We start from the raw sequence: 141,127 nt of genomic DNA, 5'->3' as shown, positions 1-141,127 counted from the left end.
GATGTACACTACGATGTGCTCAGAGATAACGTTTTTGTATTTTTTTGTAGACCACAATGGTCGCTGACTAAGATTATTGTATGTGAATATTAATGCTCTCTCAACAGCCAGGTGTCATCCACCAGCAACAGGGTCATAACTGATCGTAGCTGGTGTGTATTGAAGGCTACTATCAGTTTTGACCCTAATGACTGGGGGAAAAAAGAGCACCAGCTAAAACCTTTGTGTCACTCTAGACTAGCATCTGCTAATGCATAAACGTAATGTAAATGTGTGTCTCACCCTCTCTTCCTATCTGTCTGTCTGTCTGTCTCTCTCTCGCTCTCTTTCTCTCTCTCTGTCCTAGCCTCCAGCACTGTCTGCTAAGTCCCCCCTGAAGAGCCCAGTGAAGCGAAGATCAGGACTCTTTCCTCGACTGCACTCAAGCACAGACAGCCAGACAGACAGACATTCACGCAGGTCTGATTACACGCGTACACACACACGCACACACACACACACACACACACGCTCACACACACATTTCTGTAACTTCTACATGAAAATTTAACGATCTTACTTCTATTTCTGTAGCGAGCAAAGAACCTCAGACAGCACTCATCTGTCACAGGAAGTGAGGTCAGAGCCCTCTTCAAACCCTAGCTCCCCAGAGATCTGCCCAAATAAGGAAAGGTGAGATGGTGTCTCAGCTGGCCAAAGTAACTTTCTTTTTAGTTTGTGGAAAGTTGGGAACACACAGTGTTCTTGTGGTTTTGTCAACTTGATTTTCTTGATGGAAAATATATGTATGTGTGACTCAAATTGATGTACAAAATAGCTATAAGATAGAGAGAGTGTGTTTGTGTCTGGGGGGGGGGGGGGGGTGGACAAATGCTGAGAAAAATGCACGCATGCTATATACAACAACCTTTCCTCAACCTTAGTACTTCTGTTTTATATATATATATCTATCTATATATATATATATATATATATATATCCTTTATTTAACCAGGTAAAACTCTCATTGAGATTAAAATCTCTTTTTTAAGAGTGACCTGGCCAAGAAAGCAGCATAAACATTGTTACAACAATAACACAAGAATACAAACAGACAAATACAACTGTCATACAATACAAATAAGTGAACACAATATCCAGTTAAAATGCAATACAAGGTCAAGGACATAAACAGGTACAATTTTCTAAAAACTATATCAGTTAAAATTTAGGAGCAATCACAATGACCAAGAGTACTATTTTCACGATCCTTTAAAATTGACTTAAATTTCCCCATACTAACTAGTTCTGACAATTTCAGGTCCTTCTGTACCTTATTCCAGGAAAAGGGGGCAGCGTATTTAAAAGCTGTTTTGCCCAATTCTGTTCTAACTCTGGGAACCAACATCTGCAGGATATCGTGAGAACGCAGGCCATATTGATTTTGGTTTTTACACATGTAAGTACACAGATAAGAAGGAACCAGCCCAAGGAGAGATTTATATATAAAAACCAACCAATGTGAAAGTCTGCGTACATACAGAGATGGCCACTTAGCAGCAGCATACAGAGTACAGTGGTGTACAAGATTGCCACAGCCAGTAATAAAACATAAAGCAGTGGTATACAGTATCCAACTTCTTTAGGCACTGGCAGGTGCATTCATAAAGAGCAGATCGTCGTAGTCCAATAAAGGTAAAAAAATTGCCGAAATCAAGTGTTTCCTTGCCTGGAGGGAGAAACAGGATTTATCCTAAAGAAGAAACTTAATTTAAGTTTCAGCTTGGAAACAAGGTTTTCAATGTGTGTCTTGAATGACAAGCTCTGATCAATAATAATACCTAAGTGCTTATATGTTGTGACCATTTCAATGTTTTGTGGTGTTTGTGTGTGTGTGTGTGCGTGTGTTTCAGTGATGAGTACTGGATTTGAAAGATCTAAATTATCATTTAATTTTATTTTGCTTTGTTTGATTAACAGTTGTTTTGAATACTTTATGGAATGACCACTCTGAGTGAGCAGTTGCTCTTGATTGTATCCTAAGCTACTGGTACTCTCAATTGGCTGTTGGTTGAAAGGAAGCAATAAAAACCTACAGACACTCCAGGAATTCAATGTGGGATCCCTGATCTATGGTAATACTTTAGGGTAAAGCATGTTCAACCACATGGCATGTTCATATTGAAAGAAAATTTGACAGAAACCTGTTAGCCAAGCAAGCACCTGTCAGACACTTGATATTGATGTTGTTCATATGCGCTGTCAAAGACTGTCTTCAGAATATACCACAAAAGCCACAAAAAGTTTTCAGGAGTTGTGCTTGTGGTTCCGCCCACCTACTGAAAATACCCTGGAGGAGATTGACGCGTCTTTTTTCACTCTACCTCCGTCTGTCTAAGGCCGTTCATCAAGCTGAAAGACTGCAGCAGCCGAGCCAACATCTCCCGCTCCTCCTCCAGCACCAGCAGCTTTAGCAGTGCCACCGGCGAAACGGAGGCCCTGGAGGAGCTGGACCCTATGAGCACCACGGTGGGTCACTGTGAGCCAAGGATAATAAAACAGGGATGAGACATTCCTGGTATTACAACAGAGATGAGATCGACCATGTAAAGGTGCCTTCACAGCTAGTACTATAACTAAACGATAACTATAAGGATAAAACATTCACACTAACGATATTGTTCCACAATGTTCCACCGTATCGCTCACTTTCCAAAATAAACAAAAGGCACAGTCTGTGAATTTGTGTACATAAAAAAGTACCTTATACCCAGTTATCTCCCAATGCATGCCCAGATGTCAGCTTTATTTTTCTGGTGATTTTATAATCCAGATCACCCTTGTTAACCTGGCAACGTACAAACTCTCATTCAAACTAGTCTCCACAATGTAGTTGAGCAATGTATGCAGGATGGCGGGATGTCTGTCATGAAAAGATACTGTCAGTGAAAGATGTGGCACAAGGATTCTTTGCTTTAGAATGACCTATGATTGGCTGAAGATACTTTATCTTTGTGCCTGCATGAAAAAAAATCGCTCTGGGAGTGATTCTAATTTATGGCCATAGTTATTGTTTGTGCTGCATTTATAGTTATCGTTGCAGTGTGAACACGCGTTCTTTTTGCTGGAGACAAATTTATTGCCTTTATCATTATAGTTATCATTCTTGGTGTGAAGGTATCTTTAGTTGGTTACGGGCCAACAGTGACTGTGACTGGTGGATACTATGAACATCCAAGGGGAGCCCAGAGGAATAGCCAGAAAGTATCCAATATAATAATAATCCCTGTTGGCATTTCTTTTATTGATTGTTACCAACATAGGCTGAGATTGGTGGAAGTCTTCTCTGTTCTACACCTAAGGTGACATCACAACCACCTTATCCTTATTTTATTATTCCTGGGATGTGGCCAGGGACCCAGGCATAGAGGATTTGGTGGAGTAGGGACCGCAATGCAGCCTGCGAAGGGGTGAAGCAAAATAACATTAAATCATAATCACAATATTATTAGTCTCTTTATGTATATCTTTAACGTAACCGAAACAAAGTGGTAGTAGGTCATTATAGAAAGTAAACCTGACAATGTAGAGGTGAGAAATCTCTCAGTTCCATCATAGCTGTTAAATTCCATTATCGGATTCCTGAAAATTGTGAAAACGTGGTACAAGCTTGGAAACTGGCTAGGGAAAGCCACCGCAACAAACAGCAAAGGCTCCTAAAATAGCATAACACATCTTCACTAACCTTCACTTCTGTAACATTATTTATCTCTTGAAACGTTCATGGTGTCGGACATTTATTGATGCGGTTTATGTTGTGACCAGACGACTAACAACGGTCACGTGCTGAATAACAGTGATCCTCTTTTCGACCCCTCAACACACACACCTCCAGAGCAGCCAACCCTCCGTGGCCTACCCCCCTGTGTACAGCCCCTCCCTCAGTGTGGAGAGCCAAGGTTCCGGAACCCCTGTAATCATGTGCCGCAGTCCCACAGGTAACCCTGTCAGCCAGGCCTGACACTGTTGCTCATATTACTCAGGTGGATGCACTTGTGTTCTCTCACATTGTAAGTCGCTCTGGACATGAGTGTCTGCTTAATGACTGTAATGTAACGCTCTGCTGATTACAGCACTGTGCCCTGCCTTACACCAGCACAGAAACATATTGGCTTTGCTGCCCCCTAGCTTACGTTTATCATATTGCTTGAACAAAAAAAAAAGAAACATTTTTCTTTCTTTCACCCTCCCCTCCCCAAAAAAAGACTTGAAGAGCAAAACATCTCCAAGATCCAACTTGAAGTTTCGCTTTGACAAGCTGAGCCACTCTACTGCAGTAAGTACTTGTGTGGCGCCAGTATCTCCAGATTTGTGTTCTGTGCTCAGACATATGTACATTCAGCAAGATTGTTCATGGTTTTCCCTTGATAAAAAACTGTTACTGCTGAACAGTTTCAGTATACCTGTTCTCTTCTCCTTTGGCAGGAATTCATATTCAGTGTCCACTACCTTATCAGGCTGTTAGCTAACATTGGTGCACCTTTGTGGCAAAGTGAGAAAAACCCTCTGTTTCAACTGAACTGAATTTAAAAGTCACAGAGTACAACACAGAGTGGTTCTTGTGATACTGTTATTTTTAAAATGATTAAAAGTTGTGAAAGAGGGACAGGAAGAAGAGATAGATATGAAAAACATATAAAAACAGAAATTCAAACTAAACCATAGTCATATAAAAACATTATTGGTCATATGTAAATCCTTATTGGGATAATGCTGCACAGGTAAGTTAGTCTGTATAGGGTTGCACTCCTGGACAAGTGAAGAAATCTCCAATATCTTCAATGAGCAAGCCAGATGTGTGTGTGTGTATTATGTGTGAGAGAGAGACAGAGAGATGGAGAGAGAGAGCTCATGCAAACATGTATGAGTGTGTGATGACATGCAGACATACATGTAAGCATGCATGCATGCTTGTGTAACTGAGTTCCTGTTCCTCTACAAGGACAATAGTAATAACAGAGAGGGGAGAGTTGGGGAATTGTGGTTGAAACAGCTTATGTATTCTGCCTCTCGTTTCTCCTCAAATTAAACTTCAGTACTGTACTACTACTAATACAGGTATTTCATTATTTACACTCCCCCACTCCTTGGGCTGTTTCTCGCTTTTTTCATGTACCTTTTCTGTATTGAATTGTACTGAAATTCAAGGTGCTTCTTCTTGATCTTGTTTTTGTCCCAGCAGTAGCAGCTGTCTGAAGGCCAGGTGAAGATCTTCTGAGAGGTGGCAATGGAGAGAGGGGAAAAGACCTTGTGCTGAAGTGGGGGACACCTTACATTAACATCATCATCATCAAATGAACTGAATCTTTCCAGGTTTCAAAGGAAGGGACATGAAAAGACCCAGAGAAGACAACTTTACAGAGAGGTAGTGAGTGACTAAGGAATTCTTAAATCTAAAGGAATTCTAAAGAAGGATAGGGACAGAGCTCAGATGACAGAAGATTATCTTTAATTGTCTCACTCCCTATCTTTCCCAAGCATTTTGGACATTTCAAGAGAACAACCCCTTGCCTATCCAATGCACAAGAACACATACAAGTAAATGTATTTGCATGCATGTACCCACGTACATGCACACGCACAAACACATGCACACACAAACAGAAAAACACATACAGCTACAAAAAATAAATTTCTATTTATTGGACATGCTTATCAGTCAGTTTTACCCCCACACCCCTCCATTGACAACCAGCACAATACTCATCACCAGGGGTGAATAAAGTAAGGATAGGACAGTCAGGATACATATATATGAAAAAGTAATGATAAATAGCACAGAGGAGCTCCACCAACCATGTAAAACCAGTGAAACAATGGCAAGAATTATTGGTAGATATGCCACAGATATTACTATAGATAAACCAGAAATATTTGACTCTTGTTTCTTTTGTGTTCAGTTTTTCTTGATGAGAGAAAGGCTTGGTTAGTAACAGGAGTTTCTGGTGCTGCATTACCTTTTGACAAAGCACAGAATGTTGGATGTTTTGGCTACTTCCAATGTTAAGAATAAGGAGTCAACCATCTTGTAGTAATACCTGTGGATAAAATTCTGGGAACCCTGTGGATATCCAGGAAGTAGTATGCGCCAGTCACCATCAGCGTTGTTTTATTTGTTGCGACCAACATACTCCATGATTGATGGTGCTCCATTCTGGTTTTTAACAAGTAAATTGACATCATGTCTGTCTTACCCATATTTTATTATCCAGGCAGTATGGGGTCTTTAAACATTGATCCTGTATCTGTGCTTGAGGAAGCTTTCCGCCTGTATTGCTCCACCTGCACTGTGTTTGAAGGCATTGACTGTCATACTCTCACTCACTGCCCAAAGCACATTAATGGGAAGGGATTTTCCATTCAGGAAGTTTGCACACTCCCCCACTGCCAGTGGTACTCTGCTGCGTTCATAATGTGCTTTCACCAAGTGGAAATGCACTATATTTGCAGTATATTGAATTAGTTAAAGAGAATGAACGTTCTGGAAAAACATACCTTAGAATGACAATGACTGGAACTTTGTCCCTTTCTTTCATTTCTTTACTGATCCCTAGCTTCTCCTAAAATGTACTAACGGAGGTAATCCCCCTGCCTCACCCATGGTATGATCCTACCATATAAGCTCTTATAACTTTCGGTATACTGTAATACAGATGCATCTCAGTAAACATTTGACATATTGGGCAACAGGTAACAACTAATAGGATCAAGCAAACAGCAGAGTACAATTTTGTACTAAAAGGAATAAAATGCTGAACTTAAGTATCTTAAATCTACTTTTTTTGTGAAATGTAGGCAATGCACTGGTCACATATTTCATGGAGTCCTGTTGAAAAAGGATATGTGAGCATGTTAAGTCTTAAGTACAGCAGAAATAGCTTTGGGCTTTAGAAAATCACCAATTTAAATGTACTCGTCACAAATCCTGAAACTACAATGGTTTTTAGCAAATGTCAAAATGCTGTTACTGTAACAGGAATAAATCCATGGTTTTTTAAGAGTCCTTTCTGGAAACTAAAATATGTCCCTTCAGAAATTATGATTTGAGGCGACCTTGAAAAGTGAAAATGGTCCTCACTTGTAAGTTATTCCTCAAAGGGATAATGTCCATAAATCCGCGATGTTCATCCTTGTTGCTGGTACTCAACCAATTGTCTCTCGACTCTCGATGATGTACAGAGTCCAGGTTCTACAGTCAAAAATGTTTAAAGAAAATAAAACAAGACATGTTGCTGTTATAGTTTTGTTTATCTTATAGTTTGAAGCTTGTCAGTGCCCCTCAGTCTACATTCTGTTGTGAAAGAGATAATTTATTGCTATTTTAGCAAATAGCCTTTTATGTTGTTGTAATGTATAAATTAACTAATAAAGTACATATATGAATTAAAATAATAAGAATTATAAGGTTAATTATTTAAAGAGAATAAATCTTGTATATGTATATTTGGTTAAGTTATGTGTCATGCAGATTTGCTAAATAAAATGTTGTATTTTGTGTCAAAGCTGAGTGATTCCTTCTCAAATGCACTCTGATTAATTACTAAGGTTCTGTACAGTCACCTATAAAGGCAGCTTTCAGTATACTGCTTGCAAACAATGTGCCACAATCAGGGCATGAGATTGAAAAAGTTAGCTTTTATCAACATTTTATCACATTTTATCAGCCACATCACCTTTTACAATATAACAACCTGGTTGGTTACCTGCCAGAGTGGCTGCTAGAGTAGAAAAGTTTACCAGCCACAATCAAAATTTTATCAGCATTTGCCTGGTGGCTGGTGTTAATTTCGCACTCTGGCTACAATGCCACCATATCTAGACATCATAGCAAGGTATATGATTTAGGCCAAACCTTAGAACTTATTACGACTGTACTGCATCGCAGTCAAGGGTATGAAATCGGCCAGTATAAACATCCTACTTTCACACAATGGATAAAGAAGACGATGGACCATATGTAACCAATGCGATATGGTAGCTACAGGTATAATGTAATGTAACGAACAATCATAGAGATAAACTGTCTCTGGCAGCTACCTGGCTTGCCAGCTAAATAGACAACTCGAATATGATTCATTGCGAAGTATGCGCTCTTTACAACACTTGGCCAGTGTTCGGCACTGTTGCTTGTAAAGCGGACATCCTGTCCATAGACTGATCCTGTCAGTCGCGTCTTCAGTGTGCTTTTGTGGGCTGTAGCTTCCTAGCCTGGACGAACTGCGAGTGAGTGAGAGAAGCTGCTATGGCGGCAGTACGCAACCTCCGCGTGTCTGTGAAACCAGAGAGCGGGTCAGATCGCTCAGAATCGGATTCTGACTCAGATTCTGACAGGGATCTCCGCGAACCAGAACCTATGGAGGTGGAAGAGGGGGAACTCGGCTTGGAGGCCATTCCGATCCGCCGGTCTCTCAAAGAACTGTTACCGGTAAGCCAACTAGGCCTCACAGACCACGGACTCTAGTGCATATTGAACACTGAGAAGAAAAATGACTCAACAGGGTCGAAAGGAAGTGATGGTACCGGTCACAGGACGATATGTACTTCATTGTTATTGCTGTTACGCTACAATGAATGTCCTAAATCTCAAGGTTGGCAGGCTAAAGACATATTTGCCATAATCCTACACAGTTATCTTAGATAGATAACGTTGTTTCGTAATTCTGAGATCTGGTTAGCCTGCTAGCTAGCCAGCCAAACTTAGCTACTATGAATGGCTAAGTTAACTCAATGCCCCTTGAACAAATGTCACAAATGCTGTCATTTGTGCAGTTAACAAAATCTCCGAAATTAGCTAGACCTTAATAAGTAACGGGGATGACATTGTCTGGATTGATTTTCTTTGCTTTTTGTTACATTAATTTTAAGTAATCGAAAGGCGCGGTTTTAAGACAGATCGCTTATTTGGCCAGGATCACCAATTAAACAGGCAAGCTAGATGGTCGTTTAGTGCACAATTATCCAACTGTTGGAGATCGCGTGCTTTGTCAACGAAACAATGTATTCAATCTTTCGATAGGATACCAGCCGGCGGTATGAAAACAAAGCCGGGACATTCATTACAGGAATCGACGTGACTTCTAAGGTAACGTTACTTCATTTGCTTTTATTATCATCCTTTCCATAGATTTCGTGTTCAGAAATGTATTTGTCTCAGGCAGATGCTCTAAAGTTTTTTGTTTCAGCAGAATTCGGTCTTGTCAGAGCACTCTTGTTAACCAGTTTACTTTAGTTTCTTCAGTTCTGTGAGTGGCTGACTGAAATAACACTGGCATAAACTGATATAAATGTGAAATTAACATAAAATATGATGTCTATGGCTACAGGAGGCTGTGGAGAAGAAGGAGAAGAGAGCCAGGCGGTTCCATTTTCGCGCCGAGGGAAACCTGGCTCAGAGGAACGTGGTGCTAGACAGAGAGACGATGAGGAAAGGTGAACACAAAGATATCACTGCTGTTAACACTGCATCTTCACTGAACTAACATTGACCTCTCAGCATTTATTTTTTAAAGTTTCACATCCTCACTCTCTTTCTTGCACCTACTGTGCCACATTATGTTGTAGGTTTATGTCCCGACTACTGATATCAGCTACAGGTACAATGATGACTTGGCACCATCTCTGTTCATTACCTAAACTTTCATGCATGAGCTTTTGTAAGTGACTTTGGACAGGAGCATCTGCTAAAAACCTGAACATGATATGCTGACCTGAGTGCTGTCAAGGGAGGGCTTTTAAAGGTTGTTTCTGACCAAGGAAAAACCATGCATAAAACCATTGCCTGATGCATTGATGGGGATACTGTGCAGGATATACCTTCCTTTGGTTTTAACCAAAATTCCCAAGTCATTGCAGTCATTTACGATCCGTTGACACTTACTGAAATAACTGAAAGGGAACACACTCACTATATGATCCAACAGACTAAGGCCATTCATGTATCACATGTTAAACGATGCAAGCAGCTTCTTGTCTGAATTGGCGTGATGAAGCCCTGCAGTTGGACTGTTCCTGAACAAGCTATTTTTGTGGTTGAAACTCAAGCAGGGTTGAAACTGAGAGGAATTGGTGTTCATTTGGCAAAGTAAAATATAATGTCAAGTTCTTTTAATGACATCACAGGCATTAATACCTGTAGTTAAATTGTTTTTGGTGCAGTCTTGAATTTTCATTGTGTCGGCTCTGTATAGCCCTGCGCAGTGTTTTGTGATCATCATTGTTCTGGTTGTTCCCGGTCTCCCGTAGCGATCCCAAAGATACGTCTGGAGGCCCTGTACCTTTGTGGGGTGGATGACATGAGCACGCAGGATATTTTCGGGTTTTTCAAGGAGTACCCCCCAGCTCATATCGAATGGATCGATGACACTTCTTGTGAGTCTCTTTGCACTTCAGCCTTCAGAGTTTCCAACTCATTGGTGTTATAATTGTTTTGCTATTGAAAAATATATTTTTGAAAACTCATTCAGGAACAAATATCTTTGCTTATTTACACATTTACAGAAAGTAGTGCAAAGACCTTTGCATACTGTATCCATTATTAGTTTATTCCAAAATCAGAACATTACAGTAAATAAAACCATTGTCTTTTTTTATTACACATAGGCTACATTTTTAAATTAGACCTATATTTTTATTTGACAGAACTGGATTGGCTATTACAGAGTTTGTACAAGACCCTGGTGCCAATTTTATTTGAACCATAACGGTTCTCAATCTACTAGACTTGGATTAAATTGTTGATTAGTTTTTATTAGATGGTTTTTATGTTGCTTCTCTGTCTCCTGAGTGGAATGTTCCAGACTAGTAATTTAGAGAATTGTGGTATTTTGTTTCCTGTATTTCCTACTTTAGTTATACCAGATGTTTGTATGTGTGTTTTATGTATGAGTTAGATGGCACTATATTTGTGTAATGGGGATAGGTACTACATGCTGTGTGTCATGTGTTCCCCAGCCATGGTACTTGCCTTTTGTGAAAAACAGTGAGGGATACAATTAGAATGATGTACAATTCAATAAAGGCCACGGTCCTCAGCTAATAGAGCAAATAGGACTGTAGAGCAGTCCCTGTGGGGCTGAAGCTACCCTCTTTAGCTGAAGCTTACACACTCATTGCTGAAGAACCAGGAAAGCAGCCATTAAAGGACTTAAAGCAAATATTTTTTTCTTTAGTTTTTTTTTGTTGTTGTTGCATCTATTGCATCTTTCATGGCAAGTAATTAATGACTGCAATCCAGTCGATAGCATTTTTATGTTGCATAGCCGCTTCTGTATTCAGCATGCTAACACCGCCGGTGTTTAATCTTATCTGTGCTGCATCTCCCAGGCAACGTGGTGTGGCTTGATGATGTCACTTCCACCCGAGCTCTCATCAACGTCGGCTGTATGCCCGACCCATCAGTCACCACCTCGGGGACAGACGGTGCCAAAGAGACCGATCCACCTGCTCCGCAGCGCACAGGTTTGTGTTTGTGGGGCACTAGCACTGCTACAGGCTATGGCACTTCTCATAATGGCGGACTGACTAGAATCGGGACCGATCCAATCAGTTTCCAGCCTATCGGGTTTTTCATGAAACCTTGAAGAAGCTTTCATTATGAACTGGAAAAGCTGCTTCTGTGTCCTCTTGTACCCGTATACAAACACAGTTTTATAGAATAGCTTTTAGCTGCATTAGGATTTCAATTTAAAGTCATTTTCCTTTTATAATTACTGCAGAAATGACCAAGAACTGGTTTTATTTGTATTGTTTTATATGCTCTGTCCATTTGGTCATCTCTTGTCTCTCTTAAATCTGTCTGCTACTGTTTTTATTTTTTGAAGCGCTTTGTGCTGTATCGCACTAAAGGTGATATATAGAAGCTTTTAATAATTTTTAATCAGTTTTAGTAAAATTGAATCTCCGATAGTGTTGACCTGATGCTTCGTTGGTGTCCTTAGCTCCTTATTTTCGAATTCTGATGCAATGATTTGTAAATAGTTGAGCAAAGTGCAAGTTAAAACAAAATCATTACTCTTTGTAGCTACTATGACTCGCATCTTACTTTGTGCACCTTGCATTGTGCTACCTTAGTTAAAATGTACAGAGTATGATATTCTTTCCATTCACATTGGAATTGTTATCTAAAAGTAAGGTAAAATTAATTTAAGGAGCTTTGAAAGCAAAATTCTATGTATGTATAACCATAGACAGCAGTATGTTGGAAATATGTTTCACATGAAGCTCAGCTATTCTTTATGTCCAGTTTGATTTTGATTATCAGGGCTACTGACAAGTAACAGAGCCCTGCCAGTAATTAATGGTAAAATGGTTGCCCAGTTAGCGCAGCCGATATTCTGTTTTATTATGGTGAGGTAGCGCAGAATTATGGGATGGAGTAACCTTACGTGATGCCACAGTGGGAAAATCTCAGTGCACATACGCGGTTTGAGTAGGTTGTTCATTCTAAAGGGTAGGGCAGGTAGTCAGCGCACTGGCATTTTCACTTTTTTATTTACTTTTTTTGCTGGCAGTGTAAAGAGTTTTTGAATAATTGATTTGTATACATTAGATGAGCCCTGGCCGCTGGCAGATGGGGGCCAGCAGGGGGATATGGAAATGCAGCATTTAGCAAAACTGCATATTTCTCCTTTTAAAAGGAGGATCAGCGTTGTGACTGTATCAGCCAGTTCGTTTATACAGTATGGCCCAGGAATAATGGTATCGGTGCATGTGTAATTTCCAAGGCACAGAGACATATGTTTTCATGTGCAATTAATGTTCCCCTGCGGTGAATTGCAGACTAAGAGATTTGGCTGTTTGATTTTTTTAAATTCCCCAGCCAGGAGGGATCGTGGCTCAGAGGATGAGGAAGATGAAGAGGAGGACGGGGAGGTGGTCGACAATGAAGAAGGCACGAAGGCAGAGAAGAGTAGCGAAGAGAGTGAAGGAAAGGCCAGCGAGAGCGAAGACGAGGGAGAGAAGAAGACGGCCTCAGAGAACTCCGAGGTACGGTATCGCGGAAATGCGGCGTACGCATGAGGGGGGGGGGGGAACGGGGGAGGGTGGCGTCTGTGCGGCCGTGTCACTTATGCCCGCGGTCATGGTGTCTTCCAGCCGCACTCGTTGTCCGTGGCAGAGAGAGAGTCTATCTTGCGCAACGACCTTCGAACTACGATCAAGGAGTTCAAGGGAAGGAACCTCTTCCTCAGGTTTGCTACTCAGGGTGAGTGACCCTTGACCTTTAGTTTACGCATTGGCAAGTAAACGGGAAGATGGGTGGTAATTTTTTGTTATCATTCGGTGAATGTGTGAACCGCATTTTAGTGATGAGTGCACTCTGATATTTTCACACTCAGATGATAAGAAGGAGCTGGGAGCAGCCAGGCGGAGTCGGTACTACATGAAGTACGGCAACCCCAACTACGGTGGGATGAAAGGCATACTGAGCAACTCCTGGTGAGGGCACAAACGCATCTGTTATCACAAAGATTCAACTCGTTTGTGCACGACTGAGTGATTCTTCTAGTAAAGGACAGCTCACCAAGAGTCCCTGGTTTGGATCTGTGGTTTGGATCTGTGCTGTGCCATTAGCCGTTTTATGGTTTCCATGGTCCTCGCTTGCTTGAAAATACTTTTAAAATTTTTACATCCTGGGCCTAAAACGCACCCTTTTAAATCACAGCAGAGAGATTCTACTGAGCTTGTGTTTAACAGTCTGTGATCACGGCCTCAGGCGGCAGCCATCGTCTTCTGTAATTTAACTCAAACCATCTCTGTTTTCTGAACGTGTAACATTGAGAATTTTTTCTGTTGCAGTAAACTAAGAATACTGATCTACTGTACTCAGAATGTCACAATGGGTTATACTCCCAGTTCATGGAAAATGACGTTTGAAGATAAGGAGAAAATTCCAGTTCCGAGGTGCTTTGCGGTGAGGTGCGGAGAGCTTTATTTATGACCTTGAGCCCTCATTCTCCTCATTGTAGGAAACGCCGATATCATACACGGAGGATCCAACGGGACGTCCTGAAGACCAAGAAGCCCCTGATCGGGGACAGCATGGGCCACACACCGCCATACAAACACAGGCACTCTGGTGAGTGGGTTACAAACTAGCTTGTACATTCTTCAAGAAGTGCCTCTTGCGGCTGAACGCATTGCTAATCAAACCATATATTTATTATTCTAATGGTTTGTTCATTCAACTATCATTCCACCTTACAGTGATGTCATTTCCACACATCGTGCCACCGTCCAATGATGTCACTTCACACTTCATGCTGCCTTCCATTGCTGCAACTTTTCAGTGATTTCACTTTACCTGTCTTGCCCATTAGATGTTATAGACTTTTCTGTGATGAAGGGGAAACTAGGAGCTTGAGACATTAATACAGTTGGGATAGACATTTCTGTAAGCTGGCTGGTAAAAGAGGACAAAATAGGTGCTTCTCAGCCAGGACAGTCCAAGATGCACATAGAATGATCCTTACCCTGATTACCTCACAGGGCCTAACCCAGAATAATAAGGAGAACTACAGCGTTTCAAGCTCAGAAACACAACGCCTTTAATGGAACGGTGACTGGCGTTTCGGTCGGCTTGGCCGTCAAAGTCAGTGGTTTTAGTAAGTTTTGCAGCAAGGAACTGGGAAAATGAAGATGAGACGCATGAAAATTAGGCCCTTCTCATAAAATGTGTGTATGGGTGGTGACCTAGTTTTGACACTTATCCACCCAGATGCCATTTTACTCATTACTGAATGTAGGGTTGATTTGATTTGTATGCCAGCTGAAAGCTTTGTGTAGACTGCATTTCCTCATCTCACCTGCCCTTACTAACAGACCTGGTGAACCTACCTGAAGAGCCGATAGAGGAAGAGGAGGAGGAGGAGGAGGAGGAGGGAGAAGACATGGATTCGGAAGACAGGGTGGTGGAATACCGGGAGGAGCGAGAGAAGGGGGACAGAGACCGGGAGCGAGACCGGGAGCGGGAGCGGGACCGGGACCGGGAGCGGTACAAGGAGCGAGACGGAGGTCTGCGCAGCAGTGCGGGTAGTCTGCGCAGGCGCGGGTCCACGTCCGCCTCCTCGGACTCTGACGAAATGGACTACGACCTGGAGCTGAAGATGATCTCCACGCCCTCGCCCAAGAAGAGCATGAAGATGACCATGTACGCCGACGAGGTGGAGTCCAACCTCAAGACCTTACGGTGAGGCCTCGCGGTCGCCCTGACGACCCGCCCCTGCTCAGTGATTTTTATTTTTGCAAGTAGTTTTATATGTATGTCCAAGTTTCACAGTTTGTTTACTACCACATTTGAAGTGAAACTGGCAAGACAAGAAACGCAATGTGTGGGAGTTACTTTTATTCATATTTAGAAAATTAAAATTCCGTAACCTGTTGTCAGAATGCTGATGCTAAGCAGGACTGGGGTTGGTTAGGACTCTTCCATTTGAACCAAATAGAAAAATCCAGAGCTCCATGACAGTGATCAGGGTACTGTTCTTTAGAAGGTAGAATTCCCAAAAAACTGAGTGCATGTCTGGCCACTTAAATCAGCCCTACATCATTTGCTTCACTTTCCCTTGCATTCCTTCCTACTCGTTCATTACTGAAAAAGGAAATGGAGGTCTCAGATGACCTGCTTGGTTATATAAAGGCTAAATAAATAAAAAACGAAAGAAAATAAATGGAGTATTCTCCCCAAGCACCTGTGGGTGAATTAGCCAGCTGTGCAAATATCCTCACCCTAGCATTAGCATTTCTTACATTTTCAGGGTATGTTAACAGGGAAACGGGCCAAACAAATCGAGCCTACGAGCTTCTCTCTCGCTGTACAGGAACTCAGTCCGTGGGGAGGGCGGGTCCAGCAGCGGCGTAAGGAACCGGATTGGGAGCGGAGGCGGAGGCGGAGGCGGGACCAAGACGGCGGCAGTGGAGAAGGTAACGGACGTGAGGCAACTGCTGGAGGAGAAGCGGCAGGGCCTGGCGCAGCAGCAGCGAAGCCCGCAGCCCTACATGAACGCCACGGCGAGGACAGGTCAGTGCGTGCGGGACCCGCCTGGCCCCGCCCCTTCTGTCAGCAGGGAGTCGCCAGCTGTTTAAATGGCGGTGATGTCACTGCACTTTTCTGCATGCTTTATACAGGGGTCTGCGCTGACATTTTTCAGAAGGAATGCAAGTGGGCCGAAGTTGAAACATTTTGTAGTGCACAAATGTGTCCTAATTAGACGTGCTCCTAACTTTTTTTTCAAGTTAGCGCACATCAGATTTCAGGAGCAAATGCTCCTAAAATGGGTGCACTCACTTTAGGGCACAGTTTGTGTGTTCATGCAGTCATGTTTTTCTTATTACGTGTATAAGCTTATGTTGTGCTTGACACCTCTGCCTTAAAATGTAAGTCCTGGAAGGTTTACAGTTGCCATTTTTTGGCCATTTTTAGCCCTTTGGTGACTTAAATTGCTTAAGTGCTGAAACACACTGAGAACCATCAGACACTGCAGCCTTCCTTAGGTTCTCCTGCTCTGAGGAGAGTGTAGACTTTGTCTCAGTACGTCCCCTTCTCTCTTGCTGTTGGATGTGTGAAGATGTTCGGAAGAGACTGGGAAAGAGGCCCCACTCCCCCGAAGGTCGGCGTTCCACCTCGCCGGTGGCCCCCCGGGCTCCCCCCCCTCGCCGCGAGCCCCTGACGGACGTACACAGCCGACTGGGGGTCCCCAAGCATGACGCCCGCGCCCTCCCCTCCCAGGCTCCCAAAGAAAAGAAGACAGGTGGGAAGAGACGTGCTCTGCCATACCCGTCCTTCTGCTCTTTACCCATGCATTGTTTTTGTTTTTGGAGAGTTTTGTACCTTTTTCTAATTGAGTGTGCAGTAAATATAAACAAAATAAAACATATAGATACAGCCGTAGGCCAAAACAGGGAAAAAAATTATTTGGTGCAAAAATACATACAAATGTACGGACACTGCACATATTTCATGCATACAGAACTGTAAAATACAATATGCCACCGTAGTGTGATAATATTTCAGTTAGAAGAAATGTACTGCAACCAAGGGTTCCAAGTTTTATGTAAGACAAATGTTTTTTTTTCAAGGGGCAGGCACTGAGACAGTGGGAGAATCTTTATGGTTCCACTTTTGGATCAATCATCTTTTAGCAACTGTGCTTTACAAATGCATGACATTTTTAGTTCTCTGAGACATGGGATGAAACCTGGTTGTGTCACTTTGGATAGCAATCTCTATCCAGCTGTCCTCTACTGCATCATTTTTTAATAGTCCTTTTTATGTTGCAGTCCTTCCATTTTGAATGCTTATATTTCATTTTCAGGATTCAGTGGAAGCAGCCATTTGGTGCTCTTAAAATTTGTGCATGTGATATAATAGGATGCTGTCCTAGATGCTTAAATGTAATGTGTAGTGATGTGTAAGTATGTTAAATGCTAGTTGTTGACGTTGCTGATGCCAGCCTTGCTACAGGTGTGTCACAGGACACAACACTGTCCACTGATCGCTTGCTCCTCCCTTCTCTTCCGGTAGGCGGGCTGTGGAGCAGGCTTGGCTCCTCCCAGATGGATAAAGTCCCTGAGAAGAAGGCTGACAGCAAGGATGTGGGCGGGGCCAAAGGCTCAAAGGCGGGGCCTGAGGAGGACGACTCTGAGCTGCAGAAGGTGTGGGGTGCCATGATCAAGGAGAAGGAGCAGCAGTCGCACAAGATGAAGAAGAGCCGCCTGGACAACCTGCCCTCCCTGCAGATCGAAATCAGCCGGGACAGCAGCAACGGCTCGGACAGCGACTCCTAAGATGGAGGCCGAGGTGGGCGGGGGATCAGGCGGGGTGGAGGACGGGGAGTCAGGTGGGGTTGTAGATGAGACAGGACTGAGGAATAGGGTTCGGGAGAGAGGGACAGTGCTGAGTAGAGACCCTCTGGGAAGAAGAGAGCAAAAGATGGACAGACAGATGGAAGAAGGCAGCACAGGGAGGAAGAGTGCTGGCTTCACAGTCATCTATAGCAGAATGGGAGGCCTTCCCTGCCATCTCACTGCTCCTCTTTTCCCCCCTCTCTTTTCCTGCACTCGTTCTCACATTCGTTTCTACTGATGTTGCACTCCCTTCCTGTCCTTGCGCACAGGAGGGACTGTTAAGTGACATTGCTCGCTCTTCAAAATGAGAACCAAGAAAGACTCAGCCATTCAAATTATTGTGTGTGACCAGAATGAAATTAACTCATTCTTTTCCACCCATGATGAAAGAAAAACACTTGTCACCACTTTTCTTTAGGCAGTTTTATCACAGGCTGGAGCCAGAGGGGAGAAACACTTCCAGGGTAGACGCAATTCCTACAGCCCACCACGTCCAGGAAACTGCATTTCCCATAAAACACTGTGCCCATGGAATTGAGTAGAATTTCAGGAAGAAGAACAGCTAGCTGTTCTGCCGGCCTGTGTTTGGGGACAGGGGTCGTCAGCCGCTAATGTTAGAATTCTCTTGCGCCACACACTTTGGGGAACGTGCTGAAATCAGACTTCCTTCTTTGGGACAGGAGTCCGTTCAGTCATTTGGATGATGAGACTGGTGTCATCCGAAAGCCCTTTCCCACCCCAGCCTTGATAATGCCGTGTTCCAATGAGTGGCTGTGATCGCAGTCACCAAATGACTTGTGAGCAAGGGTGTTGTCACGTGCGGGGGGGAAACACATTCCACTTCTCCTGAACCAAAGGATGTGTGCTTTTACTACTTGCTCATTTTTTATTTGTCCTTTGTGTAATCGGGTGCTTCTGTTAAGATTAAAAACATATTTTTCAGGAGACAAATGGCCTTTTCCAAGAGAAGAATTGTCTCCATACTGGAGTACGAGGTGCAGTGTGGGAGTATGAATGATTCAGGACAATGATTTTGTGAGAGATTCATCAATGTGCAGTCAAAACATTTCCCCCCACAGTTTGTAGATTAAGATATACCAATGAGAATGCCGCCGTGTAAATACAGTCAACCTTTTTACGGTTTGGCCACAGGTGGAAACGAGGTGGTTTTAATCCTTTATGTCAAATATTGAGCAAAGAAAATGAATGAAATGTATCAGGTTTTGAAAGCAGAGAAATGTGATACTGGCTTTGTTCCCACTTGCCTTTTTACACAATATATCCAACTTCTCAACAAATCTGATTGTCGCAATTGATTATTGTACTCTGAACACAAAAAAACTGTTGTGGTTCGAATTTGTCCAAATTCAGTTTCAATTGTATTGTGGGGGGTAGTCTGGATCGAATTCTGCAAATATCGGACTTGAATGTAAAAGGTCCAGCACGTCACCAACATTCTACTGACAAATAACATCCTGTAATAAGCTTATGGGAGTCGCAAGATGCCCTGTTGTGCTGCTGGTCATTGGGTACAACAGGGATGCAACACTGAGTGAACTGCTGGGAGAAATGCAAAGTCCAAATGGTAGGAATTGTATGAACAATATTAAAATTCAATTGTAAGCACAACTACGAATGCCAGATATACTTGATATTTGATTTGTCAGCTAATACGAGTGTAAATTGGTCCATACAGTCCCTGTCATCACTGTAGCGTATATTCATAATTTTGCCAAGAATTATGTTTGTATCACATTTTATTTTTCAAGTGCTTTTCATTACACCTTAGCTACTGATTTTCCTTAACTAAACATGCTTCAATCCAGATGGGAATGGCAAACAACTAAAGGTAATTCAGTTAATTATTATTTGAGACCAAGGTCAACTATACTTTCCATAATGGCTATGAACATCTGTTCACTGATTCAACATGGAGCTTAAAAAGTTTGCCTTATTAACATTGTTGTATGGGCTTACTCAACTCTCCGGTATTGTATTATATGTAACGGGTTGGTGTAAATTCTATTTAGTTTGGGAACTGAATTAAAATTCAGCCCATTCATTTGATAAATCCCGTTGGAAGACTGTGGGGATTTTTTAAATTTGTGCATTGTGTTTCCATGTATTATTTCTTGAATTTAAATGGAGTTGACTTCAAACCCTGATATAATCCTCACGTTTCTGGCTGGTATTAATCACATTTTTTGTTGATTTAATTGATATGTTCACAATTTGAAAATCTGTTGACAAATGTAAAAGATGCTCCCAAAGACTGATATTATCATTTTTATGCGTTATATATTGTAAGATACTTGCATGAAAATTGATTGAATCACCTGCTGATTTCAGATTGGAGTGCAAGCACAAGTGTGTGTATGCAATCACGTTCAAAATGATTGGCACCCTTGGTAAAGATGAGCCCAAAATACTATAAAATGAACAACACAGATAATGAGCTTTATTTTGTGCTAAAAAGCTAGGATAACTGTATTCTTTCATTCTAATATTTTTAACAAATAATTGTAATTCTCTCAAAGATAGATGTTACATTTATTGCCACCCCTAAAGATTCTTACTAAATCAAACAAAATTAACATCAAGCATTAACATTCTACATTAAGTTCATCTCAGTCCTAAGGAACTGTATCACAGCCTTGCATGGGCTTAACTAGGGTATAAAAATGAGGTAACACAAGCGAAATTCATTTGCAATTCATAACCATGTGGAAAGGCATCAAATTCAAATGAAAACGGATAAATGATTGTCGACTTACATATATCAGTCAAAGGGTACCAAAAAATATTAACTACCATTCAGTACTTTTGGGGAAATAGTAAAATCTGTTTGCCTGACTTTCTGTCAGAATGTTACAACAGGAAAATTGGTAAACTACCCTGGTAGAGGATACTAGTGTACCTTGCACCCACAGCCAGTAAGTAAGATGACTCAGGAGACAGAAGAATCCAAGGCCCACTGCTGGAAGTAAAGAACTTGGTTGTTTCTTGGGGGTCACCTGGTTTCCACGTCTACAATCAGACGCCACATCCAAGCCAATAGGCTATTTGGAAGGGTAGTCAGAAAAAACTCTGCTGAGAGTGATCAACAAATATAATCACCTGGAGTTCACTGAATGGCATTGGCATTTGGATTGGAACTGGATGCTATATTGTCGGAGGAGACAAAAATAGAGCTATTTGGACCTTCACATCAGCAAGGGTTGGAAGTGTATGCAGAGAAGAACCTTGTAACTTCCATAACATCTGGCTGTGAATCTTGGATGCTATGGGGCTGTTTTCATTGCACTGGTCCTGGGGACTCTTGTGAAGGTTTATGGAACCAGGAACATAAAGACATGGTTAATTGACCACAATATCAACCTCTTGCAGTGGCCATCTCTGTTTCTGGATTTGAATCCAGTTAGAAATCTGTGGTTTCAACTGAAGAGGATATTGCACAAGTGCAGTCCAAAGGATATCAAGAATGTGTAAAATCTGTGCGAAGGAATACTTGAATGTATCCAAGCGATGTAAGATTTGAAACAACATTCAATCTCTAATATTCAGTCCCATATTAGGACAATAATATATGAAATATTAGGATTATTTCATGCCATTCCATAATCATTCTTAATGTTGCACAATTAGAGGTAGATATTAAAGAAAGAAAAGATTGCAAATGGTTCTGCCTCGATTAATAAAAAGCAGGGTTTTCACTAATACAGATTGTGTGCCACCTGTAGTTAAATCACCTCAATTTGTTGATGACGTACACTCCAGCGACAGAAATTGTGAACTACGTCATTCATTGAGGCATATAAATATGCTCGCTGCGCACAAGGGGTTCTCTTTCCCGGTCAGTAAGCCGTAGTGTTAGGGGACAAGTAAAGCGAAGTGCAGGGGTAAACGCGAACATGATTGCGGAGGGCGAAATAGTCAGTGCATTTGCAATATATACACTATATAGTGCGAGTGAGAAGCCATATAGCTAGCTAATTATTTTGGAAACTGCTATGAATTGTTCAGCTACATAGCTGATTTTCTTCATACCGGCAGCGCGATGAGCCAACGTGGCTGTGTTTTCTGCAACTTTTCATTCTTGGGTACGTAGTAAAATTAGATTGTTTTAGAATCCATATTTCTGGATGTGTAGCTCGTAGAGTAATGCAACCGAATATGGCTTGGTGTGTACCTCTGGTTTACACCAAGCCGTAACTTGTTCCGGTGAAATGGGTGATACGAATGTGGCTAATTACACGTACATAAACGGTTGGATAATTATCGTAAAACTGAATTTCTACCTAGATCCATTGGATGTTCTATCGCGGTGGACCGTGTGCGCGCTTGTATGATTCGAAATGTTCTGATATTGAGTGATAGGCCCGAGGTCCTTTAATGCCGATCCCGTTGGTATTACACTACTGTAATGTCGCTGTGATGAAAACCTTGAATAGGAAGTGCCGTCCGATACGATAACTGACGATTTCATTCAGTTTTTCTGAGCGACAATTTAGTCGATGGCCATTATGTAGCTAATAAACGTTGCATAGCGTGACTAAATTGCTTCTGAATTTCTTTCAGGTCTTAACTGATGTAGACATGTCTGACGTCTCCGAACCAAGAGGTCGCAGTCACGGCCTGTAAGTTTTCGATGTCTTGTGTCGTCTAAGTACGTAAAATACCTCAGATTCCCTTGGATTCCACTCTAAAGATCGTGTGTAAAATGATGAAACCAAACTGAAAATAGCTGGAATTACCGGCAGATTGCTCAGTGGTGATATTCGGTTTACTGAACACATGTACCCGTATTAATCTATTTAGGTATCCATGCGGTTTGAAAGTTCTAACGACACTTTCTCATTTCAGAGGCCACGCGGATGTCCGTAGTTCAAGGTATGTTCGATATTAAAAATTTTAAAGCGTAGTCTTGCATTCGTAGGATTTCCATAGAATATTGGTTTAATGATGAACACTAAACTGAAAATAGCTGGAATTACCGGCAGATTGCTCAGTGGTGATATTCGGTTTACTGAACACATGTACCCGTATTAATCTATTTAGGTATCCATGCGGTTTGAAAGTTCTAACGACACTTTCTCATTTCAGAGGCCACGCGGATGTCCGTAGTTCAAGGTATGTTCGATATTAAAAATTTTAAAGCGTAGTCTTGCATTCGTAGGATTTCCATAGAATATTGGTTTAATGATGAACACTAAACTGAAAATAGCTGGAATTACCGGCAGATTTTTCAGTGGTGACTTTCGGTTTTCTGAAAACATGTACCCGTATTAATCTATTTAGGTATCCATGCGGTTTGAAAGTTCTAACGACACTTTCTCATTTCAGAGGCCACGCGGATGTCCGTAGTTCAAGGTATGTTCGATATTAAAAATTTTAAAGCGTAGTCTTGCATTCGTAGGATTTCCATAGAATATTGGTTTAATGATGAACACTAAACTGAAAATAGCTGGAATTACCGGCAGATTTTTCAGTGGTGACTTTCGGTTTTCTGAAAACATTGGAGGTCCGTTTGTTTACTGGTAACCTATGTTAACCTATTTTATTTATATTAAAGAACGCATTAAATTGCATGGGTCCTCTGGCGCAAACTAGGTATTGCAGTTGCCAAGTTTACCAGCGTGCATATTTGACTTGTGTTCTCTACTCTTTCAGGAAATGTCCTTCCTCAGATGGAATTTTCTGCAGCTGAACAGCCTTTGCATGCATTTCCATTGTGAGAGACTGTAAATTGATTGTATGCAAATTGTCATTAAAGATTTTATTACATTCTGTCAACCAATTCAGTGATCAAGTTTGGTTAATCTCAAATGTTTGAGTGACGGCTTGGATTGACCCCTGAAGGTCTGTCCAGATTCACTTATGCAGTATCAGGAGTCTAGTTTATTTGGACTTTGTGGCAAGCAAACGATAAGCCTTTTGCACATGAGACCAGCCTCCATGTTTTTCTTGAAATGGAGTTGACCTCAAACCCTGATTTAATCCTCACTTTTCTGGCTGGTATCACACTTTGAAAGAATAGTTGCATACATTCTAATTTTTAAATGATTGCTTGGGTATGTTGTGCATGCTTATTGCACTAAATTGAACACTACTCTCGTGGAACAGTGACATGTTTCAAGTTTGAGGTTTCTTGCCAAACTCCTGGGAACAGTCACTAAATGTGCCTTGAAGCAGATTGTGTAATTGGGTAAAATTGTATGCAATTGAGAAACAATATTTAAAATGGACTTGGTTACTGCAGTCTCACAGCAAATGGACTAGGCTCGTTTTGTGTAAATTCTGGCAACATGCCTTTGCCATCCCAGTTCATCAAAGCAAATTTTGTATGAAAAGGTAACGGTACAATAAATGAGTGAACTTCAATCTAGGATTTAAATGCCGTGTGCTGACTAGCCAATCTGACAACTCAAGAATTTGCATCAAAAACCAGCAGATGGTTGCTCTCCATGATTTGAGTTTGAAGCAAGTGCAGCAGGGGGCGGTAATGCACCATAATTTGGTAACGACAAACTCATTGCAAAGCGGATGCAGTATACGTATTGCAGTTGAACAAAATTCAGTTGCATTAAATTGTTCCTCAGTCTTGTCAGTAATAACATTTGGACAATTATGCAAACGAATATGTAACGAGAAACTATACATATGGGACAAATACTTTACAATTAAACTGACATTTTCATACTTATTTTTGGTCATGTTTACATTTTAACCTCCTTGTGTGCCCAGACGTGTATTTTACGAAGCGGAAGCAGTATTAATACATTCGATAACTGCGCTGCGGAATACCCGGAACAGCTGGTTTTTCAACTCTAATGTTCCAGATTTGTGAGGTTTCCGACTTGTACTCTTGTTATCTAGCTAGCTCAGTAATCCTGCTTTATGAAACAAGTCCCAGGTTAGAGGAATGGTAATGGTTTCATTTTACAAAGGGTAAATGCATAACGTTTCAATCAGAGTTAGAGGGGAAGGCCACACGACTTAATTGGCAAGTAAGACCAGCTGAGCACACGTTTAAAATTTAAATGTGCACTTTTCTATTTAGAAACTGGAATAAATTTGAATTATGGCATAAAACTTGAAAAGCGATGTTTTTATTAAAATTCATATAATTAAGATTCTCACATAAGCTTCTGTTGTCGGGTTGCCTAGTCAACATCTTCAATAGTTTAATGTTTTCGTTTGTTCTGTTGATGAAGAAACAAACATGACAGCATGACCAGGGCTGGATATTCAAAGGAAACAAAGACACATTTGATTGGAAATTCCGAACGCCGTAGACCTCATTGTGAACGATAGCGAACTTTATAACACACTGAACATGATTAACACCTTATTGTCTGTAAAACCCTCAGCATTCAAATCTCCCGCCGTCACCGCAGTCAACACTTTTAATACACAATTTAAATGACTACCTGTTTTCTATTACACGTTTATGTAGTGCTTGGTGTCTGCTATTAAGTTCGCTAAATTTATGTTTAAAAGACAATTTCATTTATAATAAAGAAAAGAAAATAAATCAATAGGAATCCAAATTGGTGAAGCATTGGCCGAACTCGTGTAACACTAACAATATGCATTTCAATCCATTTCCTGTTTCCGGGACTAGGATCAGACCGATTGACTGAGCCGGTTACTAAGATATAAACATAAAATACGGACGCTATCTTTGTTCACACCAGGTGATTTATCAGTTAAACCAGACTAATCCTCCACGGAACAATGGACACAGGTATTAATTATTTACTCGTATCATTCTGCTCACATTTCACTCGCTAGGTAACTTCAGACTGCCGTATTTTGATGCTCGGTTAAATTTCTCGCAGTTACTCACCGTTAATTGTATTGGAACTTTCACCAGAACAACGTCAGTTCCTAACGTTTGTGGGTTGTGTAGCTATACAACATTTCAACCTTGCTAAATGATGGTTTCCACGTTAGCGACGTACTGTTTGAGTTCGCTGTCTAGCTAACTAACGGTAGCTACATGGCTAACTAGCTTGCTAGGTAGCTAGCTAGATAGTGAGTCATGGCTCTAGTGGAACGACTAGATTGACAATTGAACGCTTCGATGGGTAACGTTCGGTAGCTAGTAATGTAATCTACTTCAGGTCATTGTAAGTCATATAACTTCAGATTGTGAGCCCATCTGAACTACATTAGCAATGAAGACAAATGGAGATTGGCGGTAGATTTTGTACTCAATTGGTCGAAGCTACAGACTTGAAACAATGCATGTCCTTTGTATGATTTGAAACTTTGATCTCAGTTCATGCCTTCTGACAGAGTAATGAAAGTCTTTATGTACACTGGTTCCTGGCTCCGTGTAAAGTTGCAAGTCACTCTCACAACACGCATCTGATTCATTCCGTTATGTAGCAATGTATACCGCGGTATAGTGGGCCACCGTTTCACAATATTGAGGCAAGCAAGCCCGCTGCCGCGTGATTTCAACATAAGTGTATACCTCAGGCATTACGGTAATACATTTTCTGCGCGTGACAGATGTGTACTTTCAGAATAAAAGTGCCCCATCCCATACGATCAGTTTGAAAGTAACATCATGATGTGATGAATATTAAAATAAAAACGCTTCAAAAATCACGTAGCCTACAGTTAATATATACCACATTAAGATTGGAAATAAAAATAAACCGTTTCCACAGCAAAATTACACCTCAGAGATAGGTCTTACACCATCTCATAGTTTGACTTAGAGAGCAACATGATTATCTGATGTGGAATTTCAAAATAAAAGCTCTAAATCATTTAAAATCATTTGGAGTTAATGTGTGACCACAGTAAGATTAGTATAATAAGGAAACTGTTTCCACAGGCAAATTGCACTTTAGATAGATAGCACCATATTTAATTGGATCTCTTACAAAGTATCAAGATGATATGATGTGAACTTTCTAAATAAAAGCTCTTCAGAAATCATATAGAGTTAATATATGTCCGCATTCAGACAGGAAATTAAATTAAATTACACTTCAGATAGATATTATGTCATCTTATAGTATCACTTGTAAAGTATATTTTTTAATTCCACATCAGATCATCATTTATAAGTGATACTGTGAGAGTGTACTTTTAAATTTGACGTGATTTGTGGAAATCTGAATTTGGTCATATGTTGATTTGATGCTTTTATTTTGAAATTATACATCTGTTACGTGTAGAAAACATATTACTGTCATGCCTGAGGTATACACATGTGGAAAACACATTGCGACAGGCTTGCCTCTATTTTTTGGCACAGCAGCCCACTTTACCGTGGTCAGTTTTTACAGTAGTCTGGTTCTGTTTTTCATGTTCACCATTTGGCCTGTATCACTGTGATGGAACCTGGTTCCCAAGCATAAACGCACAAGTTGTCGCACATTCCTCCCATCTCCCCACAGCACCGTTTACAGCCTGAGTAGGGAAAAAGGGTCAAAGTGCATGCATGACTAAGCAATATTGCATTGAATGTTTAGAATAGCACAGAGCTATTTTATGGAATAACTTATCTTAATGCCTACTGATTTCGATGTATTATTTATTCCCGGAACTGTTCTCTCACCACGTTCACTGTATACATCTTTCAGCTTTATCTGGAATGGTCTGCCCATTTTTTCTCTGGCTTTCTCATCTACCAAATGTAATTCTGTTTGTTGTATTTCTCGCTCCCATTCCTGCTCTCTTACCCCCCTTCTACCCCTCTCTCTTCCTCTCTGTCTGCCTGCCCCTGAGCCCTCATTTTCCCTCTCATCCTCACCCACTATGCTCCCACCTGTTATTTGGAAAGTACTCACTTTGACGTGCAAACTCCTGTCCCTGTGTTCCCTCCGCTTCAGGCCTGAGTCAGGAGAAGATCTCCTCCTTCGCGAAGCGTTTCCGGGCAGAGCCGCGCTACCTGCTGGCCCAGAATGTCTCCACCTGCATCGACCCGCTGGAGGTCTGCCTGCACAGGCAGACGGTACAAGACACAGTGCACATCTTCCAGCACTCCATCCCAACGGAGGGAAAGCCCGTCACCAACCAGAAGAACTCTGGTACAGAAGCAGAGCTTATGGACCATACAGTCACAATAGATGTACATACACAGAGCCACACACACAGTGTTTGCATGTCTCTGGATCACACACACACACACACACACACACATGCACAATTGTCACACAGCTATGGATGGTGCATGCTCTTGTCTTACTAAAGTGCACATAAATGTACAATTTATCTGCCTTAAGGTGCAGATATTGTGATGTGTTCATGCAGGTATGTAGCTGTGTATTTGCGACACCCATATGTGCTCTTATATACATTGTTCAGTTGGAGTGCTTTACATGTTTCAGAACATCAGAATGCATAATGAGGAGAGGAGGCAATGAAGCCTATCTAGGCTTGCAGTTTACTTACAGACTTGGGCTTGGAGTTGGACAACTTTAGAGTTGAGGGTCTCTTCTGCCTCTACTACATGACCTGGAAAGCTATTTCATGCACTGACACCTCTGACAAAACATACTTTCACTGTTTGTAATGCACCTGTGGTGAATAAATGAACAAGTTTTCTTACTGTAGTCAGAGATGTTTCCCCCATGCTCATTCACTTACTCTCACTAATACTAATATTTAATGTAATATTCCTTTTTATTTTTTTCCCAATTGTAGGAAGATGTTGGATCTTCTCCTGTCTCAATGTGATGCGTCTTCCCTTTATGAAAAAGTTTAACATCGAAGAGTTTGAGTTCAGCCAGTCCTACCTCTTTTTCTGGGACAAGGTAAGACTGCACTTGCTTACTTTTTATTATTATAGATAAAGATAAAATAAGAGATACTTTTGTTGAACCCCATAGGGTAATTTGCCATCTGCATTTAACCCATCCTAGTTACTTAGGAGCAGTGGGCAGTGGCACTGTGAGGGGACCTGTGCCTTCTGAGCTCTCTTTTTGCATTGTGCATAGCAGTGGTCTTACAGCCTCTCTCTCTCTTTTAAATCTCCTGTTTCTCTCCCGTGTTCTCCTGTCTTTCTCTGTCGTCTTTGTTTTGGTCTGCTCATTCTCTAACCTGACTTACCTGCCCTCCATTTTTAAAAATATATTTATTTATTTTGTTTACTGTTTCCGCCAGGTGGAAAGGTGCTACTACTTCTTGCAAGCGTGTGTTGAGACAGCTCTGCGGAACGAGGCTGTGGACGGGCGGCTGGTCCAGTTCCTGCTGTCCAACCCCACGAACGACGGGGGCCAGTGGGACATGCTGGTCAACCTCATCGGTGAGCATCCGTGCGGCCGGCCAGACATCAAGAAGTGTTTCTTCACACAGTAGTTGCTGTATGGAATAGCCTGCCAGGTCATATAGCAGAGGCAGAAACTCTGGGGGCTTTCAAGACTAGGCTTGATATGGTACTGGACACCATCTAGTTTGTAGGTTAAACGGTGAGCACTAGATAGCCTTTAGCTGATTGGCCTGTTCTTGTCATTATGTTATGTTATCTTATGTTATTCATCAGGAACTCATAGTGACTCAGAGCAACGTATAATGCAGGGGGTACATGAGTGCTTACATATGATTTATATGAGTACTAGGGCAACACCTGGCTGACTACATGCCCAGACTGGCTGTTACCAATTTAATGATTCTGCTGTACGGAAGACTGGGGGGCAGTTTGTTCCACCGCTGGGGGGCCAGTACAGACAGGCATTGTGACTTGCAGTTGTGACTACAGAGGCAGGGGAGAGATGAGAACTGAATTAGACCCAGGTTGTCATTAGTGTGTGTCATGTCCACCAAATGATTTTAATGAGAATGAGTCAGTTGTGTCACTTCATTGTGTGAATGCAGAAGTCATTGTTAACGCGTGTTTTTCTTCTCTTTGTTTTTTTGTTTGTTTTTTAAACGTTTGGCAGAGAAATATGGAGTCATCCCAAAGAAGTGCTTCCCTGAGTCGCACAGTTCTGAGGCCTCCAGGAGAATGAATGACATACTCAATCACAAGGTGGGTTGGACGGCTGACATCACACAGCAGTCAGGTGAATGAGAACTTTATACAAATTATCTTAAATGATTTCTGCATATTCACACTATACAGGGAAGTGCGAGTTCTGGGGATTTTCGCATTTTCAGAGCTTGTGGGTACAATAGAGCAAAAAGCTTTTTGTGCAGTTGACGGGCTGCCAAGAAAATAAGAGTAATTTGATAAATGCTTACCCTCTGTGTACTGTGAAATTTTGAGTTCACAAAAAAGTACAGATGCACCAACACCAATTTTTCTGGATCAATTCGGTACTGACTTGTACTGGAAAGAAATGTCTAATAGCAGGTGTGAAAGTGATGCTTTTTAAAACAAAAAAACAAAAAAAAACAAAACATTTTTTTAAAGGAGAAATATGCAGTGTATTGCTTAACTTTTGCACAAATGCACTGTCAGGATATCATGTTACGCTGCCCACATCGTACTGCCATCCTCGCCTACTGCCAAAAATTCCTCATGCATAGATGTCTTCCCATAGGAAGCCATTGTATTTCTGCCCTGATATTTCTGTATCGCCCCCCACTGCCCACCAGCCACCAGCCCTCCGAACGGATCAAATGTGTACAATTGGATAAATAATATAAAACCTCTTTACCACTGGAGAGAAATGCATAATAAGGGAAAATCGCAATGTTGGCAGAAAATGAGTAAATATGCATTGTTACTTATAGCAGCAACACAACTTGTGAACAGTAGCATGTATGTGTAGATGAGTGGCTTAACTTTAGTGGACCTGCTCAAAAGAAGCTGAATTTTTCAAAGCATGCTGGGGAAGCCTGGGTTATGAGACTTGCCACTTTTCGACAAATCCGAAAAGTGGCAAGTCCGGTTACCTGCAAAACTTCAAAAGAAAAGAATTGTAAATTTGGCATTTGCATCATCAATTGGTGATGAGTGCTTTTGTATTCTGTTCAGTCTGCTGGCAAAACCCTTATAGGCACATTTGCTGGCACATTCGTTTGTTTATAGTTTTATTGGTGTTTCCATGAACTAATATTTTTCTTTGTGCTCCATCGTTATTTGTGCAATTATTTCTCACTATCACTTCATTGCCACCCGTGCTTATCACTAACCTTTGTCCTTGTTTTTAACTCATGGCTTACAGTACCTGGGGTTATATGTCCTGTTCTAGCATAATGGCCTGTGGGCCACCCTATGCATAATCTCCACTTCCCTGTGTCATATGTGACCTTCTGCAGCCGTAACTGCATTCCAGCTAAGTAACTTCACAGGAAATTCCTATAACCTGTGCATAAACCAAAAAAAAACCCTAATCTAGTCCTCAACACATCCCTACAGTACATACATCTGTGACTCGTGACACAAATTTTACTTGTCATTATTTATTAAGCTGACATACGGAAGCCTGTGTGGAAAAAGTACACCAGTGCTGCTTCTACGTCCGTTAAGGTAATTGGAGCAGGTGCTGCTAATCAAGAGCACAGAATTCGTTGATCATCAGGAATTGCTACCACCTGTATATAAAAGTAGAAACTTTTACAGTTTGGTCCAGAGCATTCAGGATTGTGTTAACACAGCATACCAACGACAAAAGCAAATTCACCCCCTGATCAGACTATATTTTGCTCCAAGAAATTGCAAAGAACCCTTAAACTACATCCAGGGATTTACAGGCCTCTGTCAACATCGAAATGTTGGAGCTCATGCCTGCACCATTAGGACAAGTCTGAACAAGTATGCCTTTCACGGAAGGTTAGCCAGGAGAAATCCTCTTTTTTCCAAGAAGGCAAATGCAAAATTGCACCTGAATGAATCGCAAGACTTCCGGAACACTATCCTTTGGGCAGACAAGACCAATGTGGAGTTGACTGGCGCCATGTGCACAAGATAAATGTAAAAACGACAACAAAAGCTTATCAAAAGAGCCTCACGCCAAACAGGCATGGTGTTGGAGGGCTGAAGATTTTGGGTTTTCCAGTCGCAGGACCTGGATGGCTGTCAGTCATTGGGTCCACCATTAATTCCTCTCTAGTAGAATATTCTCAATTTCTCACGGAAGATGTGAGCCCTTCTGTCCCACAGCTGAACTTTGGCTGAAAGCGTATCATGCAATGGGGAAATGATTAATCCAGTCAGTAAATCTATGACTGAATGGCTGAAAAAGAAGAGAATCAGGTTATTTAATGGCCAGGTTAAAATCCAGACCTCGGTCCCAGGCTTTCTGAGGACTAGGTGAGGGTTAGTTATGTCATAATATGTAAAACCATACAATTGAAAAAGGGTGTACTTCCTTTTTCACATTACTGTATATATGTATTAGTATTCATTTTGATAACCCAAAATACATCTCGTGTGCCCTTACAAAAACAATAGGCGAACATTGAGAAATTAACCTGGAAGTAAAAAAAAGAAAAAATGACCTGATAAGTCAATATGGGCGAAATAAAAGGTAAACATAAAAATGGAACAATGATTAAAATACAGTGAGAAACCATGAAATCCATGATAAATATACTAATTAAAAAGCATCCTAAACATACATTACATTTTTGGTTTTTAACCCCTTAGCGCACATGCCAAATCTTGCCAATCCTTGCCCATTTAGGGGGTACCCTATTTAAAGCCTTATAACTCCAGATGTGAACACCACAGAGACTTGAAAAATGGCTTAAATGAAGCAGGACATTTGTACAATTTACAATACTAACGCAGATTAATTTATATTCATAATTTTGGAAGAAATAAAGTGCCACATATGCAGTTGTCTAGACAAAAAATCAAAAATGAATTTGCACTTTTTTAGTTTGCAATGAAATACTGAGAGATTGCATATATACAGCAGGTTAAACTATACATGCTGGATCAAAAACTTCTTGACCACAAGTTCATTAAATCTAAGGGTGGATATGTGGAACTACTATAGATTTATGAAGCAAAAACTAAGCAGTGTACCCAGCATCTCCAAATCTATCCAAAATGTCTAAATTATGTATTGCTGTAAATCACAACATATTCACGTATTTCACTGCAAATCAACTGTTTTGTCTCAAGAAACTCACTGTTGCATCATTTTCAAGTGGGAATTACAAGCTTTCCATCAGTACAGTGGTTTAAAATATCTAGGTGTCCAGAAACATATCCAAAACCTCTCCAAAAATGAATAAAATGCTTTTTGTCCATTATAAAGCACATAAATGAGCCCCTTATGACGTTTTAAGATGGAACATTGCTATCAGGTTAAAAAATAATGCTGAAATATTGTCACACAATGCGGTACAGTACCTAAATTTACACATTTAACTCTTGTATGTATTTCTATACTCTGTACTCTCGTATGTTTTCTTGTATGGGGATGGGACGACATGAAAACAATTTTCAACTGTCCACCACGTTTTGGCAATGCTCCAACTCTCACGTCATCACTGTTGCATGCTTCACAAAAACTATTACATTACTAACTAACGCTTACATTACAGTGTGAAACATTATATAATACCACTAACCTGTTTAAAGGCATTCAATTTCAGAAATAACGTATATAACCGAAGTATTTTGAGCAGTAATACTTACATAGCAATGATGAAATCTTATCTGTTTTCAGTAGATAGAGACAGGAAATCAATGATATAGTTCTATCCGCTCCTGTCTTACACCAGAAAACGATGTCAGCTAGGTCTATCAGCAAACATATGGCTTAGCTATGCTCAGAAGTCCTCAATAATAATAGTATTTTCCAATAAATTCCGAAAAATAGTTGACAACGTTTCGTTAGCAGCATCTTTGTTTTACTGCTACCACAGAGTGAATGTGTAATTGAATGCGATGATAAGAAAATTTCTGGTTACGCTGACCTATAAAACACTATTCCAAAAGCAAAATTAGACATGTTATACATCGTTAGAAAGCTTATACTCTCACTTACTAAGTAAATAATTGTCAATCAAGCCAGACTGTACTAAAAAGGGCAACAACGCCGTAAACAACACGTGTGGTATTATGCACAGCTATTTTGGAAGATACGCAGGCATCACAAATGCACATATATTTCACAAAGGGATTGTCCAAGACAATGTATGACCACTCAGTCTCAAAAGGGACATCTCTACGTGTAAAACCAATGGTAAGGTTGTATATTTATTCAATATTTAGTCCCAGATGTTGACTGTAGAAGGACATGGTATCATTTTTAAAAATGTTTTCTCGTTTATTTCGTTATTTAGTGAGCAGCGTTTTCACTGTTGTATTGGCATATCTTAGGGCTATTTTCGGGTTTATCTTGTTACTATGACGGAGTACGGTTTTTTAGTGGTGGAAGAATATTTTTATGAATGCCAAGATAGACAATATCGTCCATTATGTCATGGGTGGGGGGTGTAGTTCTAGATGAGACTGCAGGGAGGGGGGCGTGTTAAATGAACGACCAGAACGACAATGGTGGCGCTGCGAAACTCCGTTTTCGGCATAGTTGTAGTGTATCGTCTACTTATGAAACTAAAACAACGCGTTTCTGTTTTTAACTCGTACTTTGGTTGCAGTAGCACTGAATGTCTGAGTTCAGTAATCTGGGCACGCCAGGGTGCCGCCCACTAGGGGGCTTGCGCGAAGGGGTTAAGGATGTCAGGTAATGCAAATTCAATTGATTCGTTAGACTGGAGAGTGCTGCATCTATTGGTCACAGCGGTGCTTCAACATGGCCGTGTGTTTGGTAGGCTGCAGGGTGCTGCATCTATTGGTCACAGCGGTGCTTTAACATGGCCGTGTGTTTGGTAGAGTGCAGGGTGCTGCATCTGTTGGTCACAGCGGTGCTTTAACATGGCCGTGTGTTTGGTAGGCTGCAGGGTGCTGCATCCACTGGTCACAGCGGTGCTTTAACATGGCCGTGTGTTTGGTAGGCTGCAGGGTACTGCATCTATTGGTCACAGCGGTGCTTTGACATGGCCGTGTGTTTGGTAGGCTGCAGGGTGCTGCATCCACTGGTCACAGCGGTGCTTTAACATGGCCGTGTGTTTGGTAGGCTGCAGGGTGCTGCATCTATTGGTCACAGCGGTGCTTTAACATGGCCGTGTGTTTGGTAGGCTGCAGGGTGCTGCTTTAACATGGCCGTGTGTGTGGTAGGCTGCAGGGTGCTGCTTTAACATGGCCGTGTGTGTGGTAGGCTGCAGGGTGCTGCTTTAACATGGCCGTGTGTTTGGGAGGCTGCAGGGTGCTGCTTTAACATGGCCGTGTGTTTGGTAGGCTGCAGGGTGCTGCTTTAACATGGCCGTGTGTTTGGTAGGCTGCAGGGTGCTGCTTTAACATGGCCGTGTGTGTGGTAGGCTGCAGGGTGCTGCTTTAACATGGCCGTGTGTGTGGTAGGCTGCAGGGTGCTTTAACATGGCCGTGTGTTTGGTAGGCTGCAGGGTGCTGCTTTAACATGGCCGTGTGTGTGGTAGGCTGCAGGGTGCTGCTTTAACATGGCCGTGTGTGTGGTAGGCTGCAGGGTGCTGCTTTAACATGGCCGTGTGTTTGGTAGGCTGCAGGGTGCTTTAACATGGCCGTGTGTTTGGTAGGCTGCAGGGTGCTGCATCCACTGGTCACCGCGGCACTTTAATGTGACTTCATAATGGCCGTGTGTTTCAGCTGAGGGAATACTGTCTCCGACTGAGGAACATGGTGGCCAGCGACTCCACTAAAGCAGAGCTGACCGATGCCATTGACACCATGATCGAGGAGGTGAGTGATGTCCCCCTGTTTGTACGTGTATGTTGGGTGGTAACCCTTATGCAACAAAAATATATTTAAATGTAAAAGTGTACTGTAATATACTGAATAATGTATTTCTGCATAGGGAGGCACTCCCTATATTGTCATTCTTAATACGTTTTGTTTATTGTATTAAAATATGTCCTTCTACTGAGACCAAAGCACCAATGATGTTTTCTATATATTTCAATGCATTTCTTGATAGAAATTATGGTAACGTTACTTGAACCCTTCAACAAGGCTGACAACACTGTCATACACATGACATATCAGCCGTCACAAGATGGCATAACGGATGAAGTTAGTTTGTCAAATTACATAATACTGTCATATTTTCATTGGCAAATGTTATGTTATGTCAGTCTTATGTCAATGTGTTCAAGTAAAGTCTTATCGAAATTGCAATATTGTACATTTCAAGCAAAATGTCTTATTTCACAAAAATCAGTATTAGGCTATATCTTGATAGAATTTTTATGTGTAGCTAAAGGCTAAAAATGGTATCAAAACATTTCATTTCACAAAAAAAGGTAAGTTTGGCCAAATGGCCAAATCAAAAGACACACCCCCAGTAGCCGCTGCCATCCCACTTTGGCTCACGGTGAGTCACGAAATTACCTGAAGGCCTTACATTCCAAAACTGGGAGTTAATAAAGGAACACGCCTTATAAATTCTTCACTGAATTTACTTGGAGGGCATCACGGGGGGAAAGGAAAGCTGCAGGTTACCGTGACGCCAGTGGGTGGAGCAGTGTGGCCGTGTGTCTCCCTGTAACCGGCGGCCTTCAGCAGGGTGTGTTTCCGCGCAACAGAGGAATACTGTAATAAGCAGGGCTGGGAACTGATTCTAGAGCAAACAGACCCGCGCCCCTGGCTGCGCTCCTGTCGTCGCGCTTATTGTTCCTGTGTTTACCCTCGACGCGGCGAGGCTGTCGATCGTCGGGGGTTGCCGGGGATCGCTCTGGTTACCGCGCCGCGCCCGGGGGCGACCACCGCCGTTAAAACCGGCCGCGACCGAGTTCGCGTGCCTTCTGTGTAAACAAGGGCCGGAAGTCTCGATGGCTCCTGCCTCGTTCCGACCCAGCTACCCCTCATACGAGTGGCAGAGCGTCGCTTCAGAGATGACACCTCACTGTGGGGCGGGGGGGGTGGGGGTGACAAAAACGTATAATAGGCCCTGGTTTGCGTGACGGAGATAAACAGAGGTGGCCAGGAGAGAAGAGACTGTCCTGCTGCACAGCTGCTCAGAGGGCTCTTACCGCTAAACCTGTGAAGCGTTACATGAAAGACTGGGTGGCTGGAACTTGATTAAAGGATGATTATCCTCATCTGGCCTTTGTTTGAGAGGCCTGTTCAGGGGGAGAGGAGGGCTGGCGCTGGCAGGAGTTTAATAAGGTGTGCTGTGAGCAACTCACGAGGCGAAGGGGGAGGGGGGGGGGGGTTGGACCAGGAGAACTGGAGAAAACCGGACACAGGAAATGCCTTCCCTCAATAGTAGCGCCCTCTGGATTTGCCCAGCGGTGTTCCCCTTCCCCCTTTTCACTGCCGTTTCTTTCTCTTTCTCTTTTTCCCTCTCTCTCCTTACCTAAACCTAACAATCTCTGAATCCTCAACCCCCCTCAATGAACGCTGTCCTGAATTATCCCTGGATAAGAAATTGAAATGAAATGACCCTCTTCTCTGGGAGGTGATATTATAACTCCAAAACCTTAAAAAAAAAACGTTTCTCATCTTCATGAACTTCATAACGATTGATTTGATCCTTGGGGACCATGGGGGATGAGTTTGTGATTGAAAGCTGGGAGGTGAGGGGGGGGCAGAGGAGAGCCCCAGGGGGCTGCAGGGGCCCTTGTGTCTGTCCTCCTTCTGTCCCTGGAGCTGTTCCAAAATGTTCCACTCCTCTCCCTGCCATGCCTGCTCTGTCAGAACCTTCTAACAAGAAACCCTCGCTCTTGGGACCAAACCAGCGTCTGAACGTTCGATCCTTTCTTCTTCTCTTCCCTCAGTGCAGAAAAAAGAAAACCTCCAAATGTTTTCTCACAATTAAGACGTACCCCTGAGACTAATCTCCAGCGCAGTGTCTGATCCGTTAGGAGCCAGTGCGCCAAAGATAATTCCGTCTGTCCATTTTCTCCCCGTGCGTGCGTCCATTTGGGCTCCGAAAGCACAAAAATATTATGGGAGTCAATGGGAAGCCCCATAAAGCCAGCTCCACAGGAAGCCCCATAAAGCCAGCTCCGCGCCTGTGTGTGCGTGCGCGGGCGGGCCGGAGAGTGACAGCATGTGCACAGGAAGTGCGGCCCTGTTTGTGACTCCGCCAGTGCCCTTTTGATTTACATCTCCGCCTGAGCCGACGGCCTCGCGTTGGCAAAGGCGGGTTGCGATTGCGATAATACGGCGTGTTTTCCGGATTGGGAGCGGGTGACGCCGAGCCTTACGGGCGGAAGGAAGGGAGGAAATTCCTCAGATCGCTGTCGGAGTTTGGTTGAGGCGCGTCGGTGAAAGCGGAGCGCTGCGCACACGCAGGACCCGCTGAAGCGCACTGGCCTGGGGGACACCGCTTTCCGCCTGCCCGACCGCCGCGGCGCGGTGGGTGGCGCGCGCGGACGGGACAGTTGCCGGGCGAAGGCGTGGCCGTGCTGTTGGTGCGTCCAACGGCGTGCGGGCAGATTGAGCTTACCGCTTCCGTGTGTGTGTGTGTGCGCGCGCGCGTGTGTGTGCGTTCAGGTGTTCCGCGTGGCCAGCGTGTGCCTAGGCAGTCCACCCGAGACCATCTGCTGGGAGTACAGGGACAAGGACAAGAACTTCCACCGAATGGGCCCCCTCACACCCCTGCAGTTCTACAAGGAGCACGTCAAGCCCCTCTACGACATGCAGGAGAAGGTAGGGCGCACTCGAAACGCCGCGGCGACAGCCCCGTCCTCCGTGCCCCTCAGCGCGGCTGGATCTGAGCTGGCTCTGTGTGTCCCTCCGTGCCCACCGTAGGTCTGCCTGGTGAATGACCCCAGGCCCCAGAACCCCTATGGGAAGATGTACAGCGTGGAGTTCCTGGGGAACATGGTGGGCGGCCGCCGAACACTCTACAACAACCAGGCCATACAACTGCTGAAGCAGACCGCAGCCAACTCCATCAAGGAGGGAGAGGTGTGTGTGTGTGTGTGTGTATGTAGGTGTGTGTGCGCGTGTGTACATGCGCACGTGCGCAACCATGCTTTTTTTTTTGTTTGTATTTCTGTGCATTCATGTTTGTGTGCGTCTGCACTTGTTTGTGCGTGCGCACGCACGGTGTGTACGTGTGGTCGGGGCGGTCCGCACACAAGCGCTGCGTTTCATCGACGGTTCTGTCAGGCTGCTCCAGGCCAGCTCTGTCGTCGTCCCTTTATTTTCCGGGGTCATTTTGTTTGAAGTGCGCCCGTGTCGGGGGTGTGTGTCACGCCTGTTCTCCCTTGCAGGCCGTGTGGTTCGGCTGTGACGTGGGGAAGCACTTTCACGGCAAGCTGGGCATCAATGACATGAACGTGTGAGTATTCATCAGTCAGTACCTTTTATGAGCCAATCTGATATCCACCACAGTCTTAAAAACAGATGTTTTTTTTTGTTTTTTTTTTACTTTTAATTTTTGAAGAGAGATCCTTTTCATCCGCTTTTAGCTCTGCCTCCCCTGTGTATGTTCCTGCGTTTTATTGTCTGGGCAAATTTGCGGTCTTGATGACGGTGTGTCTGTGTATCCGTGAGTCCTGTTTGCTCGTCTGTCTGTACCGCCTGTCAACATTCCTTCCTCTCTTTCTCTCTCTCTCTCTCTCTCTCTCTCCGATTGGCCGTTCCCAGGTTTAACCACGAGCTGGTGTTCGGGGTCTCGGTGAAGAATCTGTCCAAGGCCGAGAGGCTGATGTACGGGGACTCCCTCATGACCCACGCCATGATCCTCACAGCCGTCACAGACAAGGTACTGAGCACAAAGGAGCAGGGCGTGGGTACTGAACACAGTGAACACAGGGGGAAACACGGCACTGGACACAGCGAGGGAGAGAGAGTAGGGAGGGCTGCATAAGGGCAATGGACAGAGAGAGACCGAAATGGAGAGGGAGAGAGAATTGGGGGACTGAGCGCAGAACGAGGGTGCTGAACACGAGGGGGAGGAGGACTGAAGTCGTGAAGCGGAATAACGAGCAGGGCGAGGGTTGGGATTTGGCCGGCGTGAGGCCGTGCTTCAGCCGCGTGAGGAAGCCGAAGCAGGACCTCCCGCGGGCTCCTCCTCCTCCTCATATCCAGTCTGTGTCACCGGCGTCCGGCCCCTTTTCCTCCCTCTGCGAGGAGGTGCTTTCTTCGGTCTCCTTTTGAAAGCGCTGTCAGTTTCCCCATAATAAGCGGCTCTGGCTGTCTGCTCCTGTTTCCGTTTCCGCGTCTGTCCTGAGCAGCCGGACAGTGCGTTCTGAGTGCATAAAGACGGAAGGCCTGTTTTCAGCAGTAAGGACCCTGTTCCTCACGAACACTTGAACGGACTTTGTTTGCCTTACGTTACATTACATTCCATTACAATCGCTGAACAGTCGCTCTTATCCAGAGTGACTAACATAAGTGGAGAACGTTACTGTTTGGCTGAGTACAAAGGTGCGTTATCACCAAAGGAGGTGAAATAAGTTTGCCAAACAAACCAGCAATTAGTGTTGTAACTTGTAAGCAAAATTAAATGCCGTGACCCTGCTTACCTTCGACAGAACATATACCTATACCTAGAACATATTGGATATTGTTTGACAGTAATCTATGTTTAAATGTATCTGTCCCTATCAAATAAACATTAAAATAAAAAAATAAACATTGCCATCCCATGGAAATCTTAAAATCCCTATCCAAAAATATCCAAAAAAGAAAAAGGATAGCTAACCCGGTGATATGGAGGCAAGAGACGTGACCCGGAAGGAGATGATCAGTGCCTGAGCAAAGAGCGGGGTTGTGTAGCTGGCGAGGAAGGGGCGGAGTCTCCAGATGTTGTACAGGAAGAACACTCCCAGTAAGCCACTACAGTGTTCTTGGAAAGGGACAGTTAGTTGTCCGGTACTACTTCACGTTTTCTAGCAGTTGAAGAGGTCAGCACTGCAGTAGGGGTGTCATGGAGTGAGATTTTCATGGCATGATAACCTTGTCCAAAAATATCATGGTTTTACGGTCTCACAGTATTATGTGGCAATTTACAAAATGCACAAACAAGTAGTGAAAATTAAAATATAAATTTATTATCATAATAACCCGATCAGGTAACACACACACGGCTGTGATGATTACTGTTGCAATATCAGTTATATCCTTTTGTTAACAAGAGGTTTTGTGAACGTAAATAGTAAAGACTTGGAACCAGAACAAAAGAAATCATTTGCAAGCCAATGGTGCTCATCTGGTATTGGGTTATCTGACTTTCCACGGCCTGTGAGTCACGGTCCGATAGCAGGAATTGATCACAACACAAAACAGCCCTGTCCGTGTGTCCATCTATGGTTTCTTCAGCATAATCTGTGTGTAAGCTACACCCCAATAGCGTGAAAATGGCGAATATACTATTGGCGTACATACTGAGGGCGTTGCCATTATTCGATTTAATTTCTTCCAAATCCATGCGAGACCTCTTCGGAGGAGGCACGAATGAACAAGGTGCCATTTGCACTGTCTTCACGCGCCCGCCGGTGGAAACTTCACGGACGATGTCTAACATTTGGGCCGTAGGTAAGTAACAGCTGTTTAAGAAGGGCTTAAATACCCCGGGCCGGAGGTTAGCACATCTCGGACCGCCGCTGCTGTGTTTGCTCGCCTCGTCCGTAGGAACACACAGCGTTCGGGCACCAGCGCGCTGTTTGTTTTCTTATACGGGGAAGCCTAAAACCTCACGCCTTCGGGAAAGCGTTTGTACAGCTGTAGGTTCATCAGAGATTGGGTGGGCACAGGGTGGGTGGGGTGGGGGGGGGGGTTGGTTGGGTGGGGGGTGGCTGGGGTGGGGGGCAGGGGGGGGGTGCACACAGGCCACGGCGAGGCCTATCCACTGGACTGCAGGGTACAGCTGACACTGACGCTTTCTCTCTTTCTGTTTCTCTACCTCTCCCACCTTTTCCATCTTCCTCCTTTTTCTCTTTCCTCTCTCCCATTTCTCCATCTCTCTTGTCTTCTCCCTCTCTCTCCCCCTTTCTCACTCCTCCCTTTCTCTCTTTCCCTCTGCCTTTCTCCTCTCTCATGCTCTCTCATTCCTCTTTCTGCTTCCTCCCCTCTCTCCCTCAGGATGGGAAAGAAGGAGAATATGAGAAGTGGAGAGTGGAGAACTCCTGGGGAGACGACCGTGGGAACAAAGGTGAGGTCTGAAAAAGGAGGCGTGCAGTTATGAAGGGCCTGGTTCCTGCCCTCCGAGGCCCCGGAGCTCGGCCTGATTGTACTGTACTTATGTGGGACTCATTTCCCCTCTGTTCACCTGCTCCGGCAGCTTGGAATGCTCTAGAGAATAATGTTCACTCTCCTGCTCTGTGCCCCCCCCCCCCAGTCTCATTCATGGCCAGATTTGAGGAGAGTAGCCGAAGCATTGTTCTGTTATGAGTCTCTTAAGTGACCTCACAGGAGAATGGAATGGAAAATAGTCTCTTTTTGTTTTGTTCATTCACTTAAATGTGAATGTTTGTTTTTCTTTTGATGCCTCTTGAAGATTAGGAGTCTGTGTGTGTGTGTGGGTGGGTGTGTTTGTCTTTCTTGAAGTTAGTTTGTTGATGTTCATGTGTCTTGAATCTTGTCTCTGTGTTTCTTGTAGTTTTTGTAGCCCGCAGTGAGTTCAAGTTATGGTCCTGGCTTGGTTGAACCACTCCCGCTCCAGAATTTGACCAAAAAAATGTCAATTAAAACAAATAGTGTGGCAGCCAGGAGTAGTAAGCAAGCAGGGAGTTTAAACCGATTGAATTCCGGTGCGCCAGAGAGAGAGAAGCACGCTCAAGCACGCTGCAAGTTTGTGCTTGTCTTGTTTCATATCTGTCATAAAATTTCCCCATGGAGTGTAGGGTACTCTGAGCCTGACCCTACCGAGCATGTTCTAGAACCGGAACCAGTGCGTACAGGCTGTTCCAGCCGGGAGTGTAAACTGGGTGGATTTTGGGGTGAGCAGCTGACTGCGGCCCCACAGCCCAGGGACCGTGGGCCTCAAACCTAGTCATCCGTGAAAGACACACAAAGCATTCTTCCCCGAGTCAATCCCATACTGTTAATCTGCAGTTGTACAAAGAAGAATGATAACAAACAAGCCCCTCAACCTCACACATTTCCTGTGAATCAGAATCCGAGTGTCGTTTGCGTAATCTTATCCGCAGCAAATAAAACATTAGTTAATGGCTGTATTAGTAATGTACATGGAGACTATTAGAATAAATTCAATGTATTCTGTTGAGAAACATGCCTTGTGCGTGCGTGAGCGCGTGTGTGCATGTGTGTGGTGAGCTTCCAGTTGAAAAGAAGTGTAAAGACCGCAAACGGGAATGCTAGAAACTCCAGAGAATGGAAGTGCGTTGTGAGGGTGTGAGAACTGCTTTCTGTATGAGGCAAAAACCAGATGATGTCATGCCATTCTGTCACACTTACATTTATTAGTAGCTTATCCTGAGTTAGTAACACCTTAATTGCCATTGTAGCCCTGAGCGAGGTAATGTCCCTCCTCGGAATGAAACCTGCAACCTCTGGGTTGAAAGCACAGTTTCTTCTGTACACTCACACAGAGTTATTCTTGTGGTCAACAAATCGACTTCCACCTTGAAGCAGCGGGTAGCACTTCTTAATGCAGGTTGCTTTGTTTTGCTTGGGTTTATGTGGGAAGAGGATATAATCATATTGAAAATGATTTTTATCCCAAGGCAAGATATCAAGTCATTTCCCCATAACTTTTACGCAAAGCAGAAACTCTTCCCACAGCCCTTAGAGTCGGTCAGTCGTGTTAAGCAGCAAACGTGTATTCGGCCAATGGTCACCCAACTTCCCCATCTCATTAACCACTTTAGGAGCAAATCTCTGTGACTCAAGTTCTTTTTTATTTCTTCCCACATATATATCACAACCTTACTCGGTTCCTCTTATGATCCACCTGGGGGAACCAGCAGTTTGGAATCGACTGCGTCAGCAAAAGACATCCCCGCAGAGAAAAAGGGCATAGCAAATCTCAAGTCTCGGTTTCATCTCTGTGTCCACACACTTGTTTGATCAAAAAGATTAAATGTACGCTATGTACATATTTGTAAGTGCATTGCTAAAAAAAAATAATGAACTTTGAGCTCATACTACTCTGGCTGTTATAATAGCTGAAGCTCAATAAGGTGTGCGAGTGAATGCTCCCTAAAGGCAGTGGAGAATAAAGAATTACGGAGTGCTGCTCATGTAGTTTTAATGGCATCAATGGACTGCCAGTTTTTTAAGGAAACTAGATCATTTGGCCTTTTGCCAGCTTGAAAGTGTCACTTGAACTCACTGGGGTGACTTCTCTTATGGAAATGGAATCTATATGTGCATATACCGTACTGTGCAAAAGTCAGACACCACCCTTTCTTTCATTCAATTTCCAGTCAAGCCAGCCCATTAAGTGCTAATTTTTTCCCCCCAGTGTCAGGCAATAATGCAGGAAATATATATTGAACAGAAATGCTTCCATCATTACATTTATTTTTTTCTTCTTTTGGCTTCTTTTCTTCTTTTAAATCCACCGGTGTTTCTGTCAATCCTTCCAAGAAGACAATTCAATGCAGTGGGTCTGAAAGAATCAATAGCGGTCAAAAAGCCACTACTGAGGAAAGGAAATGAACCAAAGAGAAGAAGATTTGCACTGGTACACCGAGACTGGACACCTGAGATTTGGAGTAAAGTTTTATGGATGAGTCTAAATTTGAGATTTTTGGAAGTAAGAGCAGGCAGTATGTACACCGCCGAAGCAATGAAAGAATCTCGGAACCAATGGCTACAACCATCACTCAAGCATGGTGGAGGATCGGTGCAAGTTTGGGGTTCTATTACATCTGGAGTTGGTGATGTGTTTTTGATTGAAGGCATCACGAATGTTGATAAATACAAATCTTAACATATGAAATGCCGTCTGGACAATGTTTGATTTGGATCAAATTCATGCTACTGCAAGACCCCAAGTACACTACTAAGATCAAGCTGCTGGTGTTCTCAACAATGGACTGGCCACCCCAGAGTCCAGACCTTAACATCATGTTTGGGATTACTTGGATCAATGGAATCAGAAAATGCAACCAACTTATGAGACTAACTTTGGTGGTGTTTACGAGAAGCATGAAAAAATATCCCTGCTGATTTCTTTGGAAAACTCAGAGCTAGTCTCCGGAAAAGAACAGAAGCTGTAAAAAAGGCGGACACACTAAATACTGAAAGATTTGATATTGTCCATAGTTGTGGATGTTTTGTGTAATTTTGTGTTAAATACGTTTGCTGACTCTGACATTATTTTCTGACACTGAAAAATTAATAACTTGAACTTAATGGCTGTTTTCACTGGAAACTAAAAAGGATGGTCTCTGATTTTTTGCACAGCACTGTGTGTATATATATTTACAAACACACACACACACACGCACACACACACTCACTCCAACCACTTTATTAGGTGCTCCTGTTTAGTACCCAGTGGGACCCGTAGCCTGAATTTTTCACGGCATGGATTCAAGGAGCTGGAAACATTCCTTAGGGGATTTTGGCCCATTACTCAGTAAAATCACACAGTTCCTGCAGATTTTTTGGCCGCACATTCATGCTGCAAAGCTCCTGTTCTACCTCATCCCAAAGGTGCTCTGTCGGATCTGGGGACTGTGCAGGTCATTGGAGTAAACAGAAGTCACTGTCATGTCCGTGGAATCAGCTTGATATGATTTGTGCTTTGTGACATGTACCATTATCAGGTACATTACCCGAATGGACGTTGGTGTAATTGTTCTCTCCCCTCCTCCACAGGTTATCTGATCATGACAGATGATTGGTTCTCAGAATATGTATACGAGGTCGTGGTGGACAAGAGGTTTGTCCCAGATGAAGTCCTGGAAGTGATGAAACAGGAACCCGTTGTACTTCCTGCCTGGGATCCAATGGGGGCCCTCGCATAACCTTGGAAACAGGATGCTGCCTTGCCTTGGTCTCAGCCCTGGTCTGTGTGACTCCGCCCCATCTCTCTCTGGGTTTACCCTCCTGGACAATGGACTGTTCTACACAAAATCTCTTTTTTTAAAACTGGAATTAGTCTACAACTTTCCTTTTGCGTTGTCGGTCTCTCCATCTGTTGTTCCATGCATTTCTCTTTCTTCCAGTTCTGTTATTCATTCAGCAAGAATTTTTATTGTGCACTGCTTGTGAACATGCCACCCCCCCACCCACTCCCCAAAAAAATGGATGGTCATGGGTTCAATAATCTGTGCGTCAGTGAGCTTGGCATTTTCAGTCACAAGATTTATATTGTGATTACGATTGAACACACAACCTTTTCTCCATCCAGTACGCAACACGTCCCCTTGCTTCGCCAGGGATCAGCGAGAGACAGGCTGAGCCTAGTGCCAAGTGTGGCGTGGGTGAGTTTGTCATACACGTAGAATGAGAGTGACCAGACAGGTTCTCCTCGCTGTTACTACGCAGCCCATTCGTTTGCCAGACCCACTTACCCAGAACGTATTGCAAATCCATCATGGTGAGATGTGTTATACGCACAGAAGAGCCGAGAGTAGCTGAGTCTTAACTGAATAACAGCAGTGAAGGTATATGATTTCTCATATGAATTCTCAAACACATTTCTTAATGATGAAAATGCACAAATAGCACTGAAAAACTTAGTTGCTGTCCTCCAGTGACGGCAGTTTTAAGGACTGTCTTGCAGTTTATAAACCAAACCAAACCAAACTTTGTCCCTATCTATTATTTCTATATCTATGGCGCAGACGCTCCTTTCCCTTTCCAGTACACCTCCCAGCTCTGTGAGCTGTCCTTCATTGCCATTCTTCTCAATAAAGCCAAGTGGTCTAGCTCAGCAGTGGAGAAGAGGTGTGTGCGCATGTGCGCATATGTGCGTGTTCTCATGTTGAGTCAAGTCAGACGGGTAGGAGGAAAATGCATATTAAAGTGGAATATACAGACCTCTGCGACTATTGTATGTAATTTTTGGAGAAAAAAAACAATGTATTGTATAAACCCCTTCAGTGATTTCTGTGCTTGGTTGTCTTGCTTCCCTGACGTGTGCCCCCTACTGCTGAGATGAAGTACGTGCATGCATTACATGGAGTGTTCTGTCACTCTGCTCATTCTTTTTCTTTTTCTTTTTGGGCCACTGGAGAATTTGTCTCCTTTGCAAGTGATAAGCTTGAGTTATCACCCTCCCCTTCGTTCTTCCGCTCTCTCCACTCTCTCTTTATCTCTCCCACTCTTTCTCTGTACTTTGTCTCTCTCTAGCCTTCTCCCACTCTCTCTCCGTCTTTCACTTCCTCCGTCTTTCTCTCCCCTCCTGTCTCTCTCTCTCTGGACTCCCTCCTTCCTGAGACGGTGCACTTTCTGACGTGTTGCAGCCAAGCCTGGATCCTTTGGTGTTTGTCCCGTTTCTCAGTAACTAGTTGTTTGAGCCCCATCTACGCAGATACAAACCATTCTTTTTGATAATTTGAGCTTGGAAGCAAAGTCTCTGCCTCTCAGGATATAGTACACTTCATCTGCTGTCAATTTAGCTCCTTACCAAATAATTTCCCATCTCTAAAGCTGCTTAGAGAAGCCAAGTTTCCTAAGGCACTGTCAGTTTGTCCCCGTTAAAGACTATCCCTGGAAACCTGCCACTGGCCCGTGTGGCTGTGACAACGGCAGAGATCCAATAGAACCGGGACAGAGATCAGAAAGAGGGAGCAGATCTACGGCAGTGGGTTCTTTTAAAATGAACTAGAGATGAGCAGCTGTGTTCACTGGCTTCTATCTCCCAGAGGTTTACTGCTGAAAAGTCATGAGGAGTTTTTTTTCTGGGGGGGGGGGGGGGGTTCATGTGCCTTAGGAGCAAGTGTGCAATGTCGTCCAAGAACACTTAATCTGTACGCTGCATTTCTGATCGCAAAAAAAAATCCAGGATCCCAGCTCAGGCTGCCAAAAGAGCTTTTCTCCAGCCTCATCAACTGGCACAACTGTATGTTTGCTGGGATTGTTCTCTTCATCAGCTGGTATGAATGAGAAACTACTTTCCTTGATGTTCATTTACTTTCTGTTGTTTCATCTCAATTTTTTTACTCTCTTCCTGCCCATTTATTTCAATCTGTATGTCATTATATATGTTTATTGAGTGAGTAATCTTACCAAATATGGCGGGATTTGTTTTCAGAAGTTCCCATATCATGCCTTCTTAAAACTCTGTCTTGCTCAGACAGACCTCATTGACCTCATAGGCGATGACTTCACTAAATATGAGAGCTTGAGGCAAAGAAACCTCTTTCAAGGTAAAATATAAAAGATTGGATCATTGTATTTACACACCAAATTGCTCCATTATACGCACATGTGGGCGTGATTGATGACAATTAGCCTCAAGCATGAATGCCGACGTACATATACTTTTCATATTAAACAGGTCCTGAATTCTTTCCACCTACGTCATCAGGAATGATTTGTTTAAATCTTAGGAGCGCTATATTGTCAAGCACAGTATTACATGTATTGTGTTGTAGGGGTTTTTATATTGGTATCTGCTGAATGTAAAAGTACTTTTTTCCCCTTCAGTTTCTCAGAAAATACAGCTTCTGATAGTTTTTCTGCACCCACCCCGCAGCGCACACACACACACACACTTGTTTCTCCTCCCTTTTCTCTCCCTCTTCTATGTCCCTGTTTTGTCTCCTGCCTCTCATTGTCTGTTTGATCAGTTTTAACCTTGAAGCAGAGACCAGCTGGAACATCTCAACAACTCCCATGGCCTGGACCTCGCTGTGTATGTGTGTGTGTGTGTGTGTGTGTGTGTGTGTGTGTGTTGCTCAGTCTTTGCTCAGCTGTCAGATTGGCGCCTCCATTTCATGCTTTGGTGGAAATGCGCCCTTCAACCAAGGTGTTCCCGCCCACAAGAAATAAAAAAAATAGTTTGTTAATTTAAAGGGTGGAGAGCAGAGAGGAGGAACTGCAAGAATAGCCAAACTAAACGGTGTGTGAGCGACATATCCGTTTGATAAGACAGGAAGTTGTTATCACTTCCAGGCTGACAACTGAATTTACTACCCTCAGACTGTTTGAGTGAAATTGGTATTGTTCTCGCACACCCCCCCCCTTTACATGTGCAATGATTTGCAATGTGTCTAACATGCCATAGAAGTTTTATTTAAAAGTACCTAAAAGTAAAAAATATCCCGAGATATTTAGATAGTCGTTGGCATCACTTGAAGAGGCTAAATTGCATGTTACAGTAGTGTTTAGTGCCCCAACATATACAGGTTCAACTTCATTCCTGGAGGGCCACAGTGTCTGCAGGTCTTTGTCTACTGGTTTTCTTTCTATTTAGACCTTGGAAATAAGTTATCTGGAGTCTTTAAACTTATTTGAAAAGGGCCAGTGTGGGTGCAGGTTTTTGTTTAAGCCCAGCAGTAGGACACCTGATTCAACTAACTAATGACAGTCTTCAATCAAGACCTTGATAAGCAGAATCAGGTGTTTTAGTGCTGGGCTAAAACAAAAACCACATCCACATCAGTGCTTTTCCAATAAGATTGGACACCCCTGCTTAAATTAAGCACTTCAAGGTTGAAACATTCTAAAACCCAGTAGATACCATGGCCCTCTGGGACCTGAGTTTGGGATCCCTACATTAGGACTTGCGTAAGCAGTACAAATATTGTTCACAAAACGTTTCTTAAATTATTCTTTCTTTTGTTCTTAAATATGTTCCTACGAATGACCAATATAGGATTTATGACATGCAGACCTTTGTTTTTCTGCATATCCCAGGTGTATGAGATGATGTTGACTGTTTGTAAATTTTATGTAATCCTGTTCATGTGATTAGCGTAAGGAAACAGCCATGAACAAATACAGATAAGAAAAAAATGATGAATGCCAAAATGTTCTTGGGAACGTTCTTACAAACAGTTTAAGATCAAATGTGATCGTACACATTTTGTGAATGAGGCCCATTGTTTCTAGCTTATCCTAAAGATTGTAACTCCTCCTAATCCTACAAGGGGGCACTGTTTTACTGCACAGTTTATTAGGCAGTGACAGAAACACTAGCATATTCTGCTTTTTACGTGTTAAATAACCTGATAGAGTAGTAGTTGTAGTAATAATTATAATAATAATAGTAATTAACTTTATAGTGCATTTCTTAGAAGAAAATGCAATACAATACAATTACAGAAAAGCACAACAAAAACATAGGTACGAGGAAAATAAAAATAAAATCAAAGTTAAAAAATAAAAAGGAAAAACAACAGGACAGCACAATATCTTTTAAGAATAGGTAAGACCAAGACCAAAAAGGACTTAAGTTTCAGATTTTTAAACTTTTCCCTCTTGAACTCAGACTCTTTTTAGAATTTAATGAATACAGGGAGTACTTCTGTGCACCTGTGAACATGACAAAATATTTAACAAAGACCAAAGGACTGGGGTGAACTTCAACTGACTAGAAGGCAATGGGTGCTCACGTTCAACCTAAACCACCTCAGGAGTGGAACCCAATCTTTCTCCGTCCCTTTGCCCTCTTCATGAGGGTGGGAAATGTAGCTGCAAAGCCAGGCTGCCCTTTCCAGGGCTCTTCACTAACATCTTGTCCGAGGAGCACAGTGTCTCCTAAGTTAAACGATGTAGGAGCGCAGTAATGCAGCCCAATTAGTAGATGTGCTACTAAATCGTTTTTCCAGTTAGCACACGTCAGTTTTCAGGCACAAACGCTCCTAACATGGGAGCACTGTGGAGCCCTGCTTTCATTAGGCCGGTCCCTAAGCTGACACTCGGGAATGTAACATTTGGCACCCGGCTAGTGAAATTTTTCATCATATCAGTGTAATGACTTCCCTTCTGGTATCTGACATGGGACGACTTGGAACAGGAAGTGCTGATCGTTCTCTCCCCTCTCCGTTGCCTGGGCCAGGGTACATTAGTGCAATTAAACTTGGAATGCGCGCATACAAAAGCCGTCCACCTCTCATCTCCGGCAGGCAGACACAGCGACGGATCAAAAGGGGCTACACCGCTAACATGGCAGTGACCTGATCGTTGCCTTGTTTTCTAAACCCTGGGGTTCGCCGATGCGTTCCGGTCAGTGGGTGAACTAAGGCGGAGCAGGGTTTGATCTGGAAGCTCCGCACTGCTGTGGTTTTGGCGGCATCACTCATTTTTCTCCTTAATGTGGAAGTGTGTGCTGTTGCTTCCCTAGAAATAAGCCTTTTCTGCTTTTTGATGAAATGATGAAATAGTTTTCCCCCACACTTAAAAATGCTTAAGCTTGTGTCTACATTTGGCTAATCTTACCACTGCTCCTTTAATGACATAAATAAGGGCAACAAATAGGATCCCGCATATTGCATAATGGGACATTGAAATTGACTTTAATTACTTTACACCGATTTCCAGTTAATAAGCATTCACATTTTGGGGACTCACAAGTTACTAGGTCTGTAAATGCCCCCCAAATTTGATAATGTCAGGTCCTTCAGATTTGGCTCCACTGGTACAAGGAAGAACTTATATTCTGTACACAGAGCTGCCAAGTGCAGACAGAAGGCACTCTGTGCACAAAGGCGACCGTGCACCCGCACGCGAGGCTGGCGCACAGCGCCCAGTCCCAGCCGCACAATGCAGACACTCAAAGCCGTCTGAGATGCTGTCAGGACAGGTGTGCTTCCAAACATGCACACGCAGAGGCAGCTGTGGAAAGGAACAAAGAAAAATCACATAAAGATCGGAGATACAAGCACAAGGGGGGCATGCGTGGAAGGGGCAGTGGGTGACTTGGCGTGAGGTAATCAGTACTTTGGGAAGTCTGGGAAAGCGGAAAAAAGAAAGGGCAGAAAGGGAAGTACTTATGTACTTAAGCAGTGCTCATGTCAAAGTCTTGGGTCTGAGTTCCTGGAAATCTGGAGTGGGAAGGGGGAGAGAGAAAGGGGACAAACCAAAAGTTATCTGCTTGTTCTGTGTATTTTATTTTTTTTTTTTTAAAAGAAGTGAGTTAAATAAGCAGGAGGGGGAAAAGCGAGCAGCTAGCTAAAGTAAACAGGAGTGGGCTAAAGTGACGTAGCAGAAGGGAATGGGAAATGTATGTTCTGGTACCGGAGGGAGAGGGAGGAGAAGGGACAAAGGGAGCCGTAAGTGAAGCGGGACGTCGGTGAGGACCACCCGGAGAGGGAGAGACTGCCCCCAAGGCTAACAACCTGCAAGGTAGGACCTGCTGTCGCTTCGCATATAACACTGGCACACACATTGTCCATTTGTCCCTCTGCAGACAAATGTTTGACTCTTAACATGTTCCACTGGAGGGTCCACCACTGCCCACATAGGCACCGCATCAGGAGGGTTTGAGAGAGATTCGAGGGGAGGTCTATCATACTGCATGCATGTTGCTCATTACAGTGCAATGCACACAACACTCGGCCAAGCTATTTGTCTGACACATTAAACCACAATGTTTTGTCACCGGTTGTATACAACTTGATAATTATGGGTTGATGAAAATGAGAAGGTAGACTTTCCGTGCTGTGCTTATTGGAAGTTTGACTTTTGTTTACACTATTTCATTTTTTATTTGAAAGGCTTGTTTGATAAGACAAATTTTGGGGAATAGATGCTGGTGTGTACCTAATGAAAGCTCAAAAATGACCTTTTTAGAATGCGCTGGCCTTCGAAGTTACAACATTTGACCTGTCTTTCATGAGCGTGTTTTGGAATATGTGAATTGTTGAATGGTTTTAATTTTTGAAACTTGAGTTAAACATTAGGCAGAAAATTTGGTTCGTTCATTGCTTGCGATATGTTTTGACAAAAGTTCACACGGAATTGCAGCACAAAGCTTAATCAAATATGCCTGATCTTTATTTAACCTATTTCTTTTTGGGACACGGCATAGCAATGCGGCTGACCCTTTAACCATTGTATAATACAAAATGTCATTTTCAGACAACACAACTTGTAAAATAAGGTTAATAATATAAACTAAATAAAGTAGGTTATTATTGTGTCAGCACAAAAACATCCTCCACGCCGTGACTTTGGGAAACTAAGGATACTTAATGGAAATGTGTCTACTTCGGCGCGCTCACCTGCTTTTTGCCCAGTCTTCGATTTGCCACGGTTCGTTTTGTTGTTTGCGGGTAAGAAGGGTCGTAATGTTCTCTTTAAACCCGAAATTGTATCACGCGCTGTTCATTACGCACGGATTGTCGTCCTGTTTTTTTCTCCTCCACCTTTCTCTTCCTTAATCCTAATTCACCCCATTCCATTATTTGTGTTATATAATACTCCAGGTGTTCAATGTACCTCGAGGGGTATTGTGCGTGTCCGGTGGTCATATAATACAGCATGGAATTCTGAATCCCCCCCCACAAACTTGAGCCGAGAGTTCGGACGTAATAATAGCATTAAATGCAAACTTCTCGAGTTTCGCCAGAAAATTGCAATTAAATACCGCAGTACTTAGCGAATGGAACGATTGGTATTTTTCCCGAAAGTTTTCTCTTTGAGTTAAGGAGATCGAGGTTGACCCGTTTAGGTCCAAGTAGCCCCATTGGCCGCGCGCAGTTTGCCAAGACGTATGTAAGGCATCGGCTATTGTAACCAGATTCCAGACTTGTAAACTGAAGTCACCATACGGTGAGGTTTGTAGTAAAAGTAAGAAATAGTCTTTTTCTTTTTTTTGCGTGATCCTGCGATTTCTTCTGATGTTTTCTCTTAAGGGTTCTTCAATTGCATTTAGAGAAAAAGACAAATATACATGGAAAGCACGCAGCCCGATAAAATTATTTTCTGATATTGTATTAGGGGAGCTCATGGGTTTGTTCGGAATTCTGTTTGTTCTGTTGTTTTGTTCTGTAACATGTATTGATATGCTTTCGATGCCAAAAGTGCGCATTTTAATTTCCAATGTCCGCGTGCCCCTTCCGTTAAATTAATATAATAATATTTTCAATTCCAAACTGCCGATCGCGATGACGGTCTTTGTATAAGCAGGTGTCTGAAATTAAACTTGGTCAAACACCGCGTGTAGTAGCCTACAACCAGATAATCTATTTGGTAATGTCCTGCATATTTCTGGGATTTTCACAATAGTTAGACGATTAGTGGAGATTTCCCCATATCTAATAAGTAGTTATTCTCTTGGTTGTGTTGGGTAGAATGACGTAAAATTTCCTTCTGCATTAATGGGATGTTTCTTGAACAGATGGTGGCAAATTTAGGCTAAGTGTTTATATTTCTGGTACAGACAAATGCATATATGCACATAGAAACTAAATGCATTTACTGTATATAGTCAATTTAGGAAAAATGAAACTAATATAACAAAATTGGTTTACTTTCTCAAATATTTGAAACATTAATTACATTTCATAAAAATCACATAGTGTAGTTGTATTTTATTTTTTTAATTTTATTTTTTGGTAATGGGTGTTTGCAACATCTGTATATTCGTATTAGTGTATGTACATTCTCATTATTGTTAGAGTTAAAGCATTGAAAGGGAAATAGGAATAGGAATTAAAACCTGAGGAATTAGTATGTTACTCAAGATTTTCTTTGTTACCAGGTAATACAGGTAATTTGGCTCCTTGGGTTCATCAGATGAAGAGGCGCTGTCAGCCAATCAGAGCAGGCGAGAACATTCCATCTTGACCTGCATCAGCCAATCATAGAGAAGAGGAACATTCCATTTGTACTGCAAATTCCAACAAAGTATGGTTTCCCTTGGTCCTCTCCACACTCCTGCTTGATCCCTTGATGAGCTCTACAGCAGAGGACGACTCGTATTGCTCACATCACATCCCTAACAGTCAACTTCGCTATGGAGATGGACCAGCCAATGGCAATCAGGGAAAATTATCAAGAAGAAATAGAGAGCAGGGAAGAGTCAAAGAAAAATGGTAGCCTTTTGTTGGCTGGTGGAATGGCAGATGGTATGGTGGCGACACAAGAGAGGACAAGCTCTTCTCCCGAGCAGGTTTCCGATGACTATCCCACATCTTCAACCCAAACCCCAGCAGGGGGTGGTGTCAGTGGGGGGGCGAGGGACAGGGGGTGTGGCGGAGCCTACCCCAGGATGCTGATGGTCCAGCAGACGAGTTTGGAGCAGCCCAGAGAGACATGGGATAAGAAGATGGATTTTTTGCTGTCCGTCATCGGATATGCCGTTGACCTCGGAAACGTCTGGCGCTTCCCTTATATCTGCTACCAGAATGGAGGAGGTGAGGCTATGAGAAAAGGCACAAACCAGAGATGGTAATAAAATGAGAGAAATGCAGGAATAGGTCAGAAACGGGAAAATCAGGCTTGAGAAGGACACAGCATAGGGCAGAGGGCATTTTTCATTGTCTTGATGATTTGAAAAATGTAATGGCTTTGTCATAGCAAAGAAATAGTTGCAAGGAATGGAAAATATTACCAGGGTACATAACTAGGTAAGCATGTCCTGGCTTTGCAATCAGTGGCATTCAAGAAAACATCTTGAATGATCTTGAAGCAGCGCAACAGACTAGCCTCAGGGTGATAGCCTGACATGGCCTGGCTTCTCCTGCCTCCAGAAAATCTGTATCCTGTACCCATTTACAAAAATGGGCTCAATGTGTGCAGATGCACTTAATGTACTGTGGTGGCCTAAACAAATAGGCATTCCCCCCACCATTTTTAAGTTATTGGACAAGCTAGTTTGCCTAAGTATTAGGCGTATTTATAAAAGGATTTTGTGATGTTTTATGAGGTCTGCATGCCATATGAAAGGAAGATTACAGTTGAGAGTTAGACGAATGGGGAACATGTTAGTGCAAGTACACAACACCACAGGGTTAACCGCAGTCATGTGGACTTACCCTGTCCCCACTCTAAATCAGCAAATGCCCTGTATGTTTTTTGTGGTTGTGCATGTGCATGCCTACTGCTGTCTTTTTGTCTCTTTATAAGTAGTGTACATGATGACAGCAGTCAGTTGGATTTGTACCCACAAAAGACCCATACGCATAAGCACATATGTATTTGTACGTGTATGTGCTCACGCATACATGTATACATGTTTCTTTGGTGTAACCTGCATCAACAGTGTTTTTGCCTCTATTTGAAAACTCACACATATAATTTTGAGGATTTATATGTTAATGGACAAGGAATCAGACTGTACTAGAAATTGGCTCTTTCAAGTCCCCAGTCTGAAAATCCAACTGTAAACTAAGTGTGTGTGGCTTCAAATACATTAGTGTGGATTATCAGTTCAAAGAGTGCAACTCAGCAACTATTTGGTCAAGGCTTGGAGTGGTTAATATTGATTTATGACTTATTTGACCAGATTGGTTTGGCAACACAATGGACCAAATGTACGAGTTAGGTTTTTATGCATTTTACAATGTCTCAGCAGCATTACCGAGGTTCCCTGTCTCCCCTCATCTTTCACAAACCTTTCTTTGTGTCTCAACCCCCCCACCCCACCCGCTACCCGACCCACACCACTGCCAATACCCCAACCCTGCTTGTCTCCAGGTGCATTTCTTCTACCCTACCTGTTGATGGCAGTGTTTGGGGGTGTCCCACTGTTCTACATGGAGCTAGCATTGGGACAGTTTCACCGTAGCGGATGCATATCTGTCTGGAGGCACATCTGCCCCATCTTCAAGGGTGAGACAGAAAGGGCTATAGAATGAAGTAGAAATATGTATGGTGGTTTGTGTGTGTGTTAAAATAAATTTTGATTTATGTAAAATGTTTCAGTTATGATAACAAACCAAAATGTCAACTCTATTAAGCAAACGACACGTAGGAAGTATCTGTTTTTTAACCTGGTTGGCATAGGTATCACATTTTCTTCAAAAATATTATTCATTTGTGAACAATTTCTTTCTTTTCACATGGCCTGGAATTATTGTCCACAAATTTCTTTTATTGTTTACGCTGGTTCATTTTGCTAATTAACTGAATTAACTAATAGCACTTAAATTTCAGATTTGGTCACTGTAAAACATTTCACATAGGGACACAAGAATAGTCTACAGATTTCATTCATGAGCTCATCAAGAAATGTAGTCAAAATGGCCGAATGATTAAATAATTTACAGCGGATGTTGTTATGTTATCCAGAAACTGATATGGCACACCTTTGTTTTAGACCTAAAGCTATGTAGCACTACCAAACCAAATTATCTAGCTATCCTTTCCAAAATCAGTGTCATGCCCCATAGGCTGTCTGAATTCCAGTACAGCTAGACAGCTGCATGGTGCCCATTTGTCCTGGCTTTGTCATATATTGTGCTGTTTTGTTTATTTTGATTGTTTAGCTGGTTTAGGACAGCTCATAAAAATAATATCCTGTGGGACACGAGGGAAAATAACACAGTTCGGCGACAGACAGCCCTTTAAATATTGAGTCGCAATATGACAATATGGACGTATCAGTGAGGGAGCGCCGTGCGGCTTCAGATGAAATTGCTGATGCTGGGACAGATAAGGAATGCTTCCCGAGCACCTATGGGTTTAGGTCCTAATCTGGAAAAGCAAACAGATAAGCGCTCCGTTTCTGAAACACAATAGAAACATTCACAATGATTAAAAAAAGTGCAATTAAAAAAATTAATATGTAGTACAAGGGGAGAAGACAGTTATGGGTGGCTACAACAATAAGTTGAGCACAGATCTCTTTGATTCTTGAACAGCTTTTGCTCGTTTATTCAGTTTTAAATAAAATACATCATGATATATCAGTATCAGACAACGTATTGCAATATAGGGGCAAATATACAAATTTTCAAATATTGCAATTAAACATTTCTGTGAAATCTACTTATTTTATATTTATCATTATATTTCCAAAGAAGTTCACATATTTGCAATGTATTTCACTATATTCCATTTCTGAAGAGAATTTATCTGGTCATTTTGAAGGTCTTCACCCAACCTTACTGGTTGACAGTACATGTTATATTAACAAATTATTTTTGAACATTTTGAACTTTAACAAACCAAAATTCATAACAACGGGCACTATAGCATATTTAGATCAAAGCGATCCATGTTTTTTTTTCAGGTATCGGCTTTGCCATCTGTGTCATTGCACTCTACATTTCCTTCTACTACAACACCATCATGGCCTGGGCACTGTACTACCTCCTGTCTTCATTCCGATCCACACTGCCCTGGATTACCTGCTCCAATTCCTGGAACACCCCCTCCTGCACCCCCTACAGCCACACCAATGTCAACCAGTCCTGGTACAACACCTCCACCTCTCCCAGCGAGGAGTTTTTTATGTAAGTGTGCCTCCCACTGTTCATTGGAGCCAGGCTAAGGGTGGTGAGAGGAAGACAGGGAAACGCTATTGATGGTACTGTCCTTTGGCTGTGATGTTAAACTCACATTTTGACTGTGGTCACATTAAAGGTACCATGACAATCCTGGAGAAATTAGATCTATGTTTACCAGCCAATCATCTCCCAGTGTCTGACTTGCTGCTCAATCCCTTGAATTCCCCACCCATATTGGGTATGTTTACATGCACACTCATATTCCAGTATAATTCAGAAATAAGAGAATGTCCCAAATAAGATGTAGGTCATATAAACAGCATAGTCTGATTAAATACGCCAAATAGGGCCTTATTCTGAATATGGCACATTATAGTTAAGATGTGGCATATTATTCAGGTTATTGGAGCACTATTTGGGCATGTATGCTGCATACTTGTATTATCCATATCAATCGGTGTTTTCGCGACATTTTGTGCATTTCCCAAAAGCGTCTTTGGGCGTGTCAGAGTCAGCATATTTGCCCAGTGCTTAATATGCAAGTGGAGTGGCCAAAGTTAAAAATGTTCTGTCCTAAATTAATGCACAGAATTATTTTGGTCTTCCCACATTCCATTGTAACCTTTGTCGTCGTTCATGGCACAGTATAGTTAGTCTTTGGAGAAACACCACACGCTGCATATTGTCATTAACAACATTGTTTAAGCTATTGCGGTGCGATAGAGTGGTACCGATTTGTAGCCTAGTCATCACAGTTTTTGGGAACAGTCGTGACTAGGATGGTAGTTGCCAATGTACTATTCTGGATAAGCAGTGACTTTCGTCATTGCTCAGGAAATGCTGTTAATAGGCAACCTATTTTCTTTTAATGTGAGACCGACAGCTAGCTGTTCACACTTCTCTTGTTGCTTTTACTGCATTTTGTACCTTTTTTGTACTCTGTTGTCATTATTAGTTTGCATGGGAGACATGCAAACTACTGTTCTTAGTAGATTGCATGGGAAACATGGAAATTACTGTTCTTGGTAGGCTTGTTTGGATGACTGAACTCTTGGATCATTTAAATTATGGTGCAGATTGAACATGTGGTGGCACTACAAGCCAAGCCCCTATGCCCTGTTGGCTGTAAAGTCACAAGATTTGGTTCAAAGGTCCCTTTTGTCATAAGAAACAAATTTGCTTCAAGGACCCATGAGGTCTACTGTATTGGATTTTCCACCATTTGGAAAACACTTTCCTCTCACAAAAAAGATTAGGCCAATCCAGCCATATGGTATGATAGTGATGCAAATATGAAGAAATATTCTGAAATTCACTCCTGCATTAGACAGGTCCCTTGGTTGATGGCATAGTCCACAATCTTGTTGGAACAAAAGTATATATTTAAAGTTTGTGTCCTCCATCATGGAGTTCCTGTGTTTGCCAACTGTTGCTGATCCTCCTTGGACCCCATTAATTGCAGCTTGCAGCTATATTTAGTTTGCATATGAAACATGCAAACTTCTGGTCTTTCTCGAAATCTTATTTTTCTTCTAATTGTCATTGAAAATGAACCAAGCCTGTTAATTTTCTAAGAAAACATTAGCCTTCCAAATTGTCCTCCCAAATTTACAATTTTGTTGGCCAATCAGGGAAGATGTGGTGCTATTTCAGCCAATACGATTCATAGAAAAAAAACTTTAATGATACCATGGTTGTTCTGTTTGTAAAGCAAGCTATCAAGGTGGTTAATAATAGCCAAATATGGCGGTTGTGTAGACTTGTTGTTGCATCATACAACAGTGACAAATGCGGTGCCTAAGTTTTCATATCTATGGTTGCATCTAAGATATTCGCCCGATAAAACTGCTTTTTATCTACATAGTGAATGCTGGCTAAAGATTTTGTGAATCAACTGTTATATAACCTATTGCTATGATTACATTTAGCAATAACCAGACTGCCTTCTGCCAGGCCAAGGCAATTTCTTTCACTCTGATAATAGAACTAATGATCGTAGGCTCATTTTAAAATAACATTAAGGACTTGCTATCACTGCCTGTGTGTACCAATTTAAAGTTAATGTCTGGCAATGTTATGTCATCTACCTTATGAGTTCAGCTATTTTAATACTTGTTATCTTCAGAAAATGACCATATTATAGTTACAAGTGTGGTGAAACACAAATATCTAGACTTGTATCAGCCTTTAAACAAATAAATAAGCCTCCCAATCTCTCTAACCAGACAGATAATACACTATAGAATAGAATTACCAACAGAATGAGTCACACTTACTGTGTTAATCTTTACTATACATAGGCTTATAAAAGTACTAGCATGCCAACTCTCAATTATCATTCTTCTTTATTATTAATATTATTTTAACTAGTGCTGAATTCTAACAACATTCAATTTGGAGTCCATGTATGAAAAATGTTTTTTTCTAATTATATTATTATTGTTATTGTTCGACGTTACTTGATTCATCCTTCTTACCCGTGCTATAGCCAGCCAACTAAATTAACCCTATAAATGTATGAAAAAATACCCTTTAATAAAAGCTAAGAATAGAGTGTAAGGGACGTAATGTTACATGGTCATTTTACATTTAATCAGACTATGCACAGCTTCATGCTAATGTGAATATTAAAAGAACGTTAATTTCTCAGTAGCCATCTAAACAGCTTATTTGGAATGTTGGTTTATTCAGAATAATGGCAATAGCTGGCATATTGTGTGCATCTAAAGTGAACATGGTCATTGTCACCCCAGGTGATCCAACAGAGAATTTAACTAATTTAAAATTATTTTTAAATAAAGGCAAGATAAAAAAAAATAGCATGCAAACTGTGTCTTTTGATCGACTCCCCAGCTTGGGGCCTTAGCTTGTTTTCACCCTTTCAAATTGAAATTTTTTTCTTACTCTATTGGCAAGAAATACATTTATTTCCGAAGTGTACAGCAGTGCATTTGACCATCTCCCAACTCCTCTCTCTTTTTGGAAACCCACCGCATGACCATCCCCATCCCACCCCACCCCGACTCCAGACGGTATGTGTTACAGGTGCATCGATCCCCTGGGCTGCACCATCTGGGGGCAGTGAGCTGGCAGCTGGCTCTCTGCCTGCTTGTCATCTTCATTGTGGTCTACTTCAGCATCTGGAAAGGGGTGAAGACTTCAGGCAAGGTGAATGGGAGTGAGTGGGGAGGAGAGGGGGTGGCGGACCCAAAGCCAGAAAGGGAGAAGAGAGATAAGGAAGGCTGTAAAGAGGAGAAGTAATGTTTCTAGTGAAACTACGACTGCAGTGATGCCAAAAACTGTGAGAAGTGCAAAAGAAGTCACAGGTCTCTTTTTTTAATCATAACCAAGTTTATTCTAATTGAAAAGTAGATGTTTCCTTTAAGAATAATTCCTCTTAATTGTATTCATTTAGTGGTTGCTTTGTGTATTCTTCAGGCTGATCACTTGTTTTGTGTAACTACCTGTTTGAGTGTGCCCCTAATTGATTTCATGTTTCATATTATCTCGGCTGTTTGTGCAATAAGTTACCCTGCAATAAAATCATACCCATCATAAATCTTTAAATGAATGATAGTAGTAGTAATAATAATAAATAAATGCATCTGTCTTCTGTTTCAGGTGGTATGGGTAACAGCCACCTTCCCCTACCTGGTTCTGCTGGTGCTTCTGGTTCGAGGTGTCACTCTCCCTGGAGCCTGGAAGGGTGTGGCTTTCTATCTTAAACCTGATTGGCAGAAGCTTCTCACCACCACGGTGAGGGGGTTATAGTAAACAGGCTAGACTTCGCTGCATTACACAAAGTTTGGAGAAAAAGAAACTCAATTCCATATAATGTATATTCATGTTCAAAAAAATGTGTATGGGTGTCACATTTAATGTAACATGCGTTTATATATTTTCTTCCTTCAATCTGTCCAATTTTGAATGGTGTGCATTTTGCTTGTAGTTCATCACTTAGTTTTTAGGGGGGGGGTTAGCCCCAAAAAAGCATATGTAAAAGCATTGTAGGCTACTTTATCAGTTTCTGTAGTTGTTACTGGTTATGTTTTGCCTGTTTGTTTTTGTTTGCTTTTCAGTTAACCAATAAAATAGCACATCCCTAACAGAGGATGTATTCAGCGATCTTGAAAAATGTAGATACAAATAGCCAATAAATTGGGTGCTTACTGATTGATGAGCAAGGAAATGTGTTGTTGAATTTACAGCATTGTTTTTTCACAGACAGCTGCTTAATCCAAAAGTCTCTCTGCTTCCCTAAGATTTGGATAGACGCGGCCGCACAGATCTTTTTTTCTCTCGGGCCAGGGTTCGGAGTGCTGCTGGCCTTGTCCAGCTACAATCCCTTCCACAACAACTGCTACAGGTGGGCACAATTCCAAGGACCAAGGACATCAACCCACACTGACCTTTTGCAATTACATCAGTTAGTGGGGACATCAAATTTAATTATTTACCTAATGCTCTGCCGTCTCATTTTAATTGCATAATTGCATTCATGCATATCAGTGAAGGAGCAAAACATTCCACCCTTACAAAGAGGCCTTCCATTCCAGCCACGTGGCAATGGTGGTGTGATTTTGAGACAAGGTTAGGTCCTGTGTAACACATAGGAATGCAAACCGAGAAAATACGAAAAATCAGAAAAGAGGAACTGCAGGTCTAATGCACGTTGCTTAAATGTTTTTCTGTCTGGCTCCTCAGGGACGCCTTAGTGACCAGCTCCGTCAACTGTCTGACCAGTTTCCTGTCTGGATTCGTCATCTTTTCTGTGCTGGGCTACATGGCTGAGATGAGGCAGCAGGGTGTTGAGGCCGTGGCGAAAAATGCAGGTGAGTGGCACTCCTCCAGTTCACATATAAAAAATCTAAATTTAACACGGAGAAATTTCCCTCTGTGTGGAATTTTTTGGTGAACGCATGGTGAAAAGTTGTGGTGTGCGTGAGTGCGAACACACAGGTTTGCAGTGTGAAGTTACTGAACAGTATAAGTCTGCTTGTGCGCATAAAGAGGCAAAGGTGAAAGACAATGCTAATGTAGCTACAGGATCATCCTGGGCAGGAGAGTTACGGGTAAGTCACAGGCTACCTTCAAAAAATCTAAAGGTATGTTCATATTAGCATGCATGTAAGCAGCTGGTCATTACCATTTTCAGTGGGTGGCATACCAAACTCTTGGACAGCTCCATAACTGAAGCAGGCAAGCAAGCAAGCAAGGCAGAACAATGGGACTTTTTTACAATTTTGATTGTGCGGTGAAGGTTATTTTTATTGCTCTGAGGCCAGGCCTACCCAGAAGGCCACCAATTGTAAAAAGAAAAATGCACTACACTTTTAAAGTGTCACTTTCTTACACATTCAAAGAGAAATTTGTCTAAAGCAATGTAATCAGTTTTCCCAGAAGTAATGTCCTGTATTAAAGCAAAACTAAAAACTTATATATTAAATATAAACATAAATATTAAATGTAAATGTTAAATATGAATGTAAGTTTTAAATGTAAATATTGGATTGAAAACTAAATATATAGAAATATGCTAATTTGGGATGCACCCTGTGTGTATCAGGTTTGTCTGTGTCCTGTACAGCTTGGATGCTTAGTTCAGCATGTGGACTTTTCTACCTAACTACCATGGAAAATAATAACAGGGACACAGACATACATGTGACATTCATTGAGGAAAAAAAGAGTAGAAAAAAGTTTGTATAAACTTGTACTGTAATAACTGATTTTTGAATATTTGAATATTGTAGCGCATTAGTGACCCTAAATGTGTAAAAATTGAGCTGGATTACAGAACGTGCAAAATTTTACAAACAGCTCCCCTTCAGATGGAGGTTAGAATGAAGTTGACATTTATTAAATAATTACCAAAAACCTAGGTTTTGAGGGAGCAAAATTGCAAGTATTACAATTATTACAGATTATTACAGTATTACAATTTTTTTACATGAGTAAAAAATGTAATTCCTTTTGCATTTGGCATGGGAAAATCCTCCAATCTATGATATTCTGCCATCCTTAGCTGAAGACACAGCAAAGTGGAAAACAAAATAATGTGAGCATACAAATTAGCTCCTTTGGTACTGCGGCTTGTGGACCCGTCTCTGGAAAAGTCTTGACTTGGTTCCTATAATGTTGAGATTTAAGATGTCTCGGAGTGATGATGAGTTCTTGGCCAAGAAGAAAACAGCTTTTTAGGAGAGGGTGGGGGGTTGGAAGCAGCACAAGCAGGCTCCGTTCCAAGGAAGCAAGGTGAGATAACGGTGGAGTTCCAGTCGCTGAAGAGTGTGTGGTAGAGATGAGCAATATGTCTCCATTGGAGAAGCAGTTTGTAAATGAGGGATATGGGGAGGGTATTTCATCAGATTTTTCCATTGTTTCGCAGATAACGCCAAGTCAGCTTGGTGATGGGTTGTGGTATCCTGTGGAGGATGTTTTTAATTTTCTTGTGAGAACAAAGGGTCAAAGGAATGTTGACTTGAAAAAAAAAAATCCCTGATGGAAATACATTTTTTCGATAAGCAAGAGCTACATCCAGTGTAGCAGAGGTAGTGACCTTTCAGAAAAGAATAAGCCTCATAATGTTGGCTACAGCAGAGCATAAGAAAGCCATTCCCAACAAGAAAGCGTAAATAGGTTGTTAATGTTTTTGGCTTTTTTTTAAATTTTTTTTTTTTTTATGGGAATTTTCAGCATAGGTTCTTGAAATATCAATGGTGCCAGAGACGTGGATTGAATGTCAATTCTTATTGGGTTTGTGAAAACAGAAAAATGTGTTTAATTTCTTCAGTGAACATATAGTGATGTCAATAATTAAGTTGCCTGGCGGGATGGATGTAGGGGTATGTTTTAAGCTATGATACCAATTTTCTGAGCCTTGGCCATTCATACCAGGAGTTGTTTTAGAAATGGAATAATTATAGTTAGGGTGGATGGGAAATGGGTAATTTGTAATCACAAAATCACTTTGTCAGCAATATACTGCTTAGTCTACTGTAGAGACAAAGAGTGTGTTGATGGAGATCAGAGATAACATAAGAGGGGTGGAGGGTGAAAGTATTGGGCAGAATCAGATGGGCGTAAGACCAGAATTAAACAAGCTATGTAGATATTTTGGTTCTTTCCTTCAGAGGAAATCAAAAGGTGTACACATGCAGGCGAGGTCTTGGATTCATGAAATGGGTGTGTTCAGTTCTATTTTTCATTTAAAATAAGAAAAAAAGGGCACGACAGACAAAACAAATGCATTGCTTCCTCTGAACAAATGGTCAGTTAACTTCTAATCTGGGAGAAAAGTGTGAGGCTGCAGTGGAGATTTATTTATAGCTGTACAGGGCAGAGAGTGTGGAGCACATAGAAGTCTCATGATGGACTCCATGTGTTACCCCAGCATCGCAGTGTGAGCTGGACGACACTTTGCAAATGAACAAATTCATGGCTGATGTTCAGCAAATAGGCGCTGGTGGAGTTCCAGATGTGAAGGGCCTGCAATCTGATTTTATAAGACATTCTGGAACAATTTTGGAGCATATTCTTACAAGATATTCCAGGAATGTTTGATGACTGGAGAATTACCTATCAGCTGTTATCGAGCAGTGTTGACTTTATCAAAGGGAGACTTAGCTCACATAAATAACTGGAGGTCAATGACACTTCTGTGTATGGATTGCATCATCTGTTAAAATAACCTTGCAAACTAGTTGAACAGGCATGTAAATACATTGATTAAAAGAATTCCAGCCATACTGCATACAAATATGCTCTATCGGTGACAATTTGTTTATGATTCAGGACAATACTGACCTCTCAGAGTTATGCAGGGTTGACTTTGGGATGATTTTGCCTGATCAAGATTTTTGACTGGGGGATTCATGATAATCCCTTTGTTTTATTACTCTGTCTCTGTCTGACTCTCCCTCCCTCTCTCTTCCCATTTCTTTCTCTCCCTCTAACCCCCTCTCACTCTCTTTCTCCTCTTCCTCCCTCTTCCCTCTCCCTCTTTTCCTACTTCTCTTTCTCTCTCCCCCTTCCTCTGTTTGTAGGCCCCAGCCTGCTGTTTATCACCTATGCAGAGGCCATCGGCAACATGCCCGCCTCCACCTTCTTTGCTATAATCTTCTTCCTAATGATCATCATGCTGGGGCTGGATAGCACGGTCAGTTTCCCTGCTAGCGGCTAACATCTCTCTACACACACAACCGCAGGGCCCAGATCTGCTCACATGCATCCTTTCAGTTTATATGAGTCTGATAAAGTCAGTAATCCCTGGTCCTGGATCAGCTACCTCCAGCTCAGATCTCAGTTTCACTCGAATGGCTGGAATTGCACCTGGAAGCTGATTAAAACTATCAAGATGCAAATATTGATATTGGCATTGCCTTCCTGATTTCAATGTGTTTTCAAATGATAGGCTGAAAAAACTGCTGAGCAAGTTGAACTACCCTTCCCCCTCCCTTTCTTGCATGCCTAGCCCCGGCATAATATTTGTTGTAGCTGAGTGCACATTGTCATCAACTCACTGTATCAACGGTTGTGTGTGGGCGTGCTGAGTTGTATCAGCTTAGACTGCAGCGGGGAGAGCTGTCAACAGGAGCCAGTACACACGTACGAGTACATTGATGGCCTTTTGTGCTCCAGGCTTTATCACCTGTGACTTCATTAGCTCATGTTTGCCAACCGCATGCTAGTTCTCAGGAATATCTGGGTGACAGCTTGCTGAAGAAAAGTAACTGTGGCAATGATTGTGCTAACATTTTCTAATCTTGGAAAGATTAATCTCAAAACCTTCTCTGATGTGGTTTTTTCCTCTATGCCTCTTTTCTCTCTGCATCCCTTTTCTGTCCTCACTCTGTCCTGTCTGTTGTTTGGCCCCTCACCACTCTCGTCTTCCCTCTGCACCACCATCTCTCTTCTCTCTATTCACATTGATATTTACCTCTCCTTTCCTCCCTCTCCTCTCTGTCGTGCTCTCTCTCCTTCCTGCACCACTCTCGTCCTTGTCTCTTGCCCTCTCCCAGTTTGCCGGTCTGGAGGGGGTCATCACTGCCATTCTGGACGAGTTTCCCCATGTTCTGGTCAAGCGGAGGGAGTGGTTTGTTCTGGGCCTGGTGTGCGTCTGTTATCTTGGGGCCCTCTCCACCCTGACATACGTGAGTGTCCCTGGTCTGTGATTGGTGCTGGACTAAATCACATTCACATGTGTAAATCAGATTCACCTGGTGCAAGGGTGGGCAAAATTACACTTAGTGTATCTTGTTACAAAAATACAACAGCCAAATAAAAGCCATAACCAGTAAATCATAATCAGCAATCATAATTGTTGAGGCAAAAATTGATTTGGATATTATATATGCATATGGAATACATTTACAAAATGCATATCGTAAATAAATGTATTTGAAATACTGCCCGTCCATGACACGCCATACCCTCAGGGGTTCCCTGAAAATGTTTTTTCCTCCCCTCCCCCCTTCCCCTGGTCACCAGGGAGGAGCGTATGTGGTGAAGCTGTTTGAGGAGTATGCCACTGGCCCAGCCGTTATTGCTGTGGTCCTCTTGGAGGTCATAGCGGTCTCCTGGTTTTATGGTAAAGTTTGACTCCAAGAAATCATAAGGGAATCTCTGCTCGCAGAAATTAAGTTACATACGTACATACATACCTACATAAATACAGACATACATACATACGCAGCAAATCATCTCTCTCTCTCTCTCCCTTCCTCCCTTCCTCCCTCCCTCTCTCTCCCTTCCTCCCTCCTTTTCTCTCTCTCTCTCCTTCCCTCCCTCCCTCCCTCTCTCTCCCTCCCTCCCTCTCTCTCTCTCTCTCTCTCTATCCCTCCCGCCCTCCCTCTCTCTTCCTCTCTCCCTCCCTCCCTGTCTTTGTAGGTATGCCTCGGTTTTGCAGTGACCTGCATATGATGCTTGGATTCTCCCCAGGCTGGTTCTGGAGGGTGTGTTGGGTGGCCATTTGTCCCACTTTCCTAATGGTAAGGGACACAGATTGGGCATGGCGGTGGAGATATGGAACGAGCTTCTGCTGTGCTAAACAGCTTTTTGCTTATTCCAGTTATGCCAGCTCCCACCAGTTTAGGCCGTGTGACAGTTTTGAATAGCACTAGTGAGCTAACTTTTTAGTTGGAAATTTTGCATTCTCACCTCTGGGGTCTGTGCTGCATAGACATTTTCTTTTTACATATATCAGACACTTCCCTATATACTTTATCTTGTCTTGCGTCACGTTCTGATGTCAGTACATTTTTACCCACAATTTTGGATTCCCGATTGCATAGAATTGCAATTCAACATGGCGAAAGCTAGCAGATGCACCATCCAAAGATCTCGCAGCCAGCTACTCCCTCCCCCTGCCATCGGGCCAGTGCAGTTCATATGGAATGCTGCTGCTCGGCTGATCTACGATCTCTCCCTAAATACTCCCCCGTCTCCCCTTCCGCACTTCCCTCTGCTGGCTGCGTGCAACAGCCCGGATCGCATTTAAAACTCTAACGCTGGCCTAGTGGGACTGTAAAGGGCATGGCCCCTTCCTGTCTTAAATCATCAGGCTATATCTCAAAATCCAATCCTGGAGGGCCACTGTGCTGGAGGTTTTTTGCTGTGGTTAGCACTTAAGTTTTTTAATTAAGTCATTCATTGTTTAGATTAGGGTTGTTTAATCTGAATTCTTCCTGAAATGTTTTTTTTTTCTGTATCATGTTAAGTTCATCTTTTGATTTCTGTGAACCCTGTGACTTCAAATGACTTATATGAAAGGTGCTGTATAAATAATTTATTTGCATTATTGGGCATTCACACACCCAAGATAGAACGTTAGCAAGATATAAATTGGTTACCGTTTTGAAAGGAAGCCACAAAAACCAGCAAACACTGCAGCCCTCCAGGACAGGTCTTTAGGGTCTCTGCTATACCCTGGCCAGTCCTCTCTGTTCCACTCCCGCTGCCAGTACAGCGCTGCTCCACTACAGATTGGAATATAATTAACATTACTGCATTTTTTTAATGACCGAAGCAGCTGGATGCACGCATGGAAGTCTCACAAAATTACAGTTCTTCATATGTACCGTCATACGTGTTATACATGAAACCTTTGAAAGTGTATTACTGATTACATTTGTGCCCATCTTTTCTCTGTGAAGAAATATGATCTGATGACAAAATGTGGTCAAAGGCATCATAATGTGTGCTCTTTTGGCAAGGTATTTCACCATAGACAGATTTTTACAGATCCACTAATATGAATGTGATCAGTGTATCTGATAGTGTCTGGGTCCCTAAAGAGATTATTATCACCATTTCTTCCCAGTTCATAATTGGCAGTTTCCTGGCATTTCCTCCGGAAGTGAAACTGTTCAACTACCTCTATCCACCGTGGACCACCGCGATTGGCTACTGCATTGGAGTCTCCTCCCTTATCTGTGTGCCAGCATACATGGTCTACTACCTTCTGTCCACCCCAGGGACACTCAAACAGGTGAGATGCACAGCTGGGTAGGGCAAGGCAGGGGGGCAATGGGGTGATGGAGGGACACAGGATATAGAATATAGCCCACAGCATATTATAGCAATGTAAACAAAAGCTGCAAAATATATATTTATACAGGTCAGTGAGAGTGTCAGAATGCTATTGATACTTCTGATTCTGTCTGAGTGTAGCACTTCATTAGTAGTAGATGGAAAATGAATTGAACTGGGAGACAGAAAGAAAGAGACAGGGAGAGGGATGATGTATGTAGCAGGTAGCATGTAGCCCAAAGCATAGCATGTTGCCCCGAGTACAATATTGCAGTTTCCAAAAAATGTCTGCTAAATTTTTCTTTCTACAGGACAGTGAGGGACTGTCACGGTGTCACTGGCAGGTTCTTTGATCATGGATGCACATTAACATTTTGTGCTCTTGTCATTTTGCCCCCCTCTTCCTCTTCTTGATTCATTTTTCCCTCTCCTTTTGCTCAGCGGCTTTTGAAAAGCATCACTCCAGAGCCTGGAAGTGAGAGGGCACACCGAAGCACAATCATCGCCAATGCCGTCTGATCCTGATGATAACAATGTCGCCCCCCTCTGGACACAAAGATGAACGGCAAGAAAGAGATTACCTGCTGCCCCCTGTACGACTCAAGATTGGTGCAAATACTGTGACAGTGTAACCAGGATTGGCCAGGGGTTTCCCCAAATTTAAGGATTGGGAAAATTTTATGTAAGTCAATGATAGAAGGGGGATTATAAGAGATGATGGGAGAATTTTCTATTTTTGGGGAGATGAAATCCCTGGCATCTGGCCAAACACATCATTATAGCACACCATTCTCAGAGTAAGATCATGTGATGGTTGGTTAAGTACCTCTGACAAAAGAAATTATGCTGCTTTGTTCCCCCACTAATACTAATGTCGTCACCCATCGTATTTAATGTCAAGCTCTTACAATTATTCTGAAAAGGGCATATAACATCATTGTTACTTTACTCAACGAAAGTTACTTCTTCTTTTTATTTTCCCATCTTTAAAAGACCAAAAATATAAATTATGTTATCAATACACAATGTACTTATGCACAGGCAAACATTTTACAGGGAACAGAGATTTAATATATGAAAGAGGAATATTTAGTCAGATACAGATCTCTATAAAAAAAGACCCTCAATGCCAAAAACCTGAGGCTGAGGAGGGCAGCATTTAATTACATTATTATTATTATTATTATTATTATTATAGCACTGAAGAAAACAAAGGATTTTGATGATGATGGTGATAATGACAGTGACAATGATTGCTAGTTCTGTTATTTTTATTTCTTGTTATTCAGCACTGTTTTTTTATGATATGACCAATACAGCAGAAGTACTAGTATACCAGCACATATAAGCATACAAATGTATTTGTGTATGTCTTTTCGGTAAGGGCATATATGTGAATTTGGTGTGTGACCGTTTCAGAGAGCAAACACATGATTGAGCAAGAGGGTGGGTGTGACTGCGAGAGAACTGTTTTGTGTGTGTGTGTGTGTGTGTGAGAGAGAGTGAGAGTGAGAAAGAGAGAGAGAGAGGTCAATTTATGTGTATATCTGTGTTATAAGGTATGTAGAGATATCTCTCCATACCAGCTGTTTATCTGTGTATTTCTCATAACAATAGTATCCTGTGAAAAAAAGTAAATACTTCAGCGTTTCGAGTTTACAGTACCTATGATTTGTATAAGCCTGAAAAAAATCTGTGGAGGAAATATATATATATATATATATATATATATATATATATATATATATATATATATATATATATACATCATCTGTATTATAAGAGAAAATAAATAAAATGAGTGTGTACAACACTGTTGTGCGCTGTGGCTATCATTACAGACAGCTTACTGCTTTTTAATGAAATCTATGGCTAAGATGTATAATTTCCCACCAGCTGGAAACAGTTGGACCACTGGTCTAATCAGGGAGTGATTTGGTCAAGCTTGTGTTGTCGTATGGGCTCTGCTGAGACCCGACAGCTCCAGCCAGCATCCAGAACATCCGCTGGCAGCAGCCAAGTGTTCACGTGCGATTCTGCATGCACGCTTCATTTAACAGTGTTTTCCGCATCTTTGACCCTGGCCTGCTGTGTCTTTCTGAATGTGCTCTGCTCTGTCTCCTGTTAGCCCGAGCCAAGTCTCCGCAGAGAGAAAAGGCCGTATCTTGGGAGAATGGCAGGTCCTTATCTTCTTAGCCATGGCCAGGCTTCAATGACAACACATTATTTTATTTTATTTTTATTTTTTAAGACTATTTGCACATCAGGAAAAAGGGGGTTCACAGTCTGTTAGAAAATTTTAGTCCTGAGAGAGAGCATACTATTCACAGCAGCATATAATAACATATAAGCATAGCCCCTTTCACACAAGAGAAAAAAGCTGCCTTGAAGCCAACTTGTCTTTGTGAAAGAGGCTAATGTGTCCAGTTGAAGTTGTACTTTAAGGGGATAATTCCCTTTCACGTTCTCATTATGTCAATTTTTGCATATGTTTTCCATTGGCACAGACTGCTCTGCGTCAATTATTTAGTGTTCATATTCTTGCTTCAGACCACAAACCCCCCTTGAATGCCTAATACATGCCATTGTAAAGTCGTCAGGCTGTCTGAAACTTCTCTATATATCTGAAATATCTTTCATCACACACTGAAACTGTCAGAGCCAATTGAAAACACGCACACACACACACACACACACACACACACACACACAAACTCCAGAAACCGAACTATTCCTTCAAACTACATTACAGTTATAACTACAGTACATTAGGTAGGCCGCTATTAAATTTGAATCATATTACTTCTTGCTAACTTGGAATTTGGAATACAGTTTGACCTAGTGATATAAGTAGCTAACAAACTCATGCCATTCATGCTAGCTAACTGGAAGCACAGTCTTGTATTCTGTCGTCAGGGCATACCAGAAATGACAGTGCTTTATTCAGAATGTCCAATTAGGTACCATTAACTGTTACTTTAGACACCATTACCTTTTACAGTTTACAGCCACCTAGATCTAATGCACATTGACTGAAACAAACACCTAATAGCTCTGCATCAAGCTAGACAGAGACTAAAAATACACTAGAAGAAGACTGGTGAATCACGCTGCAATTTCCAGCCAGGCCACTGTCCAGCATGATAAAAACCTTCCATTTCCTCTATATCGATTATCATCGAGGATCTATTTTAAACAGCGCAGTACATCCATTGCACTCCTTGCACCTCTTCCACTTTATCTATTTATCTCCATATCCCTTGCGTATCATTGGAATGGTCCCTGTCTCTCGCTCTCTTGCTATCTCCTCCTGTTTGCATCCCCCATCTTTTATATTGTTTTCTCCAACTTTGCTTTTTGTCTTTAACCATTTATTGATATTTACTGACCTCACCCTCTTGTCTCTATTCTCTTCTACAATACGTATATTATATATGTATATGTCCTTCTCCTTTCCTATCTTCCTTATATGGACTCTTTGTCTCATATTCCTATGCAGGCAATAAACTGTATATGTTTTAACTATGCAGGAATTATAAATTGGAAGTAATGACAGTCATATATGACATTTATAAAATCACTCCTATTTCTTTCTTCAGTAGTGTTTCTGATCACCAGAGGGTGTTAAAGGTGAGGTGTGCTAAAAGACTTGGTAACAGATTAAATGTTCTTCCATTGTTCAGCTGAGTTCAAGTTTTATTTGGATACCGCTTTTTCATAAATACTGCCACTAAACCCCATCATTTGTTTACAGGAAAACAGGAAAATTGGGAAAGACTGGGCTTGAACTGACAAAAAAGCAGGGAATTTAAAAAAGTCTCCAGTGGGAAGCAAAGAAACATTCAGTGTGGAGAAAATACTCCCAGGTGGGAAGAAAATTCAGGGGGAACCTGACATAGAAGGGGAGCCCATCCTTCACTAACCTGTCCAGTGTCACTAATTAGTTATCCCAAATGGTAATGGGGGTGTCATGAAGACACTATCGGACGAATAACCACAGTAGTTTGGCAGATTATTGCCCAGGGTATTAACATAGCTGGTAAGAAAGGCAGTACAATCAAAGATGTGTATATTAATATGCAGGTCAGAAGAGTAATGGGCATCATCTGAGCCACAAGGATACAATCCCTTTTCCCTATAATGTGCCATAATAAATATCATGTAGCCTACATTGACTATGGTCTTTCTGTCTAATATGAGCATGTTTGTCAGGATGGTGTGTACAGTTTATGACATGGGTCGTTTAATAGTATCTCCCTCCGTTACTTTGACTCCTGGGTTTGTAATTTCCTGTTGAATTTCTCTCATTTTCTATATTGCAGTCGAAAACCTGGCATTGCATCTCTCCTCTTTATCTCTCCCATAGATTCTTCACTGATAGGCTGGAGCTCTTCAGACAGGAAATCACCCTCTCCTCACACCCCCTCCCACACAAGAATGTTATTGAATACATCAGGACCGGCCTGTTACTTAGAACTGCCGCTCAGTTAATGAACTCCTTCAGCAAAATACAAATATCATCTTATCTCCATAGACACACATCATCTCCTCTTCTTTCCATCTCTCCCTTGTCTCTATGTTGCCTCTGTCCTCTGTCCACCAGGTATATTAAAGATTCCCCTCAATCTCTCTCTTTTACTCATTACATCAGTACGGTTCAGAGAGACAGTTTCAGAAAGAAGGGAGCGATACATAGGAAGTGGGAAGCAATAGAAAATGAGCGAGAATGAAAGGAGGAATGAGACAGAGAAAGAGGGAAATGGTGACTTGGGCCTTGTGTAAACATTTGAATTATTATACAACCTGGCTTAAGAATAACAACAGCGACGATCTAGGTGGACTGTAGTGTCAATATTGCACAATATGAACAGTGTTACAATAACCAATGGGGTAGTAGTGAAGCAATACTTCACCATCACCCTACTGAGATATTACATTACAGGCATTTTAGCAGACGCTCTTATCCAGAGCGACTTACACAACTTTTACATAGATATAACCTACAGCATGTAAGTGTTCTGCAAATCAAATAGGTTAAAAAAATACAGGCAGACTGAAAGCTCAAATAGATTTTTCTAAAAATGATTTCATTAAACAATCAAACTGAGATTAATGTTATTGACTAAATAAAATTTAAAAAATATCCCTTTACTTTTGGCTAAATTTGGATGCCCAGGTCTGCAAAAACATTCCAGGCACATTGCTCTGAAATTATAGCTCAGTCTTTCAAGGCTGATTAATTTATAATTCAGAAGTATTATTGATAAGTTGTCTGTATACAGTCTGTGCTAATAACCATTTAATATCAAAAGCCAAGATTACATCATGGTTCACAAAACTTCAGTGACATTCAATTAAAGGCAAGAATAACAATAGGAATGGTAAAGATGGTCACTGGCGCCCTCTAGCAATTTAAAATGAGTACTGCATTGTATAAATTTAATTGTAGCTAGAACCAAGTAAGCCAATGCTTTTGGGAACATTGATTTGAAAAAGAAAAAAACGTATTTATGAAATGCATTGTAGGATTCCACAATATCACAATTTACTCCAGTATGATTAACTTCAATAAAGCTATTCAGATGGTGGTATAAAATCCCCAAGCTTCCACCCCACTTTTTTTCTTCCTGACTGTAGTTCCCTGTCCTGTGTACTTCACTCCTCATGGCATTTCTGCTGTGGAGCCAAGGCACCAGGGCTGAGCTGTAATTAAAAACCAGGAATCACTTTCCTCCTGTTAGCCTTGGTGTTAAACCTTGCCACCATTATCCCCTTTGTAATCCTAATCCCATCTCTGCTACTCTCCCTCCTAATCCATGCAGAGACAGAGTATTAGACACACACACACACACACACACACAGATAGATGCACTGTACACACGCGTGCACAAGGGCGCACACATGCACATTGCTCATACCCTGCCCCCGCCCTTCTGTGTTTTATGTCTCCTATATTCATCTCCTCAGTCTCTTGGGTGCTTGTGAAAAGTTCAGGTTTAGCAGCCTGCCTGGAGGTTAGCTCGACAGTGAACAGAGCAGCATGTAAACCATGCTAATCAGGGAGGGGCACAGATGTAGTTTAGCTCGGTGCCACAGACACAGGTAAAACAGCCACTGCCACTGCCACACATGGCTCCAAAAACAAAATACAAAAAAAAATGTCACTGCCGCAAGACAAGCTGAGGGGTGCCTACTGTGGCAAACACGCCTGCCACAGGCCACCGAAGTGGCTTTCTTTGGGGCCCTCCAGCACAGAGACACAGGGAGAAGATGTTAAAACAGTCCACATTTATTCCACGAGGGTTTGGCAAGATGTTACAGCCAAGTGAGCAGATCTCAAACACTGTCATGACAGAGAAGCTCCTGATGTGGGTGGGGATGGCAGATTTAACCTGTGCGCAGTGATTACCTCACTACGCACAGGTGCAGCCACTCCTGTTCCTGGGTCCAATTAGCCTGGCCAATTATCTAATTATTAACCAATTATCCAATTGGCCAGGTCTAATTAGCTTGACCCAGGGCAGGTGTGGCTGCTTAAACCAGCCATCCCCACACCACATACCCCCAACGCCAAACTGAGGCCAGGGAGAATCCCTGGCCGAAGCCTACTCCCCCCACCCCCACCCCCACACTCCCAACAAAGCCAAAGACAACAAACAAACACAAAACACTCCAAACACGCTAAAAAATTAAATAAAAAAAAGTCAGGGTGGGTGGCCCCGGAACAGTCCAGTACATGCGGTGACCCTCCTTCGGACGACCAGGCAGCCCTTCTTCCTCCTCCCTCCTGGAGCACGGGAAGTCCTGGGCTGCTCTGCTGGCTGGTGGGGGCGTCACCGGCTTGGGCTGTTCCAGGGGCTGTGGTGGGGTGGCTGGGCTGGTGGGCTGGTGGACTGGCCTTGTGGTGCTGGGGACCAGGAACCCTCGTGGCTGTGGTGGCCGCCAGTCGGCTCTGCTGGCGGGCGGCTGCAGGCTTATCCCTCATGGGCTCCGGGCAAACCAACCAGGCCAAAACAAAGAGCTAAAAACAACCAAACGGACGAGAAAGGAAGCAAAACGGCGCGGCCACCGCTCGTGCGCCGCCCGTGGCTGACCCGCCTTCCCGGCCAAGTCCAGCTCACGGCGCGACCACCTCTCGTGCACCGCCCGTCGCTGACCTGCCTCCTCGGCCAGGTGCAGCTCCTCAGCGTCCCAGCTGAGGATTGCCTCCTTCCCCTCCCTGGTCATCTTCCGCTCCCCATTTTTGGCCCGGAGGATCCGCCCGAAGCCCTGTCGGGAACACCTCAGCCGCCCCTCCTCCAGTGTGCTTCCTGGCTGGCCCTCCTGTGCCTCTTTGCTGTGCTGGAGGAGCCCCACGTTGGGCGCCACTGTGGCAAACACGCCTGCCACAGGCCACCGAAGTGGCTTTCTTTGGGGCCCTCCAGCACAGAGACACAGGGAGAAGATGTTAAAACAGTCCACATTTATTCCACGAGGGTTTGGCAAGATGGTAAAGCCAAATGAGCAGATCTCAAACACTGTCATTACAGAGAAGCTCCTGATGTGGGTGGGGATGGCAGATTTAACCTGTGCGCAGTGATTACCTCACTACGCACAGGTGCAGCCACTCCTGTTCCTGGGTCCAATTAGCCTGGCCAATTATCTAATTATTAACCAATTATCCAATTGGCCAGGTCTAATTAGCTTGACCCAGGGCAGGTGTGGCTGCTTAAACCAGCCATCCCCACACCACACCTACAAAGGAAAATATTTAAATGTATATACAAAATATAGAAGAGGGAAGCTGATGGAGTGAATGCATGAGAGAGCAACTATTCATGTAGAGAGAGCGAGAGAGAGAGTGTGTGTGTGTGTGTGTGTGGAGGTTCATACTCATTCTGACATGTTTATGACAAAGCTGTCTAAATAGAGCAGTCAAAAACAAATGTAAAATGTGGGATTTTTTTTATTTTTAAACAATGATGAGGTTATACTGTTCACTTGAGTGCATGTTATGTATCATTAAAAATATATATATTAAAGTAAGGTCTGACCGGGATCACATCCAGCTGAAGCACTCATTCTCAATGCAGTGCTGAATACAGCCCGCAGCCTTTGCAGGGTGATAATAACCACTGACCATTTAAATATGGAAGCAGACACAGAGATCACTTCCTTATATGTTAAAGGTTGATATACAAAAAACTACTGATATAGCTGTGCCTGCCTCTCCTCTATTTTGATACTTAATGATATATCTAAAATATATTTTTTTAATTGTAAATATTTAAAAATGTTTTGTTCTTAACTGTGGTTTTAGACTATAGGAATTGTATAGATAGTTCAATTGTGCAAAAGTAGAAAGTGATGATGTTTAAGTGTTTCATGGGTAGCATGTTTGGCTGCTCACCACTCCCTTGGTTCTTAGATGGACAAGCACCCGATTAATCTTTTAAAAAGTCAGGAGGCGAACATGTTACTTTACGTTTGAAGCCCATGAACTTCCATTCATCACGTTCTTTATCTAGCGCTCTCTTGAACTCCTGTGTGTGTTTGTGTGATGTCACATCTGCAGGTTGCTAAGCGCTGGTCTCTACGTGCTGTGTACTGCTGTCACCGTGGGAAACAGGAAGGTGACTCTGCATAAACTCTTAACCAGACATGGAAGAGGGATATTCTGGTTACTAAGCTTGGCAGCACAAACTGGCAGTGCCACGGCAGTGTGGAAGAGACCTGGGATGTACATCCATTGTGGCAATGCATATGAAAGGACACTCAGACTGATGCATGAAGTGGGCCTGGAGCAATGCATGTTTCATTTAATTGGCCAGGAAAAATACAGACTTACAAAAGTGCAGTAAAGGACTAATCCATTCCCAATGACTTAATTAGCAACGCTACTGCTAAGCAATACTTTGCTATACGCAGCTCCATCAAGAGTTTTACCCATCTGCACAGACATAATGTTCTTCCTTCTTTCTCTCTCTTTCTCCTCCTCCTCACTTCTCCAAATGCCACTGTAGGTTTTGCATCTGATTCAGGCTACTATTCTAGTGTGTGTGTGTGTTTCATGGACATGGGTTTGTATGGCATGTGTTGAAATCTAAATATCTTTAGCAACATAACTCTGAGGCATATGAGCTTTTGTAACATTTTTTTAAGTCTGTGAAGCAACAAATAGAAAACAATTAGATTTCTCAGTCAGCATGCACTGACAGCTGGCAACAGGTTCAGCACAAAGTTGTTTGTTTTAGCTTCTGCATGTGAGTGAATGTGTGCGTGTGTATAAGTGTGAATAAGCAAGCACTTACATTGGTTTTAACCATTCATTTGAGCTGCCTTTTGTGTGAACAAAAATGTCATGCAGGGGGAGGGGGTGGTGACTTGGGAAAGAGGCAGCTCAACAGTCACGCATTTCCTGTCAAAACAACTTTACACATATGCACGCTACATGCTAACAGAAGCAAACCCCACTGGCAGACAGCAGATATGAAATGTGTTATCAGCACCACCACAGTCTCCATTTATCTCTTTTGCTTTCTCTCTGCTCCTCCTTCCTTGCCCATAACTTTGTATTTGAGCTTTAGAAGTTATTAATAGGTGTCTCAGATGCCTCATATGCAGGCCTGCTGTTTTAAAATAAGGACATTTAATTTAATAAAATGTAAAATGCCCATTTAAAAGTTCAATTTATTGAATTGTTTTGGGAAGCTGGCAGAAAGAAGTCCTACATTGTGACACTACCTGCAGTGAAAAACAAAAGAATATAAGGCAGCATTGAGATGAACTCCTATGCCTAAAGAATGAACGTAAAGTAATATTAGTGACTCACACTGAGAATAACTAGGCCTAAAAGCTAGGTAGAGTTTACCTAGTTGCCTCGTACCTGTTAATGTTTAGGCTACCTTATAGTTAGCAGTTATAAATCACATTTTCTGCACAATATTATTGTTTTTATCAACGTGTTTGAGGATAATATAAAAATATATTTTAACAAGTACTCTCAGCATATTTTTCGTTTTCCAGCGCACATACGGTTAATGTTGGTTGTCGGGTTTGACGGCTGGCAAGCGCATGCGCTCAGCGCTTGCCTGAGGAGCAGCGGAAAACCAACGATCTCCAGAGCAGCCGATCTTACCCCGAACAATGATGTCCGTCTCGTCGCTACTGCTGTCTGTTAGGTCTGCGTTTCCTGGTCACTGAATGGCTTTGGTCACTGTGCAGCGGTCGCCTACTCCAAGTGCTACCTCCAGCCCTTGTGTTTCGGTGAGTTAAAACCGTTTTATCTATGATATCCTTCTCAACCCATTCGGAAGTTTTGGGTTCGTTTCCGCTGTTTTTATGTCTCGCCGGGACTTGCCAGATAGTGTCCTACCGCTGCCTAGTTGCGCATGCGATAGTTATTGTATGATTTGAAGTGGAACATAATAATGCTGAACGGGTAGATGTTGCCTGAATATGACTGTAGCTTGTTATTTTACGATTAAATATACTCTGTTATTCCAGATTAAGTGTATATATCTAACGCTCTACTAAAGGAATGTGGAATTTCACATGGAAAGTGTGTGGGCAGCTAGGTATTACCCGTGGAGATGGCTACCCTTAGCTGTAATTCAGCTATCTTAATTAATATAGGCTAGCTATGATGGTCAGCAAGCCATCCCATTTATGGATGACAAATAAATATTATGATTAATCTTCCAATTAAATGAAAAAAAAAAATACTGCAACAGTCTACGTTAGCTAGATAAATGGCAGGTTAGTTGACTAGCCATTGCCTGTCGATAACGAATATTTCATGCAACTTCCAATACACTGCGCTTAGCCTCACTTCCCTTCAATGTCCATAGCGTTAGCTCTATTTCCATCTTGTTAACCAATTACTACTGGATAATGATCTTAATTAATGCCAACTTTTGAAAGTGCCCTAACTGTGGGTCACAACGGTTGGCTCCACTCATTAGTCTATTTCCATATGGGCTAGCTACAGACGAGCTAACCTGCTAGCTAGCCCGGTAGTTTACTAAACCAGGAAGTACACGGTTGTAACGGGATAAACGGTTCTGACCAAAAAACAACACCCGTAATCTGAATTTTCTGGAGTACAGGTAATGTTAGGTGAAATGTCATAGCTAACCCCCTCTGCTCCTGGTGTAATATTCAGGTCCGCGGTATTAATCTAGTCAGCTAGCATAGCCAGTTCAGTTCCCTAGTTTGCTAGCTATGCTTGGCATGTGCAGTCTGTGTGTGGACAACATAATTCCAAAAAATATAAACCTTGCAAAAGGAATTCTTAATGAGAGAAAATGAAATAATAAGTCCTTCGTGTCAGCTCGACAAGTTCAGAAACCACATTTTCCTCGCGTCATACAGGGAGATAACGTATTCAGACACTGCCGATCTTCAGGGTGCTGTCATGGTAGCGCTGGTTAGAGGGAGAGACACTGATGCTATGGCACCGGCCATAGCACCAGTCTCTCCCATTAAGAAACCAGGAAGCAACTTTGCCTGTCACTGGAGCATCAACTCATCGAATTTGGAAAACAAATGCCCAATTTAATGTCCTTTTCCAGACATTTAAAATTTAAATGAGCTGGCAGTCACAAAAATCACTGGTGGCGCTTTTTTCTATATATAAGAATGCTCTGAAGACGACATTAGTCGACGTGTCAGCATTGTAATTATTACCCTGCACAATTAATAATATAATCATTTGTGTAGAATATGCTTTTTGTGGGAGGACACTATATGACCAAAAATATATGGACACCCCTTGGTCTAGGGCTGTTTTTCATGGTTTGGGCTAATCCACTTAGTTCAATTTAAGGCTAATCTTGCTACAGCATTCAATCACGTTGTAGATTATTCTGTACTTCCCCAACAGTTTGGGGAAGGCCCTCCCATGTTTCAGCATGACAATGTCCCCGAGCACACATAAAGGTGTGTCCATAAAGGAATAGTTTTGTCGAGAACGGTGTGGAAGAACTTGACTGGCCTGCACAGAGCCCTGACCTCAACCCCATCCAACACCTTTGGGATCAATTGGAAAGCCAACTGCAAGTCAGGCCCAATTGCCCAGAAGCAAATCCCTGCAATATATTTGTCACCCTGCTGTGGCAGTTTTGTTCTTTTGTGAAGTCATGTCAGTAAACTGTCATTTGAATTTGCTAGTTTCCTTACTAGGGCTCATATCAATGTACCATACCATCCTGAGAGTTAACTCATTTGGTGTTACTGTTGACAACCAAATAAAGAGATTCAGCTTTTGAAATCCTGTAAAAATGTAAGTGTTTGGAGTACCAGGGAATGGCTATACCCTTATGTCCACCTGAATGCAAATTCTCCTGGAGCCTATTTCATTAGGTAAAGGAAAGTTTGCACAGCTGGTCCCTGTGAGATGAAATTGTAATTTCAATGTTAAATTGCAGTGCCTGTCAATACATTTAATTTTGAACGAATACCCGGCCAGAGTAAAGATAAACCGATACAAAAACAAATCCTTTAAAAATGAGTTTTGCGGAGGTTGCTGTGGGAGATTGACTGGGGTCTTGTGCAGGGGAAGTTATGTCGCGTGCAATGGGGTTGGGGTGGAACTGCAGGTCTGAAGGGAAGGGACTGTATCAGTGATGCTGTTTGTGTGAGACAGTGACTGTGCGCATGCAGAACTATGCAGAACTGCGGTTACCACTTCCTCCTAGCTAGGACTGTGGCCCAGCTGTTGATATAGAGCTGTTGACAGTACTTCACGTTGCCATGCCGTTTTCTGTGTGTGTGTGTATGTGTGCGTGCGTGTATGTCTGTGTGTGTGTGTGTGCCTGTGTGTGTCTGTGTCTGTGTGCCCGTGTGTGTGTGCGTGTGCAGAATCAGAAAACACCCAGACTTGCTGTAGAAGCCTCCTTTGAAGAGGGCTTTTTTAAGGTGTGTCAGATCCTGGTCCTGGTTTTTATGTGCTTGTGTGCTGTCTCTTTTGAGAGTATGCAATGGCGCTGTCTGACCCCCCTGCATATTAGACTAACTCTTTGTTGTTCCAGGAGCAGAGCGGCAAAATCAGGTTATACAAGTGAGATAGGCCCAGGTTCCCCGGGGTCCTGACGGCACCAGCTGCCTGTCATGTGATCCCAGTGAGGCTCCCATGCGAGTCGTCTTGTGAGATGCCAGAAGGTTGTTTTTTCGTTTTTTTTTGTAAAAAGCCTCAGTTTAACCTTCTCCACTGCTACCAATTTGGCTCAAATGCAAAAAAGGGTTTTAAATGTGTTTCGGAGGTATCCTAACTGCTGGGTAGTTTGGACAAATTCTCTGTTCTCAGCACGCTTCTGGTAGCTTGTGTTCAGATTAATTATTGACACCTGGACACAGTCATTTTTTTCCCTTTCTGTTACCACTGCAGTGTTGCAGCCGAAGCATGAAACTTTGAGGTTTCCACAGATTATGTGCGTTTCGGCATCTCTCATCAGATATGCGCGACACTGACACCGGCCCGAAACCTGTGAGCCGTGCGTCCTACATTGATTTATCCCTGTCTGCCAGTAATCCGATAACCCCTATTGAAAATTTGAGTTCCTATGCAAATTCCAGGCGGCATGTAAAATGCGAGGCTGTGCTGGTCCGTCTCTGGCTGTAGCTGGAAAGCTGCTCTTCCCTGGGGTACTGCGCAGACAGCTGGGACAAACGGGGAGGCCTCGCCTGTAATGTGAATGTAATGCCTATCGGTACCTCCTTTTGAGAACCACACTGCCCAGTTTTGTGTGGACGTGCGTTACAATGTGGCGGGAAGATTGCTGTTCTCCCAGCGTTTTAGATAAAAAGAAGGTGGATATTTCTTTTCTTTCCAGCTGAAAACAAGACGCACAGATAAATCATTCATATATTCATCATTCATTTGCTTTGAAGTGCAAAATATAACATTTGATTCAGTCTTGAAAGTGTTTCTGACATAAATAAATGGAGCCTAAATACTTTGTCTGTAGAAATGATTGTGGAGAATGCTGAGTTAATTTAACAAGAATAAATGTCACAAAAGTATTATTATATTATAATTATGTTAGATGAAAGGGTTATTTTGTATGGGGGGACATGAGTGTAGCTGACTCAAGTACAAGCAACCAACCCTTCTGACTGAACACACAGTGCAGAGCTCAATATGATGACTTCATAAAACAAGGAGGAGAGGACACGGTGTCAATCACGAGCGGCATGGGGTATGCAAAGAAGGACATGGTGTACCACTGCAGCGTCAGTCATACTGTGCACAACCATCGGTATGAAATGGATCAATCTGGTAAATTAAACAAATAACAACAAAAATGATTGTATGTGAACTGACTGCCCTTGTTGGGTGGAATGAATCGCTGCTTAATGATGGCAAAAGAAAAAAATCCCATTGACTTCATCACCTCTGACAAGGGACTGAGGTATTGGAAATCTGCCTGGTAGCACACCACATACCTTGCTTTCATTGGCTTCCACAGCTGCTTGCCCCTCCCTTCCCTTCCTCACGCAATGACATGGTAACCATGGAGACAAGCTTGTACATACTTCATGTATGATACCAAGGAAGTCTGGGTGTTTTGGGTCAGTGAGATCTGAATCGATCTGCTCGGTTTGCTGAAAGGAAAGTGTCCGGTCATACATTTGCATAGAAAATGTTTGTGGGAGAGTGTTTTTGAGGATGGTGTGTGTTTTAGCCACACCCTTGAATGGACTGAGGTCATTTTATTGAAAAGTGTTTGCAAATGAGAAGCAGGTGCAGAAAGGGCAAGGGGATTTGTGAATCATCCTCTCCCTCCAGATTCGTATCTGTTTCCCCAGCGACATGGGTCTCACCGTTGAATCACGTCATCTAATTGGGAGGACAAGGTGGCGTGTGTGTGTACGTTTGTTTTCATCGGGGTAATGTTGAGGCCATTGAGTTTATGTGGCTAGTTTGATTCGTGCAGTACAGCTAGTTTTGGTGGATCTGTGTTACAGCCACTTACACAGTGTATATTTTAACTGTGTGTGTGTGTGTGTGTGTGTATGTGTGAGAGATAGTGGAATGGCTTTGTCCAGGTGTGGCCCAGCAGGGGACAGGCCATCTGATCCTTGGGAGAAAGTTCTCCCAGCAGAGGATTATGAGAACAGACCCAGATTAAACCTCTTCTGCATGTCGTTCTGTTGTCTGTATGCGGAGCAGAACCTAATCTGTAGAAGCTAATGTGCAAAATAGTCTTTATTCTGGTCTATGGTCTCCATTTCCCTGTTGTAACATACAGTATGAATGATTCCCCGTGCTTGCCTGTGACCCTGTGCGCTCCTAATAACTACCTCTATTGAAATGTTTTCTGAACATAAACTCAGATAGGAAAATGATCTCTCCCCAGCTGCTTGTAACTGGAAAATCCAGTTTTTTGAGTTTTGGTTGTTTTTTTCAGGTATTAAATATGTAGAAGTTGGTCAGGAATGCATTTTGCTCGTACTGTGGCTGTAAAATTTCCAGTAGAAAACGGTACAGTAGTTCTGACTGATGTGTTAGAAAACCCTGTCCAATTTGCAGAGTCAGGCAATGGGACATGGAAGGGAAAAGGGTCTCGTTGTGAGTATCACATTACTTGAAAGCTAGATCGTGCACCAGCTCTGGAGAAGTGAAATGTGGGCTCTCCTGGGTTATTGGCATTAGATAGCTGCCCTACATTACATTTTTATGCATTATTTAGTGGCTGATCAGATACCTCGTGCAGGGCATCTTGCAGCACTTGCATATTAGACCTTATAGATATTACAATCCCCTTTTGATCTCTATACCGCTCCAGTCTTTGAGCAATTCAGAAGCCGAGATCTAAAGTCTCGCATGTCAGTTGTGAGACCTGCACGTTTGGTAACCTTCGACCAATCTCGTGCCAATCCGATTCTGTCTCAAAATCTTGTACATTTCAGTGAAATGCTGCTTGTTCAGTATTTTAGCCTATGAATTTGGCCCAAATTTTGTAAGCAGGCAAAATTGTTATATTTTGAACTGTGTGGTCTACCCTCCTCTCACCCACAATGGGCAATTTGTCCTGTACCACGGCAAATTCTCCAAATCGCAGATGTTTGGATTTTCATCTTCCCCAAAGACATCCCTGCTAGCACTGAGCATTATCACAATGTTGCTGCCACATAGTGGCAATGTTGTAGCATTGACAAAAGGTTCCAGTAACACTGCGAGAGCATTCCGTGTTAGATGGCATGCTAGCCGTTTCCCGTTTGGCATTATGTTAGCAGTTAGCGTTCAGACAGGAGTCTCTGGGGTCCCACTGTGCTGTTCCCTCTGGGCTGATTCATTGATACAGGTCTCAGGACAGGGGAAATTCTCAGTCTTGGGCTCAGCCTTGGCAGAACGGCCATGTCGACGTGAGGGACATGCACACAGCGCTTGTATTCTGTTAGCCGGGATGCGATTCTTTCCTGCATCAATCAGGAAACGCTGTCTCTTGGGGCCGCTAGTATTTTGTTTCAAATGCTGAACATTCTCTTCTGCTGTCAGCTGTCCAACCCTCAGATCAACCCTCCAGTTGAATGTCAGGAGCTGCTCTAGTGAGATTTGTGAATGTTACCTAAGGAGGCATATCTTTTGGGGTTTTTTCATCCTGTCTCAATGTACCAAGGGCAAAATTCCACGGGCTTTGCATCTCTAGCCTCAACACGATTTGTCCACCCGCCACAGTAACCTTTCATCAGTATCGACGCTTTCACTTCTAATCATAGAGCCCCCTTTATATCTAGCTCTACCACTCTGCCAAGCAGGCCTATGTGTTGGCCTGTATCCTGTATCTGTCTGTGTGAATTTGGGCCTTACACTATACGGGTTAAGGAACAGAAGGTCTTTTCAGAAGCTTGGAAGGTAAAAAGGTTAAAATCCCTTTTTTTCTACTTCACTGCGCTTGAAGAAAGAACTTCCTCGAACTGCCTCACTAAACCATCCAGCCAAGTGAGCGGCTAATATGTAAACGCAATCAAATCGAGTTAGCCTGTTTAAGCATGTCTGTTTAGCAAATGGATGTCATGTAAAAAGTCAGATGAACTGCACTCCCTCTCCTCCACAAAATGGATCAGGCAATGATGTCTGAATGAAATCCGAGACTTTTTTTTTTTGTGGTCGCTCCAGGCCAGAAGAAACGCGCTACGGCTTGATCGCGATCGTGCCGTTTCTCTTTGCTTATAAAGGCCTCCCCCCGAGCTCCACTAGCTTTCCTGAAACTTTACTGGGCCCCAGGGAACACAGGGCAGACTCATGATTTGGGGGCGGGGTTATTGTCACTTAATCAGCGTTAACCGCAGGACAAGGCCTTGTGTCTTTTCTTATACATGCATCGTCGGGCAAGAGAGGCAGTTTTTTTTGTCTGCTTTGAATTCAAAGGGAAACTGAATTAACCGCTGCGTGTCAGTATTGCACAACAGATGACGTTTAGGATGAAGGCTTTTAGCCTTCGGCCTATTAAAATGCTAGTCTGCGAACAGGATATTGAAATCACGCCGGGGGCTGTCGGATTTCCGAGCAGCGCGGTCGAGCGCAGGCCAGGGCCTGTGAGTCTGGGATGAGGAATCGGCCAGCTAGGACCCGGAGTCTGCGGTGGCATGGCGCAATTGGCTTTAGTCTTTCAGAGTAGGGTGGTCTACGTTTCCTCAGCGTTTCGCCTCAGCAGCGCCCTCTAGCTGCTCACCTGATACCCACAGGTTACCACATCAGCGCTGGAGCAGGATTTCTCCCGTCTGCTTTCCTGCTGTGGGTTGTGCCATGAGAAACAGATGAGCGCCGTTAGCAGTGCGGTGAGAAAACCGACGGAGGTAGAAAATAAATCGCGCTACGCAACACAGCCGTTAATATAGCTGGCTCTTAGACGCATCTTTCAGAAAACATCATGCCGCAAAACCCGATTATGCACACAGCACAGGGTTTGTTGGGGTACGGATTTAGTGCCGTTGCCACCCTTGACCTGTTTTCCATGTTTCTGAAGCCTAGAGCACTTACTGCGGTTCTTGGAAACACTTCTGTAGTAGTGACCCGCCAGTGAACCTGACAAACTCTGGGAATAGGTTCTTTCGGTGGAGGCTAATTCCCCGCATTAGTTCTGAAATTAGGTAGCTTCACTGTGTGTCACTACCTTCTCGACAGTCATTTCAGAGCTATATGGCCCTGTCCCACAATCACAGATTCTGTCCTATGCGATCATATGGCTTACCGTAACCAGGCCTTCCTGGCTTCCTTGTTTTTTAGCAGTAGATGTTTTCAGGCAGACCCTCCAACCACAGCTCAATAAATTAATCCTGTTGAGCTTCTTCTATCCAGTGTTTTTTTTTGGGCTGTTGTTTGCTTCCTTTACATTTGTATTTCTCATACCTAGTCTGAACCAGCTTCACCCTGCCCCCCCCATCTCTCTCTCTTTCCATTCCGTCTATATTTTGCTGCTTTTCCCTGTGGTTCTACCGGAAAATGCTAACCGTTTCCAGAAAACAGCTGTCTTCGGTTGCCACATTAAGCCCTTGGATCGTAGTATTTTGCTGGCTGTTGGCAGTCCATTGGTGCCGAATAGACCTGACACAGCACAGGAATTTCAGCTGATAAGCACAAACGGCTCTGCAGGAGCTCACAATAGCAAATATCTTTGTGCTCGTAGGACCTTACAGACACCGTGACCTAGAAACATAAGGGTCCATAATGGCAAGAACAGGCCCTGTAGCCCATCCGAGTTGTTAAATCCGGTAGGATTTCTACATGCGCATGCCAGATTTATCTCTGTGGAAAGTTGATTTAAATTTGGCCAAATATGTGGTGGTTATCATCCTCCTCAGTGCTTATCAGGTCTGCCATATTCGATTGAGATGTAGTGTTTGAATTATAGGTTATGTTTTCAACCAGAATGTATTATGTATGATACTAATAACAGTAACACATTATATACACAAATACCCTGCTTTCACTAACCCCGTCTCACCAGCCTGGCGTGTCGAGTCCCCTGCCAGCGCTCTCTCTCTCTCTCTCTCTCTCTCTCTCTCACCCTGTCCCGCTCTGTCTTTCTCTCTCTCTCTCTCGCTCTCTCACCCTGTCCCGTTCTGTCTCTCTCTCTCTCACCCTGTCCCATTCTGTCTCTCTCTCTCTCTCTCTCACCCTGTCCCGTTCTGTCTCTCTCTCTCTCTCTCTCTCACCCTGTCCTGCTCTGTCTCTCTCTCTCTCTCTCTCTCTCTCTGTCTCTCTCTCTCTCTCACCCTGTCCTGCTCTGTCTCTCTCTCTCTCTCTCACCCTCACCCTTTCTCTCTCTCACTTTGTCTCCCTTTCTCCAGTCTCCCTCACCCGTTCTCTCTCCCCTACCTCTCTCTCACCCTCATCCTTTCTTTCTCCCCTCTCTCTCTCTCAACCTCACCCTTTCTTTCTCTCCTCTCTCTCTGTCTCTCTCACCCTCACTCTTTCTCTGTGTCTCTCTCTTTCGCCCTCACCCTGTCTCTCTCCTCTCTCTCTTCCTGAAGTGGAGAGCATGTGTGGTCAGTCTGTCCCCTCAGGCTGAGGCGAACAGCTGTGCACTGACCTGCCAGAGCCACAAATCTCAGTTTCTCCCCAAGCAAAGCAGCATGGGAATTCTTTCAGTCTCATGAATATGTGACTAAAATATACGGCCCGGTAGGGAAGGGGTTTTTAATGAGCTGACCGTTTGGACTTGACCTTGTGGGGCTGCTGTGAGTCTGGGCATCTGTCTGACCGCTGCTTCTGTCCTGTTCCCCCCTCAGGAGGCCGATAGCGGGGAGGACGATCGGCGCTCGCAGCCTCGGAGGTAAGAATAAATCTGACTGCGTCTGCGCAGCTGTGACTAGACTGAATGCCCCTGTTTGTTCACCTGTGATCACAGTAAATGTCCCATATGCGCAGCTGTGACCACAGTGAATGCCCCATCTTAACAACTGTAACCTCACTGAATGCCCCATCTGAACAACTGTGACCTCACTGAATGCCCCATCTGAACAACTGTGACCTCACTGAATGCCCCATCTGAACAACTGTGACCTCACTGAATGCCCCATCTGAACAACTGTGACCTCACTGAATGCCCCATCTGAACAACTGTGACCTGACTGAATGCCCCATCTGAACAACTGTGACCTGCCTGAATGCCCCATCTGAACAACTGTGACCTCACTGAATGCCCCATCTGAACAACTGTGACCTGACTGAATGCCCCATCTGAACAATTGTGACCTCACTGAATGCCCCACCTGAACAACTGTGACCTCACTGAATGCCCCATCTGTTTACCTGTGACCTCACAAATACCCTGTCTGTTCACCTGTGACCTCACTGAATGCCCTATCTGCAGTTTTGACCATACTGAATATTAGCTCTGTGCATCTGTGAGCACACTGAATGGCCTGACTGCGCTACCGTGGCCGCACTGGCTGTTCTTACTGCGCAGCTGTGAACACACTGTCTTTGCCCACTCTGCTGCTGTAACTACGCTCAGCGCCCCCACAGCGCACATGCGATTGCACCATCAGCTCCTACTGCACAGGTACTGCTGCTCTATCTGCTGTCCTCATTGACTGGCTGACTGACTGTGCCGTTTATCAGGTTTAACCTGCTGGTCGAGTTTCCTCAACCGGTAGCCCAGAATTTCCTGCCTGTCAGCATGTTTGTCACGAACCCTGGCCAGGGAGTCGATTTAATATTTCGTCATCCAGATTTTTTTAAATCCCAGTTTTTTCCTTGAAACTGTTGTCGCTTTGTCTGAGTAAATGTCAAGATCTGTTAAATATCAGAAAGCGTGCAACGAAGAATGAGTGAAAATCACCCCTCCCCATGGGTGCATTGCAGAGACTGTCCACTAGGGGGACATCTCTGGCCTGTTGCTAAAGCTGTACTAAGGCCACACTACCTCTTTTCAGAACGGGGTCAAAGTGCGGAGGGATAAATATTTTCTTTGTGTTGTAGGATACGCAGAGTCCCATGAATTGTACTTCATATTTACATATCTAAATGGATTAGTTTTAGCTCTTGTCCATAGGAGCAAGAGATGACTTTAGATGTCCCTGGAGCAACTATTGTTTGTTCGGCCACAAGTTTAATCATTTACTAGGAAGGGAAAAGCCCCGTCCTACTGTTCGCTCATTTTGCGTTTGCTTGCATATTTATTTGGTATAATGTGTGATGGTGTGTATTTGTGAGTTTGGTGGGTATTTTGCAAATCAGTTATGACAAATCTGCATGGTGACAAATTGGGTGAGTCCGTCGTATAGGCCCGCCAGTAGCAGGTGAGGTCATCTGTTGTATACTGTCTTGCTCTGGCTGTCTAGCACAACAGCAGTATTTACATAGCCACACTGAAGCCTGATAAGGACAGTGATATTTGTTTATGAGGGAGAGCTGCGGGAAGTCTTTTTCCTCTGTATAGGCACTGTTGTTGTTGGTCCTTTTTTCTTTGTATTTTATTACTGTCATGACGCATGAGGAAGATTGCGTACAGCATATAAGTGAGTTTAGATTGGTAGAGGCGCTCTTCATATTCCAGGGACCATTTTGTGTCTGTGTGCACGTGTGTGTTTCGTACATGTCAGCACACACTTGGGAAAGCACACTTGAGTGTGTGTGTGTATCTGTGTGTGTGTGTGTGTGTGTGTTCCATACTTACCAGCACACACTTGAGAAAGCACACTTTAGTGTGTGTGAGTGTGTAGGATTGGGCCCATGGGCAGCTGGTCCTGGAGATGCCAGGAAGGGCCTCCAGAAAACAGGGCATCTTGGTGCTGAAGGGGCATGGCGGCACTCAGTGTTGAGTCTGGGTGCTCAGTCACACTCCTGCTTTCATTCTTCCCCTCTCACCAGCCCGGTGTGTACAGGCAGAGTACTGTCAGAAATCTTTCTCTCCCCCTCACTCTTTCTCTCTTGTTCCTCTCTCTCACTGTCTCTCCTTATCTCTCTCTCTCTCTCTCACTCTCCCCTTCCCTCTCTCCCCTTCTCTCTCTCTCTCTCCCCACTCTCTTGTTTATTTCCCTGATCTATTCACAAAATTTTGAGCTCCCCTCTTCATATTCTTATCCATATTCAGTAATTGTATTGTGTTAGGAAGTTGTGCACATAAAACCCCAAAACTATGCCAGTGCACATGTTCTCACTCTATAATCATAAACTTTTAACTGGACCAAACCCCCCCCCCCCTTTTTTTAAACTTTTTTTCAACTGGATGGACAGTACAGCTGAGAATGCTTGTGTTTTGGGCTATGTGCCAATCAGTGCTAGTGTGCTTGTGGCTTCGTGGAGGGTCGGTCAAATTGGTCACAAGGTTGGGTCTGAAATAAGGGTCACAAACTCTGATCAACCCCCGTCTGTCCTTGTGTCCCCAGCTTGGAGTATGGGAACAGCTGGCTATGAGGCAGTGGGGGTCATTGAGAAGGGAGTACTGAGAAGCACGGCAGACGTGTTTACCCTTTCCTTCAAAGAAGTACTTTTGGCACGGGACAGACATTGCAACAGGAACCAAAACAAACTGTAGACACAACTGCACCAACCAGGAAAACAGAAATAAACTCTGTACCCCTATGCAAGTAGTTCACAACACAGTCTCATTACCCTCAAAGTATTTTAGTACTTCACTCGGTTTGTTTGTTTATTACAGTAAGTTTTATGTAGCTATCCAAATAAAAAACCTATGGGCCTTGTGAATGGAACTTATTAAAAACTGTTATTAACTAGTGACATATTGAAGTAAAGGTCTCAGTCTCGAACAAAAGTTTGTTAAAGGTATAATATTGTGATGTACACCTGGTGGTCCTGCATTATTGGTGGAGAGGTTTGAGTGAACGTTGTGTGTGATATTGCGAAACTGATTTCTGAACGGAACACTCATAAGCATAGCCAGAAAGTATCCACCAATTGCTTTCACCAGTGTTCTGTTAGTTACCAACATACTCTATGATTGGTGTAGCTCCCCATTGTTTTCTATGTGTAAGGTGACGGACAGTATGACTGTCCCATGCCTATTTTATTTTCCTGGGAAATGGATAGGAAATCCCTTAGAACACCACCAGAATTTAGAGTGGTAGATACACACAGACCAGCGTTGAGCAAAAACACAGAAGTAAATGTAATTGAAGGCGAGCTAGTGGCAACCCTGCTTGTTCCCTCTCACAATTTTGTTTTCTGAAATTTGCTCAGTTGTGTAACCAGAAGGTGAGCAGCTACATTGTTAGCCTCGATAGCTTCATGAAATTTCTAGTGGTATGGATGAGATATGTTTATCGCTGAAAGGATAAGCCCTTAAAACAAGCTCTAAATGTCTCCCTTGTGCTAAACTAGTAGGTAATGTAATAATGTCATGTACCGTGCTTTCCCAGCGGTGTGGACTTCTGCTCTAGGGCAGACCTCTAGGATGGCTCTGAGTCAGATTAGATACATTTTGGAGGAGATGAGGTGGTCAGCAGTTTATTAGATTAAATAAACTCTGAATTGTCTTCCAATTGAATCCCGGCTGTCTGGTATATTGACTACTTTTATTTGCTAACGAGTACACGCACTCCCAACATCTCTTCTGATCAATATCAGTGCCTCAACAACATCATCGTCAGTCCCAAGTTGATAGAGGCCAGCTGAAAAGCCTTGTGAAACGCTGCATTGGTGTGCTTGAGTCTTGAATGCATTATGACATCACAAGAAGTAGAATGACACACCCCATAAATGTAAACACGCTTCATTAGAGGGGAATCTGTGAAGGTTCAATGGGTGGTTTGTTTTTTTCATCACTGGCTGAAGGTTATTTGCAGGCCCAGGAAACTAACCCTGTGGAAATGCAGGGCTTGTGAGAGAGAGGGGAAGTCTGTAAAAGTGCAAAAGCTGCATTACTGGCGTCTCTTCTCTCAAGTGAAGCAAAATTAAAGGCTCTGCTGAGAAATAGAGGATGCAGTTTGCACTTTGCTGTTTCCTCATTGCTAGGTGGACAGATAACAGAAAATATTTATCTCTAGAAGGACATGGGTTGCTGTTGTGCCATTGTTTAAACGTGGTGACCGAGCCCAGGAGGAATACTGTCACTGCCCCACCCCAACATTACTGGTCATCACTGTTTATGATTGAGCTGCAATGCAGTAAATACCTAGAATCGAACACGAGGCTGCCGGTGGTTAATTAGACAGTCCACCGTCATTCAACAGTTGACGCAACAGACGCAAGAAAGCATACAAGTTCATTTGTGATCAACAAAGCCGAAAGCCAAATCTAATCAAAGCCCTCGCAGACAACACTGGAGATTTTCAAAGCTGCTGCCCCGCATTGTGTTTGTGTTCAGCGCCTCCCAACCCCGTTCTGAATGAACGCTTGGCTGTGTTGTGGTTTGATAGCAGGGTGAACATAGCACCATTGATCATACACAGGCATACAATGGGCCGGAATGAAGCTGTGCGCTCTGACGGACGATGGCTTTGTGTACCTGAGGTTGTGTTACTCAGGTCAGGCCCTGAATACATATTCTTACTGCTGTATGGTGCTGGGAGTGGTGTCACCAATTATATAATTCCATTTTTAACTGACATGGGTAGAACAAAGGCAATTGTTTCACCATCTATAGATCTTTAGAGACCACAAGATGTAGGGCAGTACAGGTGTTCCCAATGTGAGCCTGGACCCACCCATATATGGGTTATATTGGCCTAGCACATTGCAGTAGGCTACAGATTTACCTTCCCTTTTACTTACAAATAATTTTCACAAATCGTACCTCAAATGAAGAAGTAGATTTGTGTCTTGTTCTACATTTCTATCACATATACCTGTGATTAATACTATATTTACTTATCAGTCTGACCGAAATCTTATTTTTTATTTAAAGCATTGTCGAATTTTGGCTGTCTTTGGAGCTCCGAGTTCTGTTGTAATTAGGCTTTCGGCTCACAAAGGAAAAAAATCTGATGTTACGCTTGTAGACGTATCGAGGGATTTCTCAATTCCTGCCATGATGTTTTGACTTTCTCGTTGCACAAGGAACCGGCAGTGTCGTATATCGCTTCTGGGTGTGTTCCTCGCAGTGAGCACATGCTGACCGGAGTGCTCCTCCTCCTTTTCCACTCTGCCTTGCGCCAGCTGAATTTCTGGTTACGATTAGAGGCGAAAGGACGTGACTAGTCTGAGCAAGTGGCTCTCGGACTTAACTCGACGTTAAAGATATTAAACTTTTGTCAAGGCTACACCGTAGCTGATTAGTTCGAGTTGGCCAACTAGCTGAGGAAGAGTGCGTATTTGTGCTCGAAACTTGAATCCAGTCGCGTTATCGCTCATTGGAAACGATTTTTTCCTTAAAAAGGAACGGATGTCGGGAATACGAGTGTTTTATTTTATTTATTAGATATGCTGCTAATGTGGTAAAGATATGTTTGCCACCTCATGAAACTATTCACTGTTTAAAAGACAATAGCCGGTCACTGTTGGTGTACCTAAGCCTACTTTTGCGTTTGTCTTGTTAGTGACTAGATGATTTAAAGTGAATTGAAGAAGCACAGAGCAATAAATTAGTATTTTCGTGTTAGATTTCGAGCGACATTTTTGTTGAGTTTGGCGTGTTAAACCTTTTTAGCGTTGAAGCGGTATTTTTGAGAAACTGACTGATGTTTGGCCAGGGGTGAACTGTGCCAATTGAACACTGGTGCTGTTCCACGACAACGGCGCTTCGATGACTCTCGGGAGCATGACTGCCACGGGGCGCTCCGCGGCGGGGTGCTTCTGTGCCTGCTGCGGGGCGAAAATGGTACCACACTTCACGAAGAACGCCTTCGTTTCCCAGAACAAGATCAATCAACTGTAAGTTGCCATTTCTCTGTACAACAGAGTTCATTATTCCTTGTCGTTGAGGAATAGCTGCTAAAACGTATTGCAGGTCTTGTTTTGTCGTATAGATTGCAAGAATATGAAGCTAGCTAACAATCATATTGGCCGTCTAATTTTATTTATTTTATTTAACGACAATTAAATGCATAATTATGTATTGAATGCATGTTTTCGTTTTGCAACAGTGCTTGCCAACTAACTATGCTTGCAGGTTGCTGGACTTATTTAAAGCTACCATGTAAGATACATACAAAAATATTTTATAGATAACCTATAACAGATTGAGTTGAATTGTAGCTAGCTACCTAGTTACCTGTCTGCAGCAGTGGCTCTTTTGGCTTACTTGTAAGTCGAGCAAATAAAGTTCACTTCTTACAGTAGCCATTTCCTTGTTTAGCTATCTAATAGCCGGCTGCTCAAGTTGGCATATACAAGATGTAACGCTAAAGTTAGTGCAGATTAAATGGACTTTCTAATAATAGTGTAGCTGTTTATGCATGAATATTAATCTAAGACTGTTCACTTGATTTTGAAATATAGGGCACCGACCCTTTGGAAGCCGTTTAGGTGTCTTGTGTGTGCATTATAGCGCAGAACCGAATTTCTCACCAGGTGACGTAACAGGAAGGATGTGTGCTTACTTGAGTGGATTTCCTCGTGCTGTTGTGAAATAGTTGCGCGAGATTAGTCACCTACCTGTTTCAATACAGTGTGGACTTTCTGAACAGAGGGAAGGACATGAGTCATTTAATAATATGAACCCTAACTGCTTTCATGCGTTGAAGTTACTCAGTCATCTACATCCTTTGGAATATACCTGGACACTGGACAAGACTGGATGGGAAAAAAACTTGATTGATTGTGCAAATGCAATTCATTTCAGTATTGATTTGGTTACTTGATTCTGAGCATCTGTGATTTAAGAAATTGATGCTTTTCATGAAATTCAATGCAAAGTCGTTGTGTCAAGTTATATTGTTGTGCTCCTGTCCTTCAAACGCCTGTATAGCAACAAACTGGTTAGCACATATGAACACATACAACCCCACAGTTTTGACTGGACCTTCTTTTTCTGTTTATTCGCCTAACTGACAGATAAAATAGGTGGCCAGTGATACAAATCTTAATATTAATGGGCACTTGATTACAGAGGACATTTTTAAAACTGCCTGTCGAAATGCGCTTGAGGTACTTAAAATGTCACATACCATTTCCCTTTTGTGCATCTTAATTTCTCTGCACTGATTAATCCAAGAGGCCCAGCTCAAAGGTACTGCTTCATTATCTTTTTTTAAAAATGTAGTGATAGCCCAGCCAGTAATTTCTCTAGTAGCACTGCATTTATGTGAGCCTGATGGGGTCATAGGGTTAAAGTTTATACCAATACCAGGAAAGTACATAATTACAGTCTGGTCTATATTTGCAAGGCCCGATCGTAAATGGTTGCCTTTCTGCAAGCATGCACACTATTCCTGGCACCTCCACTGGTCAAAGCCCTACACTTCCCCGCCATGGTCTCAGTTTAACGTCAGGAAAGACTGCAGCTTTCTAGCTGTACTCAACCCTGCCGGGCTTCCAGACAGACTGCGCAAACCATATAAACACATTTAATTTCAGTTAAATTTTCAGAAATGTACAATTTGCGCTGGTCCGATAAGCCACAGAAAGTGATTGAGTGGAGTTAGGTGCTTAGCTGTGGTACAGCTGGCGGAATGAGGTGTCCTATTTGAGCAGGCGATTGTTCTGTGACAAGCAAACACTTTTTGGTTTGTGCAGATCTGTTATTGATAACTAATTGTAGCTTCAGCCATTTTGCCTCATTCACACCACGTGGGAGAAGGAGTTCTCATCATACTTCATTCTCCCATCACTAGGTTTTTGGTTCTTTTATAACTGCCATGATCGTTTTCGTCTGGTGATCAGAAGATAATTTGTGTAGTCTTTCTTCTACTGCAGCTCGGTTTAGCCTATTTTTTAAATCCAGTTTGGATGCTAATTTGCCATGTATTTTCAGTTTTCAAACATGATAGTAGATATTTTATAAAGATGACTATTTCCTGAACATTCTATATTGCAGGGGATTACAATTGGCTATTTCATTAAATATCACAGTTGTCATCTTTACTCTTTTTGCTTCTGTTAGCTGTATAAGTAGGAACCAGATAATCTTGCATTAGTTTTGACGATGAAAAAGCACTGCTTTCAAATCACAGATTATTTCTATATAATTATCTGAGAAGCACAAAGTTAAAACAGAAAACAGAATGGTGCAGGCTGACTCTCCTGATCTCTATGGTATAGCCGTGTAAATGAGTGTTCCCACACAGTTTTCTGTTCCATTGTGATCATACTTCAGGCCTACAAAGGTGCTTGTTCTTAGCCAGGGCTGAGGAAAAGGTTTGACATTAGCTGATCACCTAGCAACAGGAGTTCAACAAAGTCGGTGGAATTTGTGGGTACTCCATGGCATGCGCTAACTGTACCAGAAAGGTGAAAGGTCGGAATATTGTTGATATAATGTAATATTTCTCAGTTTGGACTCAAATCCTGTAGTGGAGCTTAAAACAGAATAGTGCCACTGTTCTGTTTTCTTTTCTTTTCTATTCTTTGGATGAGTCTGTCATGTGATTTTAACAGGGGCTTTGTGAGGTGAAACAACTGCAAAATCTGTAATCCTCATAGAAAGCAATGAACCTACCTGTTTTTCTATAGTTCAGATGGGTTCAGTGTGCTATATATACAGAGAGCTATACGTGTCAGAGGGTGTATCCAAAAAATAATTGTTCGTTGGCACAGCCGTGAAGAGTGCCTGATTTGAGAATTCAATCCAGTTTCTCCGAGGTGTGATTCATATTCCTCCTTCTCAGCAGCCTTCCTTGTTCTGCTGGTACTTCAGGTAACCCCTGGCAGCTCACAGCTGAAAAGCAGAAGGTGTGTTTTTTTGGGAAGTTGGAGCGGCTCTGTGACCTTTATGATGAACGGCAGCCCTTCCCCAGGTAGCCGTGAGCAGCCGGGCTGCTGTAACAGGAACTGAGCAACAGACAGGGAAAGTCCAGAGTCTGCGTCTGCTCACCTGGCATTTCTCCCAGTTGACATGGCAACAGGGGAGGAGTAGCGGGGAAGTCACACGCCGTTTTGTTTATCAAGGAAGTGTTGGTCCCGGCACGGCGCGTGTGATTGGCTGCGAGGTGTGTGTTTGTGTGTCCCCACGTTTGTTTACTTTGCCCTCTCGGGTTCACGTGCTTGGTCATGTGGACACTATAAACGGTACCTGCTTGGAAGAAGTCAACTTCAGTGAACTTTGCTTGTGTTTGAGGTGAACAAACATGTTGATAAAAAAACATGGAAGCAGAAAGCGTAGGGATCTGGGCACAGATGAGACGTAAGAAAGGGAAAGAAACGAACAGAACTGGAGAGAGACTTGTGACACGGCAGAATACCCCTGTATTTTTATCCTGACCCAAGGAATGCTTTTCAGAGCGGTTAGAGTAAAAGGCTGTTAGAGGTTCACTTTGATTGTAAAAGCAAAGCAGTGTAGATGAGAGGACAGGCTCATCCTCATCTTGTCGGCTGCTTAAGTACAGGTTTGTTTAATGGCAGGTTTGAGCAGGAAGTCCTGTTTGGAATCCTGACGCTTTGGAAACTTCCTCGGGCGTCAGATTTGCGAAAGCCCATCGCTCGCACGGCCAAACGTGACCAAAATTTACCAAAAGCCGCGGAGGCTGTGTTCTGGCAGTCAGACGAGGAAGTTTTGAGAGGTTTGCGCGATGTTTTGCGGCCTCGAAGAAGGAAGTTTGGAGAGGCTGTGGTGTGCTGCAGCTCTGAAGGAACTTGCCCGTTTGCCAGCGTCGGTGTGAAGCGGGACTTGTGCAGCACTGCTAATCTCTAACATTACACGGATGCTTCTGTCTAATTGTGTGTTTGCTCTCGACCCCATAGATCTGTGCAGCACCTGTTCTGAACGGATTTGTGTGAACAAGCAGCACAACCAGCACTTATAAAACTGTCCTCTGGAAACCACTGACGACAATAAGAGACGACCCAAAAAGAAAAACATTTTTATTAGTCGTATTGAGCAGTCAAGAGATAGTAAAGTTCAGTAATTGGAAATTTTAACATTTGTTTTGATGTCGTCAGCCAGTGTGGGAATGCTATTGGTAAACAAACAAGGGGCTGAAGCATTATTTATTTTCAGAAGAAGTAAAGAGTGAAGGAATGTTCAGTCACTCAGTTGTTGAGAGCTGGGGCACAGGGTATTTGCTGCTTTTTTGCTGCTTTTTTAGGACATTAAAGTTGTACAGGTCTATTGTTAGAATGTACTAGGGAGGGTCTTGTTTATTTTTGTTTGTTTCCACTGGTCACCTGGGACCCAAGTAGAGCGCATTAGCCCAAGACCGATCTTGAGCGTGCCTCCTTCAGCTAGTTTAAGCCCGTCCCAGACCTCTTGCTCTCACGACCCGAACCCTGTGCCTCTGCCTGTGGAAGTGTCACCACCCCCTGCCTCGCACCAAAATAGCTTTGGCCCTCCCCACTGGCTGATCAGGTCCCTGTATGGGCCAATCGGGGGACGGGGAGTGAGCACCAGAATAGCCCCAGCCACACGCCGGCCCTGCTCTTGCTAGAAAACCAGACGCTCGTTTGTCACTTCGCTAGTTCTCCATAGTCTGTCACTTTTTTCTTCCTTCCTTCCTCTCATCTCATGTTTTCTTGTCACTCATTCTGTTTTTTATGTCCGTTATATCTAGCTTAAGTCTCTCACTGTCCTCTTTCTCTCTCTCTTTCCCCCTCCCCCTCCCTCTCTTCCCGGTTGAATCGATATCTTTAAAGGTGACAGAATGCAGCTCTCACCACCTCCCTCTGTCCACCTTATCTGTGCACTCATAAGGCCTTCTGTGAGCAGCCTGGGACTATATTTATCCTGTGCCATAGACTTACTAATATGGGCAGGGGTAGGTGGGGAGTCCCACGTCTCTCTCTCCCTCTCTGGTAGTCAGTGGAGAGACTGTAGGAGGGCCGAGGTCCTTTCATTGAACGCTGTGTCCATATTCTGCCCTAAGAAGGACTACTGCCCAACTCTGGGTGTCCACAAAATGACCTCCCCACCCCAGTGGAGGGGTACAGGGGAGCTGGGGGTATGTTTCTCGTTGAGAGAGCCTGCCTACATCTAGCTCTCCATCCGAGAGAGAGCGGAGAGCTGGCTGGAAAAGCATGCTAGCGGCGTTCCTGTCGCCATGCTGCTAACGTGCTAGTGCTTCCTCATTTCTCAGATGTTTGTTAAAGGCATTGCATGACCACTTTACCCCCCTCCCATTGTAATCATTCATTAAATCATGCAATGACAGCGTATAGTTCTCCCATAAACGCAAAAATAATAACATTTCCTTCTGATGTAAAGCGTTCCATTTATGAGCACGACAGCTGGAGCGTGTCCTTCTGTGTAGACATTCACTTAAAGCTCACTTCTGATTGGCAGCCAGCGAAACGGAGGCAGCGCTCATTGGTTTAAATATCAATGTCATAATGGTTATTCAATAAACATGGCCTCCAAGTGACTAATACCAAATCCTCCTGTAGCAGGCAGAATAAGAATTTAGCTGCTTTTAAGTTATAATTTAAGTTATTGTTCATTTATTATAGTTTAACTTATTAATCGCAACAAGTTATTTTATGTTCTTTAAAAAAAAAAAAAAATACATATGGTGGCCTATATGTATTTTTTCTTTGGACAGTTGAGAGTGGCCAGACGCATGTCACTCCAGGGCATCTTGTCTGGAAGGCGGTTTAGCGCTGGCCTTTTTAATGTTACACAGATGTGTTGCACTCCAGTGTAGCGCTGGTCTGCTGCCCTGCTGTTTCTCTGTCCCCTGTAAAGCCGTGTCCCGGGCACTCACACCGAGGCCTCATTTTATCCCACTGTGGAGGAGCAGTCAGAGGGGCTGCGCGTTGGGGGGGGGGGGGGGTGGGGGGTTATGGGAACCAAAGCTTTGTTTTTCTTTTCTTTTCTGGGACAGCTCAAATTGCGCAGCCTCGTGTTGCCTCATAGTTTCATAGCTTTGTGGTTTTCTGCCGAGGTTGCATTTCTCTGTGGCGACACTGTTCTCGCACTTGCGGGTTCCTGGGAACGGGAGAAGCAGAAGTGTCTGTTCACTCATTCCTGATCAGGAGGGTGCCTGTCTGTCTGTCTGTCCGTCTGTGCGTGTCCGTTCGCGTGCATGCGTGCGTAAGCATTCTGTTCCTCTGTTGCTACTGTGTAATGTACAGGAGAAAGTTGGGCGTATGTGGTTGGGCTGGCCTGCTGAGTGTGTCCAGGTCAGTATGTCAGTGTGCAGCACTGCCAAGTCTCTGGAGAGATTTAAAGTGGCCGCTCTCGATGCGATGGATTCCCTTTGAGGCTCTTATCTGTGTCTAATCCTGCCTTCATAGTGTTAACCGCCAGTGACCATGTGTACGAGGAGGCACGCATACACACGCGCGCACACACATGCACACACACACACAGACACGTACATATGTGCGCACACACACACACACAGACTCGCACAGACACACACGCATACACACTCATACATTGTCTAAGCTGAAAACCACACCGCCTTCTACAGTGACTGGTGGACACACTCCCACTCTCACACACACACAGACACAAACGCATATGCAGTCAAGACGGAGAGCCAGATAGTACGGTGTGTTCTGTCTGAACCTCTTTGTTCTGGATTTTTTTATTTTTTTTGTCAAGTATGGAACTTCCTCTCCTCCTAGACGACCAACATGATTTTCTGATCTATTTCGCCACAAGATATTGTACAACATTTCCCAGCATTCTCATGGATGTGGATGTTGGCCATTGCGGTTAATGACCGTGTCAGTCCTGTTTCTTGGTGCTGTTGCTAACTTGCTTCCCCTCACTTCCCCCCCACAGCATCAACGAGAGCTTCCTGACGGTAAAGGGCGCCGCCCTCTTCCTGCCCCGCGGAAATGGCTCCTCCTCTTCTTCCTCCTCCGCCGTGCCCCTTGTCAGCCAGCGCCGAAACAAGCACGCAGGTAACCACGGAAACGGCGTGCGCGATGGGAACCGCCGTCGTCCTCGCGACCGCAACCGCGAGGAAAGGGCACACGTGCGCGTGCATGTACGCCCGCGCACGGACGCCCACACGCATGCGCTCTCATACACACACGTACACTCCGGTGTGATATACAGTAATGTAGGTCTGTACACTGCCGCATGTAGAGCTGTGTCATTTCTGGCTGACTAAAAAGCACCAAACCAGAGTCCAGTGCCCATATTCATAAAGCATCTCGGGGTAGAGTTAAGAGCACTGATCTAGGATCAGGTTTCCCTGGTCCTCATGCTAAGCTCGTGCATTATGAGCTAAAGGGCGTAACTGAACCCAGATCAGCACTATGGAAACAGGCCTGGGGCCTGCTGTAATGCGCAGGGGACAGCACAAGCACCCTGACAGCAGATGAGGGCGTTGATGGTGGCGTACGGTACACTGCGGCTTTTCCATGGGGGTGTCCTTGCGCGCTGGGGCGGGGTTGTGTGGGAACAGAAGCACTGCAGGCTCTGGAGGAGGATGGGTCGGTGTAGGGAATGGCCAGCAGTACAGAGCTAGCGCAGCCTGCTGTGGCCTGTGGTCATTATTGTGTGCGCATGTAACACTGGGTCTCTCCCTCTTTCCCTCTCCTTCTCTGTCCTTCTGCAGGCGATCTTCAGCAACACCTGCAGACCATGTTCACTGTGCTACGCCCCGAAGACACCATCCGCCTGGTGAGCTCACACACACACACACACACACTCATGAGCACGCGCGTGCGCACACATCCACACTTACACATGTGCTTACATGCATTTACATTCGTTCGTACGCACGCACGTACACACAGACCATGCAGATCTACACAGTGCTCAACTCTTGCTTCCTCTCCCCTTCATCCCTCTCCCTGTCCTCCTCTGCCCCACCCCGCTCCCCCCGGTCCCGTCCCAGGCGGTGCGCTTGGAGAGCGTGCACCCCCAGTGCACGCGCTACATGGTGGTGGTGTCCACCAACGGCCGGCAGGACACCGAGGAGAGCGTCGTGCTGGGCATGGACTTCAGCCCCTCTGACAGGTCAGCAGGGGGCGCCACTGTTACCGAGTCTGATCTCTCTGTGTTTTCAGATTATATATGTGTGTGTGTGTGTGTGTGTGCGTGCATGCCTTAAGGTGTACTCACTGTAATTGCTATGCGATGTGATTTTTGCATAATGCATGTGTCTGTGTGTGTGTGTCTCCTACAGCTCGTGCTCCGTTGGGTTGGTGCTGCCCCTCTGGAGTGACACGCTCATACACTTGGACGGAGACGGGTAAGACCCAGAAGCGATGACCCCTTGCCCACAGAGCGCTGGGTTCTGTTGCTGAAATGATGACAGTTTGTCCCACTGTGACCTCTGTTGTCTCTCTCTCTCTCCTCAGGGGATTCAGTGTGTCCACAGTCAACAGAGTCCATGTCTTCAAACCTGTCTCTGTACAAGCCATGTGGTGAGTACTGATATGGTAAATGGTAAATGGACTGCATTTATATAGCGCTTTTATCCAAAGCGCTTTACAATTGATGCCTCTCATTCGCCAGAGCAGTTAGGGGTTAGGTGTTAAGTGTCTTGCTCAAGGACACTTCGACATGCCCACGGCGGGTTTTGAACCGGCAACCCTCCGACTGCCAGACAATCGGTCTTACCTCCTGAGCTATGTCGCCCCATGATATGTCTTTCTGTCTCCTCTCCTCTGTAACGTTCTTGGTTCCTCCTTCCATCTCTTTGTCTTTCAGTCTCTTCTTTCTCACTCTGATCCCTCTCACTCCCTAACCTGCTGCAGCTCTAACCCCCTCTCTCTCCGCCCCCCCCGCCCCCCCCCCCCCAGGTCGGCCCTGCAGTCCCTACACAAGGCCTGTGAAGTGGCCCGTTGCCATAACTACTACCCAGGCAGCCTGTTCCTCACCTGGGTCAGCTACTACCAGAGCCGGGTGGCCTCGGACCAGACCTGCATCAACGAGTGGAACGCCATGCAGGACGTGGAGTCACACCGCGCTGACTCGCCCGTGCTCTTCACCGACGTGTGAGTGCGCCGCCCGTCCTTCCATCTGTCCGTCCGTCCGTCCGTCCGTCCTTCCATCTGTCCATCCGTCCGCATTCGGGAGACGCACACAGTCTAGTTCAATATGAGTGCGGACGGCTGGAAGGTTTTTTCTGTGTTGACCTGGGAGAAGAAGAGATCTGTTGACAGCCAATAGTAAGCTGGTAAAATGCTAAGGTTAACGTGCAGCATGTAGAGGAAACGCCACTGCAGCTATACAAATGGACAAGCAGGAACTGTCTAAACCTGAAAATATATATATATACATTTAAATTCCCTCCGCCCCACATTTTCATACTTAATTGTCTCTAGGGGCCACTAGTATTAGTCTTATTGCTGAGCATTCTTGCTTGCTGTCAGTTGCCGAAGGGTAAAAGTTCTTGTGTGACATACCCAGGTTCTCTGGCTAAAACATAGGGTCTGCAGATATGAAAACCCCAGTTTCATTGGGCAGAATTGGGAGAATCACAGGTCCGCTCCTGCTGATTGTGCAGTGACCCCCAGAGACACGTGACTACACAGATGGGTTCACAAGGGGTCTCCTCAGGCCGGTCGAAACCACAGAGAGTGAGCGGCTCTCCAAAAGCCATTCAGAGAAACCGACGGAACCTGCTATTTCTGTAAACGAGGAGCCTGGATACAGGAGAAGGCGACTTGCGGCATCTAGACCAGCGGGCCGGGCCGGGAGACGGAGCTGGGGCGGGGGCAGGGGGGCGGGGGGGGGCGCGGGGGCGCGGGGGCTCGGGTGTCACCTGACACCGGCGGCTGGGTGTCCTAATGGGGAAGATGAAGCGGGTTTACGCGCCGGGGTCAGTGCAGTCTAAATATACACAGGCTGCCTCTGTCACATGCAGCCGCTGTGGAAAACAGGCCCTGGAGCCACCGGCACCTTAGAGAAGGGATGGAGTCAGCCATGGGATAGGGCCAGTGCTCACACGCGCACGCACACGCACACGCACACGCACGCGCCCGCGCCCGCGCCTGCACCCGCACCCGCACACGCACGCAGTCCCACCTGCTCAGTGATGGTTACTTGTCTGCACTGTCCGGGACTGGCATGCGTCCGTCTGTCTGTCTGTCTGTCTGTCTTATGACCAGCCGTGTCCGTGTGTCCCCAGGCCGACGGAGAGGGAGCGCACTGAGAGACTGATCAAGACCCGGCTGAGAGAGATAATGATGCAGAAGGACCTGGAGAACGTCACCTCCAAAGAGGTCTGCCTCTCATCCCCCTCTCATTCCTCCATCTCCCTCTCATCTGTTAGTCTCCCTTTCATCCCTCCATCCCCCTCTCATCTGTCAGTCTCCCTCTCATCCCTCCACCCCCCTCTCATCCCTCCATCCAGTCTGTTCCTCCACTCATTCTTCATTTAACATTCTCCTGCTGATTCCCACAATGGTTTCAAAAGTAAAAGAACAGATGAACGTACACCCCCCCCCCCAAAAGATTTTTAATTGCGAGACAAAAAAAGAACCAAATTACTTTTTTTTTTTAATTATTTTTTACCTACCCATTTCGTCCTGTTAAAAAAAAAAAAAAAAAAAAAAGAGTCATTTATAATCAGTAAGTCCAAGCATTGTCCTAGAAACGAAGTTGACCCACTGTAGATGAGGGGTAGCTTTTTAAAATGTATTATTTATTTATTTTTGGTGAAAGGTTGAGCTGAAGTGTGTGATGAGCCTTATTTGGGCCCCGCTGGTGGCATGGGTGAATTGTCATGGTAGCCATTGGTCCTGCTGTAGTTGAGCCCTGGCAGTCAGGCTGAAAGGGGATCCGGAGCTAATGATGTAGTAACCCTGTACCCCCCCCCCCCCCCAACCCCACCCCTGCACAGATCCGCACCGAGCTGGAAATGCAGATGGTCTGCAACCTGCGCGAGTTCAAGGAGTTCATCGACAACGAGATGATCGTCATCCTGGGCCAGATGGACAGCCCCACTGAGATCTTCGACCACGTCTATCTGGTGAGAACACCCCCCGCCCATTCCCAAACCTGCAGGCACTGCAGCGCTCCTGGGCTGGAGTTAAACCTGCAGACACTGCAGCCCTCCAGGACTGGAGTTAAACCTGCAGACACTGCAGCCCTCCAGGACTGGAGTTAAACCTGCAGACACTGCAGCCCTCCAGGACTGGAGTTAAACCTGCAGACACTGCAGCCCTCCAGGACTGGAGTTAAACCTGCAGACACTGCAGCCCTCACACCATGGACTGGAGTTAAACCTGCAGACACTGCAGCCCTCCAGGACTGGAGTTAAACCTGCAGGCACTGCAGCCCTCCGGGACTGGAGTTAAACCTGCAGACACTGCAGCCCTCCAGGGCTGGAGTTAAACCTGCAGACACTGCAGCCCTCCAGGGCTGGAGTTAAACCTGCAGACACTGCAGCCCTCCAGGGCTGGAGTTAAACCTGCAGACACTGCTGCCCACCAGGACTGGAGTTAAACCTGCAGACACTGCAGCCCTCCAGGACTGGAGTTAAACCTGCAGACACTGCAGCCCTCCAGGACTGGAGTTAAACCTGCAGACACTGCAGCCCTCCAGGACTGGAGTTAAACCTGCAGACACTGCAGCCCTCCAGGACTGGAGTTAAACCTGCAGACACTGCAGCCCTCCGGGACTGGAGTTAATTCCCCTCTCCATTACAGTTTCCTTCCTCGCTGAACAGTCAGACATAGAGAGGTGTTTACAACAGACACCTTCTGCGGCTGTGTTAACTCCCTGCTGAGTTTGCTTTGCGGGCTGGGTCTCTGAGGTCCTGCACCCGGCTTTCCGTTCAGGGAATGTGCGAGTGTTTTTTTTAGCGTGAACCACACTGCTGTCATTTAATGAAACTGAACAGATGAGTGGCGCTGGTCTGCAGCCATGCATCGCTGATTTATGGACTTTGCCGCTGTGCGTTTAGGGCTCGGAGTGGAACGCGTCCAATCTGGAGGAGCTTCAGACCAGCGGGTAAGTGCAGCCTCTCTGTCTCCCTCCACACTTCTGAACTTCCTGTGGTGATGCTGAACGCTGTTAGTGAGCCTGCAGTAAATGGGGACGTCTACATTCCATTACATCTTTACCCATTTAGCGATCTCTCTCATCCAGTGTGTCATACACTGCTTTACGTACAATCCATATACACTGCTGGGCATTTTACTGAAGCACTGCAGGTTAGCGCCTTGCTCACAGGTACGACAGCAGTTCCCCCACCTTGGATTTGAGCCCGCAGCCCCTGAGTTGCAGGCCCAGTTCCCTGACGTACACGGTCTCTTCATCTCTCTGTCCTCCTCTCCCTCCCGTCTGTGTACCAGGGTGCGGTACATCCTGAACGTGACGCGGGAGATCGACAACTTCTTCCCCGGCCTGTTTGAGTACCACAACATCCGCGTGTACGACGAGGAGGCCACGGATCTGCTGGCGTACTGGAACGACACGTACAAGTTCATCTCAAAGGCCAAGTGAGAACACTGCGCGTGTGTGTCTGTGTGTGTGTTTGAGAAAAAGAGAAAGTGACTATGCGTTTCTGTGTGTGTGCATGTGCACATGCCTGTGTGTGTGTGTTTGAGAGAAAGAAAGAGTGAGTATGCGTTTCTGTGTGTGTGTGTGTGTGTGCATGTGCACATGCCTGTGTGCGCACGCGTGCGTGCGTGTGTGTGTGTGTTTTGGAGAAAGTGACTATGCGTTTCTGTGTGTGTGCATGTGCGTGTGCCTTTGTGTACGTGTGTACATGTGTGTGTCTGTGTCTGTGTGTGTGTGTGCGCGCCCATGCCTGCGTGGACATACGAGAGTGTGAATACAATACTGGGTTTCTAGCTGGGTTCAGTTTTTGTCATTTGACCTTAAATATTTAGTTCTGTTCCTTTGTTCTCTTGCGCATCCAGATTAGCTGGATGCCAGCCTGCCCCATATTTAATTTTCAGCGATGGGAAACGCAGGGCAACTCGGGTTGAAAAATGTCTTTAATTAGCGCTGTAGTTGAGTGCTGAGCTCACTACCGGACAATACGCTGCCCCGTCTGAACCTCAGTGGTTAGCGATGGCTAAATGATCTGTCTGCATTCTCAAGGTGTCAGCAAACTGCAGTACAAAGCACTCATTCATTCCAATACAATACAACACAATACAACAGAAACTGTTGTCCAGTGTGCCTCTCCCTGCGTTTGTGTAAAGTTCCTCACACACCCAGTAGAACGCAAGGTTACACAAGTGTTTTAGTCTAATGACACTTGAAAAAATAAGATCTGTCATGTAGAAAGTCTTAAGCTTGTTTTAAGTTCTCTTTTTGCTTGAAAAGGGAAATTGTCTTGCCTTACTGGCAAATCATGAAATGAGTCAAACTGTCTTGAAATGAGTCAAACTGGCAATATATTTGTCTTATCAAGCAAAAAAAAGTCATAGAAATAAGATTTCAGTTTAAGTCTAAAATTAAGACTAAAATACTTGTTGACATTGCCTTATTTGTTTGGTTTTTGCGGTTTGTTCTCTGCTGTAGTCCAAGGACGCCCGTATTTATCACTCAGCAGAGTTATAATGACAAATAGAAAAGTAAATCATATAAAATATTTATATATAAATGAAAAGGCCTGCTTGTGTTCAGCCTGGTTAGTGCTCAGCGCGTGGCGTATTCCCGTTGGTCTGTATGCGACTGCCCCTTTCTGCGTGGATGCAGTGGAGCCTGCAGCACCCGCATGCGGTCGCCAGCCCGCCACCGCAAATGCTCTGCGTGACATTTAGCCTGTGTTAGCAGACGCCCTTATCCGGAACCATTTACACAGCTTGTGTTTGTTTTAGCCATTTACATAGCTGGGTATTTGCCCAAGCCATTCGGATTAAGTACCGAGCTCAAGGGCAGCAGCAGTGCCCCACCCAAGATTTGAACCTGCAACCTCTGACTTTACAAGCCCGGTTTTCTAACCATTACATTACACAACTTACATTGCTTTTAGTGGACCCCCTTGCCCAGAGCCCCTTGCAGAAGTGCATACTGTTTCGTCGAACAGGCTTGGGCCGGTAATCTGAGCGATAGCGTGCTAACTCCCATGGAGCTTCTCCCCCTGCGGGCGCTCACACTTCTTCCTCTTCTCCTCCCGTGGCAGGAAAGCGGGGGCCAAGTGCCTGGTGCACTGCAAGATGGGCGTGAGCCGCTCGGCCTCCACGGTCATCGCCTACGCCATGAAGGAGTACGGCTGGGACCTGGGGCAGGCCTTCGACTACGTCAAGGAGCGCCGCGGCGTCACCAAGCCCAACCCCTCCTTTATGAGACAGCTGGAGGAGTACCAGGGCATCCTGCTGGCCAGGTACCCCCCATCCCAGGGCATACAGCTGCTAATCTGTTAGCCCAGCACTCTCAGGATGTACAGTAGCTAATCTGTTAGCCCAACACTCTCTCAGGATGTACGGTGGCTGAACTGTTAGCCAAACACTGCCAGGATGTACAGCTAATCTGTTAGCCCAGCACTCTCTCAGGATGCACAGTAGCTAATCTGTTAGCCCAACACTCTCAGGATGCACAGTAGCTAATCTGTTAGCCCAACACTCTCAGGATGCACAGTAGCTAATCTGTTAGCCCAACACTCTCAGGATGTACAGTAGCTAAGCTGTTAGCCCAACAGTCTTGGGAAGTTCTGTAGCTAAACTGTTAGTCACACACACACTCATAGAAGGCAAAGTGCTACACCAAAGCCACGTAAACCTCAGTTACCACAAAGTGTAAAAACCTCTTGGATTTTGGCCCACTAGTTTGTCAGTGAATGAATCACACTAGCAGCAGCACCTTCCATTTGGCTAGTTGATTTTGCAGTCTCTGCAGTTTTTTTGTTGTGTTGCTGGGGTGCTACTGATCATTTTTGGGATTTTATTACCAACTTGTGCTCTTAAACATTTAATTAGCCAATTATTTGTTGATCAGACAGTTTTGTATTAAGTCATTTGCTACAGGTGCAGACTCGTGAGTTTTGGTGAAAAGGTTTTTCTGCGGTCCTTCAGAGATATTTAGCAAGTGTCAGGTTTAATCGGTTGGAACCAACACCAGCAAGCGTGGGCAGAGGGAAAATAACCCACAGAGCACCGTACCGGTTAGACCACACCCCGCCTCCTTTCTGCGCTGCGCGAAGCCACGCCCTACTTCCACACCGTCGGCCAACGGAATGCACAGAAACGCCTCAGGATTTGACACACTTTTTTGGCTGTGAATCTTCTCGCGCTGCCGCCAGTGACGTTCTGCGTTGCCGCCGCTGGTTAGAGGCACAGCTTCTCTGTTCTGGCCTGACACCCATTTCAGGATTTCAGCTTCTGTTATTTAATAGGTCCAAACAACATTTATTCAGTCTGCCCTTTCTCATAAAATCAGGAGCTGCCGTTTCTCTGTGGTCTGATGTCAGAATGAAGTATAACCGATGTATAAAACAGTTTTTAAGACTGAATAATTGACAGGAACAAAAAGCAGCGCACGCACCCCAGCCTTCCAGTGTCACAGCCGTTTGCCTCTGTTCTAGACAGAAGGAAATAGCGCACAGCACAGGTCAGCTACTCAGGCCTGTAGAAAGTGTGTGGGGTTTTGGATACAAGCATTAATAAGAATAATAAACTATTGAGACCAGAACCTTTCATACAAAGAAGCAAACACCTCAGTGTGCTTCACAATGGAATTAGGGTAAGTTTATGAATCGGACACACATTAATCTATCTGTTTTTGCCCGTCTGTCTGTCTGTCCCCCGCAGTAAACAGAGGCACAATAAGCTGTGGCGCTCCCACTCGGACAGCGACCTGTCGGAGCGGCACGAGCCGCTCTGTAAGACCGCCCACTCGCTGGGGCGCTCGGACCCCCACAACAACAACAACAACGCCCCGCCCTCCCTCCAGCACTTCCTGCAGGCCCAGAGCGCCCCGACAGAGGCCGCCACCCCCCCAACGCTAGCCCCCAACGGCGTGTGCGGCTCAGAGGAGAGCCTGCCCTCCCCCACCCTCCCTCCCCTGGAGGACCCCCGCGTCCCCGCGCTCCCCCGGCCGCAGGCGGCCACGGCGGTGCCTGAGGACAGGGTGGACAACTCCCTGCTCACGGTCGCCGTGACCGTGCCCGTCGGATCCCCCCACCCGCCCCCTTCCCTCACGCTCCTGCCCGCTTCCTCCCCGCCCTCTCCTCATCCTCCACCTTTCACAAGTGGCGAGCCGAAACTGGAATCCCCTGAGCTGCTACTGCCGTGCGAGGACCCCTCGGAGCCGTCCAGCTTGGTGCCTGAAGAAAAATTGGAAGCGCCACAGACATCGCCGCCAGCGCTTAGTCCGATGACAGACACGGCGGTGTCCTCCTGTTTCACAGGACCCCAAGAGCTGCCCGTGCCAATGTCCGACAGCAGTGGAGCCGGCGGCACCGGCGATACCCTGGAACCTCTGGAGACCCCAATGTCTGTCATCCCACAGGGCCCTTCAGGCCCCCTGGGGCCAGGGCCTGTGGCCAAGGACGACAACAACAACCCGAGCGACACAGAGCCGCTGGGTGTCCCCGCCCCCGTCCCCACCCCGCCCCTTAGCGCCGACCGCATTGACTTCTTACGCGCTCGGGAGAAGTTCCTGGGCTTGTCTCTGGAGGGCCCTGCTCACTCGAATTCTGAGCAGGCACCTCCTCAGCCACCCCTCTCCAGGGGCCTGGAACAGCAGCCGCTGGAGGACCCTAGCACTGTGACTGTCACTGTGACTGTGGCTGAGGAGGAAGAGTGCAAGGTGAGGAAACTGCTAGCTCACAGAGCCGTCACTGATGTTACGCTGTCCATCGTGTGCACTGCTGACCTCTTCTCATAGCCGTGGACAAAATTATATAATTACACACTACTGTTGGTGTCATCATTATCACAGTTAGTCAAAAATTATGATAATTTTATGATAATAAACATTTTTTTTTAAATAACAGTAATATTGTATTTTTATAGCATTTGTCAGGCTCAAGTTGCTGGTGTCAAAGCAGAAAAGAAGTGAAGTTGTAGCTTTCCTCTAGAGAAGTTTTGCGTTTATACAACAGTGCCACCTCGTGCTAAAGGAAGGTACTGCAAGACGCTTATGGCTCAGCCCTTGCGTAGTCTCTGAACAGTTACAGCTCGCCTCGGTGTAGTTTCCCTGTTTTAGGGCCTTTGCCTAAGTTATGGTCTTCGGAGCCTAAGCAAGGGTGCAAGTTTTCTGAACTTAGAGCAAGACTTTTGGTGGAATGTGTTTATTGGGTGTTAAATTTTGGACCTTAATCATGGATTCCTGTAATAAACTGCTTTCTCTCTCTCCCTCGGCCTTTCCACCAATCCCTCTCTCCTTCCTCTTTCCTCCCTCTCTCGTTCTCTCCCTCCATCTCTCTCCCTCTCTCCCTGCAGGAACAGGACCTCGCCCACCCCACGGAGGGCGGTGATAGGGCGGTGGCTCCCAGGGCCCTGCAGGAGAATGGCATCTCTGTGCGGCATATGGTAACAGAGCTGGAGTCTATATCGCACCCTGGCTCCGCCCCCATCCTTGCCCCCAGCCAGCCGCAGCATAGGAAAGAGGAGGGGGGAGAGGCGGGTGGAGCTGATGAAGGGCCTCCAGAATTAGCCTTGTCCCCCACCCTCCCAGACTCCCCCTCCACCCCTCCCTGTGAGTGTCCTTCGGGTTCTGTGCGCCGAGTCACCGAGCAGCTTGAACAGAGGCTGAAGCAGGAGCTGGACTGCCCCGCCTCCACGCCTGGCACCGCCTCTTGCCCCACCTCTGCAACGGAGACCCGCCCCCAGCCCCGCCCTCGACTTCACACGGCTGGAAGCAGGGAGCAGCCGAAGAGAGACACGCCCTCCCCCAAGCCTTCAGGGCAAGAGGGGGAGGAGAATGAGAATGAGAAGGAAAGGGGGAGGGGCTTTATTAGAGATGCTGTCTCAGGACCTTTCCTCTGTTCTGAGAGGGACAGCTCAGAGCCCCACCCTACCCAGGCGGACCCCTCCCTCTCTCCGTCCTTCCTGCAGCTGGAGGGCGTGACCGAGTTGGCGACGAGCACAGATGTGTCCCTGGAGCCCCGAGGGGCCCCAGAGAGGGGCGGGGAGGACCTGGAGAAGTTGGCTGACCCCCAGAAAGATCTACAGGCTTTCCTGAGCCAGGGGGGCGGGCCTGAGGGCGGAGCGGGAGGCCGGGAGGGGCAGGCCTGGCTGAGCGCGCAGCAGGACGGGCCGAGGGAGCGGGGGCGGGACCTGGGCGGGGCCTCGGAGATGGAGGCTCGGATCCGGCAGGCGGGGCTCACCCTGCCCTCCCTCATGAAGCGCTCCGCCTCCCTGGCCAAGCTGGGCTGCCTGGAGCTCCACCCCGACGACCTGAGCGACTGGGAGCCCGGATCCGCCCTCACCACCCCCGACCCCCTGGAGCCCCGCCCCCAGCCAGCCCACACCGGCCCGGACGACGCCTCCAAAAAGCAGCGCGTGCTCCGCTCCGGTTCCGCCCCTTCCTCTCCCACCTCCCCTCTCCCCTCGCCACTCCCCGGAGCCGCACGGGACGAGCCCGCTTTCAGGGACCGCCAAAACCAGCCCTCGCTGCACCCCTCTTCGCCGCCGTGTCCGCCCGGCCGGGGAGGCGGGGCTCGGGACTCTACGGACCGCCCCCAGACACCTTCGTCTCCGCCCCTCGTCTCGGCGCGGCAACAGCACGGGAGGACGCACCCTCTGCGGAGGCTCAAGAAAATGGCGGACAGAACTCAGACGCACAGCTTCCTGTACAGCACCATGTGACCCCCGCCCGTCCTGGCCAGGGCTCTGAGAGGACAGAACTGCAGCTGACTGCTCTGCCGGGTCAAAGCGACGTCCAGTCCGCACTGAACAAGCAAAACAATACCACCGTGTAGCGAGCACACATTCAGGTACCACTGTCCAAGCCAAGCGACCAACCGCCTTTTCAAATTCTGTTATTTCGGAGGCAGACGCGAACCGTCGCGAGGGACTGCGAAACGGCGGTTTGGCGGATGGCTCTGCCTGTCTGTCTTACGCCTTCACCAGCCGCAGAGGGGAGAAGGGTGCTTTCAGGCCACGTCCACGAGGCGCCGCTGTGGTTACCTTCCCCCCTTTCCCCTCTTCTGTCAGCTGGAACGGGATTGTCCGTACGGCCACGTTGGCTGCGCCCGTTTTCCCGCTGGTGTTTGTTCCGGGACACCCTGAGCTCTTACGGACTGTGCCGGCGGCCGCGCGCGGCGCTCTGAGGGGACAGTGCGCGGGGCTGCCCGGGCGCGTTGGGGCTCTGTACCTTCTTGTGGTTAGCTGCGTGTTAGAGACTGTGTGTGTGTGTGTGTGTGTGTACATGCGTGCGTGCGTGCGTGTGCGTGTTTGGGACGGTCCGTGTACGGGTGCTTAGTTGTGTGTTTCGGGGTGTCTGTGTGTAGCTCTGTTGTCTTGACACTGTTGGTTGCTCTGGGTGGGGGGTGGGGGGAGGGGGGCGGGAGGGGGGCATCTGCTCTGCTGTGTGAGGGGTTCCGATGCATTATGGTGGGTATATTTGTACATTGATGCTGTTTCCCCCTTCAGGGTTTTTATTATTTTTATTTTATTTTTTGTAAAAATCTAATGAGATGAAATAAGGGGCTTGTTTCTCAGACATGCACTTTACTAGTATTTTATTTTCTTCTATTTTATTTCCTTTTTTTATATGTGTGTTTGTACTTGGGAAGCACGTTCACTGTATGGCAAAGGGTAGCCTGTCTGAGAGTCATTTTGTGTGCACAGTGCATTAACAGAAATGTAAGTGAACTCTTCATTTTAAAGTCTGAAAGGTTAATATTTTCTTTTTTATCCTGTTTTAGCTGTGAATATTAAAGACACAAACTGAAAAATGCCAGATGTCTTTTTTTGTTGTGTACTCTTAATGAAAGGAACAACGGAACTCTTGAAAACACTGAAGACATTTTAAAAAAAATTTGAAGAATGGTATCAGCAGATGTCAGCAGATGTATTTGTGGTGTAATAAAGTTTAACTGTGGTATAACTACGATTAGATTAGTGTGCTGAAGTTCGCTGGGGATGTTTCCAAAAGTTAACTTCTCCACAACCCCTGCGCAGAGCTGCAGCGACTGGCAATGGCCAGTAGATGGAGACAAAGACAATTTAAAAAAAAAGAAAAGTTGGTTAACTCCAGCACTGCCGTCGATGTTGCCATGACCCTGCCATGCAACATCTTGCAGCGCGAACGTATATTACACGTTTCACACTTGTGTGCACGTGTTGTTTTAGCAGATATGGTTTTTATTGATTGGTGGCATTTATTCGAATGCTTATGTAACCACATTCTATACACCATATCACAGTAACTCTGCCAGTTTTTAATCATATACGTTCAAAACTACCTCTTCCTGGTATAAGCTCTCGACCAGTCTTACAACGCTGTGGATAACTTACTCTAGCATGTATACACGTCTTGAATTTAATGTTCTTACCGTAACGTGCATTTATATTAAAGAAACGTTCTATCGATACATTTTTTTAATTCCATCGTGCGTTAAAAAGTTCAACTTGAATGTTTAAAGTGAATGTTTCTTTAATTGTATGCAGAAATATACTCGTAAGCAGCAACGAAAAGAAAATGTGCTTGGGTTGAGAAGGACGTTGAATTGCGCTTTTCTTGTTGCTTCAACGACCATTTAAAATGACGAATGGACGGTGATGTTTTAATTTGACAAAAGTTGGACAAACTTTAGTTTTTACCTTTTACAATACCCCTGGCTAATATGTTCGCACAAATTCTGTTAATTTTACGCAGAGCCCAATCTTGTTCCGGTCCTGTTGCGCTCAATAACACCTGACCTCAGGAAAGGTCCACGGGATTAACCGTGTCACTGACGCGAGGCACGGTCCCAGCACCGCTAGGGCCGCAGCTCATCGGAAAATAGACGCATCGTCCCTCGATCCGCCGCTTATCCAACTCTCCACACCCCTCCCCCTTCTCCGTCCCCCATTCTCTATTCGCCCTCTGCGCAGGGGTACTGCACGTAGTTGAATCTCAGTCCTGCCTGGAGAGCCACCACCGACCACACCAAACTGGACTACTGGGACTCTATTACAAGAATAAATCGGCAGCCGAGGGGGTTAGCAACAGAGCAAGAAAGCGACGGAGGTAGAATAGGAACGGCGAACGACCCGTGAATATTCCAAAATCCGAGGTGAGTTTTCTGAATTCAAAGCAAAAATAGTTTATATTATTATCGTCACTGCAGTGGGTCGGAAATGTGTATATAAACCTATGCCCGTTCTGAGGTAGTGTATGTTTTTTGGTAGGCAAATTAACCAAGTGTGGGTGCATGCCACTTTTAACATTCTGACTGCGCACTTTTCCATGGGGTAGATGTAGCTTGCTCTCATAAAGCGGAACACGTCAGACCGTGCCGGCAACTGACTTGGGAGCAGGAGAGGTGCAGTCTTAATCGTGGCAGGTGTCCAGGTGTTGTGTGGGGGGGGAGAGACACTTCTAGACCCTTTGTCGGATGGTATTATTTTTCACTGCATGCAGAGCTTAAGCTTGATCTGTATCATCGTCCTCATTGGGAAACGGAGAGAGAGAGAGGGGACTGAGACTGGTATTTCTATATTAGGAAAGTGATCATAGCATTCTCTCCTTCTCTCTGCCTCATAGCCTACGAAGTGCTGTGTGTGGAGGGGCCGTGTGTGACCGCAAAAGTCTTAATGTTTACCGGCATTTTTCAACACTAACAAATAAGTTGGCGTTTCATTGGTTATAGCTTTTAAAACTATTCACTCTTTTCCACCAAAAATCGATATAGAAAAAAAGCATAGCCTAGCCTACTTAAATCGGGTGTGTTAGTAGGTCTCTCAGTCGGCGAAACAGCCGCACGTTGAGTGTACAGTCAGCTGTGGAGTAACGGTGGATATAAACCAGGTTTATAGAGAAATTGGCACCCAATTTACAGTCTTGAGGCTTATTGTAGGCTACACTGTAATAGCCGACCATAGACCTATTTTCGCTTCTAAAGTTGAACTAGGTAGCCTAGATCAATTCTGAATCAATGTTGAGGTCTGACTCTTCAATTAATTATATTAATGCTTTAAAATCATCCTTAAGGATCCCAGAACCATAATATTCATTTACTAAATTGTGCTGGCATAGGAGACAAAAATACCATCAAAATTGGTTCAACCATGCCTGTTCTATTAATGTCACTCCTTTAATCTCCGAACTGTTCAAATAATCAGTAGGAGGAGTGACAGTAGGGCATGCGTGTAAGTAGAGGGGAGTAGCTACTTTTTGGTTTATACCGTATAATGTCCACAGTGCCTGCTGTCAGAATCAACAGCAAGCTACAGTGTTTCTTTATAATGGCATGATCCTTCACAAGATCAAGTTTTGAAAGTGTCATTTGCTTATTTGCTTAATTTAGCCTATGTTAGTTCTCGTTTTTCTTCAATCCCACTCCCCTCTCCACTTTGTGTCGTGTCCGCGTGTCATTGCTTGTATGGAAAGAGTTCAGTTATGTGTGTGACACAACAGACAACTATTAATATCCGACCTGGCGGTAATGAAAGCTTTAGAATGTGTCTCCTGTGGGTGCGCGGCTCCTGCTGTCTGTGCTTAACGACACAACGGCCTCTCTTCGGAGTTTTATGATATGATGACTTAACTCACTGACCGGGGAACCATGACTGCTGATTTTCGCAAGGCAATCTGTCTGCGTTCAAGCACGTGGAAACAGCCCCCCGAAGAAATTTTAGACAACTTGCATCAACCGATAATTTTAACTTAGCAGCAAGTTACACAACATTCTCGTTAATAATAACACAAGATTATATTTCTGATTTCTAAAAAAAAATAAAACAAACAAAGAAATAAATAAATCCATCTGTTTAAAAGAAGAAACTGTATCCCAGTAACCACCGAAGAAACTGTATTCCAGTAACTAGCTACCAAAATGTTGTTGATGTCATGCTAGGCGTATACTTAGCCACCATGACATATTTTAGCTAAATTGTATGAGGGATCATGTGTAGGCTACTTCAGGCCATTTATTATGATTTCTCAGTTGCTACATGCTATCACGTAGCACGTGTGGCAAGGTTTGGTTGTTCCCTGGTGTTCCTGCCAGCCTTACACCCTCAAGTCTGGAAAAGTCATTGCCACCTCTCATAAGTGGCTAAGGTCTCTGCGGTGGTGTGGTGAGCGTTCTGGTGCAAAATGGATACTTTGTATTACCCAGGTGGGTGCTACATGTTTGTATAGACAATGTAATCAATTGATATAACCTTGTTCGTATCGTAACGATGATAATGGTTTAAAAAAAATGTTTTAGTTAGCTCTGAAGGAACTAATTCCACCCAGGGTAAGAGGCTAATAGTCAACACGGTGAAAATGATGAACAGAAATGTACTGTATGTGTATGAATTTGGTTATTCTTTAAGGCTAGTAACACTGTACTTAAAATAATGGTAAACCACAACATGCATTTTGTGTCAATTAATATACATAGATTTAAGTTACAGACAGAATGTGGCAAGCATTATTATATTCCTTTTATGATTGTCAGATACAAGCTTACATACATTTGTTGTAGCAGTAATGATAGCATGAAGAACCTTGCTCAATGGTGTGGTGTCAGAAGTTCATGTAGGTAGGATTCTAACCTGCTGGTCTTTACCATTCTTTTTTTGATCACATATGCATTATCTGTTAATATAATCCTGTTAAATAGCACAGAGTATGTCTTGTATCTTTTTCTACTTCTTCATTATGCATTTGAGCTGCCTCTTTTCTGGGCCAATTGTCACACTCTTGCTATGTCTGTATTTCAGTAAGAAACTTAAACTTAAACGTAAACTTCTGTTAGCTCCTGTATGTGATTCTCTATAACTCACTTTTGGATTAAATCAACATTTGTCCTTCCTTTTTACCATTGCAAACACAATACTGTGAGTCCATTTTTGGTTGTTGTGGGACTCAAAATGTTTGTGAATAAAAAAAATATTCACATAGCTAAGCTATAATTGCTGGTTCTGAACATAATTTGAAAGTAGAGCACTGGTTGTAGAATACAATTTTGGTGGAATAATACTCAATGAATGTCATGAGACATGGGAAGCTATTTCTGAAATTCACACAGCCTGTTATAAATTGCATAGCAATGTAATAGCAATGCTGTTTTCTTCGTATTCTCTCTGCTATTATAGTTCCCTTTTCCTTCTCCCTTTCCTCTTCCCTTTCACAGCTAGGTTGAGTTAGGTTTTCTGAGACTATATATGTGTTTTTGTAGTTATTTCATCTGTCTGTCAGTCTGTCTGTCTATGTCTGCTGTGTGTTCATTAACTGGGGTAGAATTGCACATGGGGTGGTGAGGGATGTGGAATTAAAAATGGAATGTTAGAATTATTATTTATTTAAACTTTTTTTCTCGTTCGGTCTGTTGATTCTGTGAAGTACTTACTTGTTCGCCATTTGATGTTGATGGTTGGTTGAAAGGAGGACTATGCAGTAAGGTATCTTTTAAAATATCTATCTATCTATCTTTCTATCTATCTATCTATCTAATCTGTCTAATCTATTTTAATTAAGAAATGGTGCAAATGTTTTTTTGTGGATTTGCCTGTGGCCAAAGTTTGAAGAGTTGGCCACGTGCTCATATCATATCCAGTTTTTACCTGTCGTAGTCATGAGAGAGAGAGAGAGAGGGAGACGCACAAAGGATATCACGTCTCTCCAGTTTCATTCTTGGCCAAGCTAAGATGACAGATATTAGTGTACAAAAGTGGAGAGGTAAACATGTTGAAAACATGGATCAGAACTTCTTTAGGCTGTATTAATATATGAAATGACTGAAACATGAATTGAAAAGGTTTTGAACAGTAATTTTACATTTCACCAAATTTGAGTCTTGTTTAGTTTTAAAAGATCTGTGGTGAAAACCAAATGCTGTTTGGTGTGGGACAGTATGTGCTGAGATGAAAAAAGGTATTTTGTCTTGATTTTTTGCCGTCTACCTTAATGCAACAAGATTGATTTATTTCAGTGTGAGGGAACCTTTTAGAATGTTGTTGCGTGTTGATTTGCGGAAGAGCATGTGATGAATTCCTACACGGGACTGTGAGACAGAGTACCTCCAAATTCACACCGGCTCTTACAGTCATGGAACACGTTCATTCAATCTCGTTTTTTTACATTTCTTTCCCCTTACCCTCTCTGTCTCATCTATTTCTTATGTACCTTTTTTATATTTTTCATCCAGTTCAAGTCTTTTCCTGTTTTTCTGTTTCAATTCAATTCACTTCAGTTTAATCCACTTGTTGCCTTCATATGTGGGACACACCCTGTGTCCACAGGGCCAAAAATGACCTACCCTCACCAGACCCCCTGTGATAAAGCCTCTTCATTGAATTTCAAACCCTAAATCAATCTGTCACTCATCAGTAAATCAGTGAATAACTGTTTTCTGACTTCACTGTATTTCTTCAGTCTACACATTTTTTACTACAAAACGCATCACAGTAGTTTTTTTCTGTAGTAGATATGTGGCACTTAACTTAGTTTTTGACTTCTGATTATTGGTATCTGATGTTGATGATTGGTTGAAAGCATGAGCACTCATAAAAAAAGGCTTGTAAGGCTGTTTACGTACCCTGCTGGCATATAAAAATATTTAAAAAGGGAAACGTTTGACTTTTCTAATGGTAGGGTCACTCCAGGAAAAGTAATCAAATTTCATTAGATTTCAGCGTTTTTCAAGGATATTAAACTCAGGACAGGGCCATTTTTGTCCCTGAGGACAACAGCAGGGTTAAATATGCTTTGTTGCCATGACCACACATAGGCATAGTATTGCCAAAGCAAGCATTTACATTAGAGGTGTCAGACTAAAGTCCCAGGGGGCTGCAGTGCCGGCAGGTATTTGTGGTTTCCTTTCAATCAGCTGCCAATTAAGGCTTTGAGAACAAGGTGTGGACTCTTTAGCCAATCAATGAATTAAATGAATCGCTGGTGCTGAAACACAGAGAAAACCAGCACACTGGCTCTCCAGGACTGGATTCTGACACCTGCGACTCACATGAAATGTGCATCAACAATAACAATATCAGCTATGTTAGATACTCGCATTTACTCCTCTTTGTGTTTTTCTCTCTCTCTCTCTCTCTCTCTCTCTCTCTCTCTCTCTCTCTCTCTCTCTCTCTCTCTCTCTCTCTCTCTCTCTCTCTCTCTCTCTCTCTCTCTCTCTCTCTCTCTCTCTCTCTCTCTCTCTCTCTCTCTCTCTCTCTCTCTCTCTCTCTCTCTCTCTCTCTCTCTCTCTCTCTCTCTGTGGCAGGAGTGATGAGCCGCAGCATCGTACGTCAGAGTAAGTTCAGACATGTCTTTGGCCAGGCGGCCAAGTCGGAGCAGTGCTATGACGACATCCGCGTCTCCAAGGTGACGTGGGACAGCTCTTTCTGCGCCGTCAACCCCAAGTTCTTGGCCGTGATCGTGGAGTCCAGCGGCGGGGGGGCCTTCCTCGTCTTGCCACTCTCAAAGGTAGTGCGGGATTGGCTGCCGCATCGTCATGGTTACCTTGAACGGGGGCGTACTGATTATTCCTTTTGAGCCCTTATCTAATATGGCCGCTTAGCTCTCTCATGTGACCATTGCTTTGAATTCTTAGTTTGTTTGGAACAAGAACAATTAAACATTGATACAATGCTAAATTTGAACCCAAGGAATTGTGCATGTTTATAGGCCGAGCTCATTTCCAACCCGGTGCCTTAGTGGTCATTAATAGTTTTTCTAAGAACAGGAATAATATGCATGTATGTGTTATGTTTAAATGTGAGCATTTGTACAATGCATGATTTAAAAAAATGAGCCGATCAATTATTTTCTAGAAGTTTCCGTGGTTCTGACAGGCTGTGCAGCTGTGTCAGTCTGCGGCTCTTCTTCCAGTGTGTCTGAGTGGGCGCGTTTGTCTCTGTCCCTCCCCCCCCAAAGCGCTGCCAGATTCATTCCCCCACGTGTGGGCCGAAAGGAACAGACCCAGGGGAGTAATGCCCCCATAGTGAAGCATATCATGCCCTCTGAGTCAGCATGGCAAACTCCTGACACCACTCAAGGCTTATAACAAAAGTTCACCACGGAAAACAAAATCCCAGTCAGCGCATGATATTTAGTATAGGCAGCTGTTTCCTAATTTTCCTATTTGCTTCTTCAATAATTACAGGGGGGTTTGTAGCCGCTTAACCGATCCTTGTTACTGGGGATATCTGCGGAATGCAATCAGAGAGAAGGACATCTGAACGCGTAACTTCGTTCCACAGTGGTAATGTGGGCTCATGTTGACAGGCACTCATTGGCCTAGGTTAGCTCTGTCATGGTATACCAGGGGGGCCTGGGGACAGCCTACAGTCCACTGGGACAACTTCCTTCCTTCCTTCCTTCCTTCGTTTATAAAAGGGAGAGAAGAAAAAGAGAAAGGCATATCACAAACTAATTTCGCATTGATTATTCAGTTTTTTTCCTTTCCTTTTTCCATCCTCCTCTGCCTTCTGCAGTCCCTCTTCATGCCCCAAACTGTGGGGGGTGGAAAGATATCGCTGGGGTTTGGGGAGAGAGAGCGCTATAAATACTCACATAAGCGCTGCCGCACCCCCACCCGCGTCGCGACTGCCCCCACGTTCAGTCTTCTGCAAGCAAAAAAGAAAAACTGCCCTTTCATCGGCCCATCACGGGGCTATAAATACACCGAGGTTGGGGGGTTGGAGGGGGAGGAGCGCTGGGTCTGAAGCGGACACATGTTCGCACTGACAGACAGGAATAGGTGGCATCGCAAGGAAATGACATCAGCAGTCGGGGGTGACTGGCAGCTGCGGTAGCTCTCTCAGACACTGGAGGCAGAACACGGGGCTGTCTGTCTCCTGCTAGGTGAAGTGCATTTAGGGATAGCAGCATGGAGGACTACGCACGTGCCTGCGCGCACACATACGCACACAGTACTTCAGTGCGGACGGTGTGCTGTAAGTGTACTCACAATACACCTGGCTAAACTGAGTGATGGGGGAAGGGGTGTGCACATGAACAGTACTGGCAGAAATTATGGAAACATTGTGCTTAATGAATTTTAATATTCTTAAAACTTTTATCTCTGCCCTTTATTCTGCTGTTGTTTCTCGGAGCAATTTTTGTCTGTAAAAATGTATTTGAAACAGTTATGTTTTCAACCACGTGTGGTAATCATTCTGTGACCATCAGTAATTTGAAATAAAATTTATAAGCCAAAAACTGTTTTGTTTGCATGAATATTATCAATATTATCTCTATCATGTAGAAAAATACTGTACAAAGAAATACATATTCAGACTGATATTACGTTTATTATACCAAAAATAGTTAAAATTAAATTGTTGAGAAATATTGCATTAATTATCAAAATCTGTTTATAAATGCAGTGTTTGCATAATTGGGCATGTGTTTGACTATATATATATATATATATATATATATATGTATATGCATGTGAGCATGCGTCCAAGTGTGGTGTTTTCAAAAAGCACAGAATGCAGTCTTTCCATTTCTCTTAATAAGAGGTGGGATGTGTTACTACTCACACGGTAATACCTGAACACAGTAATATCTGAAGTACTAAACTAAAACTGCTAGTTTGTGGAATTAACATATTCATTTGGGTAGTTGGGTAGTAACCAAGTAATCCAAGTGTGGAATCATTCAGATTCAGATTCAAGTTTATTGCCATTTTTCTCTTTACAGGCGTAAGAAAAAGAACAAAGTATAGTGCCCCTGGAACCACAGTGCAATGTGAAAACCGTAAAAAGGGGGACAATAAAAACAACAGTAAAAGATGGAAATAAACGCATACAGTAAAGTAAGCAGAAATAAAAGGCTAGTCCGGGTAGAGCAATGTAGCAGCAGTGTAAAAATAAAAATAAAATAAAAATTCACGAGTGCAAATAAAGTGTCCAGTCACAGTATAGCAGCAGTATATATAGCAGATGAGATGAGTAGGATGAATAGGGTAATTGAGCAGTCTTAACAGCTAGTGGGAAGTAACTGTTATTGAACCTAGATGTATGGGCTAGATGTATTCATAAGCGTGGATTAGTGTGTGGCATTAGTGTACTGATAAAAACTCATGGATTTAATTGTTATTGTAATGATAAAAAACTCATGGATTTTGTTTGGACCTAGTTCAAAAAAAAAAAACAGCAGGGCGAAAATCACAGTGTAAGGAGCATAGGCTCTTGGTCAGTCCCCTATGGAAATGGAACATAACGCAATACACTGAAATATATTGTGAAGATATTATCAGTACTTTTAAATATATGGGCAAATACTGAAATTATTGCCACTTTCACTCTCAGATATTGCAATATATTTTAGATAAGTACAGTGCTGTGAAATATATTTATTATATTTTCTGAAAGTTCGTGATATTTACAACGTTTTGCTGTATATTACCTAATTTACATTAGGTAAGGTAAGGATAGTAAGGTTCCAGCTGGTTTACTGTAAAAAGAAAAAGATGGTGGTAGGTAGAGATGATGACTGTCCCAAAATAAATAAATAAAGACATCGGACACTTCTCCTTTTGGGCTCCTGAGAAAGGCTAATGTGTGCGGCGTGAATACATGATTAGCGTGGACTCACTGGCGTCTAAATATATGAGTGTTTTCATTGTGTAATGACACGAAGGCGCACGCGTGTTCGCGGTCCTCACTCTCACTGCGCCGGTGTGTTGCAGGCAGGTCGCGTGGACAAGAACTACCCCCTGGTGGTGGGACACACGGGCCCCGTGCTGGACATTGACTGGTGTCCCCACAATGACAACATCCTGGCCAGCGCCTCCGAGGACTGCACCGCCATGGTAACCGGCCGGCCGAGCTTCTCCGCTATAGATACAAATCCTACACACAATCAAGCTGTTGCAAATGATAACAATACAGATTATTTAGAAGTTTTGTTGTGGAAAGGCACGTTGAGTCTGCCACTTTCTCTCTCTCTCCTTTTCCGTCATTGTCTCTCTTTTCTTTTCCTCTCCTCCCTTTGCCCCTTTATTTCTCTCCCTCCCTCCCTCTGCTTCTATCTCTCTCTGTTGCCATGTTATTGTTTTGCTGTTAGCTGTTACTGTGGGTGTTTTTTTTTTTGTTTTGTTGGTGCCGTTGTTGACAGCACTATCAACGGTAAAACCGGCGCTGGCAACGGCAGCCATTGGTTTCACACTGACACCCGAAGACGGGAATAGAGACATAGACGCACTCACTGGGACACACAATGTGTCAGAGATAAAAAGAAGAGAGAGCGAGACGTACAGGGCCAGATGACGATGACAGTCGATTCTGCTTCTAGCTGAGGAATTGCATCGGGTCATATCTGTAAGGCTATACACATTGGTGTGGTTGGAGGGTTGCAGGACAGCGCTAACAGAAAACAGCTAATGCTCACATCCGAAGGCATCCCACACATTCTAGCCACGTCGGCTATTTTTGGGAAACGCAGCTGGTAGACAAAGTGGGCTATGTGTTTGCTCTGCTTCGCAGTGGCCCTGAAATGCCACAGCTCCCATAATGACAAGAAACAAGCTGTAGACTGCCATGCTTATGTCCATTACATTACATTACAATCACTTAGCAGACATTCTTATCTGGAGCAACATACAGAATTAGGAAATTTAGGGCCGTCTGGATAGTGTAGAGGTATAAGCACTCACTTGGTGGGAAAGCCAGTGAGGTGATGAGTCCTGATTGTTGCATTAGCGACTCCTACTGTTTGGTGGGCAGGGAGGGGATCGGGGCGAGATAGCGTGAACCTCAGCGCGCGTTACACTCTCCCAGTGAAACTCATCACTGTCAGGTGAAAAGAAGCGGCTGGCAACAGTGGCTGGTCCACACAGGGAATTGGTATAACGACTAAATTGGGGAGAAAATGGGAGAAAAATGGCACAAAAAAAAAGAATTTGGAAATGTCCCCACCAAGATGAATATCAGCAACTGTATATTATAACTAAAGGAGGCACCACAGGCCACCTATCCTTTCACAATTATCTCAAACATTATTCCAAAAGGTAATTGAAAGAAAGAAAGAAATAAAGAGGGTCAGGGATGCCACGCACATAAAACATATTCAGTGTTAAATGGTCCCATTTGTACTCTGTTAGAGCTGGCCATTTTACTTTGTGGTGCAATCTGAAGAGGTGAATCTGTGTCAGAATATGGGCAGAGTTTTTGCTGTCCTGACTGTTCATTCCACCAATGTGGGGTCAGAAATCCTGTTCTGACATTTGAAAAAATATTTTTTGAGGTCCCCTGTCAGTCAAGGCCCTTGGAATTATCCTAACTACCCTCCCTCCCCCTTATGCCCCCCCTGTATAATGGCTGTCCTTATGGTTGCTGGGCAAGTTAGCACCAAGGCTTTGAATTTCATAAAGGCTTGTGTACGTGGTCAGTTCATGCCGATGACAAGGAGAATGACATGGCTGAGCCTGAAAACATTTTAACATCATTCCACATTAAGGAGGTGTGGAGTGAACTGTGTTACCTACCAGTCACGGAGTGGACCATGTCATTTAGATGCAAATTAGTGCACTTAATTGCACAGGGGTTCTAGCTAGCCAGTTGTTAAGCAAAATCAAGTGAAGAGTAGAAAAACCCAGTGCAATCACTTTTTTTCCGGCATTTAAACTTTTCATTCAACCATAAGGTAAATATTTATGTTTTTGTTCTAATCTGGAGATCTTACAAGGGCTGTCCTTTTTGTGGATTTTCACTTCAGGTTCACTTCTGATTGGCAGGGAATTTAACAGTCTTACGACTCATTGGTTAAAATGTAAATGCCATGTAACTTATGTAAGAAACACAGTCTCCAAATGGCCAATGCCAAATCTTCCTGCAGTGGGTCGTATAAGAACGTGATTGCTTTCAGGATGAAACAAAATTAATATAATAGAATTTGACTTAATGTCATAGAATTTGTTTTCTTTGGTTCTTTATGTAGAACTATATCAATTTTTGTAATCAAACTGCCTGTGAGGAGAGGATGCTAAAATAGTCTCAGTGGCAGAATAGTGTTGTTTGAGTGGTGTATTTTTATTGCTATGGCAACATACGGAAGACAACTCTATTTTAACTTTGAGAAGTGACTGCCAAAATACAAAGTAACCATGAACAATATGTTGGGTTTATTCAATAATGTATTTATGTAGAAAACATTGAAGAAAATTGTGTGTGTGTATGTGTATCATGGATCGTATTCTTTATTTCTACCAAATGTCAATGACACACACACACGCACCCTAAGATCTGTGACGTCCATGACATTGAAAACATTTGGGGCCCTTTATTGTCTTTGTTTGACTGTGGTCTCAAATAAAGAATTATGATGTGTGTTGGTGGGCAGCCGCAGCTGTCCCATTGTTTATAGAGCTGATACACACTTGTAATGTTACCCTCTAGATCCTGAGACTATTAGCATGAATGCTCCAGTGCTGTGTCAGTCTGATTGGCCAAGGGCAGACGAGGCCTATGACCTGATATAGCACATTACCCAGAATGACCGTTAAACTTGGGAAGGGATCATACGTATCTGAGCATTGGATCTCTCAGCTTTCATCCTTAGTCTGATAATGTCTTTTATTCTTTTATATATGTGAATCAGGAGCATAAGACCGTTATTCTTGGATGTTTCTGCCACTTGGAAGTTCCTGTGGAGCTGCTTGTCTCCTTGTAACCACAATCACCATTGAATTGGTCGTAAATGTGAAAACCTGGTGTTCACCTGGTGTGAACTTGACTTGTCAAGCGCTTCAAATCTAACTATAGAGTAGTCAAATGACCATTCCATAGTAAATTAGATTATTACAAAAAAAGTAACGAAGTCATTTATAAACTCTATTAGCTAGAGCTCAGCTCCAGGTCATACAACATGCTCATCTACAGTTTGTAAAAATAACATCTCTTTCCTTTTAATTAGTTTAAAACTGTGATCTGGAAATGTGGTTTAATTGCACCCTTAATGCAGAAGTTCATTGAAGCACTCAAAACACATTTATTTTCCTCTCAGGAATTTGACATTACCAACTCGTTATTATGCTATCAGGAGTTCATTAACTTTGGTTTGATGCTGACAAGTGTTAGTGCTGTGGAGCAAAAATATATTTTAAGTGCGATAATGTATTTATGTAGAAAATATTGAAGAAAACAGTGTGTGTGAGTGTGTGTGTGGGCCTGCATGTGTAGTTTTTGTAATAATAAGACAGAGCCATCAAGAGAACTGGGGGATGGGTTTGTGTGTCATTGGCATGGAACCCTATAGCACAAATTAAGAATACACAGACAACAGGGAAGGACACCAGGAAGAGAATAAGTAGAGGAAAAGTATTGATGTTATACAGTCATTACAAGATGAGAGAATTATTCAGTCTTCAGGGCCCTTTTGAAAAGCTTTATTTTTAATGGGAAAAGCATCAGCATCCCTCCTCTGTATTGGGAGTGTATTCCAAAGCTGAGGGGTTGTTGACCAATGAGCTCTGTCACTCCTAGTTTGTATTTTAGTCACAGGCACAGCATGTCTTCCTAAGTCACAGGACCTTTAGGCCCGGACCAGGGTGACGTAGTGAAGGAGCTGTCTAATGCAGTTTTGGGCAGGACTGTGGAGAGCCTTATATGTGAGGGTAAGGACCCTGAAGTAAGTTTGTACTGTATGGGGACCCGTGGGGAGCCAGTGGAGATTAAACAGAACTAGGGTAATATGATCCTTATGGGAGGCTCAGGAGAGGACTCTGGCATTACCTGTATCTGTAAAAGGAGTCCGGGTGGAGCTCCCACAAGCAGAGCATTAATAGACACATCCTACACTTTAAAGGTGGAGCGAAGGAAAACTGAAGGTAGCACAGTGCTGAGCAGAAAGTGGTTTGGACGCACAGTGTGTTGATAATTTGCCAGCATTTCTGAAATCATAATGCATTTATCAATGAAAAACTGTGGTATAGACAATCATCCATTTGGCTGCCTACTGAGCTTGGTCGTGCAGTTCTTCTTCTTTTAAAAAAATAGTTCATTTGTCAAAGTTTAAAAAAAATATGATTTCAGTGTATCTATATAATTACAAGCTGCTTTTAAGTTACTCAAAGTGTATGTTATTGCTTTAGACCAGGAACCCCAGCAGCAGGTTGTCAGAAACCTCTGTAAGTATCTAAAATATATTCAGTTGTACACGAAACGGTGTAAGCCAAAACATATACTGTACTATGACTGGAAGAAAGAAAGTGAACTACACCTTTAAAGCACTAGAGGGCAGCAGCGTAGAACTATTAATAAAAAATTGCATACTCTCCATGTTTTATTTTGGTGCTTTATTTATTTAAGCCTCTTGTTATTTTGGGGGTCAGTTTGATGCCATTTAGTGTTCAGTGACTCTTAAAAAAAGTTAACACTATTTTTTCATCTTGGTACTTTAATGGGATTAAATAATAAACATTCAATAACCTTAATTCTATGTTTCTAAATGTCCTGTACCTACCCTGTGTACAAAGGTACTGTGTGAGGTCATTTTGAGAAAGAAAATTTACAACCTTTTTTTTTTCCTCACAGATCCCACAAAAACATTTCTATGAGAATTTAGACAATTCATTCAAAATTTCGGAGGGGCAAACAGATAGAAAGGGATGTCCACACAGACCTCACAACACATTTGTCTTTGAGTTTGGTTCTGCGACAGACATTCAGAAGGAGCAATATATATACTGTCAGTATGGTTCTATTGGCAGTGACAGAGGAGGATGTGTCCCAATCTGAAGATAATATTGAAGAGGTTCTTGATTATGATGTATCCTCTTCTGATGAGAGGATACATCAATCCCTTGATGATGAACCTCCTGTAGTTTCTCCACCACTAAGAGGCCCCTTTATCTCGTCTTAAAAATAGAATTTTATGATCTCCCGCCCTGCCAGACAGTTGGGTTAGACTTAGTGCTACAGATGTGATCAAAATAGCCCAGCCCCCCCCAGATATACTGTCACCCACATCCAAGATCTAAACTCTGAATCTGCACTGTTTATGCCAGTGTCAACAGAGACTATTATCCTGGTGATGACCAACCTAGAGGGGAGGCGGGTATTATAGTTATAGTGTGTGACATCAAGAAAGAGCTTGATGACAGAGGTGAAAAAATAGCATTCTAAGCATACTTGCTGACATTGGGTTGCTGATTGGCTGGAGTATATCAATTATGTAAATCAAAAGGCAAATCAATAGCAAGCATATGAAATGCTATGTTTCTTTTGGCATAAGGCATACACATGACATAACAGCTGTCACAAGATGGCATAACAGAAGCTTATGTCAAATGATATAAAAGTGTGACATACTTTTATCGGTAAATGTTCCATTCTGTCCAACTTGTACAACTGAAGAAAATGATGAAAGGGTTGAAGTGTTACGAAAGTTTGTTTCGGTTTCTAAAATGTGTTTTCTTTTTAGTTTTGCTTTCCCCCTTTTTCTTGCCAGACTGGAATTGTCAGTCTTTTTTATCAGTGGTCATTGCTGCGACCTCCATCTGTTGATTCAGCAGAGAGCAGACAAGCATGTGCTCTCCTCCAAAGCACGTGATGTCAGCTGCCACTCCTTATCTCGCTGCAAGCAGTCAGGATAGAACAGACAGGGGTCAGAGGAAGACGCTTTGTGTGCAGTTCAACCACTTGCTGTTATATTCCTCCCTTTTGGTAAACATGCAGAGAAACATTCAGCATTATAGCGTGCTTTTTCTTATCCTTTACCCACAGGTAAATTACACCCATCCCCCATAGTGTCCCCAAAATTAGCTTCGTTCCAGTAGGACTGGGAAGAAAGTTACATTGCAGTCGTTTTACAGCATGTACAATGTTTCCTGTAGTGTATCTTTTCTGATGATTGTGTAGGTGATTTGATTTGATTATATGTGTTTTGTGTTGTGTTGCCTTTTTGCATTCATATTGTCAACTGGGGTTTGATTGAGGCCTTTAGTTGTGTTTGTTGGTTTTTGTATTGTTTAGGAGGACCCTATGTTGAATTTCAACAAGACTGGCGGGGGTGGGCGGACAATAACATAATACTAAGCTATTTGTTTGTTTATGTACGGTCTATGGATCTGGTAAAACCCAAATGGACATTTTAGAATTTGGAAAGACTTTCAGTCCAAAAAATAAGAGGTGTCTGCTCAGTCTAGTATTATTTATTTATTTATTTTTGTAGGTCTGGCAGATCCCTGACCACACCCCCACACGGGCGCTGTCAGAGGCAATCGTGACCCTGGAAGGGCACTCCAAACGTGTGGGAATCGTCAGCTGGCACCCCACTGCCCGCAATGTTCTCCTTACTGCAGGTACGTCCTCACCTGTACACACCTCCTCACCGCAGGTAAACCCTCCCCTACACACCTTCTTCCAAACATACTCTCTCCTGTACACATCTTACCACAGGTAAATCCTCCTGTACACACCCCTTCTCACCACAGGTAAACACTCACCTGTACACACCTTCTCACCACAGGTAAATCCTTCCCTGCACAAACCTTCTTACCACAGGTAAATCCTCCACTGTACACACTTCCTCATCACAGGTAAACCCTCACCTCCTATATACAAATACAAATACACCCTCACATACAGCAGCACCTGGCTAGACCTGTAAAAATTGGTAGTTACTTTCTTGCTTTTCTTTGGTGAATAGTGTGAGTAGCATTTCTAACCACAGGAATGTCAGTGATGACATTGGCAGTTTAAATGTTTTGGTTCGGTATGTTTCTGGTATTCTTTGCCAGTGTGCAGTTTGTGTGTGGTACTGAGTGCAGCATTATCAAAGGGCTGGTCTCTCCCCCAGGCAGTGATAATTTGATCATCATCTGGAACGTGGGCACGGGGGAGCCCCTGATCTCCATGGACGACCACCCCGACCTCATCTACAACGTCAGCTGGAACCACAACGGCAGCCTCTTCTGCACCACCAGCAAGGACCGCAGGCTGCGCGTCTGTGACCCCCGCAAGAGGGAAGTGGTGGCGGTAAGGAGCCGAACCGGAGATGGGAGGGGGAGGAAGGAGGGAGGGAGAGGAGAAGGGCGGGGTGGGGCCAGAGAGAGGCAGAGGGAGGAAGAGGAGAGGAGAGGAGAGGGAAGGGCATGGCAGGACCAGAGAGGAGAGGAGAGGAGGAAGCAGGATGAGTATTAGGGTGTGGTCAGAGAGAGGAGGGGAGGGTTGAGATCAGAGTTGGGGAGAGAGAGAGGCAAGCAGGTGTTTTGGGTCTTTTGTTTGTGTCCCAGCCTTGTCTTTTTATGCAACTCTATGGATTAAATATACAGGGCAACATGTGGCGTGGCTCACAGTACCTGTGAACTGGGTGGTGAAGCTTCAGTTCTAATCCGTGACACTGCACTTGTCATCTAAAACATGCAAAATCACCCCAGTTGCTCCAGTAACAAAACAAGCAATCATCCCGAATGTGCAGTTTGATACTATAAGCAGTGTAAGGCACATCGACTGAGGGCATCTGGCATTGTGGTAAATGATGTGGTGATGGTGTGATGAGGGATACTGCATGTGTGCCATGCCTTAGTGTTAGCATAGCATCTAGCTTTTCCATCTTGACTCTTGAGAGATGTGGTTCCTGCAGGTTTTTATATCGCTCAAAACGCTGAACCACCTGATTCAAAAAATCACCACCAAGACTGAACACCATTGCCGGTCTTCCACGTTTTAGACAATGAGCAGAGATGATGCCAAGTCACAAGTGTCACATGATAGTATAGCTGAGCACATCAACCAACAACATAACCTTATGTACCATAGTAGGTGCAAGATACTAACGGACGTTATAGTGCATTGATGTGTAGCATAGGTAGCGCTGGTTCAGCTTTAGTGGAGCCACGGTGCTGTGTAAACAGGTGTATTTGGTGGAAGACAGAGTGACACAGCTTTCCTGACTGAGTGACGGACTGGCCTGGGTCCAGCTGCTGAATGGCGTCTGTCTCTGTGTGTGTTTGACAGGAGAGGCTGGCTCCTCACGAGGGCATCAGGCCAATGCGCGCCATCTTCACCAGAGAGGGGAACATCTTCAGCACAGGATTCACCCGCATGAGCCAGAGAGAGCTGGGGCTTTGGGACCCGGTAATCAGCACACACAGACATGAGCAAACGCACGCACGCACGCACTCGCACGCACGCACTCACGCACGCACGCACGCACGCACGCACTCGCACGCACGCACTCGCACGCACGCACGCACGCACGCACTCGCACGCACGCACGCACGCACGCACGCACTCGCACGCACGCACGCACGCACTCACACAAGTTGTGCGTTGTGTGTTACCCTGTTGGTTGTAATACTAGGTAATTCTATGTTTTTTTTGTGAATTGTTTGTGTGTTGATTGGTGTGCGTTGCTTGTTGTTGATGTTTGTATTTACTGCTGTGCAACAAATTGCCCCTCGGGGATAATAAAGATTACCTTACTTTATCTTACCTTACACACATGCACGCACGCAGGCACACACGCACACACTCAGTCTCTCTTTTTCTCAAACACACACACACAAACACACACACGCACTCTCTTTCTCTCTCTCTCACTCACTCACACATGCACACACACACGCACAAACACACACACTCAGTCTCTCTTTTTCTCAAACACAAACACAAACACACACACGCACTCTCTTTCTCTCTCTCTCACTCACTCACACATGCACACACACACACGCACAAACACACACACTCAGTCTCTCTTTTTTTCTCAAACACACACACAAACACACACACGCACTCTCTTTCTCTCTCTCTCACTCACTCACACATGCACACACACACACGCACAAACACACACACTCAGTCTCTCTTTTTTTCTCAAACACACACACAAACACAAACAATAACACACACGCTCTCTCTCTCTCTCTGTCTCTCTCATCACACATGCACACACACGCACGCACACACATATATGCATGCACAAAAAAACGTGCACACACACTCACACAGTGTAATCAGTGTAATAATATCCTACTTTAATAAATGTGGCTCCATATTCATACATATTTGTGAAGCTTATTGTGAAAGTGTGGCAGTCAGTCATGTTTGTCATGTACCAAGTTTAACAAGTGTTTTTTTTTTCTGATTTTACCCTTTTAACAGCTCTCTTTCCTCTTCATACTTTTCTTTGCTCTTTCCTCCTACCTCCCACCTCCACAGACAAATTTTGAGGAGCCTATTGCCCTGCTGGAAATGGATACAAGCAATGGAGTCCTGTTGCCATTTTACGATCCTGACACCAACATAGTTTACCTGTGTGGAAAGGTAAGGGAGCCTAAGCCTCATTTCATATTTGACAGCACACAGATATGATATCTGACCATTTCTGGGTATCAGAATAACCCTGAAAAATTATGAAAACATTCCCAGCAGGTGAACATGTCCAGTTTCCTGGATGTCCCTTAAACATTGTTTTTAAGTTCCAAGGAACATTGCAGAAACAGGCTTAGAAAATGATCCAGTTTTATTTCAAGTTAACAAACATTATTTGTATTGCGGATGGTCACTAATGTTCATTTTATGAGGAATGCTGGCAATGTTAAACAAATCTGCCATTGAAATGAGTTCGTTCAGTGCGTTCTTAAAATGTGTTTGACGTATTATTCTCATGGCTATGCTAACCATCAGGGATTCTGCTAGGTTTATCTGTGACGTGTCTACAATGCTTTACTGTACCTTTGACATAACTTGTTTGAAAAAATAAATATGTTCTAAGACCGTTTGGAGGATGTTCTCATCGTAACATCCTACGTCCACGTTGGAGTCTAACCAGAAAGCTGTTTGGAGAATATTTTAAGCATTTAACTACATATACCAATGATATCAAGGCAAAACTTCTGAAATAAATAAGTGGATATGCGTTTTATATTGTAAATCTGTATTGAAAAATATGCAGAAAAAATATTGCAGAATATAAAATTATTGCTCTCTTGGTCTCATTGGGATATACCTGAATATAACCAACAGAATGTATTTTTAAGCACAACAACAACATATTGGCATGCATTAGAAAATATATTTGGAGTGCCTGTATTTATGAAAGTGTATTATTCAATGTATTACAGCATATATTTCAATATATGGCAACATATTTAGCTGCGTAAGGGTCTCCCCCCTTCCTTCTCTCAGCCTCTCCTTTCTCGCTCCGCAGGGTGACAGCAGTATCCGGTATTTCGAGATCACAGAAGAGCCCCCTTACGTGCACTACCTCAGCACCTTCAGCAGCAAGGAGCCCCAGAGGGGCATGGGCTTCATGCCCAAGAGAGGGGTGGATGTCAGCAAGTGTGAGATCGCCAGGTCTGCTCGTCTCATGATGTCTGTCTGTCTGTGTCAGTCAGTGTCGGTCATTCAGTGTCAGTCTGTCAGTCAGTGTCAGTCAGCCTTTTAGTCGTGCATCAAGCAATGAGTCTGTGAATGTGTCTGTCATAGATCTTAACTTGAGGTGCAATTTCACAGTCACATGGCTAGGTCCAAAATCTTGCATTTCAAAGAAAGCAGCCTTGCTGGGTTCTTAGCATCCTAGTGAATTTGACATAGAAGTAAACCAAACTGTTATTATTATTATTATTTATTTATTTATTTTTAAAAATAAAATAATTCATTTCCACCCATGCTCCCACCCAGTTCATCCTGTGTTACTGTGGGCATTCATTATGTGTTTTTAGTTCTGTGTGTCAGTGATTGTTTCAACACACTGATATTGCTGTCGTTTATCACATTGTGTCAGTTCTGTATGCTGGTGTGATGTGTCAGTACAGCATATTTCAGCACAGTGTGTCAGTCACTGTGTCAGTGGGGGCATGTGGGTCAACATGTCAGTGCATGAACATTTACATTTAGCAACTTGTGGGGAAAAAGGTTGGAAAAAAGTGTTATTAGTGTCATAACCAATAGTATTTATGTAAACCACATTATAATATAAACATGTAGCATAGTAAGTACAAGAGCGAGATTGAGGATATACTGTAGTAGTAAATGTATTTTTCATGCTGGTGCAGTGTATTTGCTCTTGTGTCTGAATTCTCCTGCTTTCTCCTGTAGGTTATACAAACTCCATGAGAGGAAGTGTGAGCCAATCATGATGACAGTTCCTAGAAAGGTGTGTTCTACAGGGACTCAAACATTTTACTGCCTCTCTCATACCCATAGCACCTCCCCACGTCACCCTCTTTTCCACTTTTTACATTCCTGACCCATCCCCTGTCCATCTTCTATTTCCTTCCTTCCATCTATTTCCTAATCCTAAACCTAACCATAACCCTAACCCCACCTCATACCAAAGGTGTGAGCAGTCTCAAAACATTCTGCTCCATCCCTCTAGCCTGGTGCTCACTCTCTTCTTGTATTATGAAAGTGCCTGTGTCACTGATGACATCACATGACTGCTGGAGACAAAACTCAATACTGCAGCTGTCAAAATGGTTGCCTGTTTTTGCCTGCTGTGTATTCACGGGGAAACTTGTAGATTTAATAATTTCCCCATTGACCCAAATTGAGGAAACAAAGAAAAAGTGATTAATGTACGTGCATATATATATATTTGCCAGAACATTTAATGCTTCCAATGACTACAAGCCAATGCTACTGTTACTACTTGCAAGCTAGCTAGCATGAATAACAATGTTCATTTTAGTCATTAAAGTCCTTTGTTAGCTCAGTTAATGGAGTGAATCAGTGGTTTCACAATGTTAATAAACTTATATGGAAATGAAATGAAAGGCCTTAATGTGGTTTGTGCTATACGGCGGTTCACCACGCTTAGTTATATTTAGCTTGTACCAAGGTGGAGATTTTACCCTTAGGCCTTGAGCCTACAGTATGCAGTTCTTTGTGCTTTCAATCAGCTGCCAGTTGAGGCCTTGAGAACAAGGTGCATGTGTATTCTTTAGCCAATCAATGATTTAAATGAATTACTGGTGTTGAAACACACTGAAAACCAAGAGACACTGTGGCTCTCTGGGGTTGGATTCCATCACCTGTGTTTTAGCTTCGTCCTTAAAAATAGATGAGATGCTGCGTGAGCTAAGAGGAGGCTCCACTGTGTTTACACTGTGTGTCTCCAGCCGGGAGTCACCGTGTACATTGCTACGCTAATGAGGCTGCAGTTTCATGGCATACACATATAAAACACACCCCGTGTCTCACCCATCTCTGTCCCTCTGGCAGTCGGACCTGTTTCAGGACGATCTGTACCCCGACACCGCGGGCCCAGAACCAGCCATGGAGGCCGAGGAGTGGCTGGAGGGGCGGGACGAGGACCCCATTCTCGTGTCCCTGCGGGGCGGCTACATCCCCCCCAAGAGCAGGGAGCTCAAGGTGGCCAAGAAGAACGTTCTGGACTCCCGGCCTGCTGCAAAACGGAGCATGTCAGCCTGCGACGGCAGCAACCTGCCGGTGAGTCACTGTGCATGCGCGTGTGTGTGTGTGTGTGTGTGTTTATCTGTGTATGCATCTCTGTGTGTTTATGTATCCCTGTATGCAACTGTGTGTGTCATGCATCTATGTGTGTGTGGTTCTGTGTGTGTACGTTTATCTGTTTGTGCATCTGAGTGTGTGTCTATTGAGTGTATATCTCTGTGTGTGCACATGTGTGTCTGTGGGTGTGAGTGTAGTTATGTGTATGTGTGGGGCCCACATCTGTGCGTGTTTGTGTGTGCATGTGTGTGTCTGTGGGTGTGAGTGTAGTCATCTGCATGTGTGTGTGTGTGTCTGTGGGTGTGAGTGTAGTTATGTGTATGTGTGGGGCCCACATCTGCATGTGTGTGTGTGTGTGTGTGTGTGTGTGTGTGTGCACGTGTGGGGGCGCGTGTGTTTCTGTATCCGCCTCCCCTGTCTCATATCCTGCTGTCCTTCCTGTCTGTGACTCAGTGGGAGTCCCATCTCCTGAATGCTATTTCTCTGCCAATTCCAGCCTGTTTTTAGCGTGATGACCGTTTTCACTGGCATTACCTGTTTATCTGTGCTGTCCCACAATCCACTGCAGCATTTCTACAGCTTTCACCCTTTCTCAACAAGCTTGACAATGAGCAGGCACAATTGCCTGAAGTATGTGTCAATTACTGTATTGCTAGTGTAATTTCAGTCCTGATTTGATTTCAGATTATATGTTTGTGGAAATTACTGAACTTTTTGTATCTGTGACAGCCCAATAACTAACCAAATGTGAATACGATTATAGCAATTTGCTGTGTTAACATTTTGTTATACATAAATTTAATTCATAATCAATTAACTATCTCTAACTATTTGTTTCTACAAACCATGTTTTACAGATAAATACCCTCTATAGCCATATTAAGTTTACATTTACATTATTATCATCATCATTGTTGTTGACATATCCCTGGGTTAAGACAGTGTTTCTTATTCTTATCTCTTTTTCTTGTTTATTCTATAGTCTACTCTTAACATCTTTCTTTCCTCTGTCTCTTTTTTTGCCTTCTTTCTCCCCCTTTCCTTCTTCTTTCCTCTGTTCTTCTTTCCGCTATTAGCCTCAATTACTAGAGAAGCTCCTGGAGGAGGTTCAGATGCTGAAGGCCACAATCCTGTCTCAGGAAAAACGAATCTGTGACCTGGAGAACAAGCTCTCCAAATACACCAATGGCACCGCATAACTCCATTCAAGCTCCACCCCCTCCCCTGCTTCCTCATCTCATGACCCCCCCCACCCCCAGCCTTTAGGATTGCACTGCCTGACCTGACCCCATCCACCACCCATATTATACCCTCCCTAAATTACACCCCTGCCCCCCCCACCTCCCTTCCCCCTGCCCGACGGCACTGCTGAATAGTTTTTTATTGTGGTGAAATATAAGCATGTAACTGAAGGATACCATGGCAGTGGTGTGTACATACACTTGCTACTCTTTATAACTCCGTCATCACTAGTCTAGAGCCCTGACGCTACACACTGCAGCCCAGACTCATACCTCAACCTCAGGGATAATTCAACAGGAATAGGACGTTGCTGACATCACATAGAAACAAGAGAGGAGCTTTGCTAATCATGGAGTACATTGCTAATAAGAAACAGGACAGTGCCAGTGGTGATTGCTGGATACTTTCTAACTATACTTCAGGGGCTCCTTAACAGTATCTAGGCAGTATATCCAAAGATATCCACCAATTATCACTGCCAATGTTTTATTTGTTGTTACAAACATACCTTGTGATTGGTGGAGCTCATTTCTGGCTTCTGTGGAAAAGCTGATGGCACCAATATCCTATTCCTTTTTTATCATCTCTGCTTAAAATATAGCCTCCCAAGCCTTCATCCTACTGCCCTAAGAACAAGACAAAGACTGGACCTTTTGCAAATGATGAACAGAATATTGTAAATATTAATGGAAATGACAAGAAAAATTTGAAAAACTAAAGTTACTTTGAAAAACAAACAAAACCATAAAATGACTAAAAAGAAGTTAGTTCTGTGTGTGTTCTGTAAAGGATTGTCTGAGAGACACGATAACATCAATAAAGAGCAAAGTTTTTTAAAAGATTACATTTCTATTTTCTTGGCAGACCCTTTCTATGCAAGTCATAATGATAGGCATAGTTGCCTAGTAGCCATCTACACAAGCACAATACAGCCAAAGACGGATTTTAGTACAAAGCAATATAGTGGAAAGTTTTAAAATAGCAGTTAGGTTCCTTTATTTATGTGAGCGAAAATCAGTGTTATTCTCAATTCTTGGGGCCAAACTATGGAATCAGACAGTGAAACTTGTATAGTATGCTGTACGTGTACATTTGATGTAGGCCAGTTAGACAGGAGATGAATAGTCCTGGTCTGGCCTGTCTTTGAATGAGAAGTGAATCCTACAATAAAGCCACGTTTTTGGAAATTTGCATTTTTGTTCACAATACACTAATAAAAGCATAAGAATGTGTGTGGATAGTCACTTTTTCAATTATTTTGTCAGCAGTAACAGTGCAATGAAAACTACCTTATGATTCACATGTGTTTTATGATGTCAAAATGGTGATAGTGCTTTGCAGCAAGCCAGCTCAAAATACCAAAATAAACTTCATGCATGGAGGCACAATCCAAATGGTATTTGAGAGTATATAGGATGCAAAAATAAATAAATAAAGTTGACATAACCGGCATTAGAATTAATTCAGTAAAACAATTTGGAATAACAATGTGAATGTTAAAATCCTGCATTTTGTGGCTGTTGCTATGCGATCAGCTGTGGAATGATGATGTGGTCCTTTTTCTTAAATAATTGCATTAATTATTCGGCTTAATGAACAAGATGACCATGTGCTGGAGATACTCAGCATTTCACCATTCAGACTGAATATTTTAGCCTCAAACTCTTAATAATCCATCAAACTCATGAGGTCAAGCTTAGATGGAACAAAAATTTGAATCATTACTGGCAATCCAGGACCAGGGTTGCCCACATCTGGTTTAGACCAATGGGCATAAAGATTCTGTAATCTGGATGTTTCTTCCCTAATGTGAGATGTTTCACTAAAAAGCAGCGCCCCCTGGTGGGCTTTTCATTGATGTCACCTTCCTTGGGATAATGGCAACTGTTTACTTCAGTTAGACATGTTTGTGATGCATTAGGGTGTGCTAGTATACTAATTACTTTGGTGGACTGTTATAAAATTACTGTATTACTGACATAATATTGAGTCAAATTTTGAATGGGC

General features: G+C 43.8%; 6 protein-coding genes, 2 long non-coding RNA genes and 5 other non-coding genes across 33 annotated transcripts in view; 11 read left to right on the top strand and 2 right to left on the bottom strand.

Moving 5' to 3' along the window:
* The window catches only part of LOC135263433 (rap1 GTPase-activating protein 2-like), an 84,163-nt gene extending 76,622 nt beyond the window's left edge, over nucleotides 1-7,541 (top strand). For 13 of the 14 annotated variants that reach the window (XM_064351433.1, XM_064351435.1, XM_064351436.1 and 10 more), the window contains 6 exons: nucleotides 347-459; nucleotides 574-672; nucleotides 2,379-2,508; nucleotides 3,875-3,977; nucleotides 4,245-4,315; nucleotides 5,219-7,541. In XM_064351433.1, coding sequence (XP_064207503.1) covers nucleotides 347-459; nucleotides 574-672; nucleotides 2,379-2,508; nucleotides 3,875-3,977; nucleotides 4,245-4,315; nucleotides 5,219-5,224 — 522 coding nt within the window. In that variant the 3' untranslated portion in view covers nucleotides 5,225-7,541. The remainder of the gene's footprint in view (nucleotides 1-346; nucleotides 460-573; nucleotides 673-2,378; nucleotides 2,509-3,874; nucleotides 3,978-4,244; nucleotides 4,316-5,218) is intronic. The other variant, XM_064351434.1, reaches the window with a different exon arrangement.
* A 577-nt stretch (nucleotides 7,542-8,118) lies between these two features.
* On the top strand, nucleotides 8,119-23,677 carry ncbp3 (nuclear cap binding subunit 3). Of its 3 annotated transcripts, XM_064351428.1 has the most exons (18): nucleotides 8,119-8,464; nucleotides 9,056-9,121; nucleotides 9,363-9,468; nucleotides 10,282-10,407; nucleotides 11,362-11,496; nucleotides 12,857-13,023; nucleotides 13,132-13,240; nucleotides 13,374-13,473; nucleotides 14,004-14,113; nucleotides 14,857-15,223; nucleotides 15,855-16,054; nucleotides 16,602-16,784; nucleotides 17,558-21,980; nucleotides 22,459-22,517; nucleotides 22,744-22,770; nucleotides 22,984-23,010; nucleotides 23,224-23,250; nucleotides 23,551-23,677. In XM_064351428.1, the coding sequence occupies exons 1-13, from the start codon at nucleotides 8,282-8,284 to the stop codon at nucleotides 17,818-17,820; spliced, it is 2,115 nt and encodes a 704-aa protein (XP_064207498.1). In that variant the 5' UTR covers nucleotides 8,119-8,281; the 3' UTR covers nucleotides 17,821-21,980; nucleotides 22,459-22,517; nucleotides 22,744-22,770; nucleotides 22,984-23,010; nucleotides 23,224-23,250; nucleotides 23,551-23,677. The 3 variants fall into 3 exon arrangements, with proteins under 3 accessions (XP_064207498.1, XP_064207499.1, XP_064207497.1); XM_064351429.1 differs by lacking the exon at nucleotides 22,984-23,010; XM_064351427.1 differs by lacking the exon at nucleotides 23,224-23,250.
* On the top strand, nucleotides 22,308-22,381 carry LOC135264349 (small nucleolar RNA SNORD49). Its single transcript, XR_010332671.1, has one exon. It is a non-coding gene; the product is annotated as a small nucleolar RNA SNORD49 (small nucleolar RNA).
* Nucleotides 22,599-22,672, top strand: LOC135264364 (small nucleolar RNA SNORD65). The gene has a single exon (XR_010332684.1). It is a non-coding gene; the product is annotated as a small nucleolar RNA SNORD65 (small nucleolar RNA).
* Nucleotides 22,838-22,912, top strand: LOC135264365 (small nucleolar RNA SNORD65). The gene has a single exon (XR_010332685.1). It is a non-coding gene; the product is annotated as a small nucleolar RNA SNORD65 (small nucleolar RNA).
* Nucleotides 23,078-23,152, top strand: LOC135264363 (small nucleolar RNA SNORD65). The gene has a single exon (XR_010332683.1). It is a non-coding gene; the product is annotated as a small nucleolar RNA SNORD65 (small nucleolar RNA).
* LOC135264362 (small nucleolar RNA SNORD65) lies at nucleotides 23,318-23,392 on the top strand. The gene has a single exon (XR_010332682.1). It is a non-coding gene; the product is annotated as a small nucleolar RNA SNORD65 (small nucleolar RNA).
* Nucleotides 23,678-24,973: 1,296 nt separating the features above from the next.
* On the bottom strand, nucleotides 24,974-26,307 carry LOC135263432 (uncharacterized). The gene is made up of 2 exons (XR_010332461.1): nucleotides 25,730-26,307; nucleotides 24,974-25,082 (listed from the first exon to the last, which is right to left on the bottom strand). It is a non-coding gene; the product is annotated as an uncharacterized LOC135263432 (long non-coding RNA).
* blmh (bleomycin hydrolase) lies at nucleotides 25,463-46,753 on the top strand. Its single transcript, XM_064351431.1, has 12 exons — nucleotides 25,463-25,627; nucleotides 27,735-27,932; nucleotides 28,549-28,658; nucleotides 29,008-29,149; nucleotides 29,784-29,872; nucleotides 35,489-35,581; nucleotides 38,339-38,494; nucleotides 38,597-38,755; nucleotides 39,064-39,131; nucleotides 39,440-39,557; nucleotides 41,879-41,948; nucleotides 45,587-46,753. Exons 1-12 carry the CDS (start codon nucleotides 25,618-25,620, stop codon nucleotides 45,733-45,735), a joined length of 1,362 nt encoding a protein of 453 aa, XP_064207501.1. The 5' UTR covers nucleotides 25,463-25,617; the 3' UTR covers nucleotides 45,736-46,753.
* A 3,161-nt stretch (nucleotides 46,754-49,914) lies between these two features.
* LOC135263431 (uncharacterized) lies at nucleotides 49,915-53,162 on the bottom strand. Its single transcript, XR_010332460.1, has 2 exons — nucleotides 52,885-53,162; nucleotides 49,915-51,496 (listed from the first exon to the last, which is right to left on the bottom strand). It is a non-coding gene; the product is annotated as an uncharacterized LOC135263431 (long non-coding RNA).
* Nucleotides 51,490-71,398, top strand: slc6a4a (solute carrier family 6 member 4a). The gene is made up of 14 exons (XM_064351430.1): nucleotides 51,490-52,006; nucleotides 54,366-55,020; nucleotides 56,303-56,437; nucleotides 57,840-58,062; nucleotides 61,086-61,224; nucleotides 61,678-61,812; nucleotides 62,319-62,422; nucleotides 62,761-62,888; nucleotides 66,102-66,214; nucleotides 67,077-67,208; nucleotides 67,546-67,645; nucleotides 67,945-68,045; nucleotides 69,377-69,544; nucleotides 70,027-71,398. The coding sequence occupies exons 2-14, from the start codon at nucleotides 54,621-54,623 to the stop codon at nucleotides 70,102-70,104; spliced, it is 1,956 nt and encodes a 651-aa protein (XP_064207500.1). The 5' UTR covers nucleotides 51,490-52,006; nucleotides 54,366-54,620; the 3' UTR covers nucleotides 70,105-71,398.
* An 8,290-nt stretch (nucleotides 71,399-79,688) lies between these two features.
* LOC135263421 (nascent polypeptide-associated complex subunit alpha, muscle-specific form-like) lies at nucleotides 79,689-115,274 on the top strand. Of its 2 annotated transcripts, XM_064351414.1 has the most exons (15): nucleotides 79,689-79,830; nucleotides 89,302-89,345; nucleotides 102,294-102,415; nucleotides 103,078-103,142; nucleotides 103,360-103,481; nucleotides 103,651-103,716; nucleotides 103,826-103,891; nucleotides 104,270-104,464; nucleotides 105,601-105,694; nucleotides 106,315-106,443; nucleotides 107,380-107,426; nucleotides 107,771-107,917; nucleotides 109,555-109,755; nucleotides 111,179-112,178; nucleotides 112,814-115,274. In XM_064351414.1, exons 1-15 carry the CDS (start codon nucleotides 79,768-79,770, stop codon nucleotides 114,179-114,181), a joined length of 3,729 nt encoding a protein of 1,242 aa, XP_064207484.1. In that variant the 5' UTR covers nucleotides 79,689-79,767; the 3' UTR covers nucleotides 114,182-115,274. The 2 variants fall into 2 exon arrangements, with proteins under 2 accessions (XP_064207484.1, XP_064207483.1); XM_064351413.1 differs by lacking the exons at nucleotides 79,689-79,830; nucleotides 89,302-89,345 and adding an exon at nucleotides 94,512-95,347.
* A 1,025-nt stretch (nucleotides 115,275-116,299) lies between these two features.
* coro6 (coronin 6) lies at nucleotides 116,300-140,352 on the top strand. 5 transcript variants are annotated; one of them, XM_064351422.1, is made up of 11 exons: nucleotides 116,300-116,595; nucleotides 121,732-121,934; nucleotides 125,149-125,271; nucleotides 131,631-131,760; nucleotides 132,258-132,436; nucleotides 133,418-133,537; nucleotides 134,567-134,728; nucleotides 135,615-135,760; nucleotides 136,505-136,562; nucleotides 137,630-137,857; nucleotides 138,861-140,352. In XM_064351422.1, exons 2-11 carry the CDS (start codon nucleotides 121,737-121,739, stop codon nucleotides 139,032-139,034), a joined length of 1,518 nt encoding a protein of 505 aa, XP_064207492.1. In that variant the 5' UTR covers nucleotides 116,300-116,595; nucleotides 121,732-121,736; the 3' UTR covers nucleotides 139,035-140,352. The 5 variants fall into 5 exon arrangements, with proteins under 5 accessions (XP_064207492.1, XP_064207490.1, XP_064207494.1 ...); XM_064351420.1 differs by lacking the exon at nucleotides 116,300-116,595 and adding an exon at nucleotides 118,239-118,641; XM_064351424.1 differs by lacking the exon at nucleotides 116,300-116,595 and adding an exon at nucleotides 118,263-118,641 and having other exon boundaries at nucleotides 134,624-134,728.
* The last annotated feature ends 775 nt before the right edge of the window (nucleotides 140,353-141,127 follow it).

This window comes from Anguilla rostrata, chromosome 9 (genome assembly GCF_018555375.3).
Source record: "Anguilla rostrata isolate EN2019 chromosome 9, ASM1855537v3, whole genome shotgun sequence".
NCBI classification, from domain to species: Eukaryota; Metazoa; Chordata; class Actinopteri; order Anguilliformes; family Anguillidae; genus Anguilla; species Anguilla rostrata.
This window is presented reverse-complemented; position numbering and strand designations above follow the sequence as displayed.

What these genes read in the sequence shown, in the direction of transcription:
- ncbp3 (XM_064351429.1), top strand. Translation starts at nt 8,282, where the DNA reads ATGGCGGCAGTACGCAACCTCCGCGTGTCTGTGAAACCAGAGAGCGGG. An exon ending in CAGAGAGACGATGAGGAAAG is followed by an intron (nt 9,469 to 10,281) that starts GTGAACACAAAG and finishes GGTCTCCCGTAG; the next exon opens with CGATCCCAAAGATACGTCTG. An exon ending in ATGGATCGATGACACTTCTT is followed by an intron (nt 10,408 to 11,361) that starts GTGAGTCTCTTT and finishes TGCATCTCCCAG; the next exon opens with GCAACGTGGTGTGGCTTGAT.
- blmh (XM_064351431.1), top strand. An exon ending in CATGCTGGTCAACCTCATCG is followed by an intron (nt 29,150 to 29,783) that starts GTGAGCATCCGT and finishes AACGTTTGGCAG; the next exon opens with AGAAATATGGAGTCATCCCA. An exon ending in AGACGACCGTGGGAACAAAG is followed by an intron (nt 41,949 to 45,586) that starts GTGAGGTCTGAA and finishes CCTCCTCCACAG; the next exon opens with GTTATCTGATCATGACAGAT.
- slc6a4a (XM_064351430.1), top strand. Translation starts at nt 54,621, where the DNA reads ATGGAGATGGACCAGCCAATGGCAATCAGGGAAAATTATCAAGAAGAA. An exon ending in CCCTCTCCACCCTGACATAC is followed by an intron (nt 67,209 to 67,545) that starts GTGAGTGTCCCT and finishes CCTGGTCACCAG; the next exon opens with GGAGGAGCGTATGTGGTGAA. An exon ending in AGCGGTCTCCTGGTTTTATG is followed by an intron (nt 67,646 to 67,944) that starts GTAAAGTTTGAC and finishes CTGTCTTTGTAG; the next exon opens with GTATGCCTCGGTTTTGCAGT.
- LOC135263421 (XM_064351413.1), top strand. Translation starts at nt 95,220, where the DNA reads ATGACTCTCGGGAGCATGACTGCCACGGGGCGCTCCGCGGCGGGGTGC. An exon ending in CAGAACAAGATCAATCAACT is followed by an intron (nt 95,348 to 102,293) that starts GTAAGTTGCCAT and finishes TCCCCCCCACAG; the next exon opens with CATCAACGAGAGCTTCCTGA. An exon ending in TCTTCGACCACGTCTATCTG is followed by an intron (nt 106,444 to 107,379) that starts GTGAGAACACCC and finishes CTGTGCGTTTAG; the next exon opens with GGCTCGGAGTGGAACGCGTC.
- coro6 (XM_064351420.1), top strand. Translation starts at nt 118,620, where the DNA reads ATGGATACTTTGTATTACCCAG. An exon ending in CAATGTTCTCCTTACTGCAG is followed by an intron (nt 131,761 to 132,257) that starts GTACGTCCTCAC and finishes TCTCTCCCCCAG; the next exon opens with GCAGTGATAATTTGATCATC. An exon ending in GCGACGGCAGCAACCTGCCG is followed by an intron (nt 137,858 to 138,860) that starts GTGAGTCACTGT and finishes TTTATTCTATAG; the next exon opens with TCTACTCTTAACATCTTTCT.